Raw genomic sequence first — 144,179 nt, 5'->3', positions numbered from 1 at the left:
TTAAATATCAACACTTAAAAGGTATGACCCTGTTCAGAGGCGGAATAAAATGGTTTAGCTTTTGTGAAGGGGTAGAAAACGTATTAAGGAATTAGAACGGGCTGTATTAAAATTATTTAATTTGTTAAAAATAATGATAATAAATGCAGATATATAAATAAATTTAATATAAAAGGTTTTTAGCTTCTTCTAAATTAGATTTATGTTTAATCGTATTAGGTTTTAACCATAATAGAATGTTAAATAAAATTAATGGTCCCCTAAGGAGTTTTCTTTAAGCCTTGTTTTCATTAGTTAGCGGTCGAGTACTATCCCTGAAGTTCTACCAATGAAAACGTAAGTACTGGATATAGTAGAGTAGCGTACGTATAGTAAAATGGCTACTTTAGCAAGTAGACTATTTCGGCTAAAATGCATGCTATTTTACTCTACTGATAACTCTACTAATGAAAACAAGACTTTACGGATATTGTTTGGAAGAATTTTAAAATACGGTTCATCAAGCTGATGGTTTTATATTCTTCGTATTTTATTGAATTGGGTTTTTTGGGTATTGGGATACACTCCGACATTAACCATTCTTTCGGAAATTTCTGTCGTTTTCTGTTATAGTAGTTTTACGATTTATGTAGGAATTTCATCAGGTCCCAAGGCTTTATCATTTTTTATACATTGTAGTGCCTTCTCAATATCCCCTTTGGTAATTTTAGATCCATTTCTACCTCTCGGTTCTACTGTCTCCATTATTTCGTCGTCATAGCTCTTTTATGTACTTGTTCTTTCCATCTATTTACTTTATTTACATGTTCAATTATTATTTTGTTGTTTTTTCCAATAGGTTTCCAATACCTCTTTTTTGTATATACTAGCTGTTTCTTTAATTTTCCTACCTATTATGTTAAAGCTGTAGTGTTGTTTTTTAATTTCTCTATTTCTGCACATTTTTCTGATAGCCACAATTCCTTCGCTTTTTTGAAGTTATACTTTTTTAGGCGCGATTGACAGTAAAATTTCATAATAATGCGCGCATGCGCACACAGACAGTATGGCGTTTAGTTGCTAAATCTTTCAAGTTATTATAAATATATCAGTGCAAGAAAAGGTGTGAAAAGAATATATTAGTGTTTTTAGTAAATATATTTATTATACTTAGTGTGACCAACTAGCCCGAAAAATCCGGGACATGGCCCGAATTAAGAAGTCGTGTCCCGGCGTCCCGTACCAGGCTTCCGGGCCATCCGAATTTTCAATGTTTTGGTAAAATTCTATTTTGAAATTTTGAATATTCTTCTAAGAATTCATGTCAAACTGAATTGATAGGACGAAAAAAAGTCGACAATTTCGAGAGTGTAATATTAAGATCAATGCTCGGGGTAAGGCTTATAGATAGAAAAAACAAATAAATGGATAACAAACAAAACCAAAGCAAAAGACGCAGGAGAACATGCTGCCAAATTAACATAGAGCTTCGCAGGACACAATGCCCGACTGAAGGATAAAAGATGGAATCATGAAATACAACAATGGAGACCGTGGTAAGGAAGAAGAAGCAAAGGAAGGCAACAAATGAGATGGGCTGATGACATAAAGAACTTTGGAGGACACAACTGGAAACACGTGGCGCAAATAGACAACACTGGATTGAATTGGGGGAGGCCTATGTCCAAAGTTGGATTTCTGAAGGCTGAAGAGGAAGAAGAATATTAATACCACATCCAAATCGCTGCACATCCTGGTATTTGTTATTATAGTTCTACAAAAACTCAAACTGTGAACTTTTTTTTTTCGTTTCTGTATTTTGACCCCTTTAAAAAAATCATTGTCAACATAAAAATGTTCAATAAATAAAATGATGATATTATGAAAGTTCTGTATTAAAAAAATGGCTCGATTTTCATTGAAAAGTCCCGGATTTCAGGTATTTTTTTCAGCCGTGTCCCGAATTTGACCAAATAGGAGTTGGTCACACTAATTATACTTCACCTTGTCTGTTTGTTTCCGTGAATTGTCATTAGTTACGTCCGAACCGATACAGATACAGTCCTCGTAGCGTATTTGGTATAGCATTCGGCCAAAGATCGAGATGTCTTGAGTTCGAATCCGGAGCAACCCTATATTTTTTTTATTTTTTTTTTGAAAGCGGTAAGCACAAAATTAGTTTGGTGTTTAAAAAAAAATTAAAACAAACTGTCTAAAGTATATTTTTTATATTTAAGAAATTATATAATAGAAGTATAACTTCTTAGGTGCGTACAAAGTACACACACATTCTGTTTTTCTTTGATTGTTTTATTTACACTTTTGTGTTGTTGTTAGCTTCTATTCTTGTATTTTCTCCTTTTAAATACTTTAGACTTTACTAAGATAGACTTTACTAGACTTTATTAATAGTGTTATCCTATCCATTGTTTGCTCTTAGGAATTGTGTCGCCCTCTAGATATTGTTGTATGATGTTCCTCGGGATCTTCTCTAACCCTCTCCATTTTTCTGTAGCGTTACGTTGTCCTTGTCTTTCTAGTTTCTGGATTTCCTTGTGTATTTTTTCTTTGATCTGTTGGAAGAGATCAGCTTCTATTAGAAGCGATCAGCTTCTTTTCTATATGAAAATACAAATAATTACATTCCCATTAAGAGAAGAGTTACAAGGAGGACACCAAGGAGGAGAGTTACAAGAGGAGGATATTACAAGGAGACGTAATATCGCCACTGGTTTTCAACCTAGCCCTAACAACAAATTGGTCAAACATATGGCATCTATGTTAATGGCAACAAGTTAAACCACCTCAGAATCGCTGACGATATTGTGGTTATAGCGAGCACATTCGAGGAATTGGAAATTATGACGAAGAAACTCGCATACAACTCCGAGTACGTCGGCATAAAAATGAATATGAGAAAAATAAAAATATGATAAACACAGATAATCTCAGACGTATAACTATAATGGGAGTGAGATAGAAGAAGTCAAGAATACATCTATCTACTTAGGCCAAATCCTGAAACTTGACAAAGAGAACCAAAGTGCGGAAATTACTAGAAGAGCAATACTAGCATGGGCAGGATTTGGAAAAGTTAGTTGGATACTTGAGGAGCAAGAACCTCAAAATACCCCAATACTTGAGGAGCAAAGTGATAAACCTATGCATCCTACAGTTCACCAAATATAGCTGTGTGAAATTCCCATTGCCTGCGCTAACAATAAAGTGAGAACGCGCATATATACGATCTGGACCGTCAGTGCGAGTGCGAGGTCCGTCGTTTGACGAATGCGCATCATGATCGTAGTTATTTTCATACTTTCAGCTATATTTGGTGAACTGTACCTACCATGATATCTGGATGTCAGATCTGGACCCTAACCAAGGCAAATATGAATAAACGATCTACAACAGATAGAGCTATGGAAAGAGCAACGTTTGGTATTAAAGAGGAACCACTGAGTAAGATCAATAACAAAAGTCGAGGGCTAAAAACAAAAATTGCCAAACTTAAATAAAGCTTCGCACGCCTCACTGCTAGATAAAAAGACCAACGTTGGAACGCAACAATACAACATTGGAGACCTTAGAAAGTAAACGACCAAGAGGAAAACAACAGATGAGATGGGTTGATAATATTAAAAGAATAGCCGGAACAAATTGGAAATATGTTGCTCACCAATGGAAGGAGTTGGGAGAGGTCTATGTCCAAACATGGATGATAGAAAGCTAAGAAGAAGAAGAACTATAGTTAGAGCAAATTACTCAGATCCATATAAATGAATTATGAAGACCCAGAAGAAAGCACAGGATAGACAACAGTGGAAGATGGAGGAGGCTTATGTCCAACAGTGGATGTAAGAGGCTGTCAGATGATGATGAACAATGATAATGATGTTTCTAGAACAACCTAAAAGATGATTTTGAAATGTACAGGGGGAAATAATTGTCTGGCAAGGTATAAGTGATACTAAAATCTGAAAGATTGATACCAGATCCTAACCAGTAGTCCTATCCACAATTTTTTGTCAGTCGCAGTCAGTTTCAGTGTTATTTTTCTTCTTCTGTTTGTAATTGAATAATTGCTTAAGCACTTGATGATTTTATTATATTAATAAATCTGAAGATATTGTGTATTTATAATATCTGTCTGATACAGCCATTCTTATTTTTTTTCTTAATAAATACAAACGCTCGTATGGCTAGTTCGCTTCTGTAACACCCCTAGCTCATCCCGTGGTTTTAGTACTTCATGAAGAAAGTTATTGCGTAGCTGTTGCAATTTTGTTTTAGGTTTAACATTTTTCAGGTCTCATCTTCCTAGTTTTATTATGCTTCTCTGAAAGAATAAAAGTTATCTTAGCGATATGATTTATGCACAGCGCGTCTTTCGCGGTTTTACATTATTATTTATCCATTTCCCAACATATATAATATTCTGTTGAAAATTGTAATGTATTACGGTTTTTATAACCTCTGTTATTGTGTGCATGCTGCTGGAAGTTTTATGCTGCAGTGAAAATCGTTGGAGATAGAGCTTTATGAATGCGTTGCGTATGAAAAATTACATATAAAGCAGCTTGAATATAAATATGTAATAAATTTGTGCTAATAGTCTGCCTGCTGTGCAATATATAAACACGTCATTCATATTTTCTAATATATTCTTGAGAATTTGTTATTCCAGACTTGTATGATTTGGAATATACTTTTAGACCAGGACTAATCTGTAAAAAAACGTGTATTTTTGGATGTGAGAGGTGGCATTCGGATTTTTGCAGATAAAGTTAGATGACACCTTCAGTAATAATAATTGACTTCTGCTCCTTCTCAAATATGCCCGGAAAATTAATCAAAAAATTAAAATATTTAAAAAGTTCGAAAAGCATCGATTTTTTTCTTTTTTTTTTGCGTATAACTTGAAAACGGTTCGTTTTCGAACAAAGTCGTACAGAAATAAAATAAAGATAATTGAATTTTGTATGATATACAACTGGTCAAAATGTCTTAAGGTATTACCTTTTCTGCAATATAGCAATAAATACAAAATAAAGGGGCATAATACGCCTGTTCTTATTCAATGTTTCTTAACCACTTTGGTGGCACTTAGAACCTTAGTAATTCGCTTAGCAAATTCTTCTAACTTACTTAAATTAAATGGTCTACCAAATTTGATTAATATTGACCTAATAGATTTTGCATAATAAATTTGCAATATAAATGTTTTTAAAAAAGTTCAAATTTTTTAAATCTTTGTGAACAAAAAGTAGACCATTTAGAATTTGGCCAATTTTTTTACATATAAAGAGGTGCTCTACCTATCTAATACACTTTACAGAATTAAAATCGGATTATTTAAGGGGCCTCAGCAATGTTTTAAAATTATAAACAATTTGTTGGCTTATAAACAAATAGCTTCGTTTAATAATAAAAAAAAAATATTTTTATCAATGCAAATAATTAAAACCGGTATAATTTGATTTAAACTTTCAAATGCTGTCAGCAGAATTGCTATTTTATTTTTTAATCAAAATTTATTCTCGTTCAAAAATTGCAATTTTTCGATTTTTTGAATGTTCCACCGCGTTTATCTCGAAAACTACACATCCTACAAAAAAACTTGTAAGAACATTTTTTGCTTAGAATTGCCCAAGAAATACAAAAAAAAATGTTTCATTTTGCGAAAAATCGATGTTATGTAATTCCTCAAGTTCTTTGTTTATAACAATCTTATCGACATCCGGATCAACTGTTACCCAAAAATTTCGTGTTCCACGGGTCAAAATACATAAAAAACGTAGGTAAGTCCATCTAAATAAGGGAGCCCGTAGCACCCCCTCCTGCACACAGCACTAATTTTTTTATAAACCAAAAAATTGTATATAATTTTAAAACATTGCTGAGGCTGCTTAAATAATCAGAATTCAATTCTGTAAAGGGAATTAGATAGATGGAGAGCTTCTTTATATGTAAAAAAATTGACAAATCTTTGGATGTTCTAGTTTTTGTTGTGCAAGAATTTAAATATTTTAATTTTTTAAAAAGGTTTAGATTGCAAAATATTATGCAAAATCTAGTAAGTCAATTTTAATGAAATTTGGTGGACGATTTTAGCATATTACAAAAATTTTTTAAGCTAATTAGGAAGGTTCCAAGTGTAGCCTAAGTGATGGAAAAACATTGAATAAAGACAGGCTTGTTTTGCTCCCTTATTTTATATTTATTGCTATTTTGCAGTAAGGATGTTAAATTTAACACATTTTTAACCAATCGTGTCTAATAGAAAATTTAATTATCTTTGTTTTATTCCTATACGACTTTGTTCCAAAATGAACAGTTTTAAAGTTATAAGCAAAGAAAGTAGAAAAAAAAACGAAATTTTTTGAAATTTTGAAATATTTTATTTTTTTTATTAATGTTCAGGGCATATACCTATAAAAACAGATCCTTCCTGGTCTATTTATCCTAGAGATTCTATACAAAAAGATTCAAAATACAGGTATATTATACAAAGAGGACGAAGATTTATTATAATATTATATTATAATATTTAAGGTCTCTTTTGCAACGATTCAATTTATTGAATATTTATTTCTTCAGAGTTAGCCAAAACTGTGGATTTTTAATACAATTGACTTATAAACAATATTTAGTAAAATACAATTAAGTTATAAAAACTGCTGAAATTGACAACATTCAGCAATGATGCAAGGAGAAAAATAAGCAGTAAATTGTTTCCTAACATTTTCGACGACTTCAGGAGTTGTTTGTACAATTTTCGTTCTGGTAGGCTCTTTCTACCCTTCTACATTATTTGGTCGACTGTGAGACACTTTGCTCTTCAAATATCTCCATAAAAAGTCCAACGGAGTCAAATCTGGGGACCTTGGTGGCCACTAAATAGATCCCCTTCTACCTATCCACTTATCTGGGAAAAAGTTATCTTGATCTGTTATCTGCTCTCTGTTACATTACTATCATAGTCATCTTCCAACAGCTCTTGGACCAGATGTACTTTATACGGATGTCACTTCTCCTTTTTTAGCACTCTAACAACATATGGTTGGTGGACATTATGTAGTGCGACCTGCCTTGAACTGGAATAGGGATTTTCTTGAAAGGTTGGTACGACGTCCAGTTTTTTGACTTTTGGTATTGATTTTCTACCACTTCTGGGGAGATCCTTAACATAGATCTTTGAATTTTGCTAATTGAATGATAAATCAGCTTTTATATATTTCACTTGTACTTCTAATTTGCCTATTATATTAGTAATTTGACTTACCTTTAACTCAAAATTTTCTTGAGTTTGAGAAAAATATTTATGATTTCTATGGCTGGGACATATCCAGAGACAAGGCGATGCAAAAACAAACAAAGAAAATATTACAATGGAAGCCAATGGAAAGGTGAAAAAAAGGAAGTTCTAAAACTAGATGGTTGGATAACATGTAAGAAGACCTAAAAACCATGAACATGCAGAAGAAGGGCAGAAGAAAGATTGATATTAATGGAAGGACATAGCCAGACAGGCAACACCCATACAGGATGTTCCTATATACAGGAACTGAACGGTAACAATTTAAATTTTAATAAATAATTATTTCGTTTCAAAACGACACCAAAAGCCTTCTTATATTTCAAAATAAAACTATATTGGGACCATTTTTCTGGTGGCTTCTAAAAATTTGCAAGGCAAACGAGTGCCGAAACCAAAAATGCTGAGGGGAATCTAAAAATTGCATCATTTCACTTCTCACCTGTCCAGCGCGGAAAAAAATCAAACGAAAAATGGCCCCCATACTCAGTTAGGAGTAAAACTAATAGAAATAATTCATGAACAAGAATAAAACACAGCTAAATGCTGTAAAAATGAGTGGCGCATACAATATTCCAGCTACAAAAGATCTGATATGAATATTACGTGGCGCGAAAATGTATTTTCATTTTGATGCAAAATAAAATTCTAGTTTTATTTTAAAATATTTTTTCATAATAATATCCCAATTTGAAGTAAAACGCGCCACAAAAGAGTAATACAGTTTGATACAGTTTGAAATTTGAAGCCCTTTTGTGGCGCGTTTACTTCAAATTTTTCAAATATTATGGTAAAATCTTTTTAAATAAAACTAGAATTTTATTTTGCATCAAAATTAAAATACATTTTCGCGCCACGTAATATTCATCTCAGATCTTTTGTAGCTGGAATATTGTATGCGCCACTCATTTTTACGCCGTTTAGCTGTTTTTTATTCTTGTATCAGGAGTTTTTCAAAATTATTTATAAATTAAATGTATGAAGTTGAATGCAATGTTTCTCGATTATACGTTAAGCTTTATAAATGGTCGTCTTTGTCGCATTATCTCCCAAATGATCTAGTGTACATCGAATGTACATAGATTTTTTTCTCTTCGAAATAAATTAAAAAAATATTGGGATGACCGGTAAATGAACTCGGATTGCCCATTTCCAGATCAAATTTAGCGTCGTAACCGCTACAACTACATAAACCATTTCGGGAATAATGGTTAATTGGATTATACTTTTGTAACTTAATAACTTCTAAACGGCTTAACCGATTTTGATCACTAAACATGAGTTTGAAACTTATTGACAAGTAGTATCTGATGCATCTAAGGTCAAGTATGATAACTGAAGGTATTACAGGAATTATTGAGCTTGAAAAACCGTTTTTTCCCATAGGAAATAGATTTGATCATACTTATGAAGCCTATAACTTAAAAATTCGAATTTTCCCGGATATGAGGTATATACTGTTAGATTTATCTTGAGTCCTTCTACAAACGCTCAGTTATTGGCGCAGTTCATAGGTTGAAATTTTGAGTTTTTGTCGAAAACCCAAAGTTTTCAAAGTTTAGTTTTTCAGTTTTTCGGCTATACTGAGCCGTGTTCATGCCTGATCCTGACGGTTTACACATCATTTGAAAGCTTAACTCAAAGCTATTGATTTGGTGTATTTTCGGTTGTCCTGTCTCTTCTTGAACCGAAGATATATACTCCCAAAAATATGCCGTTTTGTACCTAACAAGTCCTATAGCTGGCTTATGGGTGGTCAAAAGTCATAAACTACACCGGTTCTGAATCGGCCCTGACCCCCTCTTCAAACACAGAAAAAAAATTCAGATTGGTTTAACTTTTCCGCACACATATGTACATACATATAACATATTCACAAACATTTTCCCTTTTTTAAATAGAAGTTGAGGCATATTTTTTCTGAGCTCGGTAACTTTTGAATGGTATGACCGATTTTAAAAATTAGACATACGTTGGAAAGGTAATGCTCAGTAATATCATAAGCCGTGCAAAGGTCGGACTTAAATTTTTGAAGTTTTTGGGAGTTTTGGGAACGAGAACGAAAAACAGACCCTAAATAGGAAGTGCCGTAAAATCCACACCCTTGGACCAAAATGGATGGTTTACATATGGATGGGTGAGTCTTTTCCTGAACTTTAAGATGGGAGTTGGTCCAATTTTCAATTCAGTCAGATTTAGAAAATCGAAAATTTCGTGTATATATAGTGTCGCGTGTAGGGGGTTTGTGCGCGGTTTGTGCGCCACTGGGAGAATTGCCGTTCTCTGGGAAATTTCTTTGAACCAACTAAATTAAAGCCTATATCGAATCGCAACTAAATAACGTGGCATGGGTGTCGTAGCGACATCTGCTAAAAGCAAGAGAAAAGTAGTTTTACTTTAATAAAATATAAAATAATATCATAATTAAACTTTATTATTACCATTTTTCTGGTAACACCTTCGAGGCTTCTAAAAATTTGGAAGGCAAATGAATGCCGTAACAAAGAAGGCTGACGGAAATCTAAAAGTTGCATTTCACTTCTCGCCTGTCCAGCGCAAAAAAAATCCAACGGAAAATGGTCCCACATACTCAGGAGTAAAACTAATACAAACAAATAATCACTTCGTTGAAAAACGAGACCAAAAGCCGTCATATTATAATATTTCGGTTCGTTCATTGCTCCTTTTGTTTCCCTCTTTATTTATAAAATGCTGAACGATATGATGCAGTGAAGCGCTAGTTTAAAACTTTTTAATAAAACGTTTAATATTTAAGGGTTTAAAAGTGTTACGTCATAAAAACAAACTTCTTGACACCGCGATTATCCGAAATTTCCTCCCAACTTCACTCAGATTGCTTTCTCTCCTCCTAATTTTATAAACCATAACTCACTTTTTAAACTGCCCCTATTATCGTCTATTACCTTCTTAATGATTGAGATAATTTTTAACTTTAACCCTTAATGAAACCTCTAATATTACTAAATGTAATATCCTTCTCAGGATTATCCCAAACACGTTTAAACTTTTGAAGAACGGCCAATCTCAGCTTTGGGTCGTCTCGTCTTTCAGATTTTTAAAAGATGACTGGCAGCAATAAGGATTTTGACATGGGCTCATTGTAATTTTAATGAATGTTGATTATGCGACATTTTCTTTTCAATATTGTTTAGTTAGTGTTTTTTAGAACATTATTTGATGAAACTGGTTCGAAACTTTTTATTCTGCTATATTGACTTAACTGGAACAAATTAGGGGAGGCCTATATTCAAGTTTGGATGCGGAACACTGGATTATCAACTTACTAACAGAAGATTTTAATCCTAGGCTTTGTAAGGATAAAGAAGGAAATAGACTGACTGATGATAAAAGCATTCTAAGCGAATGTAAAGAAGTTTCCATGAGCTACAAACTCATGAGAATCCAGAAGAGATGTAAAATGTAGGTACCTGTAGTCATATTGCCGAAGGAGTAATTTAGGAAAAAAATTTTCATCTTTGGAAAGACCATGAATTTATCTGTTTATTCTCAACTTTGGGTAATTTCACGGTCATAACTGCATTACTGTATATGTTTCCATCAGTTTGAAGTCCCGATAATCTATAGGACTATCTTTAACGCTCGTACCAAATAATGAGATGCGTAATGAGAGTAGATAATATGATGGATAGATTCACTGAGATAGTTTTTAATCCATTCCATTGCGACTTTTCAGATCTATTGTGGTCCTCTAATTCTAGATTGCATCCTCTAGCCTGACCCCTTTTTAAAAAGTCTAATAGCTTCGAGACTGAACCTTATAATGTAGCTCTTTGCTGGTGGCTTTTCTGCTCCTAATGCAAAGAAGCACATTTGCCATGACGTAGCACTGGCACAAAATGCGTCTGCTGTTTCTTCCTCCAGCAAACGAAATGTGTAGAGGTTTTTACAGCTTATTCATTATGACCTTATAGCTTTAGGTGTGTATAAAATATTACCTTATTGAATTGATAAGCTAGCAATCTATCTGCTCCTCCTACAGGGCTTCTGCAGGAGGGCAACATCAATGACTTCTTGTTCCGTTCTTCTAATCAGCGTTGCCGATACGGCTTTTGGGTGTTGAAGATTGGCCTGCATGAACCTTATTTCTCTCTTCACTACAAAGAGTTCCCCGTTTATGGTTCCATATAGCTTCCTTCATTTTCTGTGGGAACTAACTTACTCTTGGACAGTAGTCCTTACGAGTGAGCTGGTTCCATCTGAAGAAGGTGTTTCTCTTCCTGATCCTATATTTGTCTAGAGAAATTTCTCCTGCTTCACTGGAGCGAGTTGCTATTGGCTTCTTCTCCAGGGTTTTTGTCTTCCGTTCCTTTCCCACTGGGAAGGAGTGGGAAATTTAACTTTCCCACTCCTAACAGGATGACATTTTTAGTTCATTTAGCTTTTCTCGACATTCAGAATCTATTGATAAGGATCATAAAACCCTTGTGTTTGAAGGTAGATTAAACTATTCATAGATGTATCCTAAGCCCACGGTTAATTATTCTTAATATTTTAAGGACCCTTTTAGAGTCAAAACGTTCCCCATCTTCATCCTGTACGACGATAGTACATAAGTACGGCTTAGATATATCTTTGTCAAAATGAAAAAGTTCCTATGCAGCCGGAACATAAATATAAACTTAAGAACAAGAATGTTAAGATGATATGTTTTCTCCGTTCTGCTGTAAGGCATGGAAGCTTGGACACTGAAAAAGATAAACATCAAAAATGTAGAAAATACCATGGACAGAAAGAGTAACAAATCAAGATATTTTGCTGAAGATGGGGAAGGAATGCGAAGTCATAAAGACCATACAAACGAAAAAACTGGAATATTTAGGCCACATAATGAGAGGAGAAAAGTACTCTCTGCTAAGACTCATAATCCAAGGAAAAATCTCGGGAAAGAGAAATGTGGGACGTAGGACGATTTCCTGGTTACGAAATTTAAGGGAGTGGTATGGGTGCAGTTCAATGGGATTGTTCAGAGCTGCAGCCAACAAAATTAAGATTGCTGTGACGTTAGCCACCCTCCGATAGAAAACGGTACTGCAAGAAGAAGGGTATATCTTCCCCATTCCAAAACCTTGAAAGATGCATTTTCCCAAGGCCTTAAGTTTGTAATCACCTCATTTAGTCACCACGCACATATATCATCCACACAGTCAAGTTCTAGGAAACAGGACCACTTTCGGGACAGGACAATCAAAGATTACACACTTCCATTCGTTGTTGGGAGTATCCAGCGGTTTTGGGATGGTTTAAGGAGATGCAAAGTCCTAAGACTTTCCGTACAAAACTCGTCCCCTGGGAGTAATTCCTTCCCCACTGAGTGTTGTGCTGATTAGAAAAGAAGGACATCAATAGGATCCATGTAATGAGAGTAAATAAGTTAGTAAGTAACGAAAGAGTAAGAATAAAATAATATGGATGCTACCAACTGTCAGATGTCAGAAGTTGGTACTGGAAAACCCGAGGGTAGCTTTTTTTTTCTACGGTCATTTTTAATATGAAAATATTATTATTTTGTATCTACTTCTACTAGGTTTTGTAGTATATTTTTTCATCTCTCTCTTGTAATGCGGCCGATATGTGATACAATTGCACATTTAATGATACAAGCATATAATTTGGACCACATATACTACACATATAAAGGTTCAAATTTAGATATGAGGCCATCTCAGATTTTACCTTTTACAAAAATGGCGGGGATTCAAAATGGCGACTGTACATATGTGACTAATAGCACGATAACTTTTGAACGAGACTTCAGATTTCAACGAAATTTGGTATATAGCAGGGGTGGCCAAACTGTGGCTCGCGAGCCACATGTGGCTCTTTGAAGGATTATTTGTGGCTCTCAATAAATGTACCTCAATTGCTTTTAATTCTGTGTTTAAAAATGTCTTAAATTATTGACAGCAAATATAAAAGACTAAGTGTATAACATCAGAACTTAGGTCCTGATGGACCCCTTATCACTGTTGGGACCATAACCTCTGGACTAAGGTGACCCCTTATTACACCTGCTAATCCATTTGACCTTAGAATATGTAATAACTAAAATATCGTCTGACCTGACAAGGGGATTTGCGAATCGAGGATCAAAACTATTGTCGGCCTTTGCTGATGATTTAGTTGCAGTCGCTCCTTCTACAAGAGACGTGATAGAGGTGTTTTCACAACTCTAGGAAGAAACAGGCCTTCGAATAAATAAAGAGAAGACGAAATACATGCTAGTTATCAAAAATCCAAGACCAAGAGTTAGTCAGAACATAACTACTAATGACCATAACTTTGAAGTAGTAAAAGAGTTTAAATATCTAGGAGTGGTAATCACAGATGAAAACCACATATTTATAAAAAGAGGTTTCAGCTAAGATAGCTGCGTGGAATAGAGCATTATACTCCATATCATCATTATTAAGATCTAAGCTGCTAGAAGGACAATCTAAATTAAGACTGTATGTACATGCCAATTATTCGCTCAATTGTTACATATGGAATTGAAACAGACTCTACATCTGCGGGAAATAAATAAGCTGCTTGTACTTGAAAGAAAAGTTCTCAGAATGATATTTTTAATTAACAGGAGAGTGGAGAATGCGCTGCAAAGCTGAATTGGTGACTGTGTATGGTACTGAAAACATCATCAGATATATAAAAGCTGTGATAAGATGGGCAGGTCATGTGATAAGATCAGATGAGGACATAGTGTTAGATAGAGTGTTTTTTGAGAGACGGTAGAAAATCAGTAGGCCGTCCCAGAAAAAGATGGAAGGATGACGAAGAATCTAAGTATCCTGAATTAGTAAGGGCTGCTTCGCTGCTTGTAGAATTATTTGCATATTTGAAACAACGATGTGAACCATTTTATTTCACTTTAAAATTCGTAAATACAAACACAGAGAAACATTTAATAGCTTTTTTACACTTTTTTAATAAATTATTGCGGCTCGTGAAAAATTTTAAATTTTTAAAAATGGCTCAGACTATCAAGGAGCTTGGCCACCCCTGGTATATAGGTTCTTTTTTTTATTTACAAGATGGATGTGGTGAACCAGGAGAATCGGTTTACCAGAAGTTGTGTTTTTACTGGTTGTTTATGTAAAAAATATGTTTGTTTTTCAGTTTTTTCCCTCTGTATATATTAATTTTTCAAAAAGGTAATACCGCAATTGAATAGAGCATAAAATTATTTTGTAGACAATATTTTGAAAATTTTAGTTATGTTAATTACCATTTAATAAATGCATAATGTATCTTCACATGTACCTATGTGTGACAGATTCGTACAAATATTATAAGAATTATTGTGAATTTAATCGTAGAAGCATATAATTTGGACCACATATACTACACACATCAACGTTCAAATTTAGATACAAGGCCATCTCAGATTTTACTTTTTGCAAAAATGGCGGGCATTCAAAATGGCGACTATACATATATGACTAATAGCACGATAACTTTTGAACGAAAAGTCCGATTTCAACCAAATTTGGTATATAGGTTTTTCTTTTAATGTGCAAGACCACAGTCTTGAACCGAAAGAATCGATTTACCAGAAGTTGTGTTTTTCCTGATTTTTATGCAAAAACATGTTGTTTTTCTAATAATTCTTTCACCCTGTATATATTAATTTTTCAAAAAGTTAATACCGGCGTTGAAAATAGCGTAAAAATATTTTTAGGCAATATTTTGAACTCTTTAGTTACGTTAATTACCAATTAATAAATGCATAATATATCTTCACACGTACCTATAAACCTATGTGCGGCAGATTCGTGCAAATAATATAAGAATTATTGTGCATTTAATGGTTATATCTTATAATTTGGACCACACACACTACACATACAAAGATTCAAATTTAGATATGAGGCCATCTCAGATTTTGTCTTTTACAAAAATGGCGGGCATTCAAAATGAATCTGACGCACACAGGTACATCTGAAGATAGGTTATGCATTTATTAAATTGTAATTAACATAACTAAAAAGTTCAAAATCTCTCGTAAAAATTATGTTTACACTCTTTTCAATGGCGGTATTAACTTTTGGAAAAATTAATATATACAGGGTGAAAGAATTGAAAAAAACAACAGATTTTTACATAAAAAAAAACAGTAAAAACACAACTTCTGGTGAACCGATTCTTCCAGTTCAAAACCTCGATCTTATTCATCCTAAAAACAACCTTGATGACAAATTTGGCTGAAATCGGACTTTTCGTTCAAAGGCTATCGTGCTATTACTCACATATGTATAGCCGCCATTTTGAATACTCGCCATTTTTGTAAGAAGCAAAATCTGAGATGGCCTCATATCTGAAAATTGAACTTTTGTATGTGTAGTATATGTGGTCCAAATTATATGCTCCTACCGTTAAATTCACAATAATTCTTATAATATTTGCACGAATCTGCCACACAAAGGTACATGTGAAGATACGTTATGCATTTATTAAATGGTAATTAACATAACTAAAAAGTTCAAAATATTTTCTAAAACATATTCTTACGCTCTTTTCAATGGCGGTATTACCATTATGAAAAATTAATATATACAGGGTAAAAAAATTGAAAATATATTATTTACATAATATAAAATAGTTTTACATGAAAAACCAGGAAAAACACAACTTATGGTAAACCGATTCTTCCAGTTCACGACATAGACCTTGTAAATCACAAAAAGAACCTATGTACCAAATTTGGTTGAAATCGGACTTTTCATTCAAAAGATATCGTGCTATTAGTCACATATGTATAGTCGCCCATTTTGAATGTCCTCCATTTTTGTAAAAGGCAAAATCTGAGATGGCCTCATATCTAAATTTGAACCTTTGTATGTGCAGTATATGGTGCTCAGTTTATATGCTTTTATCATTAAATGTGCAATTATTATAAATATTTGCACGAATCTGCCGCACTATTGTCGTTTCCCTATTACTGACGATCGTGATTTCTTCCAATATTTCTAAAAATTTTCTTTCATTGGTCTCTATCTTCAGCTGCTCTAAGAGCTTTGCAGAATAAGTTTTCAGCTGCATTCTTAATTTGGTCAGACTATCTAGTTGGTGATTGTCCTCTTGATCTTCTCTCCGAAACGTTTCCAGAAACAATTAATCTCTCCAAAATATCATCACTAGGGAGCGGATTTATATGCGATCAATTTTGATGAAATATGCGCATATATATGCGGTAAAAAATTACGAAATATGCGCAAGATATGCATTCAGAAATTCAAAAAATGCGCATTTCGAGAAACCACAAATTTTCTGTTATATTCTATTCTAAGGGGTTCTTTTATAGTGGCGGGGCGGCAATATTATTTATTATCTTTCAAATAAAATCATTTTTTTATAATATATGCAATTTATTCACAGCTTTTACAAAAACTGCTACCAATAGTTACCTATTTAAAATAAAACAACAATATCACTATAAATATATTTATCCTCGATTATAATTCACTACAATGTGTTTTTCCAAATTCTTTACGAGTAAACATATTCTTTGATTAGATAGAATATTTTTATAACTTGAAAAACTCCTTTCAACATCAATAGAAATAATTGGGGCGTATTTAAAATAACTTGTTAATTTCCGTTAGAAAATCGTAAAACTATGGTTAAAGGTGTAAATTCTCTTAACAATAGAGGATTTAAAAGAATCACCAGAATTAAAGGTACCTACTAAATATAATAAAAGTAAATAAAATTCGGATTTCCGGGTAAACCATCCTTCATCACTTTAACATCCTACAATCATTTTATAACGGGTTACTATAAGCACTATAAGTACTTTGTGTAAAGATCGGGTATTTTCTAAGAAAAAATGAAAAGCAGTGAATGAGCCGTCCTCTTCAGGTAGTTCTCGAATTAATAGATACGACAGCCTGTGCGGGGAAATATTTTGTGTCACATTAAAAAATTTAAAATTTTTTTTGGACTGAAATGTTTTTTCATACGCACAAAATATGCATGTTCCTTTAAAAATATGCAAAATTTAGTAAAGTTCTCAAATATGCGAAATATGCATGCAATATGCATTTAGCATAAAATCCGCTCCCTAATAATCACCTCTGCAAACCACGTGACTGAAGAATTGCAGAAGTCGTTGCAGACATATTGTGGACAGCCTTTTTTTAATCTTGAGTTGGTTTAAAATGGAAACGTTTGTCCTATGAGCTGTCCAAGATATTCGCAGCATTCTCCTCCAGCACTGCATCTCAGAGGCATCAGTTTTTTGGCACTCGCATGCGAGAAGAGTGCAAATTTCTGCCCCGTATAGAAATATTGAGAATGCAAGGGCACTCACCAGTCTCATCTTGATATTTTGAGAGATAGATTTTTTTATCTGAATACGTCTCTGAACTTCTGCTTCACAATTACCATCGTTAGTTATACTAGACCCGAGACAGACAATCTGCCCTTTTAACATTTACCTATTGTGATTAAAAACTGTAGTATACATAATTTATAGATAAAGGCAGTTTTTGTTTTTATTTTATTCAGAGTTAGACCACCATCTCCATATAGCTATTTCAGCATGCATCCTCAGTGAAGCTACGCAGTCACAACTTTGAAACAAATATCAACAATCCTGATTATTTAAGGGAAAATATCGCGATGCAATGTTTTCACCTTTTGAGACACAAAACAGCGACATCTCTCGTAATACGAGGAAGACGAAAAGCCCTAGATACAAAGTTTGATAATTTTATACAATTAGAATAATTGAAATAAAAATAAAAAACAATGTTTTAAATTCAAGACTTTTCCTTAAGAAGCTGCTATCTGGCTGCATCCTGTATCTCCGGCTTTTACAATCTATAAGCACAAGAGACGACAAATATAGAAGAAAGCAAATAAAGCATTTATATTTTGTAAAAAAATAAGAATCAAGAATATTATAGTATAAGAGCTGTGAGACATTTTTGAGTAGGTATTTTAGGCAACCTGAAAATTTTTCAGGTGACTCTTCTATGATAGCCTAATACAAAAATGCCGGTCTGGCTGGAGGGTAGCGGTTATTTTCCCCAAAAATCCCCCCAAAGTTAAAAAAAGGGTAAAAATTGTTATTACAAAAAATATCATTGATATGACTTGAAAGTAAATTTAAATATTCAAATATAAAGAAAATAAACAGGCCAGTCGATTTGAGGGCGATTTTAACTCTGCAAGATACTTGCATGGGCGCCCCAGGATTATTTTCAGGGGGTGGATCTGAACTTCAGAAGATTTCATCTGAATCTGTACATACTATAAACGAGTATAAAATATACAACTATACATGCATAGCTATGTACATTCCTTCTGGACAGGGAGGTGCAGTTGTTATTTTGACAGGGTATTTTTTAATTTTAAAAATAAATATTCTAAAAAAGACAGGTTTCTTTTTGGTGAAATTATCCAAATACAATGTGATCAAACAAATTAAGCGTGCATATAAATGAACCCGCTATAGGTAAGCAGCAGTGTGAGAAAGAGCGTATACCGATAACTGTTTGCGTCATCTGTTGTAGCTGAGCGAGTCCGTTCGCTCGAGAAAATCACGTGACCTGGCGATATCCATGTTGTGCCCCGAAACGTTAAGGTAATTATTATATATATTATAGTTTTTTAAGTAATTTTTCCTAATTAAAGGAAAATAATACGTACTATACAATAGATTTTACAAATATGATAGAAAAAGACAAATTTATTATTATAAATATATAGGTAGAAAAGTATAAAACTATAAACTAAATTAATTCTGTGTCCGAATCTTGTACTTCTTCTTCAAACTCCTCATCTGAGCTAAAATGTTCATTCTCTTCTTCTTCGTCAGACTCCCCTCGAGACTCAGGTTCCTCTTCTACATGATCTGTAAATAGTTGTAATATGTATTTAGAATTCATTAAAAATTAATCAGTGATTATTTAATTGAGTTGCTACGTATTCTCTGTCCTTTTATACGGAGTCGAAGCCTGGACAATCACGGGCGCATCTGAAGAAAGACTTGCCATTGTTGAGATGTGGTGTTATCGAATAATGTAAAAATATCATGGACACAACACTCAACAAACAGGGAAACATTAAGAAAGATGAAAAAGGCAAAAGAAGTACTCAACACTATGAAGGAAAGAAACATGAACTACATTGGTCATATACTAATAAATAAAAAACCTGATGTGATTGGTTATATAAGGAAAAGTAATAAGCATTGGTTATATAAGTAAGAATACGTAGAAAGAAAGATGAGCTAAAATAAATATACATTCTCTTCTTCTTCGTCAGACTCCCCTCGGGACTCAGATTCTTCTACCTGATCTGAAGATAGTTGTAATATGTATTTAGAATTAACGAAAAATTAATTAGTGATTAATTGATTGAGTGGCTACGTATTCTTACTTATATAAGTTAATACTTTTCCTTATATAACCAATCACATCATGTTTTTTATTTCTTAGTATATGACCAATGTAGTTCATGTTTCTTTCCTTCATAGTGTTGAGTATTTCTTTTGCCTTTTTCATCTTTCTTAATGTTTCCTTGTTTGTTACGTGTGTCCATGATATATGAAACATTATTCGATAACTCCACATCTCAACAACGGCAAGTCTTTCTTCAGATGCGCCCGTGATTGTCCAGGCTTCGACTCCTTATAAAAGGACGGAGAATACGTAGCAACTTGACTAATTAATCACTAATGAATTTTTAATTAATTCTAAATACATATTACAACTATTTAGATCATGTAGAAGAGGAATCTGAGTCTCGAGGGGAGTCTGACGAAGAAGAAGAGAATGAACATTTAAGCTCAGATGAGGAGTTTGAAGAAGAAGTACAAGATTCGGACACATAATTAATTTAGTTTATAGTTTTATACTTTTCTACCTATATATTTATAATAAAAAATTTGTTTTTTCTACTATATATTTGCAAAATCTATTGTATAGTACGTATTATTTTTCTTTAATTAAGAAAAAGTTACTTAAAAAACTATAATATATAATAATTACTCTAACGTTTCGAGAAACAACAACATGGATATCGCCAGGTCACGTGATTTTTCTCGAGCGAACGGACTCGCTCAGCTACAACAGAGTACGCAAACAGCCATCGGTATACGATCTTTCTCACACTGCTGCTTACCTATAGCGCTTTTCATTTATATGCACGCGTAATTTGTCTGATCACTTGGCAGTTGGAAAATTTCACCAAAAAAACTGTCTTTTTTAGAATATTTATTTTTAATATTAAAAAACACCCTGTCAAAATAACAATGGCACCTGCCTGTCCGGAAGGAATGTACATAGCTGTGCATGTATAGTTGTATATTTTATACTCGTTAATAGTAAGTACGGTTTCAGATGAAATCTTCTGAAGTTCAGATGCATCCCCTGAAAGTATTCCTGGGGCGCCCATGCAAGTATCCTGCAGAGTTAAAATCGCCCTTAAATTGCCTGGCCTGTTTATTTTTTTTATATTTGATTATTTAAATTTACTTTAAAGTCACGTCAATGATATTTTTTGTAGTAACAATTTTTACCCTTTTGTTTAACTTTGGGGGGGATTTTTGGGGAAATAACCGCTACCCTTCAGCCAGACCGGCATTTTTGTATTAGGCTATCATGGAAGAGTCACCTGAAAAATTTTCAGGTTGCCTAAAATACCTACTCAAAAATGGCTCACAGCTCTTGGACCATTACATCCACAGGATATAGTAAATGAACTGGCTGATACCTATCAAAAATTCTCATCCAACCAAAGTTACAGTAACGAGTTCCTAACATACAAACAAGAGGAGGAGGCAGTACCTATCACAATTTCCGACGAATTTAACGCTATTAATATACCTCTCAGTTATGGGGAATTTGAAGATGCACTTAATAGCATAAAAGACACTGCACCAGGTCCAGATGACATACCAATACAATTCATTAAAAAACTTCCCATGGAAGCAAAAGAGTTTCTGCTCCAAATTTTCAATATTATTTGGGCACAAAAATCATTTCCAAAAATCTGGAAAAATGCCATTGTTATTCCTATTATTAAAACAAATAAAGATAAATTACAGCCAGAATCATATCGACCTATATCATTAAGGTGTTCCTCATGTAAACTTATGGAAAAATAGTCAACAGAAGATTAATGTGGAACCTGGAACGCAATGATCAACTGATTATCGAACAATCTGGCTTTAGACCAGGCAGATCTACAAACGACAACATTATCGATCTGGAAAACGCTATTCACGAAGCTTTTAAAAATAACCAAAAATGTATGGCAATTTACTTCGACATAACTAAAGCATTTGATACAGTATGGAAACACCGTATATTGAGCATTCTAAACAAATTTGGATATCAAGGAAATATTTTAGCCTATATAAACAATTTTTTAACTCAAAGAACATTTCAAGTCCGAGCGAATGGTGCTATATCCTATCTTAGAGAACAACAAAACGGAATCCCACAAGGATCAGTCATCAGCCCTACTCTGTTTTTAATAGCAATAAACGATATAGTAAAAATCATGGCGAAACCTGTTCAGGCACGACTATATGCAGACGATCTGATTCTTTACATCAAAGGAAAAAATGTTAATCATATGGCGTCAATATTACAGGAACACTTAAATAAACTAGTAAATTGGTCCTTAAACACCGGTTTTAGTTTTTGTTCTAATAAAATAAAATGTATAATATTTTCAAAAAAACGTATCGAGGATAAACCAAATCTCACGCTTGAGAATCAAAATCTTTCCTATACAAACGAAATAAAATTCCTAGGAATGATATTTGATCAACAGTTAAATTGGAAAAGTCATATTCAGCAGTTAGTTCTGTCATGTCGAAATGGTCTTAACTTGTTAAAGTATCTAGCTCACAGGACTTGGGGTGCCGAAGGTAAAACACTGCTCATGCTATATAGATCCTTAATTCGCTCTAAGATTGACTACGGATGTGTGGCATATGCATCTGCCAGCAAAACAACGTTGAAACCTTTGGATACGCTACATAACACCTCCCTAAGGATTATACTTGGAGCATACAGAACAACTCCGGTAAATGGCATACAAGCTGAAATAGGCGAACCCACTCTAATGCTTCGTAGAGAGCTGTTAAACTTTAATTACGCTTCTAACATAAATGTACATAAAAGAATTTCAATAAATAACATTTTAGATCTATCCATGACTAATGAATCTTCAAAGTTCAATCTCCCTTATTCTCGCAGAATTCACCATGCAATGGAGCTACTTAATTGGCAGGAATTTCCACCCTTATATCAATACAAAGAAATATCTTCATCTCCACCTTGGACTTTAAAAATTCCAACAGTCAATTGCAGTCTATTACAATTCCAAAAAAATAGCACTAACCCTAATCTCATCTTACAACACTTCAGAGATCTAATTAACTCTTATTCCGATTACACAGTATACTATACAGACGCGTCTAAAACTGAAAATGGAGTAGGAGTGGCATTTGTTAACAACACAGAGATTCACAAACATAAAATTCCAGATACTGCAACTGTATTAACTGGGGAACTTTATGCGATCTACCAAGCAATGCTGCATGCAAATGCGAACAAAATGAAGAAGATATTAATCGTCACAGATTCTATGTCATCACTACACGTAATAAGGAAAATTTACACGCAGCATCCAATAGCTTTACTAATAAAGGAAGAACTACATAAATTGCATACTGAAGATTTAAGAATCAAGTTTCTCTGGGTCCCATCACATGTTGGAGTAGCAGGCAATGAAGCAGCAGACCGAAATGCCAAAGAAGCCATAAATGATAACAGTATTCCAATGTCGCTCCAATCTCTAAGTATGGATCTAAAAAGCTACTTCATAAAACATCTTTTCGAAAATTGGAACAGTAAATGGAAATCCACATCATCAAAGCTTCAGGAGATAAAAAACAACGTTGGACCATGGCAACCACCCGAGGTATCTAGACGAAAGCAAACAATTATTTCCCGTTTACGACTTGGACATACCCAATTTTCTCATGAATATTTGCTGAAAAAAGAAGAACCTCCAATTTGTGATGAGTACGGGTCACCCCTTACAGTGAAACATGTGCTAGTGGAAAAGTGCGAAAAGTTCAATAGCCATAGAATTAAATACCATTTAGCTAACAATCTTAAAGACACTTTAGTTAGACTATAACAACACTAATAAACTATTTCTGTTTATAAAAGACTGCAACTTACTAGACAAACTATAATTAATTGTTACTATCCCGCTAATAACCTTCTTAGGTTGAAGCGGATTGTTGTAAATAAAAAAAAAGAGTATTACATGAGGTGAATCGACAATGTCATATTTGCGGTTGGATCCAGTTTAAACAAAAATTAGAAATATAGCTCTTAGCACAAATAGTAGGTAGTTGAGCTGAAAATGAAAAGTAATAAAACCGATCCTAGTTTATAGAGGACCGTTTGGAAATCTCGCTTGTGACTAATGAAGAGCCTAATAAAAAGTTGCTGCAACAACTTTGTTTGCAAATTTAATTTCAAAACTGCTGCACGATGTACGTGTGGTCCAAAACAGTTAATTCTCTATTGGGTTATTTGGATATTAAAAGGCAGTATCTGCGTCTAGGAATTGCATTACATATTATGGAAGCAAATATTCGGTGGAAAAATAATAGGAGAAGATCTAACTTTTATGTTATTAATCACGAATTAAAATAATCATAATTAGTAAAATCAGATGTTTATTAAAGTATAGTATAGTTGATCCAAAAGATGGCATAACCCAGACATCCAAAGTGAAAATTATCCTTCAACACCAAATTGTTCTATATGATCCACACAATGTCCAGAAAAAAGTCACACCATTTTGAGCGTCGGGTTTGGGGGGGAGAGGGGGAGAAATCGGTAAATTCGTAGTTTTTTAAGTTTTTCGTCAATATTTCTAAAACTATGCGGTTTAGCATGAACAACCCTCTATACAAAATTGTTCTACATTAAATTTGAAATAAAAAAGGCCCTATGCATAATCTTTCTAAAATGAATGGTTCCAAAGTTACAAAAGTAACTGGTCCAAAAAAAGGCCTAACCCAAACATCCAAAGTAAAAGTTTTCCTCCAACACCAAAATGTTTTATATGGTCCACATATTGTTCAGTAAAAAGTTACACCATTTTGAGCGTCCGGTTTGGGATGGAGATGGGAGAGAAGCCGGTAAATTAGTAGTTTTTTTAGGTTTTTCGTCAATATTTCTAAAACTGTGCTTTAGCGTAAAAAATGTTATATACAAAATGTTCTACATGAAATTTAAAACAAAAAATGTTGTATACATAATTGTTATAAAATCAACGGTTCCAGAGTTACGGAGGGTGAAAGTCGAGGTTTTCGGTACTTTTTATATTTTTTGGGCAATATTTATGATATAACTATACCAAAAACCCAGACATCCAAAGTGAAAGTTATCCTCCAACACCAAATTGTTCTATATGGTCCACATAATGTTCAGAAAAAAGCCACAACATTTTGAGCGTCGGGTTTGGGGGGAGAAATCGGTAAATATAAAAAGTATCGAAAACCTCAACTTTTCACCCTCCGTAACTCTGGAACCGTTAATTTTATAACAATTATGTATAGAACCTTTTTTGATGGATTCGACCGTTACTTGATCGAAGTTCATTTTATCTCACAATAAAACACTGAAAAACGTTTGTTTTCTATACTTCCACAAAATTTATTACAACTATGTTATTACTACAGCTGTTTCGGCAAAGTGCCTTTCTCAAGTGATATATTTTACAATGCGTTTGCCTTTTTCAGTCTTTAACTGAAGAGGTTGAGGAGTGGGGAGCTGTTTGTCTCGAGTTGGTCATTCAGAATTATATCTGTATTTTTCAATTTATTAATTTCCATTGATTCTAAAAGTGATAGCTTAAGGCCTTTATTTTGAATATGTAGAATTTGAAACTATTCATTGAAAGAATGATTATGATCTAGAAGGTGAAGTGCGTATGTAGAAGTGTCTGTTTTTCTATTGTTGAAAGTCCTTTTGTGTTTTGCTATCTGTTTGTCAAAAGTTCTGCCAGTTTGACCGATGTAAGTTTTCGGACAGTCACCACAAGTTAGTTTGTACACACCACTCTGTAGTTGCTTTCTCTTTCGGCTTTTATTGTTTTTAATATGTTTGCTTAAGTTGTTGTTAGTTCTGAAAGCTGGTGTTATTCCTTGTAATAAATTTTGTGGAAGTATAGAAAACAAACGTTTTTCAGTGTTTTATTGTGAGAGAACCTTTTTTGTTTTAAATTTTATGTAGAACATTTTTCTATAGAACATTCCTTACGCTAAAGCATAGTTTTAGAAATATTGACGAAAAACTTAAAAAAAACTACTAATTTACCGACTTTTCCCCCATCTCCCCCCAAACCGGACGCTCAAAATGGTGTAACTTTTTACTGAACAATATGTGGACCATATAGTACAATTTGGTGTTGAAGGAAAACTTTTACTTTGGATGTCTGGGTTAGGCCTTTTTTTGGACCAATTATACTATTCTACCTCCGTAACTTTGGAACCGTTCATTTTAGAAGGGTTATGCATAGAGCCTTTTTTATTTCAAATTTAATGTAGAACAATTTTGTATAGAGGGTTGTTCATGCTAAACCGCTTAGTTTTAGACATATTGACGAAGAACGTAAAAAACTACGACTTTGCAGATTTCTCCCCCCTCTCCCACCTAAACCCGACGCTCAAAATGGTGTGATTTTTTTCTGAACATTATGTGGACCATACAGAACAATTTGGTGTTGGAGGATAACTTTCACTTTGGATGTCTGGGTTTGGGTCTAACTATGCCATACTATAAGTTAACAAAATTATAATTATTATCAGATATATTGATGTTGCATAGGTTACTTCACCTCCGGCAGTTAAAGGAGAATAAGCCAGAATAAAGGAGAAGGATTCGCGTCAGGAAGGGCATCCGGCAACAAAAACCTTGCTCAAACCATGGAAGGAAAGAATATGGAAGGAATATGGAAAGAGTTGGTACAGTTGTGGCCTTTCCTGACCCCTGCGAAAAGTGAGCTAGGGCTACTCCTTAGAGAACGGAAAGGGCCAAAGCAGCTAGTCCTAAGGATTTCAATGCTCAGCGTCAAGTACGAGTAAGAGTAAGACAGATAAAAAAGAGATATCGCTGATTTCATATAGGGGAGAAGGATTGGTGTTCTTGGTAAGCAAAAAAACTAGTTTTAAAGGTTCAGACATCTTCAGTGACCGTTGGTAAAAGTGGGAGAGTTGGAGAGAAAAAGGCTGTATATTCTTAATCAAATATAAAAACAGCATACAAATATTATGACATATTATAATATAAGGAAATTTATGGCTAACCTAATTATTGTGATACTGTTAGATATTTTTGTATGTTAAAAAAGCTAAATTGAATCTAATATCCTCAACAAATCTATTTTTCTTCCATACATTTCTATGGTTAAATTAAATTATTAGTGAATCTGCAGAAGCAACAGATGCGATACATAAAATTTGTGATACCCATTCCTAATTGTATACTTTTTTGTTACTACACTCATCCATCTAAGCTTTCTCGTTTTGCCACATGCCGGTCTTATGGTTGTATAGGCTTTTCTTAAGATTCATTGGAAGTTTTCTGTCACACAACACACCACTCGCTTCCTTCCGTTTCATCCATCTGACCCTAATTATATTGCATGCATCTCCATATATATATTTCCCCATTACTTTGTAATTCCGATCCTAGGTACTAAAACTCTCACTTTTCACTGTCACTTCACCATCCAAGAATATCATTTTATTTGTAGAAACTCCATCTTCAAACGAACATTCCAAATACTTTATCTTGGTCCTACTAAGTTTTAAAACTTTTTCCTCAAGAGCTTGTCTCCACTGTTTCAGTTTTTTTTTTAAGTCGCCTCCACTATTTCCCACCAACACCACATAATCAGCGTACATTAAGCACCAGGGAATGTTACTCTGTAGTTTCGCTGTTATCTGCTCCAAAACTAATGAGAATAAATAAGGACTAGGCACCGAGCCTTGGTGCAATATTACGTTCACATGAAATTTATATTCTTTATATAAATTATATTTATTTATTTATACTTTTCCACCCTGTCCTAAGACTACTTGTTACTACCTCATGCATATCTCTCACAATCTCTGCATATTCACCGGAAACTCCTTTCTTATTCAGTGCAAACCACAGAATCTCTACAGAAACTCTATCATATGTTTTCTCAAGATCAATGAATAACATATGAGCCCTTTTTCCTTTATTCCTGCATTTCTCCATCTCCATCAATTGCCTTATAATGAAAATTGCATCTGTTGTTGATCTGCCCTGCATTAAGTGAAACTAATTATCGAATGTTTCGGTTTCTTCACGTATACGTTTATCAATTACTAAGATAAAAATACAGATACCATAAATGCATTAAACAAACTCAAAATTCAAACACTTTTATAGGTTTCTGAAAAAGTAAGGATTTTACTGAATAATTTATTATCTTTTTCGACCAGCTAATTATGTTTCTCTACTTAGTATAATTTTCGTAGTCTCATCCTAACACCCTTTTCAAGTCGAACGTTCGAAAATTAGCGTAACCCTTTCCTCTACACTGGATACATCCCAGCTATTTCGCAATTAAAACTTCTACAAACTTAAATCATAACGGGTCATTTATTCAGCCTTCGGCTCCGTTTCGAGTGTACTGTTTTATTTAACGTTTTCTAGGACCAGAAATCTACCCTCACCCTCTAATTTCAAGTTTATCCATTATAATTCCGACACAGTGCACTTCATCCCCAAGAGCTAACAAAGTGCAAAGTTGCGCAATCAACCCCCTTGGAAAACCGGAATTTGTTTCGCCACTGTCACAAGCGTATCTTGGGGGCTGTAGTCTTTCAATTTTGGATTAATTCAATTAGTTTTAAGACGACCTTGGTAGGAAAACAGAAGAGACATCAATGTTTTGTTTAAGATATTAATTTACGGGTTTATGAACTTTGGAATATTTGGTTCACCTGATGAGAGGACATAAATACGCATTACTTCAAAATATATTGCAAGGAAAAATAGAAGGAAAACGGAATGCAGGCCGTAGAAGTATGTCATGGTTGCGGAATTTGAGAGAGTGGTTTGCACCACTAATGAACTCTTTAGGTCAGCTGTAAACAAGGTCAGGATAGCCTTGATGATTTTCAATCTCCAATAGGAGTATCACAAGAAGAATAAGAAAACTTTGAACTGAATATGTTGTTTAATACATAAATTGATAACAGTACGCAGCTCAAAAGAGTTTGGTAAAGTGTAACATTTTCATATTTCTGGTAATCACTGTCACTCAAAATTTTATACCAAGATATACCTACTGTATTTTTATTTCCCATGTAATTATTTTCGTCTGTATTTAGACTAGTTAAGAAATGCATAATACCTTGAACCTCGACCGTGTAACCGATTTAGTGTTATCAACACTAGTCGAAGTACCTATGAAAAATGTTTATATTAACATTTTCTAAGGTGTCAGACTATAGGGTGAATAATACTCAAACGCGAATATTTAGAGCAATTTAGTTTGTGGTGCGATGGCTGCCGAAGTTTTATAATTATTATTATTCTTTTAAATACACTTTTGTATGTTTTCATAAAACCAAAATGATTCTCGGATATTTCGGTTTCATCTTTAAAAGATGAAACAAACGGTCTATCCAGGGCAATAATAATAAAAAAAGCATGTACCATAACATGATAGGAGGTCCTAATAAATTTTTTAGGAATATGGCCAGTAGGCCGGGCCGAAAAATTTTTTTTCAACTTTTTCTATACGGCTAGTTGCCAGAAGTTGTGACTAGTATTTATATAATCCTATACCAAATTTGGGCCGGTTTAAAAAATAATTAACCGGGCCCTCTGGCCCTTAAATTTTTTTTTGGGTCAAATTTTTTTTTCAAGTTCTTGTACAAGGCTAGTGGCTAAAAGTTGGAATTACTATTTATATAATCCTATATCAAATTTGGGTCGGTTTAAAAAGTAATTAACCGGGCCCCCCGGCCCTTAAAAACTTTTTATTTTGTTAAAAAAATGCTAGGGGCTATTAAAAAAGCTTGTGTTGTCATATTCTATTGTTAGCGAAAGAAAGATAATACAGTCGACAGGAAAAAATACTTAAGCTTTTAAATGCCGTTTTAGAAGATCTAAACTAAATTTTCAAAGATAATACAACGCTGGTCATCGACAAAAATAAAATTCGGAGAGGAGTTAAGGAAAACAGACGGCAACTCCAGCGCGAGAATAAAAATTTAAACAAGTCAATTAAAGGGCTATACTGTGATGAAAGAAAATATCAAACCATGGTCTTTGGAAACGCGAGACGAATTATGAAAACTGAAGACCATCTAGCTTTAATCGAAGGACCCGGTAATTTATATTTTGGGTACTTAGCTCTTAGCCACTCTCGTGTCATAGATATTGTCGAAGGAATATCTATTATTATTTACAAAGCCATAATATAGATCTAAGCAGTTTAAGTGTTATGGGATGTGATGGTACAAATGTCAATACGGCTGGAAGGTGGAATTATTGGAATTATAGAAAGGCGAGTGCATAAACCGTTACAGTGGAATGTATGCCCGTTGCACGTTACTGAACTTGCCTTGCGATATTTGCCGCAAAAACTAGATGCCCACACAAAAGGTCCCTATTCATATACTGAGCTGATTGGATCCCCTCTTCCCAATTGCGAAAAAATGCCTGTTATTAAATTTAAACCCATAGAAGCTATCCTGCCTCTTGTAAACGAAAATGATCTAAGTCCAGATCAACAGTATTTATTCAAACTATATAATTATATAGTTTTCTCCAATTATTATAATAATAATAATTTGAGATGGAATATGTTCTCACAGTTTGGCAGAGAGAAGTCCAGAGAAGATGGCACAAACACGTTGGTTCAAGACAGCGAACCGCATTCTTAGAGTTTATGTAGCTACAACTGATCCTTGTGAAAGCTTAAAGATTTTAGCTGAGTTTGTATTGCAAGACAAGTATATTCTCGTATGAGGTTTGAGATAAAAACTCAGCCAAGATTAAAATATGGTGCCAGGCATCTATGGAAATTAATACAGGCCTCGAGAGATTTTCCGAGTAATGTCTCATCAATTATCAATAAAGTTATTCAAGACAATGCTTAATTTGCACACCCGGAAGTCATTCAAATTTGTATGTTAACAGATTCACATTAACGTATTAGGGAGGTTGCTGTAAGAAAAATTTGAAAATATAGGAAGGGTGGTATAAGAATTGCGTTTTCATAGTATCCCAAATCCCTAAATCAATTTCGATGCAGAAGATTACATACATCTCATAGTGGGCGGGTGGAACTCGCCATGCAGCTACCTCATCGTGATGAGTTCTGGGTTAAATAAATAATAATATGTATACAAAATAATGTTAAATATGTCCATAATAGTTCAATGTAACAAACTTTCGTGCCCAATATTGATTCAAACAAAGAGCTGCACAGTTCACAGCGCAAAAATAGTAAATAAATATGAATTGTTTACCCCTCTTTTATATTTTTAGTCCTGGGGGCTGCTTAAATTTTTTAAAATCATGATGAAAATTTCTTAACGAGATAGTAGCATCGATATTAATATTTTGGACACTAGCCCGCCCCAACAATAAAGCAAAAAAAAATAATTTTTTTAGGCCCCCGGGGGCCCGGTCAAAAATATTTTAATTCAGCCTATGTTTGGTACACAGTATAAGGACTACCATACACAACTTTTTTTTTACTAGCCCGTTTAAAATTTCCCAAAAAAAAATTTTTTTGCCCTTTTTCGGCCCGGCCTAATGGCCAGTATAGACATACTGCTACTGAAATACTGAAAAATCTTAGAAAATAGCAACAACAAATGTATGTGAAGGAAATGATAACACTTAAATACATGACGTAACAGACGAAAAAAGATAAAATCAGGAATGAGTACATTAGGAGATGCCTAGGGCTGACATCAACTGATGCCAAAATGAGAGAGCATAGTTTAAGATGATTCAGATGTGTTAAACACCGCGATGTTAATCGCCCAATAGGAAGAACTGCAGATTTGAAAGTTCCTAGATACGATAGGAGTGGGGAAGACGTTAGCAGAGGATCTGTCACTGAAGAAGATTTAAATTTAATTCTCTTCAGCTCCTTCATCCTCACCTTCTCCAGAATACATACCAACTTTTTCATAATCTTTCTCCAAAGCAGCCAAATCTTCACTAGTTTCGGAGAATTTACTTTCTGCCCCCCCCCCCTCTCCTACATATCAGTGGACGAAAGCTCTCTTGGCATGCATAAGATCGAATTTGTGGTCCAATCTTGCTCAGGCCTCAGCAATAGCTGTAGTGTTGGACAACATACATACAGCACGTTGTACTTTAGCCAAATCATATTCAGGTACTAAAATTGGTGGTTGATAGTGATACTTTTAAATAAGTTAGGCACCAGTCTACAAATTGTGTGGTACGTTTGGTCTTAATGGTTGCAATTGTAGTATTTACATCTTTTGGTACAACATTCCCTCTGTATAACATACAAAAAGCCATGTATTTACAATGTATTGGTTATCTGGTTAGCAGCTTCAAAAGAGGCATTGGTGATTTCAGCTACAGAAAGTTGTTCATGGTAAGCCTCTTCAGCAGAAATTACTGGGGCGTAGGTGACAAGAGGCAAGTGTCTAGGAGGGTGAGGAACCAAGTTAGTTTGGAATTCTGCCAAATTAACATTTAGAGCACCATCAAATCTTAGAGAAGATATCGTTGAGATACAATTTGGCCCATAAGTCTGTTCAAGTTGGTGTAGAGTTAGTGTTCGATGTCTAGATTACGTCTGTAGATGTCATAGAAGGCTTCATTATCGACCGTAAAGGCACAGTCTGAGTGTTAAAAGTAGTGTGGATGGTGAGGATTGAGTTGTATGGCTCTACTATAGCAGTAGATTCTTGAGGAGCTGGGTAGATGGTGAATTCCGTTTTTGATTTTAACCGTAGTCAACAGATAGGCGTTTCATCAACAAAGAAGTGAAACTAGATCCAGTACCACCACCAAACAGTGGAAGATCAAGGCACCTTGAAGTCCAATAGGTATATTGATCATCCATTTTACAGATTCTGTCTAATATTAAGTCAACTTGACTGAGATTGGTAGGACTCAAGATATAAACTTATAATGTAATGCGCAAAACCGATCCTGAATAGAGAATATAGCCAACGAAAATGATAGTCGACGTTTTTGTTCAATAGTTTGTTCCTGTCTTATCAAAAATATCCAAAGATTTTTGAGTGTGATATGATTGTATTACATCTTTTGTAGGATTAAATTTATGATTCTGTTAATATTACTAATGTTTATATAAAATAAATTTCGATATCTAAAGTGTACGGTTATCCATCCCATCGTATTAATAATTCTGGCTGCAGGCATGCCCCTTGTTGCTTCGGTGGTGGAATAGAATAACTGAAAATTTCAATCTTGTTTGCGATGTACTTTGCCGTTCGACTTCATTAGCGTAACTGTTGTTTTAATCAACTTTATACATACTCTCAGTTCTGATGAGAAAACATACTTAGAATATATGCTTTTACGTTGTGTTTGTTTGTAAAGTCGTGTGAAGTTCCATGGAGTAGAATGATTAGAAAACATATTAAGATTATCTTGAAATTTAAAATCACATTCTCACTTTTACAAAAACAATCAGGTTTATTTGGTCCACACAGTAATGTTTTAATTAGCTACCTCCATTTGACTAATGCTCTTTTTAGCACTGTCTACAAATCGCACCTCCGCTCAAACAGAAGGTTACATTGGATGCGTAACCGTGCGATTTTTACACGTGCGCTCACGTACGACAACGTGTCGTCAGATAATATGTTTACATTGGGAATGTTTTGTGCCGTAGTCTGATCAAAAATGGACGAAGAAGCAGATGATTTTTATTTAATGGAAAACAGTTGTTTAAATGTATGCTTCTGAAAAAGAAAAAGCAATATTGGATAAATGATTTATATATAAGAAGAGATGAAGAAGGTGAATATGTTACCATTTTCGAACCATTAAAGAAGCAACCGACAAAGTTTTTTGAATACTTTAGAATGTCGCCATTAACATTTGAATATTTACTCGAAAAGCTCCATAGCAGACTGGAAAATACTCGAATTTTCGTAAATGTATCGAACCTGAACAAAAATTAATGGTAACCCTTAAATAAGTATACATACGTAGTAATATTTTTTAACTATTTATTTATATATTTTTAATAATAACATAGTATTATGTAAAACTATGAAAATATCGAGATGCATGTCCCTCCTGTTCGCTGTAGAATGAAGCATTCAATATTTCAAGGTACTCTGTACTATAAGAGTTTATTGTTTGTGAAACAGATGCTCCAGTAGATCCTGAAGTAGCAGTAGTACATGGTGAAATCTGCGGAGTAGGAACGGTAGCTTGCTGTGGATTTGAGACTTGACCAAAACCAGACTGCATATAAATTTGTTCGTTTAAAAACAGTTGCTGAATATTCACACGCATTTGCATATTTCCCACAGGTGTAAGTTGTTTCAACTGTGGTAAGAGGCTCAAAATGGTATAACTGGAAGTAGAAAATAGATGAAAATATTTTCATTAAATATATCACTCTTCAAAACCCCTTCATTACAATTTTCATGATTCTGTTGCCTTTAGTTTTCGAGATATTTCTAATAGGCCCTTTATCAGCTATATATTGATTTCGTTGAATTCATATAATGGAAGTATAACTTCTTACGTGCGTACAAAGTACACACATTCTTTTTTTTGAGTTGTGATACTATACAGATAAAATAACAAAAAATTTACGAAATATTATTTATCAAAAGTGGCTCTTGCAGTAATAGACAAGAAAGAATCTGTTTTTAGGTGGATGAGAGAGGTGGCAAACGGATTTTTGCGGATAAAGTTAGGTGACACCTTCAGTAATAATAAATTGACTTATGCTTCTTCTCAAATGTGCCAGGAACAATAATAAAAAAATAAAATTTTTAAAAATTTCAAAAAATGTCGTTTTTTTTTCTACTTTCTTTGCTTATAACTTTAAAACGATTCATTTTGTAACAAAGTCGTATAGAAATAAAACAAAAATAATTAAATTTTCTATCAGATACAATACAATTGGTTAAAAATGTCAGAATTTAACACTCTTGCTGCAAAATAGCAATAAATATATAATAAGGGGGCCTCCTAATTCGCTTAGAAAATTTTTGTAATGTGTTAAAACCGTACACCAAATTTCATTAAAATTGACTTACTAGATTTTGCATAATAATTTTGCAATCTAAACTTTTTAAAAAATTATTTTTTTTTTAAATCTTGCACAACAAAAACTAGAACATACGAAGATTTGTTAATTTTTTTAAATATAAAGAAGCACTCCACCTATTAAATGCACTTTACAGAATTGAAATCGGATTACTTAAGCAGCCTCAGCCATGTTTTAAAGTTATAAACAATTTTTTGGCATATAAACAAATTAGTGCTGTGTCCAGGAGGGGGTGCTACGGACTCCTATATTTAGATGGACTTACCCAAGTTTTTTATGTATTTTGACCCGTAGAAAACGAATTTTTTGGGTAACAGTTGATCCCGATGTCGATAAGATTGTTATATACAAAGAACTTGAGGAATTACATAACATCAATTTTTCGCAAAATAAAACATTTTTTTGTATTTCTTGGGTAATTCTAAGCAAAAAATGTTCTTAAAAGTTTTTTCGTAGGATACATAGTTTTTGAGTTAAACGCGGTAGAACATTCAAAAAATAGAAAAGTCGCAATTATTTTTGAACGAGAAGAACTTTTGATTAAAAAATAAAATAGCAATTCTGCTGAAAGCATTTGAAAGTTTAAGTCAAATTATACCGGTTTTAACTATTTGCATTGCTAAACATTAATTTTTTTATTATTAAACAAAGCTATTTTTTTATAAGACAAAAAATTGTTTATAATTTTAGAACATTGCTGAGGCCCCTTAAATAATCCGATTTTAATTCTGTAAAGTGTATTAGATAGGTAGAGCACCTCTTTATATGCAAAAAATTAGCCAACTTCTAAATGGTCTACTTTTGGTTCAGAAAGATTTTAAAAACTTTGAACTTTTCTAAAAACATTTATATTGCAAATTTATTATGCAAAATCTATTAGGTCGATTTTAATGAAATTTGGTAGACCATTTAAGTAAGTTATAAGAATTTTCTAAGCGAATTACTAAGGTACTAAGTGCCACCAAAGTGGTTAAGAAAGATTGAATAACAACATGGCCTTGCCTCCTTATTTTGTTTTTATTGCTATATTGCAGAAAAGGTAATACCTTAAGACATTTTTGACCAGTCGTATATCATACAAAATTCAATTATCTTTATTTTATTTCTCTACGACTGTGTTCCAAAACGAATCGATTTAAAGTTATAAGCAAAGAAACAGAAAAAAATCGATGTTTTTCGAAATTATTAAATATTTTAATTTTTTTTATTAATGTTCCGGGCATATTTAAGAAGGAGCCTAAGTCAATTATTATTATTGAAGTTGTCACCTAACTTTATCTGCAAAAATTCGAATGCCACCTCTCACATCCAAAAATACACGATTTTTTACAGATTAGTCCTGGTCTATACAGAATGTAGTATCATTATTATTATCTGGTTAAAAGACTTATAATTTTTAATGATGTAACTGTAAATACAAGTAATAACATTAAACAAAAAATACTGCAAAATAAAGATAAATAAGTGATAAATCTATCACTTTTCTTGAGCACATACGCAGATTGTTTTGAAAAAGTAATCACAGTAGAAAAACAGACACTTCTACATACGCACTTCACCTTCTAGATCATAATCATTCTTTCAATGAAGAGTTTCAAATTCTACAAATTCAAAATAAAGGCCTTAAGCTATCTTTTTTAGAATCTATGGAAATTAATAAATTGAAAAATACGGATAAAATTCTGAATGACCAACTCGAGACAAACAGCTCCCCACTCTTCAAACTCTTCAGTTAAAGACTTAAAAAGGCAAACACATTGTAAACTATATCACTTGAGAAAGGCACTCTGCCGAAACAGCTGTAGTCACTTAGTTGTAATAAATTTTGTGGAAGTATAGAAAACTAACGTTTTCAGTGTTTTATTGTTAGATAATTCTGCAATTCTTTGGTCACGTGGTTCGCAGAGGTGACGAGAGTTTAGAGAGATTAATTGTTTCTGGAAACGTTCCGGGGAGAAGATCAAGAGGACGATCACCAACTAGATGGTCTGACCAAATAAAGTATTCAGCTGGAAACTCATTCTGCGAAGCTCTTAGAGCAGCTGAAGATAAAGACCAATGGAGAAACATTGTTAGGAATATTGGAAGAAATCACTATCCTCAGTAACGGGGAAGCGATAAGAGAGAGAGAGAGAGAGAGATACAGTTCTTCCACTCTAACTTTTCCCATTCTTCGCGATTAATTTTCAAGCAAGTTGAATAAAAAATATAGTGAAGCGTACGTCGATGCGTTATATTGATACGTACTGTCAAGAGTGTCAGTGGTAATAATTCGGAAATGGCTATTATTCCGTGAACGTAAGTTAATTTATTGAAGTGTTTAACCTTTTTTCACTATTGAGGAGATTGATCATCTCAACATTAAACAGCTTGAACACCGTACAGACTATTACGAATATAAAGATAAATGAATATAGAACGGTAATAAATAAATTAAAAAAAAGTCAAAACAACAAAGTTACTATTGTTAAGAAGATTTAATATTACCTTCTTCAGCCTGTGTTCGTCCACTGCTGTACATAGGCCTCTTCCATTTGCTTCCACCGATTTCTACTGTTGGCAGTTCTCATCCACTGCTTGCCCGCGCCGCGACTTGATTGATATCATCTGCCCACCTCTTCTGCGGTCTGCCTACTCCGCGCCTGTTCTCTCTTGGTCTCCAGTTTGTTAGTCTCTGTGTCCATTTTTCGGGATTATCTCGGGCAACATGTCCGACCCATTGTCACTTGAGCCTTGTTATACGTTCTGTGACATCAGTAATCTTTGTTCTTTCACGAATGCCGATATTTCGAATTCTGTCTCTCAAACTAATCCCTAGCATGGCCATCTCCATCGCTCTTTGGGTTGTACTGAGCTGCTCTAAGGTTTTCGTTGTAAAGGCCATGGTCTCCAGTCCATATGTAGTTACAGGCAAGATACATTTTTCATAAACTCTACGTTTTAGACACATTGGTATATCTTTATTCTTCAAGATAAAGCTTAACTTGCAGAAAGATACCCAAGACAATTATATGCGTCTTTTTATTTCGGCTATTTGGTTTTATTTGCTGATTTTAATGGTATGTCCAAGATATATATAGTGGTCTACATTTTCAAGACTGACGTTGTCAATAACAAGATTAGTTTGTACATTACTCATTATTTTTGTTTGCTGAAGTTTCATTTTGAGACCTATTTTATTTGACTGCTGGTTTAATTCCTTTATCACTTGCTCCAGTTCCATGATATCTGTACTGAATAATACTATATCATTCGCAAACCTCAAATGACTCAAACCTACACCATCAATGTTTAGACCTTTTTCGTCCCAGTCGAGCTGTTTGAATATATTTTCCAATGCTAAGGTAAAAAGTTTTGGTGAAATAGTATCACCTTGTCTAATACCTTTACCAAGGCGTATTTTTTCGGTTTTTTGGTCTTCATTGATTTTGATGTGGAATGTGGCCTGTTCATAAATGTTTTTAATGAGTGTAGTGTACCGTGAGTCTATTCGAGCATCCCTGAGGGCTGACAAAAAGGACAGGTTTCAATACTATCGAAAGCCTTGTGAAAGTCAATAAATGACATATGTAAAGGTACATTATATTCTGTGGTCTTTTTTACCAGTGTTCTGATAGTTTTTAAGTGATCGTTAGTACCAAACCCTTTTCGAAATCACGCCTGTTCAACCGGTTGATATAAATCAAATTTTTGTGTTATGCGGTCGGTTATTTTAATTAATATTACCTAAGGTTGAGAAATACAAAAAACTATCGGATGAAATAAGTAAAAAAACAATAATTAATAGATTTAATATAATATTAAACCTTTGGGGAAACTGTGAATCCAATGAACATTTTTCAGAAATTGAGGTATCTTTGTCTGGGGACCCAAAATTCAGTATTGCAACTTTTCTTTTATTTAACTGAAATATTATATTCATTTTTTACAAATGTTAAACCAAATAAACTTTACTAATAAATAAATAAAACTTTATTTAATTTACAAGACCCAATAAACAATAAAAGCAAATAAATCAAAACATTGTCACTGTCACTGTCCTTGAAAATAATAATTATAAACGTCAAAATTCATAAGCTATCAAAGACGTTCGACATTATTTTCCTTGTTTAACTTATTATGATTTCTGTGGAAAACCGACTTAATTTTGCGATACTAATTTCTGTGAGTTAAAAAGAGACCTAGTATAAAAAGTTGTTCGTGAATAATTTCGTGCATGGGAAAAGTTAGAGTGGACATACTACAAGAAGGTTTATAAATTTTAATGCAAAAAAGTGCAAAAAAATGGTAAAATAACTCAAATGTTTTCAAACATACAAACTGTGAAACAACAGATCCTTTTTTATTATTTCTCATGCTTAGCTATGTTTTATTTACAAGCCAACATAAAACTGAAGAAATGCATTTTTTATTTGGCGTTGTTGGTATTTAGGGTAGGTACAGCACCGGCAATGCGGTATTGAAATTTGCATTCAAATAAGGGCGGAAAGGCAGGAAGGTTAGAGACAAGGAGGTTCAGGTGTAGGGAGGAAAGAGGTTTGTTTGCCAATTATAAGCATTCCAGGATTGAGGTGTTGTTGGAACGCAAGCTAACTTAACTGGGTCGAAATTATTGAAAGTGAATATCAAGGAGGGCGAACGATGAGAGTGCCAAACTGCCGAGCCCGACACACTTCAACGCCTGTCGATTAGAGCACTATTTATTAGGGTGGGTCGAAAAACCATAATGTTTCATTTTTTAATCGCTATACCGTGGAAAACTTGCCTTTGGGGTATATAAGTAAAATGCAAAGTAAAATAAAGTTATATATTGAACCCCCAGCTAGCGCATCATACTTAAAATTTAGTTTTTTTTCAGAAATCAAGACATTTTTCAATTATTTTTACAATCTTTAGCCAATAATATTTAAACGTGCTATAGTGAAAACTGTTTAGTTAATAGTTTAAAAAATAGGAAATAAATTTGAAACAGACAATATCTTTTAATTTGCGGTAGCGCAAAATACTCAAAAATTGTTAAAATTCTCATATTAGCACCTTAAAAGAAGGTGTGGTCTAGTATGTTGTGTTGGGTGTTAATAGCACAATCCATTTTTTGTTCTTTTACTTTACACCTCAATTAATTGGAATAGAATTATTATAATGTGTTTAAAGTTATAAAGGATATAAATAAAACAATTTTTGATAACATGTTTAATTGAAACAAAAAAGAAACCAATTTGTAGCCAAACAATGTCAACAAATTAAATTAAATTTTGACTTTAGGAAGAGTCTTTACTCATTATTTCTGAGTGGGTACGTTGAAGCTGCGCTTGCTGTCAAACTTTGGCATCGAAGCTCTGGATGCTACGGCAGATCTTATGAAACCATCTCATTCCTAACCACTAAGAGGACTAGTTAATCGCAATCTTTTGAGTAAAGATGAATAGTATCTCCTAGACATAAGTTGTGCGATAAAGTCAGGCAACTGCCCTGTGGACTTATCTGTTCGAGAACCGGGTCCACTTTCCCACTCTCGATAGTTGACTACAGCTAACAGAGTTTTGAGACTGTATGTAAGTGTGGAAACGTCTTCAGTTGAACATAAATTGTTAGTATCCTTTATTTTTAAATCATACATGGTTCAAAATAAAGTACAGCAAATACATAACAGATGGACCTGAACACGTTTTTGGGGCTATCAAATCAACCAGATTTCTACCAGAGAATTTGATTAAAGTAGTTGATCCTGTAATCGAAATAAATGCATTTTTTCCCACCCAGAAAATTTGCTACTGAGGATGATAGTGGATGAAAGGAAACACATAAGAGAATTAGGATTCCGAAGAATAATCAAAGCAAGAAACGGAAACAATTAGGGTTTTTCGACTTCCAAAAATCACCTTTCATGCGACTGATTCTACTGAATTATTTGATTGGCACACCACTGAAATTACACCACCATCACTGTTACGGAGAGTCTCTGATGATGAAGTTTGGGCTAAAATCACTGCTGGTGAAACACCCGAAAATTGGAACTTTGGAAAATTTCCATGTCATACTAAAGCCGTGGAACACTGCGTCAAGTTAGTGACTGAAGCATCTAAAAAAAAGTCGTCGGTGCTAAGTAATGAGATGGTTTCATAAGATCTGCCGTAACATCCAGAGCTTCGATGCCAAAGTTTGACAGCAAGCACAGCTTCAACGTACCCACTCAGAAATAATGAGTAAAAAACTCTTTCTAAAGTCAAAATTTCATTTAATTTGTTGACATTGTTTGGCTATAATTTGGTTTCTTTTTTGTTCCAATTAAACATGTTATTAAAATTATAAGTTGTTTTATTTATATCCTTTATAACTTTTAAACACACTATAATAATTTTATTCCAATTAAACGGAGTGTAAAGTAGAAGAACAAAAAATGGATTGTGCTAATAACACCCAACACAACATACTAGACCACACCTTCTTTTAAGGTGCTAATATGTGAATTTTAACAATTTTTGAGTATTTTGCGCTACCGCAAATTAAAAGATATTGTCTGTTTCAAATTTATTTCTTATTTTTTAAATCATTAACTAAACAGTTTTCACTATAGCACGTTCAAATATTATTGGCTAAAGATTGTAAAATTATTGAAAAATGTCTTAATTTCTGAAAAAAAAACTAAATTTTAAGTGTGATGCGCTAGCTGGGGGTTGAATATATAACTTTATTTTACTTTGCAGTTTACTTATATACCCCAAAAGCAAGTTTTCCGCGATATAGCGATTAAAAAATGAAACATTATTGTTTTTCGACCCACCCTACTATTTATAAATAGCTTAATCTTTTCCACCCAATAATAATATGCCAAATATACAGAGGGGACCAAAAGACTAAAAACTTAAATAGAAAAAGCCTATTCTGCAATAAGGAGATTTCAAATTTAATTCTTGCAAAGTTTTATATTAATATATAATTTTATATATACTTTGAATTTTTAAATACAACACCATGTATATTGTACCTTTATTAAAATCTCCACTTCAAAGTCAGTTGGTTATTCTATCTACCCATGAGTTCTTCAGCACTGTTCGGTACATCCACATCTCGAATACCCCCAGCCTCCTTACGTCAATTCTCTTCAATGTCCATGCTTCCATCTAGCAGTATAATACAGATAGCACACATAACCTCATCAGTCGTATTTTTAACTCAAGGTTTAATTCTCTACAGCAGAAAAGCCTCTTCAATCTTGTAAATATTCTTCTGGCCTATTCAATTCTTATTTCTCTATGTATACTAATTTCTCCATGTTTTTTAGAAATTAGTATACATAGTTTCATCGATAACTCTTTGCCTTGGATCTGCAACATTTGCTGGTTTAGTTTTATAAATTATACTTTCAAGAATCTTTAATAAAAACAATATACAGGAATCAAATCGGAAATGTCTTATCTAATCTAAATAAATCCAAACATTTAGGCCATCCGCACACAGAGCTACTAAAAAGAAAACAGTTGGTAACTTCAGTTACTAATCAGTTACTTATTAGTCACTGCCCATGTATTTTAATGATTATCCGCACACATCGCGACTAGTTAGTAGCCGGTCCTGTATTGCGTCAGTGATCAGTCGACAGTGGACTCTCTACGTGCAGGTCGCTTGGGGACTAGTTTCTAGTTTGTTGTAATATTTTATTAAAGTTTAACACGCGAAATGGCGAAATTGGTAGAAGAGTCTATTGTGGGAAATATAACTTGTGGGAAATATAACTTGTGGGAACAATAACAAATACAAAAATAGTACTAATATTTAATTTAGCTACCGATATCTTAAGTATTACTAGTTTAAGTAGTATTAGTGGTGTAGAATGTTTTCATTTAAATTAAATCAATGTTACTTCATTACCTGAAGGTTATTAAAATACTTTTTTTCCGCTCCAACACATTTTCGCATTGGAGTATTTTTCTTGTGAATTGCAAGTACAAGCAATTGTACTACATAAATGTAAATAAGATTTTTTTGACATCCTATAAAATGCAAGAAATTTAGCATCACTTTCTTGTAATTCTTTAGCAGCAACAAAGGCTCTGCAATTTATATTTTTTGCAATGTAGGGATGAACTCAAAACTTCCTTTTTTCTGCTTTTTGCTTCTTCTGTTGTAGTAATAAAGAATAATATCTGCATCCCTTGAATCACTAGACATTTTTAACGCAATAATAATATTCAATAATATAATATAAAGGTTTAAAATTTAAATACCGTATAACAAAGCTACTCGTACAGTCAAGAAGTGACTAGTTTTTATTAATTTTCAGTACCGTAGTGTGCGAGTCACAGTTAGTATTCAGTTGGTAATTCTAGTTGCTAACTAATTTAGTTTCTTTTTAGTAGCTCTGTATGCGGACGGCCTTACGCTAAAATGAGCTGTAGTTCCTTATAGTAGGGGCTTTGTCCTTATAATATTTTTTAATATGTTTTTTGTCGACAATTACTCTTGCATGAGGCATTTATAACCTCCTATAAGATGTAAGATTTTAACCATTGCAATTATATAAAAACATTTCTTAAAATTCTATATAGAAAGCTCGGAAGATGGCATGTAGCATGCTGAAAGTACTAAACTAATTTTAATAAATAATTTTACACAGTATCACAAGATAAGCAAACAATATAGAAGCAGCACAACAAAAATATGACGGTAAATACATATTAAAAATAGAAACAAATTAATTAGAGAAATTTCTAATTACTGAGAGTCTAAAGGAAGGCTACACATAGCACCTACAGACCTATACCTACTCTTTAAAATATATCTGAATGAGGCGCTCTCAACGTGGAGACGAAAGTACTGCAATATGGGCAACCCAATTTAAGACGAGAGATTTACACGATACACTTCGCTGACAACCAAGCCATTATAATTGAAGACGAGAGTGATATAGAACATATGCTTAGACAACTGGAAGAGGAATAAATCAAGTGGAGCCTCATAATTAACATAAAAAAAAACGAGTACTTAGTTGCATGAGAAAAACTAATTGAAAACTAAACTAAAATTAAAATGGGAACTATTAAATTAACTGAAACTCCAAATAACATCAACAGCAAAGGTTAACGAAGAAATACATTCCAGGATTGGCCAAGCAAGATCAGCTACTAGATAGATACACGGACTATTTTGGAATAATAAAATAACAAGAGAAAATATAACAAGAATTTATAAAACAATAATAAAAAGGATCGGGTTGTAAGGCTCCGAACTCTGAAAAATATATCAAAGAAACAAATTAAAAATTAGAGCCATGGAAATGAACTACTGGACACAATATTGCTGGCTCACTAGACTTGATATTTTGAGGAACGAAGATATTAGGAAAGAAATGGAAATTGATCTAGATAGAATAGACACAATTGAAGCCAAAAGACTGAGCTGGTATGGACACCTACAGAGAATGCTTGAAAATAGATGGCCAGTATTATGTAATCCATAAAAATGGATTACACCCACTGGAAGGAAACGAAGTAGACCAAACGTTCCTGAAAAAAAGATGTTGAAGGTGCAGTGACTCCCAGAAATTTTTAAAACTGAATATTGCTTTGACGGAAAACACTGGGAATATTGGAGATATGTCACACGTCTCTAGTTGGTGTAAGGATAAAAGTATCCAATTACAATATTAATTTGTCCTTCTATTGACGGAGGAGTTGTATTTACAAAATCTCTGAGTCAGATAGACATGGATAATTCAAGGTTTTCCCATTTTTTTTTAACTAAAATAGCTATTTGTATAACAAGGGAGGAAAGTGTAACTTTTCCTCCCGAGAATGAAGTTTACTGCCCGACGCGTAGCGGAGGGCAGTAATCATTCAAGGGAGGAAAAGGCACTTTACTCCCATGTTATACATATGGTTTTTCCACCTTCCTCAAATAACAAGTAATTTTGTCATTTTTACTTAATTTATTTATGTAACTAACCAACAAAATTTATTAGAACTAAAACAACAAGTAGGTACAATATAACTGTCAGCTGTCAAATATAAGTCAAATTATTAATGTAAACATTGTTAAATCAAAATAACAATTTACTGTTTTTTACCATTCTGCAAAATATAGGATGTTTTATAAATAAACGTTAAAATGTATAGATACTCCGTAATAGAAAATAGATATTATACAGGGCGTCAGTAAGTTATATTTCATGAATGAAATATTATGACGTCACTTTTACTTTTCCTCCCTAGGGAGGAAAAATATTTTCCTCCCTAGGGAGGAAAAGTACAACTTTGCTCCCTACAATCAGGTCCGGAAAAGTATACTTTCGGTAGAGGTAGGTGGAAAACAATATTTTTTCTGTTTTATTGGAAGAACGTAAACAATGCAAATAGCACTTGTAAGCGATGACCCATTTTCAGTGTATTTTCACTTCACTCTCCAGTTTGTCTTTTGCTTTTCCGTCGAAACTTTTATTTGCCGGTAAAATTCAATTATCCTACTGAACTAACAAAGTAGCCCTAACCGTTACCCGAATTTAGAGAAAGACCCGACTCTTCCGGAGGACCGACTGTTTTTTCTTGTCCTCCAAACTCCGGCTTAAAAAATTGGGGCAGCATTTTAAATGGAGTAATGAAACTTAAATTTAATGTTGTCGCCAGTGTGGCAGCAATATATTTCTATACTCTGGGCAAATTAGGAGAAAACAGGGAAAAGTTTGGTATGGTCATTTCACGTCATTTTCTCCTTGTTGTCATATTTTAAATTTGAAAAAATTTTTAGGGGATAATCAGATTTGTTTACATTCTATTCCTATTACAGCGAGTATTTCATTGGCTAGAAATAGTGACGAGTATAATATTATGACGTCATTATTAGGTTTGGTGACATTGTAAATTGTAACTGACGTTTGTCATAATTAGGGAGCGGATTTATATGCGAGCAATTTTGATGAAATATGCGCAAAAATTACGAAATATGCGCAAGAGATGCACAATAATTTCAAAAAATGGGCATTTTGAGAAACCACCTATTTATCTACAATAGAATAAATGTATCGATTTTCCACTATCATCTTTTGATTTTTTTCTTGGATTTTTTTCTTGGAATATATTTCCAAAAACTTTTTAACATAGGCTTTTCCAGTTCTTTCAAAGGTATGTTTGCCCAAATCATCGCCTCGCATAAACCCGAATTAAATTTACATTGTTCATTGGATGAAGTCATCAACGATTGTCTACTATCAATGGGTAACTGATCAACTTTCGATTCGCTCATCTTCTTGCATTTTGACTTATGTAGTTCTATCCCGACGTGTTGTATAACCGAAAATTTTCGCTGAGATGGTATCTGCGACAATAATACATATTTTTTCCAACTGCTTAAACTTAAAATGTTAAGAAGAGAAAGCCGCCAAATATTATTTATTAAATAAAAAAGAGGAAGAAAGTAATCTTAAACTAACCATTTTACTACATGCTTTTCAGAATAATTTTCCGTTGGTGTAAGCTGGGGATAGGTTCTGATCCGGGAATAAACCAGGCTAGAATCTTTCGGCATATTTCACTATTCACAAACACAAGTACTTTTACTCACAAACTAAACATTCGCATTGACCGAGTAAAGGTGACTAATTTTACTGATTTACAGGATCTGATTTAAATCATATTGAAATTTCCGTTAGAGAATCGTAACACGATGTTTAGAGGTGTAAATACTCTCTTAACAATAGGGCATTTAATACCCTACAATCATTTTATGACGGCATACTATACGATTATTGTGGGTAAAGATCGGGTGTTTTCTAAGAAAAAGCGAAAAGGTAGTGAATGAGCCGAATTTATGTAGGTAGTTCTCGAAAAGGTATGACTCCATGTGTTGGGGAATATTTTGTGTAGAATTAAAAAATTTTTGAATTTTTTCGTTTGGACAAAAATGTTTTTAAATAGACACATAATATGCACGTTTCTTTAAAAATATGCAAAACTTGGTAAAGTTGTCAAATATGCGAAATATGCAAGCAATATGCATTTAGCATAAAATCCGCTTCCTAGTCATAATATTGGAGGTTAAATATAATATATGTAATGTCAAAATATTTTTTTAAATTATAATCTAGAAAGGTGAAATTTAGATATATTATTGTTTTAATACAATTTAAATAAAATATTCAATAATTTGAATTAAAATTAAATCAAGAAACTAAAGTTATCGTCAAGAAACTAAAGTAACAAACTTTAGTGTGTAGGATAATTTATATTTCATAGGAAATCAACTTCACATGTATTCACACTTATAGGAGAGATCTTTGGAGAGATAGGAAATATCTTTGTGTCACTTTGTTAAAGACAAATAGAAACCGTGTCGCCGGTAGCTGCTGTGGTAAATACATATATGTTTTTTATTTGGCAACAGCGCTTTCCTGTTAAACTTGACGGCAGCGAAAAAACTAATATATGAAGAAAAATTTGTTAAATTTGTTTCAAGTTTGTACCAGTGGGTTATGATGTCATGAAATATATTTCATGACATCGTAACCCACTGGTACAAACATGAAACAAATTCAATTCAACAACACGTCATATTATGACGTGTACGCCTAATTGTTTGACATTTCGATTGCTGGAATCGAATCTAAAGATTACATAATAGGGCTTTTCATTCACAGTCATTTGTTTCGAGCTTCTGTCATATGTCGTATAATCCGTGTATATTAATATTATACAGAGATTATACAACATATAACAGAAGCTCGAAACAAATGACAATCGATGAAAAGCCCTATTGATAATATCGGTTTGCGAAGTTCGCGCAAAGTGTGCTATTTTGTATATTAACAAATTACCGCTCCGGAATCGTGTTTTTTTTTCAATTATTGCTGTGTGCCTCCGAAGATTTTAACTTTAAACCAAAAACACCTGAATCTAAATTCACCGTAATTTAATTCTGCATAGATATATTTTTTCCGATTTCCTTGGAAAATTTTCCTCGGAAAATCCGAGTTTTCCCAACAAAATATTTTATTCTTAAATAAAATTTTAGGGAAGTAATTATTATTTATTAACTAGCTGACCCGGTGAACTTCGTTGCACCTTAGATAATGTGTCATAATTAGATAATGTGTCATAATTTTAATTCTAGATTAATCGGAAAGAATTCGGAAAGAATTATTCACCTGCAAAAATCAAGGGAATGTCACCGAAATTATTATTCCACTAGCTCTCCAAGACGAAATTTTTAAATAATACGACGTGTTCTGAGGAACTAGAAACCTCGAATAATTTTAGTGATGACAACTTTAGTATGGTTCTGATTAATATTCGTTCTATATAAGAAATAAAACTGACGAATTGTTTTTGTTTCTAGAGGAATTAGGATTTCCCCAGATAGTTGCTGTTACAGAACACTGGCTTGCAGTCAACGAGCATTTTTTTGTAGAGAAATATACCACAATTGCTAGGTGTGATCGTCCAAACTCAGCTCATGGAGGCACCCTAATTCTTTCTGCAAACAATGATTTTTCTCTGATAACAAAATATGACTTTTTGTTGAATGAAGCCTTCTTTGAATTTTCCTTAGTTTTTAATAAAAATCTTAATCTTTACATTATTTGCATCTATAGATCACCTGACTCTTCCGTGGAACTTTTTTTCAGAACCTGCTAAATTTGTTAGATGACTTGCCTCAAGAAAGCAGGAAAATTCTATGCGGAGACTTCAACATAAATTATGCTGCTGCTTGTGCTACCCAAATGTTCTTGGTCAACATATTTGAATCATATGGTCTCTCAATGCACGTTAATTCTCCTACAAGGATTACAAAAACTACATCTACCATAATTGATTATATTGTCTCCGATTTCTCACCCCTTGATGTTTGCTCTACAGTTATTAACGCGAAACTATCGGATCATGAAGCAGTATATACGAAATTTAACATCTTCAGCAAATCCTCCTCGAAAACCCGACGTTTAGGTAGGATTTTTCCGCTCGGAATTTTCATAAATTTCAAAATTTATGTTTAACTTCTGACTGGCATTTTCCTTCTACGGACGTGGACTATAAATTCAGTGATTTTTTGGAGAAGCTTGTCTGTATCTTCAATAAGGCATTTCCTTTAATTACGATTAAGCCAAAACGTCGCAAACCCTGGACTACCAAAGGTATCCGCATATCAGCAAAAAATATGCGTTCACTACTTTATATCAAGAAATTTACTACCAACGTCTCTGTCACTCAATATATCACCAATTACAGAGTCACATACCTAAAACTCATCAAATCAGCTAAAAAGCCTACTATCAAAATCGTCTGGGAAGCTCCAAAAGTGTTGCAAAAGAAGCTTGGTCCATAATAAACGATCTTCGAAATAAAACCCACGCAGCTCAAACATTTGCCCTTCCAAACCCTGAAAATCTAAACGAATACTTCATTAACGTGAGTAAAAATATAACATCAACTATTCAGTCTCAACAAGATCCCATTTCCTATCTCCCTAATTCAGAGATTGTCTCGAATTCATTCTTTATAAGACCAATCTATAAATCTGAATTGATCCAAACGATCAATAATATCAAAAGCAAATCATCTTGTAGTACTGATGGACTATCCATAAAAATCTTCTCAAATCTCACAGATAATGTGTTAGAACTCCTCGTGTCACTAATTAATGATTCCTTTGAAAACGGTAAATTTCCAGAGTGCCTAAAGACAGCCATTATTATTCCTCTTCATAAAGGTGGCGAAAAATCTAATGCCTGCAACTATAGACCTATTGCCCTACTACCGGTACTCTCCAAAATTATTGAGAGGCTCATAAAAACCCGACTTATATCCTTTACCTATAACAATATTTTATCACAAAATCAGTTCGGCTTCTTAACTAATAAATGTACAACTGATGCCATGTTTTCTGTACTTCACGAGGTTTACCAAGCACTAAACAATAATCTTTATACTGCCACTGTTTTCTGTGACTATTCCAAAGCTTTTGATTTTGTAAATCACAACATTTTGATTTAAAAAATTAATTACTATGGAATTCGAGGTATTTCTTTGAATTGGTTCAAATCTTACTTAGATAAGAGGAAACAATTGGTTAGAGCAAATGATACTGACTCTAGTCTCAAAAACATTATATGTGGAGTACTACAAGGTTCAGTATTGGGTCCTCTACTTTTTCTGATCTTTATAAATGACATCACTAATTTAAAAATCGATGGAAAAATTTTTCTTTTTGCTGATGATACCAGTATCACTTGGAGCAACTCAACTATTGCAACTCTTCATGCAACTATAACTTCTGATCTTCTTACGATAAAAACCTGGTCTGACTCATAGATTTAAGAAGCCCGAGATGTAACATGAACCTATTTAGATAGCTGCGCGAATGTTGCCTTGTTTCTAAACAGAATTGCAGGGGTGGGGAGCTTCTACATAAATGAAACAGAGTTGGATTCAGAATAATTAATAATATTTATTGAATTAGTTCCGAAAATAACACAAATTAATATACACTTATTTAACTAATTACACTAATCGTATTGACTAATCACAAAAAACAACATAAAGTTTTACAATAAAAATAATCAATGATCAAAAACTAAAAAATATTTTCATTGTCCAGAGAATAATGTCATTTTATTATGAAAAATTCTTTTACTTTTACTAGTATCTATAATTGTTTTATTATAATGATGAATTCGGACGTTAATGTAGGTGAAAATTATTAATTTTAATAAATTGGAATAATGTGACTCTAAAAAGGAATAATGTTTGAAATGGTTGTTTAAGTTCTTAAATAATAATTGTTCTGTTAATCCTTTTAATATATGGACATTAACAATATTAACATTAATACTTTTATTAATGTTTATGTGGCACTGTAGCACTTTTTCGGCAGTAGAGCAAATAATAACAACATCGTTGGATGGATAAGTTAAATTTAATGTATCTCTTTGGTTGATGAATGATGTCAACAAGTCTGCTCGGTCTCCTATAAATGCGTTTACACAGTCTTCACATTTCAAAATTTTCGATATTTTATAAACGACATATCCTGAAATGTATATAATAACTTCTCTCTTGTAATGTGTAAATGATAAGTTCCTTAATTGAAGTGATATAAAATTCGTATTGGATATGTCATCGTTTTCATCAACACATCCGTCTTCAACAATTCGTTCTCTGCCACAAGACTTATTAATTATTTTTTCAGGAGCCATAACTGTAATCAGTTCTAAAGGAATACAATTTCCTTTAAAACTATCCCTTAGTTCTAAATGTTTTAACATTTTTTTATAAGCTGCCTTAAACTGTTTAGCAGTTGGATTATTGTTATAACCCCCCATTGATCTAATTAACACAAAAAAAGTTCTGATCTTGACTTAATTTATAGGTTGGAATATACACTAATAAATTTGTTTCCACTAATTGTTTGTACAAATGTTGAAGACTATTAATACAAAATAGAAATCCCAAAACTCCCATTTTTCTCTTCCTTTCGCAAAGCTTTACCCCGTTAACTAAAGTTAATGATTTTAAATATTCAGCAGTTTCGGTTAAAAAGTCATTATTTTGATATAATTCTCTGTATTTAAAGGCTTTTTATAATCTTTTTGTGACATATTTCTAGAATTAAAAACATCAAACAAATTATTTAAGATACGAATAAAATTGACCGTAGCAGCAGAGTTACTAAATTGTTGTAACTGTAAAACTTCTGTTGAATATTCAATAGCATGTGCCACAGAGTTACTAAATAATTGTGTTGCCAACCTTACTTTCATTTTTTGTTTTTTATAATTAATATGAGATTTTTTAAATTTATTTCGTAAATGAACCCCCTCTTCCGCTTGGAGTTTATTTAATTCCTTAATATATTTCCACTCTACAGTTTCACCATTATCATCAACTAAAATTAGTTTATCTCCTAGTGTGTTTCTTAATAATTTTATCATATGACACGGGTCGAACAGAACTGCAATGTCTTTATTTGAATTTTGTGAAGTAAATGTAGATTTTAATGAATTTAATTAAAAACTACACCCTAACTCTTTTACCATTGTCACATTATTTTATGCACCATCAAAAGTTACTGATATCAGTGATATCACTTCTACACCAGATTGATTTACCAAATTTAAGCATTGTAATATTAAATTTTGTTTTTGTTTGCCAGTTAATAAATCGATTAAGAAATACCCTACGGGAAGTTTCCAAGAGCTATTAATACATACTAACATAAATACTATTGCTTCCTTGGCAATTGAATGACAATCCGTTTGTAAGTCAACTCCATAATCTACGTATCCATAATATCACACACTCTTGATTATACACCATCAAATTAAAGTAATGTATCAAAAGTAACTGTATTAATCATTAATAATGACTAACTTATGTTTACATGCTTTATTTACTTTATCACCCTGTATAATGATTATGTGAGAAGTTTGATGAAATATGGTGTCTAAATTTTTGTAATATTTTTTTAAGTTATATTACATTGCATTAATATATATTTAGAATAAACAACTAACAGACTACGACATCTTGAGCATATACATATATAAAAAAATAAACAAAGCAATACAATGCTAAAATAAGTAACTCGGTACTTTTTACAATTACAAACAATCGGGCCTAATACCACCCTGGCCCTGGTGTCGAATGTAAACAAACCGGCGCGGTATTTGAATTTAAATACTGTTCAATACTTACGTAAACAAATGAATACTTCTTTTATCACGTCGGCATACTTTAGATTTGTTGTATACACATTGTTTTACAATACATCGACTCATTTTGACACTAAAATCACAAAAAAAACAGAAACTATTTTGATATTCACAATTTAATTGCTTGCGTTAACCTTCAACGGCACGAAACAAAATATGAGCTTCGAACATTATCGGCGGTTCTCGTCACGATACGATGCTAATGTCCACTCCAATTGGTGGAATGGCGTAGGTAGGGATAAAGAAGAATTTGGCACGCTGCGCAATGAACCATATTACATCTCGGTGTTTTCATTAATCTAAGGTCTGACTCTAATTTACTCTCCGTTAACGTGGATAAAACGGTAGCATTATCATATAAAGGTGCTCTTCAACCCCTGCTTGTGAATAGCAGCCAGATCTCTACCGTTGATTCTGTAAAATTTCTTGGTATTCTTTTAGACAGCAACCTCAAATGGTCCCTTCATATCGATTTGTTAAGTAAGAAACTCGCCTCGGCCTGCTATGTCATAAGATCTGCTTCGAAGGAACTCAATTTAGCATCTTCTAAAATAACATATTTTTCTTTATTCGAGTCTCACCTTCGATATGGTCTTCCTTTTTGGGGGTCTAGTACAGCTGCCCAATTTAATGTTATTTTCAAATTACAAAAAAGAGCAATAAGATATCTGTTTGGCCTCAGAAGAAGAACCCATTGCAGAAGTTACTTTAAAGATCACGAAATTTTAACTCTTCCATCTTTGTATATTTTAGAAACTGTTTGCTTAATTCGTAAACACCTGCATGTCTTTCCAGCAAGGCCTCATCATGACTACTCCACCAGAAATTCAACTTTTGATGTCTATTTACCGATCCCGTCTTCTGAGTTAGTAAAGAAATCTATACTATATTCCGCAAAAAAAACTATACAACCATCTCCCTTTACAACTCAAATCTGCAACATCCTTTCTCAAGTTCCGTAAAATGACAAAAGCTCATTTATCTAAAAGACCATATTATTCAGTAGAAGAGTTTCTTAATGACTAACTAAGACATCACAGTAATGTACAAGTAACTAAAGTGTATTTATATATATTTGGGTGTCACATACAGCAGCTTAAACTTATTAGTTCCTTTGTTTGTGTTTTATTATATTATGTTGTATGTTCAATTTTGCAATTTAAAATAATTTTTAATATATTGGTTTCTGTTTTTTTACTTCATTTTTTTAACTTGTTTATATTTTTTTTATTGACGATTTATCTAATTTTATAAAATTGTATTTGTTATTGTTATGTATATCTTTTTCGTGACTCTATGTTAAGCTTTGTCCATAAATTTGTATAATTTTCAGTGACAATAAAGCATATTTCTCTAATCGGTCAAACGCAATTGCTGGAGATCAATAACTCAAAATCAACTGCTCGAAAATGAATTGCTCGATATAAAAATTGATCGAAATACAAATTGCTCGAATAAAAAAGAAAATTATATGTCCAAATATTTATTCACAATAATGCAAAATTTGTAGGTATATAAGAGAGGTACATTTAATAGGACAAATTATGTGATATTCCACGTATATAATCACAGATATTAATTTGTGGTTCATAATATGTAATTGTTTATTAAACGCAATAGCCTATCAACACTATCTCTATATCTTCTATGACCATTTTGAGGTTGTTTGCCACTTATGGATACTCGTTCTCAGAAGCATCTTTCAGTGCATCACAGTTTTTCGATTTCTTTCTAACGCATTAAGTTGGAAGTGACAGAAAAAAAGGTATATCCGTGATCACAGTTTGTTATAACATTTATTCTAATTGTTGATAGATGGCGCTATAATCGAACAAAAAATGATTTACGAATTATATATACGACTATAATCTGTACAATTTATAAGACTACAGTCCATCTAATTTACTTACCGTTGCACGTCATTATCTACGTTAGAGATATAAGTTGACATTGTTGCCCAATTACAAAAAAATTCTTGAATTCATTTTAAATCAAATACATCACACAATTTTTGCGGAAGTGGATTATACAGCAAAACAAATTAATATTCAATGTAAATAAATAAAAACTTTAGAAATAGAAAACAAGAATTAAGTTATAATCTTACGTTAAAATACATAATAAAAACAGTAAATATAATGAAACAAATACTTACAGTAAAGAATATAAACAAATATGAAGTGTCATCACCGCAACTGTCAAATAAATGTTACCAATTTATGCCCACGGTTATTAGACTTTATTACGGTTGTCTTGTCCGACGGTGGTGGGGAAACTTATATTTTTGACCTTACGTCACAAGAGTTTACATTCCCATATTTTTAAATTATTTTCGATCATTGAATGTGTGTTATTGTGTATATATGTGTATTATTTGTGTTATTATGAAATAATAAGACAAATAGTACACATTTTATCTTATACCGGGTGGCGAATCGTAAAAAGGGCCATAGGAAACTCAATGTAAAATTCTGAATTGTTGAATTCCTGCTTCCCTAATTATTCTACATCAAAAGTCATGAGATAATACTTGTAGAGAATTAAAATCTGTATTCAAATCAAAAGTTAAAATTGTTCTACGATTTAAATGCATTCCAAAATTTTGAAAAATATGATACATTTGCCACAATAGGTATGCGTGTAAAAGTAAGGCCACACGTTACTATTTAACTGACAGTGCTCACACCATTGACTGAATAAAAAAATCTTTATTATTAATCCTTTCTCCGCAACTGAGGGTATCTTATCAACTGTATTGTTTTTAAACAATAGATGATAAAATAAAAATATTGACAGTTCAAAAATGTGAAGATTATTGCATTGTGTGTGGCCTAAGTTTGGGCTGAAAACTAAAATGTATTACATTTTTACAAAATTTTGGAATATGTTTAATTACGTAGACCAATTTTAACAGTTATTTCCAATACAGATTTCAATCCTCTTCAAATAGTTTCTAATGTCTTTTGATGTAAAATAATTATTAGGGAAGCTGGAATTCAACAGTTCAGAATTTTACATTGAGTTAATGCAAAACCTTGACGCATGTCAAAATTCCCAATGTGTTTTAATTGTATTCATTTTTTTCGAATCCTGAGAAAACTAATAAATATTTTTGAAAAATTTAAACTCAGAATGAAAGACTACATTATTACCGAGGGCTGAAAGTCCCTGAAAACTTCTATAATGTTTATTTTAATAAGTTACAGGGCTGAAAATAAAAGAGAAGTGTGATATTTAATTTCAAATATTTCATTCAATAGAATCTGCTTGTTTATTCTAAGGGGCTTTCCGCCCTCGGTACTAATGTAATCTTGCATCCTGCGTTTAAATTTTTCTAAAATACTTGGTTTCCTCAGGATTCGAAAAAAATCATATTACGATTCAAATGACAGTAAACTCTCGTGACGTAATCTCACCCTTAATGTTCATTGGTTAGTCGATTTAGGCTACCGTAGTAATGTCTAAGAACCGTGATTTATGCCAAAATATCACCTGCGTTCGATTATAGTTACAGTGTATTCCGAACAAATGTGCTTCATAAAAACGCTTTATAATTTATAATCCATTTATACAAATTAAATGAAACATGTGTATTTCTTTAAGTTGACATTAATAGAAATCTTTAAATATTATTTTTACGCGTATATAATAAAATATGTCTAGTGGCTGTAATGCCAGTATACTCGGCAAAGCGATTTTAAAAAAGAACACACCTACCGCCTAAATATTTCGTGTTGGTATCATGTGACGTCACGGGCTATGCCGCGGATGACGTGCAACGGTAAGTAAATTAGATGGAGTATATACAAATCAAAGACAATACCATTTCGACACCCCCATCGAACAAGGTTGTAACTCATTTTTAGCAATTTTACAGGAGAGCCAAAAAACGAAAACAGGAATTTTTAAAAATTTGTAGCGAAATGATTAGACCCTTTTACACTAATGTGATATGATATTTATAACATAATAAGGGATTACTGTGAGATGTATGCCTTGTAATTTTATTAGCTATTGAGAATCTTGAGTTTGATTGAGATACAACCTTGAGACTAAACATGAGTATTCGTAGAAAAAGGTTGTAACTCGCCTAACAACCATTTTACACTCTCCGTGTTAATTATTTTTCCCGTTTAACTAGTAAAAGGTTGTATGTTTTGAGTTATTTGCAATATAGCTAGGAGGAAATTAGTTTTTTTGGTATATTTAAACAAAATATCAACTCACAGTTTACAAAATTTTAATTGGAAATTATAAATTTTACAATAACAATAATATTCAACACAACTTCTACCACTATGAAAAAATCATGGTATGAAATATCTCAAATTTTTCGCATTTTCATTGCGTATCTGCAAATATTTAATTTTAAACCATTTTAGTTTATTACTTTACTCTTTTACTATTAATATCTACTTCAAAATTAACATGTGTGCCCTTATATGGGTCAAAATTTAGAATTTGCTTCTGATTTATTTCAGTTACGGATTTAGGCTTGCCTGATGCTTTGGCATATCTTATCATGGTTAACCATTGGTGTGGAGCATATACGACTCAATGTTTTTTCTGTTTTTCTATAGGGACATGCATTGAATCACCCTCGTTTTGTGAATGTGCTATTTCTAAAAATACATGTGTAATGTTAATATTAAACTTTTTCACTACATATAAGTACGTAGTAAACACTATTCGATACTTATTTTGTCCACCGAAACTACCAAAAAGAAAGAAAAACTCCGTAAATCCGTTTTTACTTTTATTTCGATAATTTGACTTATGAAATGCACCATATGTTTGGATAAGTTATTAATTAAACATACGTGCAACAAAGTTGTAACTCATTTAAAAACCTTGTTGATCGTCAAGTATAAAGAAAGTAAATATTTTACATAGGGAGTAACCAGTGTTACTGCCTTCTTCAAGCTAAAATGGAGTAAAATGGCATACGTAACTTAAAATACAACTTCTTATTAGCCAAACTATTGAGAATTAAACTATGTCGTTTATATTGGCGTGTGCGCAATTTTTTGCTGAATTTGCCTGTGTTGAAATCTGAAAAAAGATGTAACTTGAGTTACAACCTTGTTCGATGGGGGTGTCGATTTTATAAATGCAATAAACACAATTGATTTTTTTTATACCAAATTGCAAATTAAAGGGTTAAACTGCAATACCCTTTTCATATTTGGGTGATTACGATTCTGACAACTGTCACAATTAACTTAAATGTCAGATTATAATAAATGTTATAAATATGTATTATCACGGACTTAACCTTTTTTGCGGTCACTTGTGACATACTGAAAAATGCCTCTGAGAAGGACCACACTGTTCAATTTTTAGTTCATTTAAACTTTGTTCTTGTTCTAGAGCGGAAATAAATTTCTGCCGTTATTTTTCTTATATTTCCAAAGCTCAAACATATTTAAGATTTATAATAAAGATGTTTTCAGCATAAATTAATATACGATTATATACGTGGAATATCATATAATTTGTTCTATTATACTATCTTTCTTATGTCTATATTTTGTACTATTGTGAATAAATATTTTAGATATACAATTTTCTTTTTTATTCGAGCAATTGACTTCGAGTAAATGTGGCCTTTCGGCAGTTGCTTTTCTCTGTAATAATTGTATAAACTCTAAAAACATAGGTGTTCTACAAAATATTTTATAGAAAAATTTTTTGATCAACAATAGCCTTTGATTTTATGCTTCTGTATTTTGGTAAAATTTTATAAGCATTAAAAAGAGTAAACTAACGGACGGACCTATTGAGACAGAGCGAAGTGTTCTTGCGCCAGTTTTTTGGGGAAAAAATTATTATTGTAGCAGAGATACACGCCTTCGCTAAATTTTGATTATTATACCAGAGATGCGCCTCCACCAAAAGCATCCGCCAAAATTTTGATTATACCAGATATGCGCCTCCGCCAAAATTTTGATTATTATACCAGAGACATACTCCTTCGGCAAAATTTTGAAATATTTTTTGTACATTAAAAATAGTAATCGAAAAATTAAAAACTTCAAAATATCACGGATGTTAGTACAATTTTCGCTCGTTCTTCTCGTGTGCTTAATGTCGTCTCTCGTCCTCTCGTGTTGTCCTACGGGCTCGTTTTGTTATCTCGGAAACTAATTGAGTAGAGAGACGATTCATATACCGTTGCATAGCAGGGAGTCTAACTGCCAAATTTCATAAAAATCGGTCAAGTAGTTTCGGAGGAGTATGGCAACAAACACTGAGAAAGATAATTTTATATATATAAATGTTAAATATTTAAATGGCTATTAAAAAATAACGGTTGAAGATAAAAAAGTGAAAATTTAGGATTGTATGTATATTTTGGTTCTACATCGTATAAAATTAAGAAAAAAAAATTGGCCAAAAAATTTAAAAAATTTCGGGGGGGGGGGCAAGCCCCCTTTTCACTTAGGTAGACCGTACCACTTCAGAAACCATCCCGGGTTCATGCACAACAACTTTGATTAAGGTCATCATACGATCAAATGCATAGTTTGCGAGTCTATAAGGAACATACATACATACATACAAACATTCATTTTTATTTATATAGATAATTAAAAATAACTTGGTGACATAAAAGTTTTAGCGGCTCTGATTTCGCTCTAGAACAATACGTCATCTGTCTTTACATACTTGAAAAATATAAACAATATGTCATATGTATTGCCTTGATGAAATAAAGACTATTTAATATTAAAAGGATCGGTACGTATTTTCGGCTGCAATGCTATTCAAATGGGGATTCATTTTTTTCGAATCCTGAGAAAACTAATAAGTATTTTTGAAAAATATAAACGCAGAATGAAAGATTACGTTATTAGCGAGGGCCTAAAGTCCCTGAGAACTTCTATAATCTATACTTTAATAAGTTACAGGGGTGAAAAACTAAGAGAAAATTTAGTGTGATTTTTAATTTCAAATATCTCATTCAAAATAAACTTTTTATTTATTCTAAGGGACTTTCGGCCCTCGGTAATAATTTAGTCTTTCATTCTGCGTTTAAAGTTTTCAAAAATATTTATTGGTTTTTTCAGGATTCGAAAAAAAATGAACACAATGCCGTGGTAATATTTTCCAAATCTATCTTTGCCTTACTCACTAAGCCGAACATAATATTGTCAGCATATATTGTCAGTCAGACACTGACAATCAGTGACAATTTTAAATATTTGACATTGCATCGGGAATATTTTGAGTTATTGATTAAATATTATTGATATATATAATAGTGTAATTGATAAATAATTGATTTAAGACGTGAACTTAATAAAAAGTTATTTATTGTATATTATTTGTGGAGGAACCAAGCAGAGAATACTTCAGGATAATATATTCTGTGATCCAAGTATTTTGTTGTTAAAGATGTTCAAAGTTGTAAGCGTTCCATAACAATACATTATTAAAAAATCACTTTAAAACTTTTTCTCTTTTCTCGATTGAGTATTAGTTTTTGTTGTACAAATAAATTATTAAAATCACTGAATACATAGTTAGTGAAAAAAATATCACATTTATTAATTGAATTAATAATTTGCAATTATAAAAATAAGAGTTATCCAATAACATTCAAAAGCCATCCCTTTAAATGAATGATGACATTTTCAAGTAGAATGACATTCTAGTAATATTTACATATACATACCAGTGTGAATTTTACTACACGTAATTTGCCGTGTAAAGACAGAAAAAGTAGGGATACACTTGAAATATTTGCGAATTATGTACCCATAGCCTTAACATGACTTTTTCGATCATTTTTGGTGTGAATTAATATTGCAGTTAGGTATATAAATCAGAAGAAACAATTTTCTTCTTTTTTTATTAATTCGATTAATCCTAATCCCAAGGATGCTTTAATTTTGTTAGAAGTAAATACAGAACTCTTCCTAAGAATGTTTTTTCTGGTTCTCCAAACTCCAGCTTAAAAAAAATTGGGGCAGCATTTTAAATGGAGTAATGAAACTTAAATTTAATGTTGTCGCCAGTGTGGTCGCAATATATTTCTGCAGGAAGAGGTTTTTTTGGGGTAAAAAGCAATATTGTTTGCGATTTAAGGACGTTGCGTCAACGTAAATACCACCTGTTTACTTTTGAGTAAAGTGAAATAAAAAGGGAAAAGGGGAGAACGCAAAGAGCTAAGTTATGAACGTAGTATTACAACGGCCAAGGTGAGATGGTATTGTTGGGAAAAAAACTCCTTCGGGGATCTATTTTAACAGAAATACGAGTATATTAATGTTGCGGTGTGTTTTTCAAGTCGTTCATATGGATATTTGTAGAGGAATGAAAGGCACTTACAAAATTGAATCTTTTTGAAGTTATACTTCTTTACGCGCGATATGAGGGTGAATTTTTATATGTTAAAACCTATGATTCCGGCGCATGCGCATTATAACTTTGTTCTGATTGGATGTTCAAATGACATGTCAAAAATTATCCAATATGGCAGCTGTAGCGCAGCTGTGGTTTGGACGGTTGACGGTTTGGTTATGTATGGTTGTTGCGTTTTAAAATTTGTGGGAAGAGAAACAACAAAGGTTAGTTAATAGTTATACTGCCTTTTTAAATAGTTTTCATATTATATTTTTGAAGTTATACTTCAAAATGTTTTAATTTATATATGTATCAGTCCAGAAAAGGTGTGGAAAGAATATATTAGTGTTTTTAAATATATTTTTCTACAAACGTGTTAACAATGCAATTTTTAGGACTCCATAGGAGCGTTAAAATGCTACTTTAAGGCACTAGTGCTTTAAAATTTTTAAGGCACTGCAGTTAAAAGTGAATTGTCAAATTGTGAAACGTCAAAATATTTATATTTCATTTATTAACATTAATATTAATAATACAACTTGCACAATTTGAAAAAGGTGGTTTAAAAGTTTTTTATTATAATTTTGTGTCTTTGGATTTGTCTTCCTTGGGCGTAAAATAATAAAACATCTATTTTTATATTTCACTTGTCACCGTGATGTATAATTATTATGTATATCTGAAAGGTAACTAGCATGCGGCTTGATGGCCTTGTTGGTAGAGCATTGGACCAGAGATCAAAAAAATCGCGAGATTGCGGGTTCAAATCCCGGACGATTCATATTTTTTTCTTTTTTTTTTTAATATTTGGCATTGTTAAGTTTTGGTTCATTTTTGGTAATTATTGTTAATTTTTTGTATTGTAACTGTTAAGTAGGTAGGTATATTTATTTCGTTGAAATTATATTATAATAGAAGTATAACTTCTTACGTGCGTACAAAGTACACACACATTCTTTTTTCAAAACATAACGATTATTAGTGAATCTCAGGTTCTGTAGGGACCGGTTCAGTGAAAAAAAGTAATTAGCTATGTACTACCAGGGACACTGCTTCCTAGAAGACTTAAGTCTAGCCCAATAAAAAACAGAAAGAGATGTCATTTTAACACATTTATTCTAGTTACAACCTAACAAAAGGATACGTAAATATGAGAGGTAAATAATAATGAAAGATATTACTAATACTACAACTAATTAAAATGACTGAAAACTAAAACTTTGATGTACATACCTATGGTCGGAGAGATAGAAGCGGATTTTGTGCGTGATAAGTAATATGGAAAAACTATACGGGAATATGTTGAATTAATTGTGTACAGAACTTTCCCCAACGGCCGGAAACCAGAGGGGAGGACGACGGTAGTTATAAGGGGTCAAAGTCGCGGTTTTTATTATTTTTTTTGTGACGCTCATGATCGAGATAGTGCACCAAAATTTGGGAATAGGTAGGTCATGACGTAACTAAGTAAAATCTGTAGTGGCGGAACGCTGCGTGGCCGACAAAGGGATGGGGGTAGGGATGAATATAAAAAATATAAGGGGTTTTTTGCGACGTTCGTGACTGAGATAGTGCACCAAAATTTAGAAATAAGTAGACCATGACATTACTAAGTAGAATACCCCGAGCCGGAAACCAGAGTGGGGGACGAGCGTAGTTATAAGGGGTCAAAAATCGCAGTTCTTATTATTTTTTTTGTGACGCTCATGATCGAGATAGTGCACCAAAATTTGGGAATAAGTAGGTCATGACGTAACTAAGTAAAATCTCCAGGAGTGGAACGCTGCGTAGCCGACAAAGGGGTGGGAGTAAGGGTGAATATAAAAAATATAAACGGTTTTTTGCGACGTTAGTGATTGAGATAGTGCACCAAAATTTGGGAATAAGTAGACCATGACATAATTAAGTAAAATCCCCAGAGCCGAAAACCAGAGTTGGGGATGAGGGTAGTTTTAAGGGGTCAAAATGGCAGTTTGTATTATTTTTTTTTGTGACGCAGCACAACATTTGTCCCCCACTCAGCGTTCCGTCCTGGAGATTATACTTAGTAATGTCATGATGTACTTATTTCCAAATTTTTGGTGCACGATCTCGATTACGAACGGCAAAAAAACCCTTATATTTTTAAGCTCACCCCTGCCTACCACCTCTTTGTACCCCAAGCAGCGTTCCGCCCCTGGGGATTTTACTTAGTTACGTCATGTCCTACTTATTAAAAAATTTGGTGAACTATCTCCATCATGAGCGCCACAAAAAATAATAAAAACCGCGACTTTGACCCCTTATAAATACCCTCGTCCCCCACTCTGGTTTCCATGTCTGGGGATTTTACTTAGGTATGTCATGTTCTACTTATTCCCAAATTTTGGTGCGCTGTCTCAATTACGAACGTCGCAAAAAAACCCTTATATTTTTTATATTCATCCCTACCCCCACCCCTTTGTCGGCCACGCAGCATTCAGGTCCTAGAGATTTTACTTAGTTACGTCATGACTCTCATGACCTACTTATTTCCAAATTTTGGTGCACTATTTCGATCATGAGCGTCACAAAAAAATAATAGAAACCGCGACTTTGACCCCTTATAAACACCCTCGTCCCAAACTCTGATTTCCGGTCGTTGGGGAAAGTCATGTACACAACTAATTTAACATATCCCCGTATAGTTTTTCCATATTACTTATCACGCACAAAATCCGCTCCCAGTTCTTAGACTACTATCGTATACAGTGCTAGTCAAAAGTCCGTCCCCCCTCGTGTCTTTTTAACAATTATACTTATAATAGTAAAATTTGGAGGGAGGAAATAAACGGACGTAGGCTTCTTAACTAGTCATGACAGGTGACAGATGACTTTACAGCGCCACTCTGAAAGATAATTTTAAATGGGACCTTATGGCAAGTGATACCTCGTTGGAAAGGTGTTGAAAATTCCTGTTCAGTTATACTAATTTTGTTTGAGTTTAAGCTCATTTTGATGAATAAATGAAATAAATATAAAATTGTAGTTTCGCATTTAATTAATAAAAATTCATAATACGGTTACTTGTCAAAAAGGTTGACATTGACGTAAACATTACTAGAGAATTGAAAAACGTCAACTCCTTTGACAAAAAAAAACCATAGGCGGGCATTTGAATTTTTATGTAATTTATTCACCAAAATCAAAATCAACTTTAACACAAAAAAATTAATATTATTGAATAGGTATTTTGAATACCTTTCAAACGAGGTATCACTTGCCATAAGGTACCATTTAAAATTGATCTGTCACTATTACGTCACCTGTTATGACTAGTTGAGAAGCCTACGTCCATTTATTTCCTCCCTCTAAATTTTACTATTATAGGTATAACCGTTCAAAAGATAGGGGAAACGGACTTTTGACTAGCACTGTATGTTTCGCGCACTAATACAGTCCGATCCTTTCTCTCTTCAGGTCTTTACCAGTAAATATTATATGAACTCATAAAACATTTGCTTTTACCGTATCTGCTAAAAACAGATAAAATAATTACAGATTTAAATGAAAAACTGGCAAGATGAACAGAATACATTAAAGAACTTTTTGCAGACGAAAGACCAGAAATAGCAGTGGCAGAACCTACAGACGACACAACAGGGCCTGAAATCCTAAAAAGCGGGTTATAATGTGCTATAAGGAACACTAAAAGGGGTAAAGCTGCAGAACCAAATTAAATTCCTGTAGAATTGTTGAAACTTATAGACGACGACACACTTGAAATAATGGTGAACCTCTTTAACACAATTTATTGAAAGAACAAGCATCATACCAAAGGAACGGCTCTCCTCTACTTTTGTCACAATCCCGAAGACGAATAACGCCAGAGAGTGTTCAGACCACAGAACTATAGAATTGGTGAGCCACACACTAAAACTATTTTTTTAAATAATTCACAAAAGAATATTTAATAAATTAGAAGAGGATATAAGCGCCACACAGTTTGGATTCAGAAGTGGACTGGGAACACGGGAAGCTTTGTTTGGTCTGAGTGTGTTAATGCAAAGATGTTTGGATGTAAACCAAGACCTCTACGTAGGTTTCATAGATTTTGAGAAGGCATTCGATAAAGTCAGACACCAAAAGCTGCATGAAATCCTAATAAGCAAAAACATCGACAGTCGCGATATTAACATCATATCCAGGTTGTACTGGGGACAAACAGCAAAAATCAAGGTTGATAATGAGTTAACCGAAGAAATTTAGATTCGTCGAGGTGTGCGTCAGGGTTGTGTGCTTTCTCCATTACCATTTAATATATATAGCGAAACAATATGTCAGGAAGCGCTCCTAGAGCAAAACATTGGTATGAACATTAACGGAAAGTTAATTAACAATATACGATACGCTGATGACACGTTAATAGTAACAGATAACCTAGCAAATTTACAGTATTTGATGGAAAACGTAAACACTCATACCAATAAGTATGGTCTAAAACTGAACATCAAAAAGACTAAATTCATGATTGTAACAAAGAAGCCATACACCAATGTGAATTTAAACATAAATAATCAGCCAGTTGAAAGAGTTACGTCCTACAAATAATTAGGGGTTTGTTTCACTGATACTAATGACCAGACAAGAGAAATCAATAGGCGAATAGAGATAGCGAGACAATCGTTTGTCAAAATAAAAAAGTTCCTATGCAGCCGGATATAAATATAAACTTAAGAGCGAGAATGTTAAGGTGCTATGTTTTCTCCGTTCTGCTGTACGGCATGGAAGCTTGGACACTGAAAAAGATAAACTTCAAAAACATTGAAGCATTCGAGATGTGGTGGAGAAGAATGTGGAAAATACCATGGACAGAAAGAGTAACAAATCAAGATATTTTTCTGAAGATGGGGAAGGAATGTGAAGTCATAAAAAGCATACAAACGAAAAAACTGGAATATCTAGGCCACATAATTAGAGGAGAAACTATTCTCTGCTAAGGCTCATAATCCAAGGAAAAAACCTTGGAAAGAGAAATGTAGGACGTAGGAGAATTTCCTTGTTGCGAAATTTAAGGGAGTGGTATGGGTGCAGTTCAATACAGTTGTTCAGAGCTGCAGCCAACAAAGTTAAGATTGCTGTGATGGTAGCCAACCTCCGATAGGAGACGGTACTGCAAGAAGAAGAAGAAAAAGTATCTGCTGGGTTCCTTGGGTATCACTTGCCTAGATATACCGAAAACTTGTGACTAAAATTACAGCTTCCACTAATTTTGCGAGGAACAACTTCAAATTAGAGATTAACAGGTGTTCTTGGTACTAGCTAACCGAGATAATTTTTAAATTTCTCAGTCGAGATACAAGTAAGAACTTGTAATACACTACTAAACGAGACACTGCGAGTACTTGAGGGGTGGGAGATGGTCTCCATGGCGTCCTCTCTTGATTCGCCTTTATTTCATACATTATTTTAATATGAACTTGATCGACCCTGTAGGTGTGTTTTTCAAATACACTGCGGTGCAAAAAAATCGATCCACTAAAAATTTGGTCATTTTTGATGTTTTGAATTTCCTAAACCTGTTGTCCGATTTAAGTGATTTTTTACCACGTTATAGCCTTATTCATTGACAATATATTTGTAATAATATTCTTGCTAGACAGTCAAACCATCATTGTATACCAGGTGTACGAATCAAACTGTGTCTTTTCTCAAAGTTCGCATCACCCTGTTGACTATTCTGCCATTTATAAAACACTGAAATTAAAACCCAACTATAGCCTTAGGTTTTCTTAACAAATACACTGCGGTGCAAAAAAATCGGACATCTTGGATATTAGCGCACCCAAATATGTCTGTGTAGATATTGGCATTGGATCCGACCGTCACATGTAACACCGTTGCTGTATCCTCTATTTTTTCATACTATCACGTTACAATTTTTTGTGATATTATATTTTTGTGTGAAATGTATCATTTTTGTGTACTTTAGGTATGTTCTAATATGTTATGTATATATAGGTTTTTACTTAATTATTTTAAATCATTGTGACGTTTAATTTAATTTCCCACCTTTAGTACTATCCTTGGATTATAAACTTTCATTTGACACCTCATTTGTCATTCTACCTGGTATAGTGACGATGAGTTACATTCGCGGTAGGACGGACAGACGGACAGATAGCCTATGTCAAATTTCTCATTTTTAGTACCATCCTTGTATTATAATCTTTCATTTGACACCTCATTTGTCATTCTACCTGATATAGTGACGGAGAAGTTATATTCGCGGTGAGACAGACAGACGGACAGACAGACGGACAGACAACTTAGGTCTAATTTCTCACCTTTAGTACTATCCTTGGATTATAAGCTTTCATTTGACATCTCATTTGTCATTCTACCTGCTACAGTGACGGATAAGTTATATTCGCGGTCTGACAAACAGACGGACAGACAACCTAGATCTAATTTCCCACCTTTAGTACTATCCTTGGATTATAAGCTTTCATTTGACATCACATTTGTCATTCTACCTGCTATAGTGACGGAGGAGTTATATTCGCGGTGAGACAGACAGACGGACAGACAGACGGACAGACAACTTAGGTCTAATTTCTCACCTTTAGTACTATCCCTGGATTATAAGCTTTCATTTGACATTTCATTTGTCATTCTACCTGCTATAGTGACGGACTAGTTATATTCGCGGTCCGACAGACAGACGGACAGACAACCTAGGTCTAATTTCTCACCTTTAGTACTATCCTTGGATTATAAGCTTTAATTTGACACCTCATTTGTCATTATACCTAGTATAATGACGGAGAAGTAAACGTTATTATTCTATTATTCTTGTAGGTACATTTAACATTCATTGAAATTATGAAAGAAATATATAGAAAACAGCATGGCAACACTGTGACGCACAAACATAAAAATTCAGCCACATTCAGCTGTGCGTTACATAGGGTGCTTTAATATCCAAGATATCCAAAAAATCGATCCACTAAAAATTTGGTCATTTTTGATGTTTCGAATTTCCTAAACCTGTTGTTCGATTTAAGTGATTTTTTTACCACGTTATAGCCTTATTCATTGACAATATCTTTGTAATAATATTGTTGCTAGACAGTCAAACTATCATTGTATACCGGGTGTACGAATCAAACTGTGTTTTTTCTCAAAGTTCGCATCACCCTGTGGACTATTCTGCCATTTATAAATTACTGAAATTAGAACCCAACTATAGCCTCAGGTTTTCTTAACATTTTGTCTTTCGATTCATTCGCTTGTGTTGAATAATAAAAAAGTTAGGTACTTTAACAACCGGCCATGTTCGTCATCAGTACAGGGTGCTTCTTAAATATTTGCACAAAACTTTAAGGGGTTATTGTATATGAGAAAATAATGACAATTTGCTTTATAATCAAATGTCCGCAAACGCTTCGTTTCGAGATACGGGATGTTCATTTTTTTACAAACTGATGATTTACTTGTTGATTTAAAACTCCAGTTGAGATGCGCAAATAATATTTGGAGGGTGTTAAGACGTAGGTATTGCACATTTTTTGACATACAATTAAGAATTTAATATTCACCAGTGGCGCGCAAACGGGTATTATGACCGATAATATTACCCGTACGCACGCCAATGGTGAATATAAAATTCCTTATTGTTTGTTAAAAAATGTGCAATAACTGCGTTTTAAAACCCAAGGAATTTGATCTGCATATCTCAACTGGTTTTAAAGCAATAAATAAATTGTCAGTTTGTAAAAAAAAAATTGAACATCCCGTATCTCGGAAACGAAGCATTTGCGGACATATGATTATAAAACAAATTGTTATTATTTTCTCATGTAAAATTACACCTTAAGGTTTGTCTTACTTATTCAGAAACACCCTGTACTGATGACGAACATGGCCAGTTGTTAAAGTACCCAACTTTTTTATTATTCAACATAAGCGAATGAATCGAAAGGCAAAATGTTAATAAAACCTGAGGCTATAGTTGGGTTTCAATTTCAGTATTTTATAAATGCTAAAATAGTCCACAAGATGATGCGAACTTTGAGAAAAAACACAGTTTGATTCGTACACCCGGTACACAACGACAGTTTAACTATCTAGCAACAATATTATTACATCGATATTGTCAATGGATAAGGCTATAACGTGGTAAAAAATCACTTAAATCGGACAACAGGTTTAGGAAATTCAAAACATCAAAAATGACCAAATTTTTAGTGGATCGATTTTTTGCACAGCAGTGTATATCTATTGGTTATTGGTTAGTTTCGATAATATAATAAATACAAAGTCTCGTATTTCCTTAACTGAAGATGATTACGTTATCTAAGTTGAAGCTTTTTTAATTAGTAATCTTTAATTTGGATCTTAATGACTCCCTATTAATTAACGTCGGGTTTTAATTACACTCTTCTCTTTTACTTATTTTCCCAGTATTTGCTTAACTAGAATAGAAAACGCTGTTTCGTTAAAACTTCAGGGATAAAAGTCTACATATATTTTCCAATATCCTAGTCAGAACTTCACTTAATTTTAAAAACCGCTTTATCAACCAGTTTCGTTACGCTTAGCAAACCTTATTAACAGTCGAAATATTCTCAATCCTTGTACAAATAGAATCTGCAGAAAACGAAATACCAACAAACACAAGTGTTACGCAAACCCAATTACCAATTTAAATAAATACACTCTCTTCGGGAGAAATAAAATTTAAATTGGCGCAGTGCATAGGATACTCCCAAAGTTACTAAATCTTCAAAAGTAGTTATTTAGAAGGTTTCGCAAATATCAAAAGCAGAATATCTTCATTTCAGTGTAATTGTAATTTGTTGTAAGCCCTTGTTATATATATAATAATAATATTTTTATTTTAGAGATGGTTAACAGAAAGAAACACCCGCAGACTGGAAGTTGGGTGTACTCTGTCCGCTAAACAAAAAGGGAGACATGATGTTATGTGATGCAGTGATAATTATAGAGGCATCAATATGGCATATAAAGTGTTGTCCAACGTATTTTACAAAAGACTCCTCCCTTACGCCGAACATGTAGTGGAAGGATATCAGTGCGGTTTCCGCTAATAAATCAACAACGGACCAGATCGTTAGAGTAAGGCAGATCCTTGAGAAAACCTTAAAGTTCGGCGTCAACACCCACCACATATTCATGGACTTCAAAGCTGCATACGACTCAGTTAATAGAGGTAAACATCTAATTGCTATGGTATAATTTTAAATGCTACCTCATCTTGTCCAATTAACTGAACTTACACTCACAGGAGCAGAGAGAATGGTAAAAATCCAAAACGATTTCTCAAGACTTTTCCATTGCAAAAATTCACTAAGACAGGGTAATGAACTATTGTGTTTCTTATTTAACCTGGCAATAGAAAAAATACTTCGAGAGTCTTAGATATTTACGAATGGTACTATCTTTAACAGATCAGGTTTACGTAGAATGATCAAGAACTGCTCAAACGTATCGAGCGAAAAATCCTAAGAATATGTGGAGGGATAAAAGAACAAGGTTTGTGGCGCAGACGTTACAACTTTGGCTTGTAAAGAAATTTTGAAGAACGTGGCGTTTTAAAATTCATTAATAGGCGAGCGGGAGATGACCAGGTACCCAGGTACCCCCAAAATGACCAGGTACTTACCACGGAGAGGTGAATAGCTAATTTTATTCATACTTTATATTTTTGAAGATGCTGAAAACGAAAATGAGGTTTTTATTGAATTTTATGTGGGGGAACATTGTCAAAATCGTAATTTAAACCTAAAAATTAAAAAAGAGAAATCACGTTTTTTGCGTTTTCCTCGCTACAATTCTGTTAAATTTTAATACTTTTTTTTCTGAAATTTTTACAGTATATAGCTCTAACATTTCTGAAGACAACGGTACCTGCTTTAAGCTTTAATTCTTATTTTGATATGAATTTTTCAAAGGAAAAGGTGCGGATTTGTGCATTGCAAAGTTTAACCGCAAAAGTTGAGTGACGAAATTTAAAATTTAGCCTTTTAATTACGTTTATGTTAAAACAGAGAGTACAAAGAAGTTTTCTGGAAAATTTTAGATGAAAATGTTTTATAGAAAAAAAAAATAGTGCAACTTTTATTATCGACATTAGAAATCCCCAATATAACGGTTATGAAAATGAAATTTATTTTAAATTTTAGGTGGGGGAATATTGCCCAAATCGCAATTATACCATAAAAATAAAAAAAAAAGTGAAATCACGTTTTTTGGGTTTAACTCGCTACAACTCTGGTCGATTTTAATATTTTTGTCTAAGGTTTGTATACTATATGTTGCTTACTTTTTTTGAAGACAATGGTATCTATCTGTTTTAAGATTTTAGTCTTATTCTAGTGAAAGTTATGAATTTTTTAAAGTACAATGTGCAGATTCGTGAATTGCAAAGCTTAATCGCAAAAGTTAAGAGGCAAAATTTAAAATTTATCTTATTAATCACGTTTATGTTAAAACAGAGAGCACAAAGAAGTTTTCTGGAAAGTTTTAGTTACAAATGTTTAATAGAAAAAAAAATGGCGAAACTTTTAATATAGACGTTATACATTCCCGAAATAACGCTTATTTTTAGAGATACTGACCATGGGAGGTGAATGGCTAATTTTGGTCTTATTTTATGTTTTCAATGGTGCTGACAATGAAAAAGAGGATTATTTTGGTCTTAATTTATGTTTTCGAAGGTACTGACAATGAAAAAGAGGATTATTTTGAATTTTACGTGACGCAACATTGTCTAAATGGCAATTTTAACCTAAAAATAAAAAAAAGTGATGTCACGAATTTTTACGTTTAACTCGTTACAACTCTGTTCCATATTAATATGTTTTTCTAAAATTTATACGGCATATATTTCTTACCTTTGTGAAGACTATGAAAGTAACTGTAGTCTTTCAGTCTTTTTTTATAAGAGTTATGAATTTTTAACAATAAAAGGTGCAGATTCGTGAATTGCAGAGTTAAATCGCAAAAATTAAATGACAAATTTTAAAATTTATCTATTTGATTACGCTTATGTTAAACCACAGAGTTCAAAGAAGTTTTATGGGGAGCTTTAGGTCTAGATGTGTTATAGAAAAAATATGGTGCAACTTTTAATTTTAAGAAAAACGTGGTTTAACTTTTTTTTTATTTTTAGGGCAAAATTGCGATTTTGAAAATTTTCTCCCACATAAAATTAAAAATAAACTTAATTTTCGTTTTCAGCACCATCAAAAACATAAAGTAAGACCCAAATTAGCCATTCACTAGCGATGATCAGTATCTCGAAAAATTAGCGTTATTTTTGGGATTTATAACGTAGATGTTAAACGTTGCACCATTTGTTTTCTATAAAGCATTTTGATCCAAAACTTTCCAGAAAACTTCTTTGTACTCATGTTCTATTTTTGAATTTAATTTAAAATCTATATTTCAAATTTTGCGATTAAACTTTGCAATTCACGGATCTGCACTTTGTACTTTAAAAGATTCATAACTTTTACTAGAATAAGACTAAAAGCTTAAAGCAGAAACCATTGTCTTCAAAAAAGTGAGCGATATATAGTGTACAAACATTAGAAAAAAATATTAAAACGGACCAGAGTTGTAGCGAACTAAACGCAAAAAAACGTGATTATTTTTTTTTAATTTTTAGGGTATAATTTCAATTTTGACAATATTCCCCCACCTAAAATTTAAAATTAATTTCATTTTCGTTTTCACTACGGTCAAAAACATAATCTAAGACCAAAATTAGCCATTCTCCACCCTTGGTCAGTATCTCGAAAAAAGCGTTATATTGGGGATTTCTAATGTCGACATTAAAAGTTGCACTTTTTTTTTCTATAAAACATTTTGATCTAAAACTTACCAGAAAACTTCTTTGTACTCTCTACTTTAACATGAACGTGATTAAGAAGCTAAATTTTAAACTTCGTCACAACTTTTGCCAGTAAACTTTGCAATTCGCAAATCCTCACCTTTTCCTTTGAAAAACTCATAACCCTTACCAGGATAAGAATAAAAGCTTGAAGCAGGTACCGTTGTCTTCAGAAATGTTAGAGCTATAACTTTAAAAATTTCAGAAAAATATATTAAAATCAAACAGAGTTGTAGCGAGGTAAACGCAAAAAAACGTGATTTCATTTTTTTTAATTTTTGGGTTAAAATTGCGATTTTGACAATGTTCCCCCACATAAAATTCAAAATAAACTTCATTTTCGTTTTCAGTACCCTCGAAAATATAAAGTATGAATAAAATTAGCCATTCACCCGTCTGTGGTCAGTATCTCGAAAACTAAGCGCTTTTTGAGGGTGTTCCGCTCGTGTATTAATGCAGCACGGCTTAGATGAATAGCGCATGTAATCAGACGAGAGGAAGATGCCATAGCCAGAAAAGTTTTTGACCAAAGAGAGCCGATAAAACGAGCAAGAGGATGACTGAGACTTAGGACCAAGACAACTTATAGAATGATTTAAAATCTATTACAATTTGAGCATGGGCAAGAGTTGTCAGAAACAGGGGCGACTGGAGGATTATTCTGAAAAAGGCTTTGTCTCATAAAGGGCAGTGACGCCACTGATGATGATGAGATAGTAGATAGATAATAAATCACTGAGTCGCATTGAAGCATTTTAAATGTGGAAATATTGATACATCTAGGTATTCTTCAAAGTAACATGCAAATTATTTCAAAATTATATTATTCGTATTTCCATTTCTTGGTTTTATTACCTTTTTACTCTTTTTGCGGAACCTTAATCCTATGTATGAGGCAATTTAGCAACCACAGTTACTTTTCGTCGCCAACTTCATTATGAGTCTAGTTGTAGGACTTAATTTCTGGTTTTAAGCCGCGACATAAGCACACACTGGAGTGGACTTAACAAACGTTATCATTTTGTTTTTATCAGAGCGCTTAGTAATGTGCTTAATTATACATTCAATGTTTTAATTTGATCAAGCCTGTCGCGGTTGGGCAACCGAGAATTTTGATTATACCGTAGTCGCGTGGAAAGAACGGTTAATATAGTCAAACTACTGGCAAAATTCTTACAGACGTGTATATTGTGGCGAGGAAAACTAGAGCGGAATGTTACCAATGCGACGTCTTTATTAAAACTGCAGCAAAATGTTTATTTTCTGGCTTTAATATCTCCTTTTGGATGTTAAAAGTTTATACATTTAAGTTGAGAAAAATAATAAAACTATAAAGTTAGGCAGCTAAGGGTCATGAGACATGCTAAAGAGCTAAAATATAACCAGACTGGTAAAGGAAATATCTAAACTAACATTTAAGCTTGTCCTGCACGAGGAGCTATACTATAATATACAGTGCGCTGGAATAAGTGTTACCCCCCCTTATTAACTTATTTATTTTTATCACATAAGCAAAACGCTCAGACAGGTCGATTTTTAAAACTATTGCTTTTTTACAATCAGTTCACCATCCAAAAATTCCATTTTATTTGTAGTAACTCCATCTTTAAATGAACATTCCAAATACTCTGTTTTTGTCCCACTAATTTTTAAACTTTTTTCCTCCAGAGCTTGCCTCCCCTGTTCCAGTTTTTGTTCTAAGTCTCTTTCACTCTTTTCTACTAACACGACATCATCAGCATACATTAAGCACCATGGAATGTTTCCCTGTAGTTTCGCTGTTATCTGGTCCAAAACTAATGAAAAAGATACGGACTAAGCACAGAGCCTTGGTGCAAACTGCCTTATAATGAAAATTGCATCTGTTGTTGATCTGCCCTGCATAAAGCCAAATTGATTCTCGGATATTTCGGTCTCTTCACGTATCCGTCTATCAATTACTCTTTCCCATATTTTCATGGTGTGGCTAAGCAGTTTATAGCCCTGTAGTTTGTACATTTTTGTATATCTCCCTTGTTTTTGTAAACAGGCACCAGTATACTGCTTCTCTATTCGTCTGGCATTTGTCTAACTTCCATAATTCTATTAAATAGACCTGCTAGCCACCTTGTTCCTGTCTCTCCCAATGCTCTCCATACTTTCCCAGGAATATCATCTGGTCCTACCGCTTTTCCTTTCTTTAGTTTTTGAAGCGCTTGAGCCACTTCCTCGTTTGTTATTTTGGTAACCATTGCTGCCATTGTCTCCGTTGACTCTAGAGGCTGTCTGTCAAATTCTTCATTTAATAAGCTGTCAAAGTACTTTCTCCATCTCTTTTTGACATCCCTTTCGTGAACTAGTATTTTATTATTTTCATCTCGGATACATCTAATCTGATTAGAGTAATGTTATTGTAATTGTTATGTAATTAGAGTAATGTAATTAGAGTAATGAAAATTGTAATACTAATACCTAGCTAATAATTGTAACACCATTGAAAAAGTGCGAAAATTTAAATACCTGGCAACGTGGCGTTTTGGAGACAGGGCATCTGACAGGGAAATAAAATGTCGCATTGAGCAAGCTCGACAAGCTTTCGTAAAATTTAGGAAGGTACTGACGTATACGTATTCAGAATTTGATCTTCAACTGAGACTAAGGTTTACTAAGTGCTACGTGTGGTCGGTGCTGCTATATGGCGTAGAGTGCTGGACACTCAAAAGGAGGGATATAAACAGATTAGAAACAACTAAATGTGGCTTTATCGCCGTATCCTAAAGATACCATGGATGGTGAAAATCACAAATGTAGATGTCCTTAAAAGAATCAACCAAGAATTTTCTAAACCATCAAGAACTGGAAAACGACGTATCTTGGTCACATCATGCGAAATGAAAAAACCAGTTCCTCCAACTTATAATCGAGGATAAAATTGAAGGCAAGAGAGGAATGGGACTCAAAAAAAGTCGTGGTTCCGAAACATAAGGCAATGAACAGAGATTAACAACATACAATCTCTGATATAAACTGCAAGAAACAGATCGCAGAAAATGTGATCGCTAACATCCATTAGTAGATTTGCTTCTGAGAAGAAGAAGAATTGTAACACTCAGTACAGATATTTTTTGCATGTTAAGAGCAGACATTTTTTCCAGTAATAGTTATTTATGTACCAAGTCGGTAAAGTGACTCTTTATCGAACGAGTCTGATATTACGAGAAGAGCGAGCGTAGCGAGCGAGACGAGTAACAGACGAGCTCGATAAAGAGTCTTTACTGACGTGGTGCATACAAAATTTTATCGCCAACAATTTGATATTGGTTTAACCAGAGACATGTTAACAATAGAACAGGCTAGTTATATGCCACTCAATATATCGGGGTGTAACGCCAATATCAAGGACGGTGGTCTAGCTATCTTTATCTGTCGTGCAAGTGTGAGCGAATCTACCAATAGGTGGAAGTAATGGAACGACACAAACGCAAAGGCGGCGGCCATCATATGCTAGAGAGAGAAAGCTAAGCGCCGGTAGAGAGAGATAGATAGACCACCGACCCGAACTGCTCCGCGTTACGCTATTTTTCGGAACTGGCCTAATCTACTTGTTATTATATCTATGATTTTAACACTTACTTGCAATTTACAATAGGGCTATTCATCGATTTTCATTTGTTTAGAGCTTCTGTCATATGTTGTATAATCTGTGTATAATATTGATAGGTATAGGTATTAATAGGTAAAACTACACGGATTTTACGACAAATGACAGAAGCTCGAAACAAATGACTGTGAATGAAAAGCCCTATACGCTGTGAGCTCGTACGTGGAGGGGATATTTATAAATTCGCGAGCGCCAGTAGTGGCAAGTCTGTAAACCTTTACCGGAAATTTGACATAAATGTCAAAGTGATTAATTTAAAATTAAAATTAAAACATTAATTATAAAAAATATTAGTTGGTCAAAACTGTGGTATATATTTTTACCTTAAATATACTTACGTTTTAAATACTGAATTTACGTTTTTTTAATGTTCCGTAATATGTAATTATAAACTAATCTAGTGCCATGTACACGATAATTGTGAAAGTATCCGAAGTAAGAAATTAATATTTCATCAATAGAACGTTAAAATGATTAGCAAAATCTTAAAAAAATCTATTACAATCTAATTACTTTTTAGCGTTGTAAATATTAAGCGATAACAATTAAATAATAAATTTTAAAAATACCGGTAAAAGTTGAATTAGTAATCCGCCAGGAGCGACACCAGCGAAGCTCAGAGCGTATTGAAGAACTTTTTAAATTTTATACGTAATTATAATTTCATGACAGTGATTACAGATAACTTTTTGAAGATGGCCGCTTTCGATTTTTAATGGATAGTTAGCAATATTGAATAATTATGAAATCGGTAAAGTAAAATACCAGATTTTCGAATATGTAAAAATATTTTTTCTACGGATATTTTTTCTTTTTTTAAGGGCCGGCGTAGCGAAGTGGTAGTGTGCTTGGCTCTCGTGCCGGTGGTCCGGAGTTCAAATCCTACCGCCGGCAAGAACAACTAGACATTTTTAAAAATGTTTTTAGGCCCCAGCTCGACTCAGCCTGAATAAAATGAGTACCTTGGGTAAAACCAGGGGTAATAATAGGCGGTTGAAGCGTAACACTGGCCCTGTTACCTTCCTTGTATACCGTAGGCCCTAGATATAGCAGACTACCCTGCTATACTCCCAAAGTCACAGCGGTATAACACGGGAGACTATTATTATATTATTATTTTTTATATGAATATTATTACAAAATACTACAGAATTTCACTTTTTGACATAAATTTAATTGATAATATCGCAAATTTTGTATATCATTTTTAATAAATATAGTTTCATTCAAATAAATAATCGATTACTGCCATCGACCACTTTACATTCAATCTCGCTTAATTTGATTAATAATCGCGGCAGGTAAAGTAAAATTCTTTTTTCAGTACAATAAAGTGTTATTTTACTGTCGCAAATGAGGGCAAATTAGTACAGTAATAAATGACTTTAGTGATGGTTGGCGATAAAATATAATTATTATGCGCTTAATCATTTACAATCTGGAACACCAACTCAGGCATCTTTTTCAATATTTGTTTATAACTTATTCTTTGTACAGGTTGAAGTTATTGTGAAAAAACGGTATATCCGTAAATAAATACATAAATATTTAAAATGCATACAAAAATAAAATATTTATTGTAAATTTGTAAAAATATGATGCGCTTTTTGCTAGCTCTAATTTTAATGCAAAGAAAACAAACTCGTTTTAAAATCCGTGCCATTTTAATAAAAATTACAAAGAAACTTCTATCGCGTGTTCTCCATCTAAAAAAAGCAATTTGCGAAAAATAAACAGTCAAAAAAGAACTGTCAGGCGTATTCCGCGTAAAAAATGGCTCCTAATTTCCACGGCACAATGCTAATTAAAGAAAAACAAAACAGTTTCACAACGTAGAATCAACAAAAACCCTTTTCCATTTTGTCTTCTTCCTTCTCTTTACCATTTACCATTATTTTAGTCGAAATAACTTAATTTGGCTCATTAGTCATATGCGAGTGTACATACCGCGAAGCTGCGAAAGTCGCAGGTAATGAAAGGTTGATACCACTTCTGGGTACGACATAACTAATGAAGTCAATATTTCGGTAAACGATTTTTTATTTACAATATCGTCCGTTTGTGACACAATTGGTTTCATTTAGCATAATTAGAGCCGCATCTTTGATTTTGAATCAAAATCACGACTTTACTGAATGAACTATAATTCAGTCCCAGGAACTCAACTCATAAATATTGGCAATAACATTTTAAAGTCTTCTACTTTAAAATGTATACCTAATATATGTCTGAATTGCCGATATAAATGAGGCAGATTACATTATATTATTAGAAGGATTTTTTTTTATTAGGCTACAACATTTTTGTTTAATTTATTAATATTTTGTATTTTAATAGTTGACCAAATGCAAGACGAACTAGACGGTGGCCATTGGTCGTATTGTATCAGCAGATGAATATTGCGGGAATAAATTTCAATATTTTATTATAGTCCAGGGTAATAAGGATTTTCTCGGGACACTCAAACATCCAGGTAACTGACTACTTTTTTAGTTATTGTAGACCTATAGGAAGAAAACCTACCTGTTTCCTCCCTGGAGTTCGCGTCCGTTTTTTAATTATTAACAATTTAATGCAAAAATCGCGATTTTTTCGATTTTTTGCACTCCATTCAAAAACTAAATAGTTGACATAAAACTACAAAATTCAGTTTTTTAGAACATTGAAAAACCTTCAAAATGTCGATTTTTGAAAGTTAAAAAGTTAATTTGTTGCTACGCAAACTGCAAAATAAATGAAAATTTTTATTTGTTAATAACTTTTACTAAAACTAAGTTGGAACTTTAATGTTTTACCCAAAGTTGGATATTGAGGTACTTAACAAACCCTCGAAATTTGAGACTGATCCATTAATTAGTTTAAGAGTTATTCTATTTGTTTTTCCCAGAAACTTTTATTTTGCAATAAGATAAGACAGAAACTAATGCAGACAGAGCAATTCTGAGTATTCCAAATGAAAGTAGAAGAGTGATAGTATCAAAATTTATTAAAAAATGATAAAAAAATGATTAACATAGTCAAAAATTCCAATGCCAAATTTTTAAAATATTGTAGTTTATAAACATTTAGAATAAATTTAAAAATGTTGTCCGTAGAAACAATCTTTTTATAAATTCGAAAAGATAGTATTTTAACACGAATTTTCAAATAAAAAAATTTAGCCTGGGCTCATTTGGGACAAAGTTAGCCATATGTTTTTTTAATTCACAGCTAATTTGTTTATAATAATTAAGGAATCTCATTAATGCCATTTTAAAGAAGGGGATTTGTATTTTTTCTTAAAAAATTTGAACAAACATTATACCTCCACAGCACCCTCTACGATTTTTTAAAAATGTAGTGGAAACGATTACTAGGGGAACCTACAAATCCAGCGAGTTAAAATACCGAAAAAGCAATTTCAAACGAATAAAATTTGCTGTACCTCCGGATCAACCCAATGGATTTTGATCTTTCTTTTTTAATTGGTATGTAATTTTTACGTACATTACAAATATGCAATTTGTTTATAAATTTATTAATTAATAAATAGTCTATTTTTAATAAACCTATTTTTTTAATCTTAGTATCATTAATGATCACAGAAAAAGTTAAAGTACACTTTAATAAATAAACGATTTTTATTAGATAATTATTTATTGAAGATAATTTATTTATTAAAGTATACCTTAACTTTTTCTATGATTAATAACGATAGTATGATTAAAATCATGGATTTTTGGGAAAAATTATTTTTTCAAAAATTGTTTAAACAAATTAGACTGTTTATTAATTAATGAATATCTAGACAAATTACATATTTGTAATGTACAGAAAAATTACATACAAATTAAAAAAAGAAAGTTCAAAATATATTCAGTTGATCCCGAGATATATAAAATGATAGTAGTTTTAAGTTGCTTTTTTTAGTTTTTGAATTTGTCAGCTCCCAGCTCCCCCTTCACTTACCACGACTAGTCACCAGTTAAACTACATTTTTAAAAATTCGTGTAAAATACCAGCTTTTGTAATATGTAAAATGACTTTCTTTACAGACAATATTTTTAAAGTTATTCTAAATGATTTTAAACTACAAAATTTCACAAATGTGGCATTAGGATTTTTGACTATATTAGATAATCTTTTTATCGTTTTTTAGTACATTTTAATAGTATCCGTTTTCTACTTTCACTTGGCATACTGAGAATTGCCCTATCTTCATTATTTTCTGTCTATGTTATTGCAAAATAAAGGTCTCTGAGATAAACAATTAGAATAACTCTTAAACTAATTAATGACCGGTCTCAAATTTTGAGGGTTTGTTAAGTACCCCAATACCCAACTTTGGGTGAAACACTAAAGTTCTAAGGTAGTTTTAGTAAAAGTTATTAACAAATAACGATTTTCACTTATTTTGCAGTTTGCGAAGCAACAAATTAACTTTTTAACTTTCAAAAATTTTTACTTTTAAAAATTTTAACTTTCACGGCATTTTGAATGTTTTTTAATGTTCTAAAAAATTAAATTTTGAAATTTTATGTCAACTATTTAGTTTTTGAAAGAGGTGCAAAAAATCGAAAAAATCGCGATTTTTGCACTAAATTGTTAATAATTAAAAAACGGACGCGAACTCTAGACAGGAAACAGGTAGGTTTTCATCCTATAGGTATACAATAACTAAAAAAGTAGTCAGCTACCTGGATCTTTGAGTATCCCGAACTTGGTCTATTTCTAGCTTATTACCCTGGTCTATTATTTAATACTACTAATTGCGATAAGGCCGTAAATAAGACTTTTTTTTAATTTAGACGTTTCTCTCATGACACCTCACTTGTTTCAGAAGGCAGATATTGCCAAACTACCTGTGGGAATCAAAAGTAACTTAGCTCCATATCGGAATGCCGATACTGAGAATCCAATACTACCCGAAAAAACAAAAGGTGAGGTTCAGTGAGACCGAAAAAAATAGACCAACCACAACAAAGTGTCCAAAATGCAATAAAGCAGCATCTACAGAACATGTAACCGTTTTAAATTTCGTCTTCGTTCTATTCTACAAGTCAATATACAGGGTGTTTGGTAAAGAATGGGCCATAGCTTAACCTCAGATTCCTGAGGATAAAATAGGTCGATTTAAGCTAACTTACCTTAGTACAAAAGTTGATAATAACCGAAATACAGGGTGTCAAAGTAAAACTTTTATTTTATTTATTCTTGAATATTTCCTAACAGGCATGGGATATTAACACGACATTTGGTAAGTGGGGGTTTTTTTGGACGAGAGATCTCAATTCGCCACCAAAAATTATATTACCCAAAATTATATTCCCCACCCTAGATACTTTTTGAATCAAAATTTTTATTATCTTAATATTTTTACTTAAAAAAAGTATACTACATTCATCTCGCTTAACTCAACTGTTTTCGAGATAAATGCATTTTAATTCTGCAATAGAACATATTTTTTTGCATAATATCGTTGTTGTTAGACCCGAAAAATAAACTTGAAACCACAATAATTGTGTCAGTCCTCATATTCATGTCATTGCATCGCAAATTCCATTTGAAGAAATTGCGGTACATTTTTGTAAATTGTTATCTATGGTTTTAAGTTATTTTTCGGGTGTAACTACAATGATATTAAAATGTCGCAAAATGCAAAAAATTATGTCGCCTCGCAGATTTAAAATGCGTTTATCTCGAAAACAATTTAGTTTAACGAGATGAATGTAGTATACCTTTTTTAAGTAAAAATATTAAGAAAATAAAAGTTCTGATTCAGAAAGTATGTAGAGTGTAAAGTATTAACCTCAGGAATCTAAGGTTAAGCTATGGCCCATTCTTTACCAAACATCCTGTATAGTGATAACACTTTTTTGCCAGATATCTTTCTTTTTTATTCGATCTCTTCTAGTTTTTGCTACTATAGATCCAAATGTCTTCATTTCAGCTGTTCTTAGAACCTATGTTTTTTTCTTTGAAGCAGCTCTTGCTTTTATCGCGTAGGTAAGTATAAGTCGAAAGCAGTTCATATGACCTCTTGTTTCTGTTTTCAATCCTAGAGTGAGGATTACCTTATTATTTTTATCATTGCATAAAAAATTCATATGTTGAAATTATTAATCACTTAATCAAGATCAATAGGAAAATCCCAGTAGCTGGCTGTACACCATAATTAAAAATCATACAGAACAAGTAAAAACTTTGTACAATGGTATGGTAATGGTAAAAATGTGGATAATACTTACGTTCTGCTTAGCAGAACGTAAGTATTATCCACATTTTTCTTTAACCAGTCATAATTTTAACCTCTTGCATTCATTTTAACGTGGAAATACTTCATTCTAGGCACTGAAGATGATCTGATCTAGATCGAAAACGTTTTGCGAATCCTTTTGGATGACTTTTTAACAGTTTTTCAATAATCTTTTTATACCATTGTACAAACGAAGTTTTTACTTGTTCTGATTTTTAATCACTTGTTTACCTTTCAATTACCATAAATAACAGTCGTACCCCTTCCAAGACTGGTTCCCAAAACAGGTAAAGGAAAGCAAAGCCTTAACAGAATACAGAGAGAACACACAGAACACAGGGAATCCGCGGGAACAACACCAGAAGAATTAAAGCATCTGTTTTATGGTCCGACTAATTGGGATTCATTACTATGGGCAAGGTCCTGCGGGTTTTAGTGCATTTCAGTGATTACGAAAGACTTATTCGTATCAAAAACGGTGATTTATAAACATTATTAGGGTGGTTTTCAACTTGATAAATCCGTTTATCTTAGCGTGGTTTATTATTTCAGTTTGAAGGACCAATTATTTTCATTTAAAAATCACGTTTTTGAGTGCCGTAAAATTTATATAATTGATATTTATGTTTTCCTTTATCTTCTTACATGTTGTTTAAGAAGACACAGAGTGACCAAAAGTCTGGAAATGCCAAATTATATCTGAATTATTTCTGAATTATATAAAAACCGGGATACACCTACGAAGTTTGTCTTGTTAGTTTTGCATTTAGCCGCGTAGATGACGCCACTAATAAAACCTTATGACACAAATGTAACCTCAATCTTTTCTTCTTCTTTACGTACCATCTACTCGACGAAATTTGGTAATCATCATTGCTATTCTAACTTGTGAAACTACAGCCCGAAAGAGTTAAGTTAAGCTGCATCTAAGCCATCCTCTGAGGTTTCTCAGCCAGGACATTTTCCTTCTACCTATGCTGCGCCCTCCTTGAATCTTTCCCTTCATTATTAATTTTAGCAGTTATTCTCAATCTTTTGTTAATAAAGTGGAACCCCGATAAGTCGGCCCCCGATAACCCGGAAGTCCGGCTAACCCAGACCGATTTTCATCAGAAAAATATTTCAACAATAAAAATGTATGTAATATAATATTTGAGAGATAATGTTGTATTTGTGTAATTTGAACTATACGGTAGTAAAAATGACTCATGGCACCCGGCGGCAGAGCGACGTTCGTTGTTTCGGATTATCGGAAAAAACAGGCACTTGTATTCCTTTATTTATTTCAAACTGTCTTAGCATTGTTCAAAAGAGACTAAAAGACTATTTAAAAAGAATGTGTGTGTACTTTGTACGCACGTAAGAAGTTATATGTACTTCTATTACAATTTTAACAAAATAAATATACTTTCAACAGGTGATTTGTATTTTATTTAAAGATTAAACTAATTTTTACCTACTACATTCCAGAAATTTTTATTAAAACAATAAAAAAAATTAGAAAACACACGGATTCGACCCGGCGATCTCTCGATCTCCGGTCACACGCTCTACCCACTGAGCTATACTCCCTTTGCTTTCACAGGTTACAAGATTTCTCATACATACTGACAAATTTAATAGACCAAAAGTGAGGTATACAAAAATAGCATAGCTTATTTGTGCAACATAAAGATGTAGCGATTAATACCATACTGTCGGTGTGCGCATGCGTCAGGGGATGTAAAAATTCAACCTCGTGCCTAAAGAAGTATAACTTCAAAAGTTCTTTAAACAATGGTCTTAGTCTCAACTGTTCTTAAATAACATAACAATGTCCCGATTGTGACCGTATTGTGTGTAGTAAAGTCGTATTTTTCGCTTCCGTTCTGTAATCGTCCTTCAGATAGGTTTGTGATTGCGTGTTTTTTTGTCTACGCATGAGTTTTTTACCAAGAAATGAACAATACTCTATACTCTATACAACTATACGTAATTTCGATGTGTACTGTGCATATATATTTCATGTTATTTCAATTTTAACGGAGTTTATCTGTAAGTATACAGTATTTTATTAATGTTTACCACATTCTCCGGCTAACCCGGATTTTCGATAACCCGAATCGGCCGTGGTCTCGATTAATCCAAGTTATCGAGGGTCCACTGTATATAAATCCTCAGATTTTTGAGATTACCAAGTCGGTCGAAAAATGGATATGTATTAGCCCAGAACATTTTCGAACAATATTTTTTTACATTTTTCGGAGAGGATTATGTCAACAGCAATGTCTCGCTGAAAGGGTTTGTTTGTTTGGTAATGAAGTATTACACCAGTCAACTATCTCCCGCTGGTATTGCGAATTCCAAAGTGGTTGGTCCAATCTCAGCGACGAATGCAGACCAGGTCCACCCAAAACAGTAGTGACACAGCAAAACATTGACGCGTTTCGTCAGCTAATTAAGGGTGACCGCCGTGTAACATAATGGGAGATAGAGACATCTATGGGCATTTTAAAGACCTTTATCCAAAAGATCCTACATGAAGAACTGGGTGTTACGAAGTTGGTTTTCCGTTGAGTCCCTCATTTGCTCACAGAAAAGCAAAAAAGCGGGTCGCGTCTGTTCGAATAATTATTCGAACATGAAAAATAGTTTGAAATATTTTTAATACTAAATCCATTTTTTGAATGCAACACTATCAACAGTGCCAATATGTATAAAGGACAATTTAGTGTTATGTGTATGTGCATCAAAAGACATATGTTTCTCAAAAGACTTTCTCTTCGAGACCTCAAGTGCCACCCCCGCTTCCCTCTTGGCACATGAACCAGTGTGGACCTTTTTAAGTGAGTGTGTTCTCAACCAAGATTCGAGCAACAACCCCGTTGCCAGTCTCTCTCAAAAGTGAAAAATTGCGAGTTCAGTCGACCTCAGAGCAATAACCCGTTTGCTCGTAGCGCTCAAAGTGTGAGCAAGCAGTTGCGCTGAAAAAGATTGTGCCTTAGTTTGAGCAGCAATCGAGCAGATTTTTTTGTGCTAACAAGTGTTTCAGTTTGCATCACCTGTGATAGCAATTATTTTGCTGTTATAGCCAACTGCAACGGTGCAACGTTGCCGTACTTTCACGGCCAGGAATTTGGTACCAGCGGATGTGTTCATAGACAGTATAGAGCGCACACGTAGACATTTCAAAAGACTCATACTAGTAAGTAATATAGTAATATATAGTAGTTTTTATTTTTCTCTCTGAATACTCATTTGTTTTGATCCATTTGTTTATATGTATTGTTTGTTTTCCCTTCATATCCTAGTTTGTTATTTTCCAGTTTTATGTTTCTGTACAATAAATTATTTAGTATCCTTCGTACAAACTCTTTTGCACCATAGTTCTGGAAACCCTCTCACCTTTGATTACAGGTACAGGTAGATAACCTCATACTCGATTTAGAACCAGCATCTATAGTAACTACAGTCTTTCTCTTTGTCTATCACGTCCTATATGAACGTCCTATTGTCATGTTGTGATAGCATTATCTCAACAGCGTCAATTGGTGCCAAAAACAATGTAGAATTTCAACAAAATAATCTCAAAAAGCCTTTATAGTATTGTTAGTGGCGATGATCTACTCGTACGAACTGGAAAATAAACGGCAATCCGCTGTGTCGGTGTTTCACGATGAGGAAAAACCAACAAAAGTTATGGCAACAATTGTTTTAGAAGATCGAAAAACGGTTATTTGTGGTTGCTGTATAACGGTTTATTTATCAGAAGTTATACTCGGACAGTAGCTAAACTCCGACAAAGCAACACCTAACGGCGAGTCATCCTACATCAGCACAATGCAAGTGTTCACACTGCCCAAAAGGCAATAGAGTTTTTGGAGCTTCAAAACATGGAATTGTTAAACCATCCACCGTATAGCCCCAACTTACCAAAGTATAGCGGGCGTGGAGTAACCGCATAATCGCTGGCCACATATGCCAGTGCACGTGGGTTCGAGCCCTGCCAAAGACAAACCATTTTCATTTCCAATAATGACACGAGCCGTCTCACCTCGGAGAGCACGTTAAGCCGTCGGTCCCCCTGGGCTAGTGTACATCGACACTAGTTACTTGAAACAGGGTTAAAGATGTAAATGGCGCCGGAACTGTCCGAAAGGATCTCCCCGGCAAAAATGCCATACGATATTATTATTATTATACCAAAGTATAGCCCAAATGTTGGACGTTGTTTAGATCATTTTCCGCCCGATAGACTGGTAGATTTCGTAGTAGTGAATAGCCTCCTCATTCACCCGATTTGAATTCGACATGTCACCTGAAAAATCTTTTGTGCACACCCTAATCTTACGTTTAGGTTCCCTGTTTAGGTAATGTTTAGTAAAACACTTCTAGGCTTTTAAGGTACTCTACTGTTCCGTTAGATACGCTAAAGTTAAAACATATTAAAACTGTAATAATATAGTACATTCTTTCACGTATTTTGCTGTAAATTTTAAAGAACAGCTCTATAGCTAACATGTCAAAGAAAAAAAGTGATATGTTGCCGATGTGTGCTTTTGCCCTGGGGGTGAGTGTCATTCCATCTTGGGGGTGAAAAAATATATGTCCAAGATAAGTCCCGAAATGGATAAACTGACTAATTTTAAGCAACTTTTGTTCTAAAGAGTTTTTTCACCAAAACAATACTTTTCGAGTTATTTGCAAGTGAATATGTTCATTTTTCAACAAAATAACCACGTTTTAGACAGTTTTTCGCAAATAACTCAAAACGTAAGCATTTCGTCGAAAAAAATATTTTTAGCAAAACTATAGCCTATATAAAAATGAAAAAATGGAGTATACATTAGGTCTCTATACCTAGCAAAAGCAGAGTTATAGCTAATGAAAAATAGGTTCATATTTGAAAAATTCCAAACAGAATAATTCAATGTGAAATATTTCCAAATAATGAAGCATTTTTGGGGAAAACACATTACAACTTTCTTAAAGTGTTTAAAATAGGTTTATTTCTGTTTTTATAAAAAAAATTTCTAACAACAAATGTAACCAAGTTACGATCAAAATAAAGTTGGTCCCTTTTGTTTTAGCAAAAATCAGGAAGATCACCCCCAATTAGCAATTTAAATCAAATTAACCGTTTCCGCTTCATAAGTTACTTTACGTATGTTGTGTTTATATGATCTGTAAGTTTCATCGATTCAAAGTGCTTTTTTTTCAAAAAAATTTGGTTTTACGGTAAAATTTTTAAAAAATTTAATTTTGAAAAATGCTTTTTTTTTCAAAATGACTTAAAAATTGTTAGAGATACCAAAAATCTTAAACAATAAAAAAAGTCGGCTTTACTTTTCTAAATATTTTGTATTTTTTTGTTTTTCTGTAAGACAAAAATTGGTTAAGATTCGGTGTTTCTAAATTTGCATACACTCGTGATAAGTTACTCGTTCAAGCCCTTTTAACTACAGCTCTTTCAAAAATAAGGACTTTGAACCGATGAAACTTACAGATCATATGACCAATACATACGCGAGAAAAAACTTGTGAAGTGGTAACAATTAAGTCCATTTGAAATGCTAATTATTGGTGATTTTCCCGAGTTCTTACCAAAAAAAAGGGACCAACTTTATTTTGAACTTAACTTGGTTACTTTTGATGCTAACTTTTTTTTTAACAAAAATAATAATTTTTTAAACACTTTAAAAAGTTAAAATGAGTTTTCCCCAAAAAAGTGCTTGGTTTTTTGGTTATGGTCCGTTAAAATATTCGATTTGGAATTTGACGAATATGAACCTAGTTTTTATTAGCTATAACTCTGCTTGTACTAGGTATAGTGACCTAATATACAGGGTGAGGCAGATAAAGGGCCTATTAGAAATATCTCGAGAACTCAAGGTAAGAAAATTATGAAAATCGGAATACAGAGGTTTTGAGATGTGAACTATTTAATGAAAATATTTTGGTCTCTTTGCTACTTTCGGTTATACCGGAAGTTGGTTGTAACTTCGTTTTTTTAAATGGGACACCCTGTATATTTTTACATTTTTGGATTCTCCTTGATTTCTTCTTTCTTAAGATATTTAAAATTTCTTAAAGTTTTTGTAATATTATATAGGGTAGGTTAAAAGATAATTACGTTTTTTTATTAATTTCGTAGCAAAATTCACACCCTGTAGAATTGTAGTAGTTTGACATAATAAACTCTGTTTATGTTCCAATGATTTTTAATATAGTCTACTATATTAAGAATTATTGGTATAGTTAAATTTTTCCTTTTTTGTATATATACAGGGTTGGTGGAAACTCAGAATGAGTATTTTCTGAGTTTTCTTAAATGGAACACCCTGTATTTTAGTATTGTAATGAAATGTTATTTTAGGAAACTTTTTAATTTCTTAAGCAATCCCTATACCTAACTGCTTCAGTTTGTGAGTTATTGGTGATTCAAGCCATGCAATTATTGCAACACAAAATACCTGAAATTTTATTACGTTGGCCGTAAAAATATTCAATCACAAATAATTTTTCGGAAATAAATACATACTAATCGAGACTGATACTTAAAATTGCCAACAATGGTTGAGCTATCAAAATATCTACGTAGTTAAGATTGTTGGTGCGATTAACAATTAAGCACAAATTAAAGCAGTTGGGTATAGGGAATGCTTAAGAAATTAAAAAGTACCATAAAATACTATTTCATTACAATACTCAAATATAGTGTGTTCCATTTAAGAAAACTCAGAAAACACACATTCCGAGTTTCGACCCACCCTGTATACTAAAATTCAAAATTTAGTTATACTAATAATTGGTAACAATAGTAGACCATATTAAAAATCATTTGAACATCTAAAGGGACTTTGATGTAAAACTACTACATTTTTACAGGCTGTGAATTTTGCTACAAAATTAATAGAAAAACGTAATTATCTTTTAATCTACCCTGTATAATATTTGAAAACACTATATTTTTAAAAATAAGAAATCGAGGAGAATCCAAAAACGTAAAAATATATAGGGTGTCCCATTTAAAAAAACGAAGTTACAATTAACTTCCGGTATAACCGGACATAGCAAAGAGACCAAGATATTTTCATTAAATAGTTCACACCTCAAAACCCCTATATTCCAATTTTCATAATTTTCTTTACTTTAGTTCTCGAGATATTTCTAATAGGCCCTTTATCTGCCTCACCCTATATACACCATGTTTTTCACTTTTGTACGTGCTATATTTTTGATACGAATTTTTTTTTTCGACCAAATACTTACTTTTTGAGTTACTTGCAAAAAAGTGGTTATTTTGTAGATAAATTAACATATTTCACTCGCAAATAACTCGAAAAGTATTAACTTAGTGAAAAAACTTTATGGAACAAAAATTGCTTAGAATTAGTCATTTTATCCATTTCCGGACTTATTTTGCACATCTATTTTTCACCCGCAAAAGGGGGTGAAACTCACCCCTAGGGCAAAAGCACACATCGGCACAATATCACTATTTTTCTTTGACTTGTTAGCTATGTATATGCCTAATTTCATGTCAATCCAAGTGGTTCTTTAAAATTTAGAGGTTTTGCAATATTTTACTTTTAAAGAACGTACTAATATTTTTCTATGGACAATATGTAACTTCTCTCACTACTTACATACATTCAAAACGAACAATTATTCCTCACACAGTGAGAAAAGTCGGCCATTGCAATGAGAAATATTTTTTCTCACGGGTTCTTCCGTAATATTGTCAATTAACGTTGCCAAATAAATGTGTTAAAGGAAAACTTACCAGGAATTACCTTTCAAAACTGTTCAAAAATAACTGTTAATTACAATTTTAAAAAATAAGGTATATAAAATTTTAGGAATAATGAATAACTACATGTATATTTTATGCATATAATATACCTAAAAGCATCTAAATTATTTAATTTTGAAGTTTGAACTCTTGACAAAACCGCATCCATAGAAAAAGTACAGTGTACAATACATGAGAAAATGACATATTTCTCCGTCGCTTGATTTGCTGCCCTCGTCTCGTGCCTCGGCTCGTGCCAACAAACTTCTGCGCTCGTGAGAAATATGTCTTTTTTCTCACTTGTTGTACAATATACTATTTTCTTTTATTTTTTAAGTATTTATTTTGTTTTTATTATTTCTAAAGATATGAATATCGGTATATTCTTTGAGTTTTACCCCATTACTCTTAAATACAATTAAGGTTGAAGTTAAAAGTTTGTAAAATCTTACTAAAACACTACAGGTAGAACGAAAAAGGTTAAAATAAATTTTAACTCACACTCCGAACCACTAACTCCTTCATAAATTAAAATGAAAAACGTTAATCCACTTTCTTAAAGTTTCAGAAGTTGAGCTGCTGGAATAATTTGGTAGAGAGTATTAAATTTACTTACTTTAATAAACCGCTGAGTACAAATTTTCTCCGTTACACCAACTATATTCCGAACTATAGGTTAAGTGGATTACGTAGGAAGATTGTTGAAGTTCATATACCACTTTTTGGTAGGTTAACAAGCGCAATGTTTTCGAGCTTACGTGTATAATATGAATTATGACTAAAACTGTGGCAATTTTAATCTCTTTTCTTACAATGAAGATCCTCATGCTTGCAGATGGATTTTGCAAGCTTCCAAATTTTGTAAGTTAATATTTCATCATAATTTAATGACACAGCAAAAAATAAAAAAGTGGCCTGTATGTTTTATTTATATTTGTATAAAACTTGTAACGCTATAAATGTCACATGTTTGCTGGATTTCCTCAAATAATTTTTTGTTCCAATTTCTTTTGATTATTGGCAATACTTCCTGTTTTTCTTCAACAGTTCCTTTTATTCTGCCCCTAAATGGTCGTTCCATATTTTCCTTGGGCGTCCTATACTTCTTTTGCCTAACGGTGACTTGTCCCTTATTTTTATACCTAGCTATTTTTACTATCCTTGATTCAGACATCCTGCTTATGTGTTGATTCCACTCAACGAAAAATGTACGTAATATTAATAAAAATGTTAATTCAGACAACAAAAGCAATACTTAAAATTTGTCCAATTCTTGGTTTTATTGGAACAACAAAGCGATGTTCATCAATCCATTATTTTCGTTAGTTGATCCAATGTATTACGTTTATTGATATTACGAACACTGTTCACTGAGTCAACGAGCACTATTCATTGAAACAACAACGTCGTTAATTGACCGACGAAGACTATTCGTTGTGTCAATAACGGTGTTATTTCTCCTAACGTATACTGCTTTATGCATCCAAAAAAGGCTATAGCGGGATAAGATGGTCAAAAATTCCCCCCGATCAGCCCCGCTACTTATTTTTTCGATAAAGGATATAAATTATACCCTTATGCAAATTTTTAGCTTCCCAGAGGTCCTAAAACCTTTTAAATCAAGAAAAGAAGAATTTTTAGATTTTACTTTTTTGTGAGCACAAGTTTACTGAAAAATCTGAAAAAATTCAACAGGTTGTATCTTTTGAACACAAAATAAACTTATTTTTTTCAGATTTTTGTAATGAAAAATTAGCCCAGGAAAAATTTTTGAAGTTTTGAAAAAAATTTTAGGTTATGATAATATGATTTGGCCAACTTTTAAATAGTAATTTTTGTGTACTTTTTGCCGTTATTTTGAATGGCAGAGGCAGAATTTTTAATATCTGAGCGGAAAGAACGAAAAATTCGAAAAAACTGTTTTTGGCTGTCTCGAGATGCATCTCTGGACAGCCAAGTTTAGGATTTAGGATACTGACTACAACAACTGAAACAAAAACTAAAATTGCGAATTTTGTCATAAAATTTGGTATGTGGGGTTATAATAATATTTGGAACAACTTTTCCAAATAACTTTTATCGATATCTCTAACGCGAAGCAAATCGAATCGCATATCGAAAATTCACCCTGTTTGTAGTAGGCCGCATTTTCCATGTTTTACCTCCATATATTACCTATACCTAAATGCAGTTTTTCGGAGTTATTGCTACATTTGTTTAAAAAAAAATTAAACAAATTATAAAAATCAATTTTTTCGGCCTGGGTAGACATTATTTTACGTTCTTTGGACCATTGTGAACAAAAAAGTTTTCTTGTAATTTTTTTCTGAAGTTAATTTTCGAGTTATAAATAATTTAAAACTGAAAAGAAATCGAATGATGACGATTTTCAAAGTTAAAAAACACAAATCAAAAATATTACTTTTGAAACTGCAAAGTACAAAAATTCAAGCTAAAGCCCCTTTTTATTAGTTAACAATAAGTAATTTGAGCTCGTTTCATTCTAAAATATGGTTTTTTAGTTGTTAATGCAGCCCGATCGCCCGTTCTCTCATATGAGCTTCATTAACATTTATTAAAAAGCAATGTTTTAGAATAAAACGTGCCAAAATTTTTATAGCGAGCCCCTGGAAGAAGGGTTTACCTTGAATTTAGGTACTCCGCAGTTTCAAAAATAGTATTTTTTATTTTTGTTTTTGAACCTTAAAATCGTCATTATTCGATTTTTTTTAGTTTTAAATTGTTTAGAACTAGAAAACGATTAACTTTAGAGAAAAATTACGAAAGACCTTTTTGTAATATTGTTATACATATATGATTTTTATAATTTCCTTAAAATTTTTTTTTAATAAATGTAGCAATAACTCCGAAACTATCGCATTTAGGTATAGGGAATATAACATAAAAATGATCAGTGTATTTTAAGGACTTCTAAACGCAAAAAATATACAGGGTGTTCCATTTGAAATAAGAAAGTTCATTAGATTTACAGAAAAATGGAAAATCTGACAACAATGTAATTATCACTGTAATATCGGATGCATTAGAAAACCCCTACCCACCAAAACCTATGAAAAACGTGCAAGTCGTTTCCGAGATACTTGAGGGTTTCTATACATAAAACTCACTCTTATTTATTATATTAGAATAATTATAATAATATATTAATACGCTTAATTGGTTCAATATTTCAATGCAATCAATTTGAACTTTTTAAGATAAAATTAGTGAAATAGTCAGTATTTTCATTGTATATTTTGAATGTATAAAAAATACGACTATATTAGTCGGAATAAATTATCGAATTGTTAAGATACAGTGTGTCGCATTTAAGATGAAGACACCCCTATGTTTGAGCTATCAAAATATATACAGATTTGAAATTTTGCACAGTCATACAGGTTGATGGTTCACAATTTTTAAAATAGTCAACTGAACTTTAAGATTTTAAACGCGGCCTACTGAGAATCCACAAACAGAGAGATATCGAAAAAAGTTATTTAAAAAGTTGTTCCAAATATTATTATAACCCCACATACCAAATTTTATGACAAAATTCACACTTTTAGTTTTTTTGAGATGTAGTCAGGATCCTAAATCCTAAAATTGGCTGTCCCGAGATGCATCTCGTGACAGCCAAAAACGGTTTTTTCGATTTTTTCGTTCTTTCGGCTCAGATATTAAAAATTCTGCCTCTGCCATTCAAAAGAACGGCAAAAAGTACACAACAAATACTATTTAAAAGTTGGCCAAATCATATTAGCATAACCTAAAAAATTTTTAAAAATTTCAAAAAATTTTCCTGGACTCATTTTTTATTGCAAAAATCTGAAAAAATCAGGTTGTTTTGTATTCAAAAGACACAACCTTTTGAATTTTTTAGATTTTTTAAAGTAAAATTGCGCTTACAAAAAAATAAAGCCTAAAAATTCTTTTTTTCTCGATTTTAGAGGTCCTAGGACCTCTGAAGAGCAGAGGTATCATCAATGTTTCGAACTTTACACGATCCCTTTTCAGGTGACAGGCGCAGCGTAACTTTGATTTTTTTAATGGGAAAGTACGTCATGTGACAGCTTATTTAAAAGCGTTTGAAATAGTGATTCCAAAAATGTATAAAACTTTAATCCTTTTTAAGAGCAGATGCAAAATTTCGATCGAATTCTTTTTAAACGCATTTATTTTTTTTTTTGGAATTCTGAGAAAACTAATAAGTATTTTTGAAAAATTTAAACGCAGAATAAAATATTACATTATTACCGAGGGCAGAAAGTCCCTTAGATTAAACAAAAAGTTTCTGTTGAATGGTATGCATATTTGAAATTAAAAATCATACTAAATTTTCTCATTTTCACCCCTGTTACTTTTTAAAATAATCAATATAGGGGTTCTCAGGGACTTCAGGACCCTCGATAATACTGTAATATTTATTTTGCATTTAAATTTTCAAAAATAATAATTAGTTTTCTCAGGATTCTAAAAAAATTAATACATTTAAAAAGAATTCGACCGAAATTTCACGATAATAGACACACAAAAACTTCCTTCTACTACGGACTACACTTGAAAACGAAATGCAATTATTATTCGGCACTTCGGAAACACAGAGAAGCTAGGGGTATCACGATAAGAAAAATCCGTTAACTTTCAAATGGTCAAGCAAAACATTCATTGTCTCAACAACTACGATTATTGTCACAATGGACGCATTAATTGTGGGTATTAAATGCAGTAGTAGATTGATTAGTGCATTCGTTGTCACAACAATCAATTTACATCTATTCAGTAATCATATATTACTCTATATTAACAACATTTGTACATTGTTTTAATGAAATCTGTACGTTGTCACGATAAACCAAGGTAATTGCTTGTCATCTACGAAATCAAGAACCTGAGTTGCTGCCAGAATTAACAGTATTTATTAAATACACGAAACTAAGTTATTGGCTGAATAAATTGAGTGTTATTGATTAATGTACTCTAGTTATTCTCACAATTATTATTCAATCATTGTGACAATAACCAAATATATTCGTCAATGTCTAAAAGCTAATCACTGTTAATCAATATTACGATCTAAATTTTTTTGAGTGTATGTTTTAATATTATTTTCTAAATTTATCATATTAGTTCCTTCCATGTTCTTAAGCCATGTAACTGGAATGTCGCAATTTAATAATGCAGCCATTATAGTCTATTTAATATAGCCTCTCTACGCTTTCCATTTTTGTAATATCGCATAAAATAAATACACAATACATGTTATTTCGAACGTGCTGCAATTACTAACTTGTTCGGGAAATCTCAAAACCTGAACATTCAGCCCAAAAAATCATTTCGCTTGTAGAACAATGAAATTTAATGAAGTTCTATGAGACAAAAGTGACTTCTGCTGAAATTAATATTAAATTCTAATCCTGAAGAAGCGGGTTGATAAGTTTAAATATAGTAGGGTTTGACGAATCTTAAATAATATGCTTTAATTTTCTTTAGGAAATAATTGTTGTCTGCTTATGTAGCCGAAATACTTCGGTAAAATCTGGTTAAAGTAAGTAAAGTTTAAGTAAATAAAATATTTTTTAAATACATGGGTACCTATTTAAATAATTGTTTGTTAAAAATTAAAAATGTGGGGATAATAACAGAAAGCATAAAAGAAAAAATAATAAAAGTAAAAACAGTTAATTCAAGAATAATAACGATGGTACTAAAATTAGAAGTAGAAAAAAATTATATAATACATATATACAATACCAGGTGTCCACGTATATTTTCCCCCATTTTAACTGCCTATAACTTCTAAACGGCTTAAGATAGAAATATGCGGTTTTCGATGAAATGCTTTAGTTTAGTGAAAGTTTTGTCTGAATTGATTCAATTTTTTATATCGCTTTCAAATACGAAAAGAAAAATGGCGGATTTTTGAAAAAAACGTTGTTGACTTTTGTTTAATGGAACATCCAGTATATTTTTTGTAAATTGAAAGAAAGGTCATTGACCTATCCAGCGATATAAAGTTTTTCAAAATCGGTTGTCAAGTCACTGAGTAATTAATTTTTAAAATGAGCGGTACAACGTGGATATCACATACCTAAATAACATAGCTAAGCAAAATGATATTATGTTATGTGATTTCCACATTGCATCTTTCATTTTAAAAATTATTTGCTCAGTCATTTACCAACAGATTTTAAAAAATTTAATATCGCTGGATAGGTAAGTGACCGTTTTTTCAAGCTACAAAAAAATATACTGGGTGTTTCAATAAAAAAAGTCAACGACGTATTTTTTTTCCAAAAATCCGCCATTTTTTATTTAAAGCGACACAAAAAATGGTCATTTACCTAAAAACTTGAAAAAACTGTTATTTCCCTATCCAACGATATAAATTTTTTTAAAATGGGTGGTCAAATTACTGAGCAATTAATTTTTAAAATGAGAGATGCAATGTGGAAATCACGTATTATGTTATTTAGGTATGTGATATCCACGTTGCACCTCTCATTTTAAAAATTAATTACTCAGTGATTTGACAACCTATTTTGAAAAACTTTATATCGCTAGATAGGTGAATGACCTTTCTTTCAATTTACAAAAAAATATACTGGGTGTTCCATTAAAAAAAATCAACAACGTTTTTTTCAAAAATCCGCCATTTTGCTTTTCGTATTTGAAAGTGATATAAAAAATTCATTCCATTCAGACAAATCTCTTACTAAAATAAAACATTTCAGCAAAAACCGCATATTTCTATCTTGAGCCGTTTGGAAGTTATAGGCAGTTAACATGGGGGGAAATGTAAGTGGACACCCGGTATACAAACTAGCGAGAAAGTATGGAAACACGGAATTTCTCGGAAACCGCAACAACGATTTTTATAGATTTTGGTGGGTCGATATTATAGTGGTAATTACATTGTTGTCAAATCTTCCGTTTTTCTGGAAATCTAATGAACCTTCTTATTTTAAATGGAACACCCTGTATATTTTTTACGTTTTGAAGTTCTTAAGAAATACTGATTATTTTTCATGTTTTATTCTCTGTACCCAAATGCAGGAGCTTCGGAGTTATTGCTACAATTATTAAAAAAAATTAAACAACTTTCTTGTACAGTTTTTCGTAACTTTCTTGTACAGTTAATAAAACAGAAAAAAATCGAAAAATGACGATTTTCTTGGTTAAAAAACAAGAGTAAAAAATATTATTTTTGAGACTACGAAGTGCACAAATTCAAGTAGGTACAAGCCTTATTGTATTAGATACCGATAAGTGATTTGGTCTTATTTCATTTTAAAAACATTGACGATTGACGATGAAAAATGGCGATTTTCTAGGTTCAAAAACAAAAGTAAAAAATATTATTTTTGAGACTGCGAAGTGCCTAAATTCAAGTAGGTACAAGCCTTATTGGTATTAGATACCAATAAGTGATTTGGTCTTATTTCATTTTAAAACATTGTTTTTAGTTGTTAACCTTTAACTACACGCGCTGGCGTACTTTGTACGCCAGATATAAGAATTCTACTGGAAATATATTTAAAAATTTAATTTTTGACCTTGCTTATTTTTCTAACTATCACTGGAATGTGCTTTATAATTTGGTTTTAGTTTCGTTATAATTAGTCCTGTCGCCAGGGGGGGTACAACGGCCTCCTGTATTCAGATGGACTTACCCAAGTTTTTTTTATGTATTTTGACCTGTAGAACACGAATTTTTTGGGTAACAGTTGATCCGGATGTCGATAAGATTGTTATAAACCAAGAAGTTGAGGAATCACATAACAGCGATTTCTCGCAAAACAAAACATTTTTTTGTATTTTTTGGGCCATTTTAACCAAAAAATGTTCCTACAAATTTTTTCGTTTATAGTTTTCGAGACAAACGCGGTTGAACTTTCAAAAAATCAAAAAATGGGAATTTTTGAACCCGAAAAACTTTTGATTCAAAAATAAAATAGCAATTCTGCTTACCGCATTTGAAAGTTCAAGTCAAATTATATCGGTTTTAATTATTTGTATTGCTAAAAATGTATTATTTTATTGTTAAAACAAAGCTATAAACACCTAGTGCTTGAGTGATGTTTCAATGATTTCTCATTTAAAATCGAACGAGTACGTAGAGGAGGTAAAAGTGCAAGCGGGGCTATTTCTAAGTAGCATGCATTAAAACGCATGTATTAGGTACGGGAAACACTATGTGTTTATAGCTTTTTTTAACAATCAAAAAATAAATTTTTAGCAATGCAAATATTCAAAACAGATATAATTTGACTTAAACTTTTAAAGGCGGTAAGAAGAATTGCTATTTTATTTTTTATTCAAACGTTATTCGGGTTCAAAAATTGCAATTTTTCGATTTTTTGAAAGTTCAACCGCGTTTATCTCGAAAACTATGCATCCTACGAAAAAACTTGTAGGAACATTTTTTGGTTAGAATGACCCAAAAAATACAAAAAAATGTTTTTTTTTGCGAGAAATCGCTGTTATGTAATTCCTCAACTTCTTTGTTTATAACAACCTTATCGACATCCGGATCAACTGTTACCCAAAAAATTCGTGTTCTACGGGTCAAAATACATAAAAAAAACTTGGGTAAGTCCATCTGAATTAAGAAGGCCGTTGTACCCCCCCCCCTGGCGACAGGACTAAATCGGCGTTCTGGAAAGATCGTAATTTACATTTTATTATTTGTTGTTTCCGGTGGTGGACAATATACCCCAGGATTGTATTACTATAAGTTGTAATATAAGTACATATTTTAATTGTTTTTTAGTAAATATGGCAAAAAATATATTTTTCTTTATAAACAATACTTTTTCTCCTGTAAAAAATCACATTTAAAAAATTTTTTATTAGTAATTTTATTTATCATGGAATCCAGTTATTTCATGATTCCAGTTATAAATCCCAATTGGCTTACTGAAAAGGAACTCCAAGTATTCACTGATGTCGAATAAGGTTTATAACAAACAACTAAGTGTATTTTAAAAAAAAATTAAACAAATCCGCTGTTTTTAATTGTATTTTCTTGTGGCGTACAAAGTATGGTGGCTCCCGCCTTCTGAGCCACCCTGGATACTGAGGGGTGGTTACCCCGACTATGAGGGTTGATGTAGTAAATATAGTTCGTTGTTAAGACATTTATTTACACGTTAAATATATCACAGAAAATAACTGGTGGTATATTATTTACTTGAAATCGATGTTACCCCGTCGAATCTCAACTGCTAATTGATTTATCTGTTCTCGTAAAAATATAATTAAAGTCGGTTATTGTTTATTTACTGTTTTGGCAAGACGAGGTGACCGTGATTTAAAGTGCTGACTGTTAATAAACACCCACTGAATATTATTGCAACTCGACCTTGTATCAAATACTAGCATGCAAAACTAGGTTACTCGTATTTATTAAACAAACATTACCACGGGCATTTAATTATTAAAAGGTTTATTTGTAATATGATGTTTATTGAGATGCTGTGTATCCCAATTCAAAAGTACGCCACGCGTGTAGTTATGTTATAACTTGATGCGCGGGTAGTTAAAGGTTAATGCCCCGAGAGCCCGTCCTCTCATATGCGCTTCATTAACAATGAAAAAAAAAACAATGTTTTAGAATAAATCATTTCTAGAATAAATTTATAATAAATTATTATAGACAGCTGATAGAATAAAGTTTGAGCTTGAATTTAGGTACCTCGTAATTTCAAAATAAAAATTTTTTCTTGTTTTTAAACCTTGAAAATCGCCATTTTTCGATATGTTTCAGTTTTAAATTGTTTATAACTTGGAAACAATTAATTCTACAAGAAAATTACAAAAGACCTTTTTTGTTCCCAATGATCCAAAGAACCCGGCCCAAAAAATTAATTTTAATAATTTGTGTAATTTTTTTTTAATAAATGTAGCAATAACTCCGGAATTACGGCATTTAGGTATAGAGAATATAACATTAAAAATAATCTGTATTTCTTAAGGACCTCAAAACGTAAAAAATATATAGGGTGTTCCATTTAAAATAAGAGAGTTTATTAGATTTCTAGAGAAACGAAAGATTTTACAACAATGTAAATACCACCATAATATCGGTCACATTAGAAGACCCTTATCCACCAAAATCTATAAAAATTGTTTTAGCGGTTTCCGAGAAGTTACCGTGTTTCCATACTTTCTCGCTACCCTATATACTAACCAGTTGAAAGAACAACAGAAGAAGAAATAATAAAGCGTTACAATGGATTACAAAATGAACTAAATGAAGCCAGACAAGAATATGGAACAATAATAATAGGTAGAATGAGACAGAAGGAATGATCTAAAAATGAGGAAGGCCTACTAGAACCAACTAATAGAAGATAATGAAGACGTTTATAACAGAAGAAATAAATGCTAAAAGTTTAACGGATAATATAGCACATACGAAAGAGTTACTAAAGATAATACAAAAAATGAAACAAGAACAGAAGCTGAAATAGAATCACAGCCTAGGTTAATCGTAGCAGAATGTATAGTAAGACCAGGAAGTAAAGAAGATAAAACTGAGGACAAAAAAATAGTCAATACACAAACTCGAGAAGTGATAAATACACAAAAAATACCAACACGAAACAAGCGAATAGTTTCAAAAATTAGAAAGTAAAGAGAAATCTTGAATATATGTAGAGAGTACTCAAAAGAACAATAACAGAGACGGCGAAGAAATAAAAACATTAGTAAAGGAGAAAACTTTCTGATTTAAACACAACCAAACGAAATGTATTACAAAGGGAAACATATTTTTCAAAAATGGCAGTGACAATGGCAAAAAAAGAAAGCAGGAAGAATTTGGAGGTAGTTTGAGATAGGTAAATAAAGTGGTTAAAAGTCAGTTTACAGTAATTATATTGTTTTATCTACAGTTTGAATGATACTTATCATTAAATTAAGCATTTTGTCGGTCATCCATCTTTTTTTTCTGGCACTTTTTGGCTGCAATAATTAATAACTTAAAATTACATCCTGCCCTTTTTTGTTGTCAATTGTAGCTGGAAGTAGTTCTTGGTTTATTCTTTTTTCAACGTTAAATATTGTTTTCCTGTTCCTTTGTGTGGAGAGACCGATGTTGTGTTTATTTTGGCTCTGTTTATATTGTTCTAAATTTAACCTTAACAACTGGATTGTGATCAGAAGCTACATCATCACCTGGATACGTCTTTGCAGATTTGATAGAATGTATGTTTCTTCTTCCTTTCATGTATATAGTCCATCTGATTTCTTACCATTTTATTCCCTGTTTCTCTTTCATGGTTTTTCCCAGTAATATTTTAAACAGGATAGAAGATGTGGAGGAGCCCTGTAGTAGTCCTTATGTCGTCTTAAATGGACTGCATATTCTATTACCCGTACTTTCTGTGTCGATAAATTTAAAAAATTGTGGTTAATTATACACAATGAAATGGTGGTTAGTTCTACACTGAAAACGTGTATAATATATTGTTTATTCTGTTAATAAAAATTTCAAAGCTTACTATAGTAAATAAATGAAAATTATGTATTCGCATAACTCTCCCAACCTACAAAGCTGTTGGTGTAGGGACATTTGCATCTAAATGCGAATTATAGGAAATGCACGACGCATACCTCGCTTCAATGGCGGCTATTTAATGGAACTGTTAGAAAATTACAGTCAAAATTTGACTCCTTTCAGTTATTCAACTTGGGACGCGTTCGCATTGGTGGGAATATCTAGTGAAACTATGTAGGTATGGTAGGTATCTATTTGTTCAGATCGTTCGGTAGACAAATTTGGTAGGATGTTACTTTTCAATTTCTATGATTGCAGTTTTATTCTAATGACACGTGAATGGGGTTTACAGTAGCGTAATTGGTTTTACATTTCATACTATATAAAAATCAAATACATATTGTAACTTATAAATTATATCAATTAACAAATCATGAGGCATCTTAATAAAGACTGGGATGGTATTTTTTTAATCATCCACAGAAAATGGTTCCTTCAACCTATATGAGCCCTTCTTCAGTTCACAAATTTTGTGGTATTTATCCAAACAAAACAATATTACCAGAGAACGGTAGTTCTCGTCAGTGGCGCACAATATCCCTACATCTTCTTTTGCCCTTTAATTCGTCCAATTTTGAACATAGGCTTCCCCCAGTTTCCTCCAATCGCTTCTGTTTAGTGCTTTCTGTTTCCAGTGCGTTCCTCCTATCTTTTTAATGTCGTCTCCCCATCTCATCTGGGGTCGTCCTCTTGCTCTCTTTCCTGTCCATATTGTCCGTTTGTCTAGCGTTATGACCTGCGAAGCTCCTATTTAGCCTGGCTATATGTTGGCCTGCGTCTTTGACTTTTGTTGTATTTATGACCCAGTTTTTTTGCTTTTTGTCTGTCAATTTTACTCCTAACCTTGCTCTTTCCATGGCTCTTTGTGTCTTCATTATTTTATCCATGTTTGCCTTTGTCAAGGTCCATGTTTGGCATGGGTATGTGAGAATTGGGAGTATGCACTGGTCAAACACTCTTGTTTTTAAGTATTGTTGTATTTTTTATTCTTTAGGACCCATTTTAATTTTCCAAATCCTGCCCAGGCCAATCTGATCCTTCTTTTACCTCCGCTGTTTGGTTTTCCTTATTTATTTTTATCATCTGTCCCAAATATATATAATCATTAACCGCTTCTATTGTGGTGTCCTTTAGTATTACGTTTCTATTGTCTTGTGTGTTTGTCATTGTTTTTGTTTTGGCAAAATTCATTTTTAGACCTATTTGTTCGGATTCATTTGCTAGCTCGGTTAGCATGGTTTGTAGTTCTTCAAAACTTGATGCTATGACTACTACATCGTCTGCATATCTTAGGTGGTTTAGTTTCTTTCCATTTATGTTTATTCCCATGTTTGTCCATTCCATTGTTTTGAAAACATCTTCCAGTGCTAATGTAAATAGTTTAGGAGAAATAACATCTCCCTGTCGCACTCCTATGTTAATTGGTATGGGTTTTGTGGTTTCTTCCAATTGTACTGTCATTGTTGCTTTCTTATATATATTATGTATTAGCATTCTGTATCTGGAATCTGGAATCTACCCCTACATGCGACACTAGGTATACACGAAACTTTCGATTTTCTAAATCTGACTAAATTGAAAATTGGGCCAAATCCCATCTTACAGTTTAGCAAAAGACTCGTCCATCCATATGTCAACTTTCCATTTTGGTCCAAGGGTGTGGATTTTACCGCCCTTCCCATTTAGGGTCTGTTTTTAGTTCTCGTCCCCAAAACTTCCAATAATTTAAAAAATTTAAGTCCGACCTTTGCGGCTTCTAATAGTACTGATCATTACCTTTCCAACGCATGTCTAATTTTGAAAATCGGATATAACATTTAAAAGTTACCGAGCTCAGAAATATGACCCAATTTTTATTTAAAAAGGGGAAAATGTTTGTGGATATGTATGTTTGTATGTGGAAAAGTTACACCGATCTGAATTTTTTTTTCTGTGTTTCAAGAGGGGGTCAGGGCCGATTCAGAACCAGTGTAATAACAGATAAACTGATAGATAATAATAAGCTGTCTGGCAGATTTGAAATCAACAGTGGACTCAAACAGGGGGATGAGTTATCTCCACTACTTTTTAACCTTGTATTAAAGAAAGCCATGAGGTCGGCCGAAATAAAAACAGAATTGCTATCGCTTTAAGGTCCCAAACTATTACTAGCATATGCACATGACATTGATCTCATTGGAGACTCCTTCTATCCAAAACAGATGTTTTCAACAAGGTGGAAGGAGCAACAAGTGAAACAGGGCTGAAAATGAATGAAGAGAAGACGAAATATATGTGTATAAATAGAACGACACGAAGACATAGGATAGGACAAAATGTGACGGTCAACACCCTTAAATTTCTAAAGAGTAAAACATTTTAAGTATCTGTGGCCCTAATCACAGCTGACAACGATATTACTAAAGAAATAAAAGACAGAATTCAATTGGTAATTCGCACTTGATGAGCTTATAACATCTAAAAATCTTACAAGAAGTTCAAAGATCAAAATCTATAAATCCATCGTTAGACCTGTACTAACATATGGATGTGAAACGTGGACCATACAATGACCAAAACAAACGAAGAAAAGCTCTGATATTTTGAACGAAAAATATTTTCGGACCTACCACGACTTCACCACAAACCAGTATAATGATCAGAACCAATATCGAATTAAAAGCACTCTACAATGACGCCGATATTGTCCAAGAAATTAAATCACCGCGACTAAAATGGGCAGGCCACGAGAACAGACTTCATAACGAGAGACTTGTAAGACTGGTATGGGAGGAGATTCCTACAGGCAAAAGACCACTCGGACGTCCCAGAATGCGATGAAGAGATAACGTCCACGTAGATCTTCGGAAAATGAACATTCCAATTGACCCTAGGTTAAAGGAAGACCGAACAAGTTGGAAAAAAGTTGTACAGTCATCCAAGACTCATCCAGGGTTGTAGCGTTACGTGATTATGAATAACGACAGATGTGTTCGTATATTGTGATGATCCAGCGAACGATATGCTTAGTATAACTTCTCACACACCACATTATTTGGTCGAGGGGTGGTATTTATGGTGTGGGGTGGTATTCTTTGACCGCATGCACGGACCTAGTGATCATACAAAATGGAACTGTTACAGCTGAACGGCACATATTGGAGATCCTGAAGCATCATGTAGTATCATTCGCTCCTTACGTCGATGAAAATGTCTTACTAATACAAGATAATTCCAGACCTCATATTGCACAGATAGTCATAAATTGCCTAGAAGAGGTAGAAATTAACATTACGGGAAGGTCAACACGTAGCCCGGTCCTAAATCCAATCGAAAATCTCTGGGATGTCCTTGGTAGGCGATTGAGAGCGGCATTGATCCAACCAAAGTACTTACAGGAAGTGGAAAAGAGGCTGCTCCAGATTTGGACAGAGCAAAACTAAAAGGAAATACGGCAATTAATTTTAAATATGGGCCGACGATGTAAGGCAAAAACACTCGCTATTAAGACTTTTGTCATATTTTAGTTTACTTTTCTTATCATTATTTTTCTTAGAATGTTCTGTTTTGTTTTTCTTTCTGTTGTACTTCAACCAAAATGATGGTTGAGAGATTGTTATAATTAGGTAGATACTAATAAAAAACAATATGAAAAAAAAAATTTAAGAAACGCTTTTATTTAGTTATGAGTGACTAAAAGTTAAAATATAAAAAAAATCAACTAAAAAGCAAAAAATAAAAAAAATCAAACTCGAGATTATTCGAAAAAAACGTTCGTTAAAAAAATGGAAAAAATCGTTTATTCGATGGAGACGCGCCCCACGCTTTTCTTTAACGAATGTGTTAGATTTTTTCATTTTTTTAACGAACGTTTTTTTCGAATAATCTCGAGTTTGATTTTTTTTATTTTTTGCTTTTTAGTTGATTTTTTTTATACTTTAACTTTTAGTCACTCATAACTAAATAAAAGCGTTTCTTAAAAAAATTTTTTTTCATATTGTTTTATTTTTTACTTTTTAATCTTACACTTTTAAAACATTAAAATATATCGTCATGTTTAAAAAAAGGATGTCAGGTACATGACAGATACCTTTTTTGCATTTATTTTAACTTTTGATACATACATTGTACATTTTCTGTAATTTCTTCATACATTTCTTAAATCAAAATCATTATTTACGACTGTTACAGTTTTCGCAGTACTTCCATCTCTTGTAATACTGTACTATTGCACGGTGTAGATGCTGTTAATTTCTCGCAATGCAGTTCTTCGATGTTCAAGCCGTCTAAAGGTACGTATCCATACAAGGGTAAACCAGGCTCGGTGTAGTAGCTCCACTTAGTGGATACGTCGGTGATCGCCGCTTGGCGCGTACACTCTTCGTTCCAACCGGTTTGCGGTTTATACGTAAGGGAGCGCATGCTGTATCCATTTGAGCAGCTACACCGAGCAGGGTTCACCCTTGTATGGACACGTACCTTAATAATCGCACTCGGCTTAATAGTCCAGTAAATGAACGGGAAATACTGCGATACCGTGTAATTTTCAGGGGCAACTCCGAATTGCATGAAAATTTGGATTTAGATTCTACTTACCCTCCACTTCAAAGTTGAAATTGTGCCCTTGGTTGCTTTTACTTGGGGGGTGACAGTCACCCCTTCTAGGGGGTGAAAAAAAACATACGTTCAAAATAAGACCGGAAATGGATAAATTGGCTGATTTTAAGCATTTTTTGTTCTATAATGTTTTTTACGTAAGTCAATACTTTTCGAGTTATCTGCGATTAAAAATGTGTATTTTTCGACAAAAAAAACTACGTTTTCAGACGGTTTTTCGCAAATAACTCAAAAAGTAAATATTTAATCGAAAAAGATATCCTTAGCAAAAGTGTAGCTTATAAAAAACCGAAAAAAATGGTGTATCAGTAAAGTCTATCAATCAAGTAAAAACAAAGTTGTAGCTCATGAAATTACGTTCTTTTTCGTCTAATTCCAAATCGAATATTTCAAGGTGAAATCACCGAAAAATTAAGCACTTTTCGAGAAAAACCCTTTCGAACTTTTTTAAAGTGTTTATAGAATGCTTTATTTTAATTGTTTACAAAAGTTTCTAGCATTAAAAATAAGCGAGTTACGCTCAAAATAAAGTTGGCCCTCTTTTTTTTGTAAACAAATCATGAAAATCTCCCCGTGTTTAGCTCCCCAAATGAAATTAATCGCTACCGCTTTACAAACAATTTACTTACTTATCTATTTTTTATATGATCTGTCAGTTTCGCTGGTTTAAAGGGCTTATTTTTGAAAGGGTTATGTTGAAAAAGCTTGAACGGGTCACTATAATCACGAGTGTATGAAAATTTTGAACAGCCATATCTTAACCAATTCTTGTCTCACGGAAAAACAAAATAAAACTATCATATTTATAATAGCAAAACCTACATTTCTTTACTCTTTAAGATTTTTCTTATCACTAATACTTTCTCAGGTATTTTGAAAAAAGTAAATTTTTCAAAAATTTTTAGAAAAATTTATTTTACCATAAAACCAATTTTTTTCAAAAATATGCACTTTAAACAAATCAAATTTATAGATCATATAAACAATACACATGCAGTTAAAATAAATGGTAAAGCGTTAACGATTAATTTTATTTAGGGTGATAAATAGAGGGAGGTTTTCACGATTTTTTTACCAAAAAAAGGGGCCAACTTTTTTTTTCAATGTAACTCGGTTATTTTTTTGTGCTAGAAACTTTTGTAAAAAACAAATGTAAAGCTTTTTTTAGATGATTTAAAATTGTTAATAAGCTTTTCCCGAAAAGTGCTTAATTTTTCGGTGATTTCGCGTTGAATTATTTTATTTGGAATTAGACGAATAAGAACGTATTTACCATGAGCTACAACTTTGCTTTTACTCAATTTATAGAATTTACTGATACAACATTTTTTTCGTTTTTTTATAAGCTACAGTTTCGATAGGAACATTTTTTTCGATAAAATATTTACTTTTTGAGTTATCTGCGAAAAACCGTCTGAAAACGCGAATAACTCGAAAAGTATTGACTTACGTAAAAAACTTTATAGAACTAAAGTTGCTTATAATCTGTCAGTTTATCCATTTCCGGGCTTATTTTAGACACGCGTTTTTCACCCCGCGAGAAGGGGTGCCTGTCACCCCTCAGGTAAAAGCAACCAACGGCACAAATTCAACTTTGAAGTGGAGGGTAAGTAGAACCTAAATCCAAATTTTCATGCAATTCGGAGTTGCCCCTGAAATTTACACTCCAAAACGGTCATTTATTGGGCTATAATGAAACGTAAGCTTTGCAGGCTCAATGCAGGCTTTTAAGCCTGTCCTTACGCAAACACTTTCGGGCCCAAGTTCACGACAGCGCAGCGTAGTCAATAGTCGAACCTTGCGTTTTATGGACAGTCGAAGCCCATGACAATACTAAGGGCAGCATTCGTCCCTCTGCGGTGCCATAACTTTTTTTCGCTGAAAACTGGATAGAAATCGGACAGAAACTGGATAAATTTGAAACTTTATTGTTTATACATGAAGCATAACGTAAACAAATAACATAAAAAGTTTGAAATTACGTATAGTTCATATAATTAGCTACAATCTGTAAAAGTTTCAAGTTTCTACATTGTAAAAAACAAGAGAATTTAAGCCTTCTCCATTAAAATCGTTTTTTTTTTATTTGAACAATTCATAAACATAAAAAAAAATTTTGATCAACTATTCCTGTATTGTTCCTGCGAATCCATACGTCTGCAAAATTTCATTAATTTCCATTGAAGAAAAGGCAGTCAAATTAACGTCTAAAGATTTGACTCAAACGATAAAAATATAAAATATATCCTATGAGGAATTTGATCTATTGTTTGAAACTCTTAATTTTTCAAACAGATCCCCAAAAACAAAACGAGAAACCCCGTTACTGAGCGAATGCATTGCCGTCATAGGAAATTACCTTCGACATGGAGAGGTATTCGAAGACAAAATGAAAATGTCGACGGTTATTGTGAAAACGTCGCCAGTTTCCGGTTCTTTCTTTAAAACAGAATTCTACGGGGATAACGATAAAGAAAACGAAATAATAAAAAAGTTTTGTAACTCCATTCTTTTCTTTATTGAATACCATTAGATAAAGCCAAAGAATTAGGTTCTCGTTTTTGGTTAAAATTCAAATTGAATTTTTCAAGTATCATAAAGGAAAACGAGGGTTGATTTGACCTACATATGGATTGGTTTTAACAAAATGATTTTTTTCTACGATATTTTTGTTCTATTAATAGCTATCTCAAATAAATTGATATTTTTAAAGAAATATCCACCTTATATACAAATATATAATATTTATAATGTCTTATCATTCATATACAATATAATGTTTATGTTAAACATTTGGTTTTGTTTATCAACTAAAAATAAAATGGAACGTTGGTACCTACCTATTCTGTTACCAAGAACTACTATGGTCTGATCAGTAACCTCCTTTGAAATTAAAACCACGCTTTTCCAGAATATTCTTATATTATGTTATTTGATATATCTATAGAGCGTCTTACTTTAAGAACGGAATGTTGCTTAGATAGGGCAATGTATTTCTTATGGACGATAGAAGCGCGCCGATGCCACGCCGTACTGATTAGAATGATTCTCCAACTACTTTATATCATCCGAATAAGATTCTGGAAGCTCTGCAAAACAGATGTTTATTCAGTCATTCGTCGTTTCGTTCGAGCTTATGTCTTTATTATTTACAAGCCATCTCTTCAGATTTGGGAATACATAATAATCAGAGAGGTCCAAATCAGGAGAATAAGCTGAATGAGAAACTAATTCAAAGCCCAACTCACGAACTTTTGACATTGTAATAGCTTTTGTGAGCCGGAGCATTGTCTCGGAGAAACAACCCTTTTTTTATATATGGGGCCATTTCTCACTGGTTTAGTTTGTCCAATATTGCATAATAATATTGGTTATTGATAGCTTGTAACGGAACGTTACTTAATGGAAATATTTTTATTAAAATCATTAATAATTTAATCGTTATAAAATGCTACTTTTCTATCTGGCAACATCGCCAACGCCGCATATTAGTTCCACGAGTAGCCACTGCCGCAAGTACCAAGGGTCGGGTATCATTCACAACTGTCACTGGAATGGGTAATACAGAAATCGTCACGCGCAGGTCGCCAAATGAATAAGTACCAAGTTGGATATGACCCTATTCATATACACCCAATTTGCATACATATTAAGAAAAATAAATATATGGAAGAATTGAAGAATATATTTTAGAAAATGAGTTAATGATGTCATGCTATTATATCGCTAAAAAGTATGGACCATGTATGTAATACTTTTATGTTAATAATAATTTGATGGATAATAATTTTGTATTATAAATGGAAAGAAAAAGAGAAGAAGACTTGAGCTACCTACCTACCTCTTTTTTCCTTGTCTAAGACCTACACCCTACACCTACCTAACCTATTAATTACAATGATTTGATTATGCTGTATATAAAGTAGTTTTTGAAGAAAGAAGTATATTTCTAAAGCCACAACTTCTACCAGACCAGCAGATCATAGATAAAACATTCATTGAAGTTGTTACACCAATGGACAATTTTTACAATCTTGACCCTTTTTAAATTGTTGAAATTTACAGATTTCAAAGTAGAAGGCAAGCTGGGGGAGAATCAGCGCAATAATTTTTCTAGGATTAGAGAAGACAGCAATGAATTGCAATTTTTAAGCACATCTAAAATCTACCATAAAGAACCAATTTGCCTTGGAATTGCATTCCAAAAGAATACATGCAAGACTTTTTGAAACCAGGAATCTAGACATGGATCCAGCAGTGGACATTGTCAGTAGTTTGGAAACTTTTGAAAAGGACAGTTATCAATTAAATTACAATAATTCAATTCCATTTTTACATTCCAAATTGTATTAAAAATTCTAAATAATCACAATACATATTTTAAATTTTTTATTATTATACTATAATATACATAGGTATTCTAAAGTTAGCGCAGTTTATCGAAATACAATTGCAATTTTCTATTTATGTGATTGAATGAAAAAAGATTAAATGGCTACTTTTTGTGGACGTACATTTTTAATCAAGCAACGATTTGTTCAAGAGAAAATGTTTTTAAAATTGCATAAACATTTAACATGTCAAATAAACCTGTTTTTTACCCAAAATTACTCATTTTGAATACCCCTACTCATCATAACACTCAACAAAACTTTAATAAAGCACATGTGTAAGCTTTCTAGAGTACAGATATTACCAAAGAATGAGTTTCTGACCTTATAGTTAGGTAAATATTACAAGTATATTGATGACAGTGAAAAAGTACAACATCAATTTATATACCTACAGTGATGAGCGCGCTAATAACCGGCAAAATAACGCAAAAGATGGAAAACACTACATTGCGAAACAAAAAGAGATGAAACTAGTGGAGGTGGAAATTATCGTTATAAACATATAAATTACTATTACATTACATAGTTTCCCACCTTTAGACTTATCAGAGGAGTATGACAACTATCACTGTGACAATAGAATTTTATAAAATATTCCTGTCACAGATGTCTACAGGTGGGAATCTATGTAATATAATGTTAATTATATGGTGATGAGCACGCTAATAACCGGCAAAAGATGGAAAACATAATACATTACGAAACAAAAAGAGATGAAACTAGTGGAGGTGGAAATGATCGTTATAAACTTATAAAATAACATTACATTACATAGTTTCCCACCTTTAGTGGTCTGTGACAGGAGTATTTTACAAAATTCTTCTGTCACAGTGACAGTTGTCATACTCTTCTGATACATCTGTCTAAAGGTGGGAAACTATGTAATGTAATGTTAATTTATACTTTTATAACGATCATTTCCATCTCCACTAGGTTCATCTCTTTTTGTTTCGCAATGTAGGTTTTTTGTTTATTATGTTTTCCATCTTTTGTGCTATTTTGCCGGTTATTAGCATGCTCATCACTGTATACGTTTATAACAATAATTTTCACCTCCACTAGTTTCATCTCTTTTTGTTTCGCAATGTATTATGTTTTCCATCTTTTGCGCTATTCTGCCAGTTATTAGCGTGCTCATCACTATATATGTATATACAGTAAGAGCCACCATACTAGACACATGGGAAGGTACCTAAATGCCACGCTTATGGGCTAATCCGGTCCGTTCTCAGATGTGATTTTCAATTCTGTCATATTAATCTGACGTTCTAAACAAGTGAAGGTTCCAGGACTCTAATGGCTCAATGTTCCTATGTGTCTAGTATGTTGGCGCTGACTGTAAATATTATATATACATAAACTAGAAATTATCACAGCTGATTAGTTAATTAGCTGAAATGTTAGTAATGTTAGTAACAGCTGAAATGGAAGACTCAGTGTACTCTTTTCTACGATTCCAATATTTCGTTAACAGTCATTAACATCATAGGGACGCAGTTTGAGATTTTAGTCAACAATGTTATATATGTGAAAAAAAGCGGCATTAACGAAAAGAATTGCAGTGAATGTTATTAAAATACCACTAATTATTAAAATCTTTTAAAATTCGTCGCACAGAAAGGTTTCATTGATATAATTGTCTCTAAAACCTTTCTGTGCAACGAATTTTAAAATATTTTAATAATTAGTGGTATTTTGCATCGTTATATGTATTATAGGTAGTTATATTTTTCATTTTTAATAACATTCACTGCAATTCGTTTTGTTAATGCCGCTTTTTTGCACATATACCTATAACATCGTTGACTAAAATCTCAAACTGCGTCCCTAATGATGTTAACGACTCTTAACAACATATTGAAATCGTAGAAAAGAGTACACTGAGTCTTCCATTTAAGCTGTTACCCCAATAATTTGTAAATTGATATTATACACATATGTATATATTGTATATATATCTTGGAAAATTCCCTAAAAAAATACAAATATGTATTTAATAAAAGTGTAGGTACAAAATGTATTTAATGTATTTATTTAAAAAAATGAACATGAGTAAAACAAATATCATGATAGAATAAATATGAATATAAATAACGTAAATATTGAGGTTGTTGAAGAATATACATCTACCTGTGTCAAATAATCAAAGCTAATAAAGAGATCCAATTATAAACAATAACAATTGAAGTACAAAGAAAAATCAGATTGGCGTGGGCAGCGTTTGGAAAGTTACGATGGATACTAAAAAGCACAAATACACAAACCCATGTAGTTGATCATGTTCTGACGTATGGCTCAGAAACATGGACATTAACAAAGGTCAACATAAACAAAATAGAAATAACCCGGAGAAAAATGCAAAGATCCATGTTGTGAATAAAACTGCAAGGCAGAAAATCAAACACATGGATAAGAGAGAAAACAAAAGTAAAAAATGAAACTGAACATAAAACAGAGTTAAAATGGAGATTTGCGGGCCACAATGCGAGACAGGAAGATAAAAAGATGAAATGCTGAAATACAAAACTGGAGACCGTGGACAGGAAGAAGATAAAGACCTCAGATGCAATAGAGGGACGATATTGTAAAAGCTGCAGGAACTCACTGGAAAAGCACAGCCGAGGACAGACAGATTATGGAAAGATTTGGGGAAGGTCTATGTTTAAATCCGGGTTGACATTACTAGTGAATAACGAACGTAGCTCACGCTTACGTAATTTGCCCGTGCTATTGTTAGATATTTTATTATCTATTTTCAAACTCGAGCAGTACATTTGTATTGCTATGCAATGCATAAATAATACAAATGTACTGCTCGAGTTTGAAAATAGATAATAAAATATCTAACAATAGCACGCGCAAAATACGTAAGCGTAAGCCACGTTCGATCGTTATTCACTAATAATGTCAACCCGGCTTAAAGTTCAATAATAGAAAAGGGCTAAAGAAGATTAGGGACTTACACATTATAAGTAATATGTTGGCCACATTCTTCTAAGAATTGGCCCACATTCATATTATTATAATTTCTTAGTAAGTTTACTAATCTTCCATTTGCCCTCTGGTACCTATTAATCTTGTACCTCCTCTAGTCCTGCCTCGAGACGGCTACTAATCAAATCTTGCCTCAGCTGCTCTTTGATTAGCTTTTCTATCAATATGTATGGATTAGGATGGCGGCAACTGAACATGCTATTAAATGCATGGTGAAAGGATTCCGCTGAATTTGTTGTTCTTGGTAACCCTTCCAGAGTAATATTATTGCAATTCCACATGTCAATTGCATAATATGGATTTCTTGGCGGAAGTGTACGTCCAACCCAGGTTGTAATAAAGTAGTCGATAAAACTGTGACATCTTTCGTCTTCTCCAAAGCTATCAATTAACTCGGTCTCCAACAGTTCGAATACTTGAGAAACCTCTGCTGGTGGCACGAACGAAAGAGCACAAAATGATTTTATTAAGGTTTTAAAAAATTGTTCATCTCTGTAAAGTTGTGCTAAACCTAACTGCTGCACTTTACGCCATATTGCTTGACAAAAATGAAAGAAGCAACCGTGAACTCTAATATTGGGAACTAATCGTCTAAAAGTGTTAACAACTGCCATCTCAAAATCAATTACGATTGTATTAGGTCTTGCTCCAGGTCGAATGATATCGATTTTTTCGAAAATTTTAATCAAACTTCTCTCGTAACTGCGCTCATTTTTGTTTGGCAAAAATGCGTAGATGAATGGTAATGTTCTGTTGTGAAAGACCCCATGTATAATCCATAGTTGGTACCACAGATTCGGAGCACTTTTAAAAGTGCCATCGACAACCCATGTATCACATTGGATTAAACGAGTAACGTCTAAAGTACAACCAAATATAATTATACGATTTTGATCCTCTATTCCAGTATCACTCAAAATGAAATCCTGAGGTATGGATGTTTTGGTTCTTCTCAACTCATTAGGGATAATTAATTCCCTAAATGAGTGAGGCACTCGTGGAATTATCTCATTTCTTCGGCGTACTTTTCTCACCATCTTTTGCATCGATGTTAGTTGTGGCAAATTAACCTTCGTGTCATCCGATATCCCTTCTAGGGCAGTGTTCACAACATCCCTAGGTGTATCATGACTGGAACTAGCTGCCTCTCTTATCTTGTGTTGCACAGTCATGGGTCCTATTTTATGAGAAGGCCCATGATTGTGCACTCTTCTGATAATAACGTCTTCGCCATCGTTGCCATCACCGATAGTTATTGCAGAACCGCCACATGATTCGCCGCAGGTCCAATAAGTTACGCCATTAGGAGTACGCCTAACTCTATGGTAGAAGTACTCTTCGAAGATTAATTTTTTTTGGCCTCTCTTTGTCGATATGTACGTTGCCATTGCCACGATACAGGGATACAACTAAGACACTATAAGAACTGAACGCACTGACTTTACTCTAAAGACTACTTAATTAACAGCAAATGACCTGCCATAAAGAAGAATCACGTGATTTATCTTATGAAAGCAGACTGCACTTATATAGGCGGGGGCAAAATGAGCGTTTTTTCCTGCTGGTACCTATTACACAAAACCATAGAAAAATTAATTTTTTAAAGATACCTACACAAAATTATTAATGGTCATATTATAATACTTAAATTAATCATATTAGACTGTGCAAGAGATATGCCAGTAAAACAGAACAATAATAACAATAATGATATAATATCTAAGTTTTGCTTCTTACACCGATAGGGCATTGCGAAGATCAACGAAAATTTCTTAGAATTTATTAAGGTGACCAACTGTACTCATTTACTGAGTTTTGTACTCTTTTTTCGCAAACCGTACTCTGCAAATCCTGTACTCTGAAAGTACTCATTTGTATAATTTTATACTCATTGTGAACGGATAGAATGGATAGTGAACTTTAGAGCAGGGGTCACCAATTAGCGGACCGCGGTCCGCATCCGGACCGTGAGCTAGTTTTGTGCGGACCGTCAATAAATTCAGAATATACCTAGTGTTTGGCAATTTGACTATGTTTGGCTCAAATGAACTTTATTAAAAATCGGTAGAGATCAGGGCCTATTTTACCACTAGGCCCATGAGGCCCCTGCCTCGGGTCCGCATTTTATTGGGGCCCGAAAACATCACTAAAAGAAAAATTTTATTGAAAAAACAAAATAAATTTTCAAAATTATTTCATTTTACGAACAGGAAATGATAAATGATAACAAATTAGGTTAGAGTGATATTCATGAACCATAAGTCCATAAACCATTCTTAAACCATAAACCATCATAAAAATGCAATAAGAGTAGGTATAATAGATTGCAGATTGCCTTGTCGGCACCAATAACAATAAGCAAAATTTATACAACACTCCGAAGAATTACAGATACAAGAGCCAAGAGGTAGAATTAAAAAGAGTCATCGTCACGTATTGTCATATTTATTTAAAATGCACTTTTAAATTTAATATTTAGTTTATGTTTAATGCCGTTTTATTCAAAGATAAGGTATTGCTTGATTGTATGTATTAGTTTTCAGTCCTGTGCATTTTAAGTTCAACTAATATATTCATTAATCATCAGTCGTTTATTAAATTTCTGTAAACACTTATTTTTCTTATCTAAGTAATCGTTTCGTTATCATGAGTTACAATCATTTAAGTGTCAGTAAAAAACGAAAAAAGCAAAAAATTAAGAGAACAGAAACGGCAGGCACAAAAAGATGAAATATTATCTTATTTTACACCTCAAAACAGTGCGCAAAAAGGAAGTTCGTCCTCCCATTATGAACTTCTTCTTCTTGTTCTATGGCACTACAACCCAAATTGAGCCTTGGCCTTCTTTATTTTTTGCCTCCACACTTTTTTATCTGTGACTGCTCTTATCCATACACGGACTTCTAAAAATACTTGTGCATCGCTGGTTACTGTGTCTTCCCAGCACTTTCTAGGCTTTCCAACCGGTCTCTTTCCCTGCATCTGCATCCTAGCGTTCATTGCTTTTTTTGATATAGTTGATTCGCTAATAGACACAACTGTCTACACTACAATCACAATAAAAATGCACTATGTAGAAATAAACAAACCAAGACACGTTGAATGTTCGAGGAGCACTACCAAATCATGATTTGGGAGTGCTACTCGTGCTTGTTTATTTCTAGTGCATCTTTATTGTGATTGTAGTGTAGACAGCTGTGTCTCCGACATAGATTTAAGAAGCCCGTGTTTTCATTAATCTAAGGTCTCCGATTAGCGAATCGACTATAGCCTATCCTCTCCCATTTTTATCACATGTCCAGCCCATTGCAATATTTGTATTCTAATGAAGTCTGACAGGGGTGTTTCCTTATAAAGTTGATAAAGCTCGTTGTTGTATCGAATTGTGAAGATTCCGTTTCCCCTCACAGGTCCTAGTATTCTCCTCAGTACTTTCCTTTCGAATGTGTCTAGTTTGTTTTTGGATGTTTCTTTCAGGACCCATACTTCACTGCCATAGCATGCTATTAGTCGAATTAAGGTTTTATAGATTCTCATCTTTGTATTTCGGTAGACACTTTTAGACCGAAATATATTGGAGCGGACTAAATAAGCTCTGTTTGCCTGCGGTATTCTTTTCCGTATTTCTCCATTTTCTGATCTGTCGGCATATATTTCTACTCCCAGGTATGTAAACTTTCCAACCGTTTCAATGTCATCTTCAGATATAATGTTTTGTGGGACTATATTTTTTCTTGTCGTCTGTATCATTATTTTTGTTTTTTTCTATGTTAATTTCCAGACCTAGCCTTTTCGTTTGCTTTTTTAATTCTGCGTATGTTTCCTGTGCTCCTGTTCATGTTCTACTCATAATATTAACATCATCGGCATAAGAGGCCAGTTAAACGGTTCTGTTGTTCAGGAGATTTCTCGTCCAGTTTGTATTTGCCTAACCGCATACTAAAGTGCCAGGTTAAACAATGTTGGGGCCAGCCCATCTCCTTGCTTCAATCCCAGCGAGACTTTGAAAAAGTCTGTCCGGTGTTTTTGTACTCGTACACATGCCTGAGTTTCATACATTGTGGCTTTAATTAGTCTAATTAGCTTGTGTGGTATTGCCAATTCAGCCAATATATGAACAGCTTATTACAGAAAGGGACCTAAGTCAGTCTTTTATTATTTTTGTTAAGAGTGGATTTATTCACTACGGTGGTAGACATATAGTTTATTGTAGAAAGGAACCAGGTTAAATATATTATAATAATAGACAAATCGTATAGCGTACTTCTCGTTTACTATAGAAAAGCAGTTTATATCCAGACAGTTTTTTGCATATACATATCTCGAAAGTTAGTTAACATGACTCGAGTCCCTTTCTGAAATAAGCTGATCATATAGTATAGTCTGTTCCTTTTGATCGAGTCGTATGCCTGTATGAAGTCTAAAGACATGTTGTTGTGAACATGAATGCCGTGTCCCATGATTTGCTCAAGACCTGCTTGACTGTAAATATTTGATCCATTGTCGATCTTCCCCGTCTGCAGCCCGCCGTTGGATACTGTCCAATTAATATTTTGTACTAGTGGTTGGAGCCGCTGGTTTATAATATACTTACGTGAGGACTTTATAATAATATGCTGTACATAGTAGAGAAATTCCACGGTAGTTTTTGCACTTTAAACAATTCAACAATGTTTAATTATTTAAATATAAATTTTATTTATTGTTAATAAAAATTTAAATTCCTGGTGCAACTATATTTCTATTAAATAATTAATACATTTAAAAAATTATTATTTGTATTAAATTTTTGTTAGGAGCCCGAAAATTATGTAGTGCCTCGGGCCTGATTTGAAGTAAAATAGGCTCTGGTAGAGATCTCACTTAAGTGATGAATATCTCAACTCCCTTATGAGACTCAGTTGCACTAAACTCACTCTAAACTTCAGACAGGTTGTACATAAAAAAATTTCATTTTTCTCTTTGATAATTTAATTTTGTAAAGAGTTTTCCCCCTTATTGTTATACTTACTTACTAATCATTAATTTTGAAATTAAGTTAGCTGTAATAAAAAATTGTCATATGCATTTTTTAATATTCATTTCCTCTCTACTATAAATATTATGTTAAGTAGGAGTACATTTCAGATGTGCATTTAAATAAAATAATTTTCAGATTTAATAAGTTTGCAACAAAAACCTTGCACTGAAACTAATGTAGAAAAGATAACATGTTAATTAGCATTTTGTACTATGATTATTTATTTTAAATTCCTCAGTTTCCTTTCAAGAAAATTGAAGATGTCTAAAAACTTCATTAGCATTCAAAATATAAATTCATAATTTTTTAAATATTCTCAGTAACAATTTACAATACTGATGTTTTCAAAATATACCTACTGATAATAACATCAAAACAATACCCAATGAATTTTTATTTTATTTATTGTACCAGGAAAACTCACAGAAAAGTATACAGTAACCAAAAAAACAATCGGATATTATTAGTTTTCCTTTCCATATTAGTCCATGTGTGAGGCCACTTATTTAGTATGAAAAATGTTTCTGGCTCGATTTCTTTGCGGATTCCTGTTCAAAAATGTCCTCTTTAAACAAATCAGAAGGGTGCCGGGTAAAACAATTTTTTAAGCAAATTTAAAATTACTTTTTTGCCTCGAAAAATGTATTTTTAGGTTTCTTGGGTAATTATAAACAATAAAGGTCTCTTGTCATATTTCTGAAAAGTTGATAGTTTTCGAGATATAAGCGATTTAAAATCTGAAAAATGCGAAAATATGCATTTGCGATGCTTGAAAATTCTTAAGATTTAATAAAATGACAGATCATTTTTATTTAAGATGGCCCAAAAATACTAAAAACATATTTTCGCGGGCAAAAAAGGTGATGTTTGGAATTTGTTAAAAAAATATATTAAACAATTTCTGCCCAAAAATTTCGTCCGGCACCATTATGATTTGTTTATAGGGGATATTTTTTAACAAGAATACACAAAGAATCAGAACAGTTAGACACAGGCGGCATAAATCCGGACCCCGGAAGTGTCATAAGTTTTCGAAACGGACCCTCAGAGAAACTAATTGGTGACCCCTGCTTTAGAGCATTAAATTGTTTCAAATGGACCCCTCTAAACAGTAAAATTGAATGGAAAGAAGTTTCTTCACCAGTCAAATTTGTAATGAAGGAAGTAAAAGAGTAAATTTGTAATATTTAAATGAAGAAAAATTGAAGAAATGGAACAATAAGAAAATAGAACTTGACAAAAGATGGGTAGAAATCTTTGGCCTCTCTTCGTCGATATAAACGTTGCCATTGCCACGATACAGGGATAGCGGAGAGTTGGACAAAACCGGGTCGTACCTCTTAATTCTTCTATAACTGTCTGCTGCTATCGATTAGACTATTAGACAATGTTAAAATTAGTGTCCCTTTACCACCAACAGTCGTGTGTATTCATTCTACCTCATTTGAATAATCTGTGCCGGAGCAGTAAGACCTTACCAGTTTTTTTATGCAGGACACTCGATTTTTAAGGTAAGTTTATAGCTGTTTTCTCCTCTAATGAATAAACTAATGGCCATTTCAAAATTTAATACATGTAACCTAGTAGGTATATTACCTTTAATTTGGCAAAAAATTTTGAATATTATTTCATAACTTAAAAATTTAAAAAACATGTAATGTCTTGTTTACGAGTTTGACAAAACCGGCTAGTCCGAAAATCGACAAAACCGGGTACTCGATTTTATCAGTCCTGTTGTTACCTCCAGTTTCTGCAGTGGTTATTTTGCTTTTAGTTAACTACAACATGTGGCTTCTTCTGTTGAAGAAGCTAGTTAGAAAGCTAGTAGGAAACATTAAAAAATCTCCAGTCGTAAAAAAAAATTAAAACTAAATGAACTGAAAAAAAAAAGAAAAAACGTGGTAAGAAGGACTGCACCAAAAACAAAATTTTGGAGAGTTTGGAGGAAGAAGATAATAATGACGATGCGTGTCTATATTACAATTAACTATTTTCAAATTATAATGCGAAGGAAGGCTGGATAAAATGTGTGGCTTGCACCAAATGGGCTTATGACGCCTGTAGTGCATATGATGATGTACTTAGATGAAGTTTTTATTTGTGACTTCTGTTCATAGATTTTCGATTTTTGTTCACATACTTTTAATAAATATTTTATTTTCTACCCATTAGTCTTTTTACATGGTAATTAAGTTACTACCCGGTTTTATCATACCTGTTGGACAAAACCGGGTATTTTGCAATATTTTCATAAAAATAAAAAAAGATAAAAAATCTAAGAATATTTTTAAAAATTGACATTGGTATATCAAACTTAAGTCATTTGAGAATATTTCAATTTGCAGCAAACATTTGCTACTTTCACATAGCAAAAGATACAGACGGTTTTTGGAGTGGTACCCGGTTTTGTCCAACTCTCCCCTACAACTAAGACACTAAGAAATAAACACACTTACTCTAAAAAACTACTTAATTCACAGCAAATGACCTGCCATAAGAAAAATCACGTGATTTATCTTATGACAGCAGACTGCACTTATATAGGCGGGGGGCAAAATGAGCGTTTTTTCGTGCTGGTACCTATTACACAAAGCCATAGAAAAATTAATTTTTTAAAGATACCTACACAAAATTATTAATGGTCATATAATAAATTAATCATATTAGACTGTACAAGAGATATGCAAGTAAAACAGAACTGTAACCTGAAAGAAAGAAGTACTGAAATTCGTAAGCCTCAAATTTCTATGTGTCAGGCGGCGAAACGGACTGAGTGGTTTCTGAACGTCGTTATAACCTATGTGAATGTCATGATAATTTTAGGTGCTTCAGAACGGTTATCAGTTTTGCAAAAAAAATTTTATGGTAGAGTACTATTTTCGGTAATACGGAAAAGGTCACCAAAACGGTCCAAGCTTAAAATAAACAATACTTTCAGCAGGAAGGGAGACGGGACAACCTCTGTCACACTGCCAGGGAGTTTCTTCGAATACTGTGCGAACATTTTGGGAGTTTTGACTCACAGAACTAACGCCACCAGATGCGTACATATGGGGAATGCTGAAGGAGTCAGGAATAAAGATTTTTTCATGCTAGAGGCAATGACGGATGTAGAAATTTCCGTTAGGAGGGGAAATTTGCCGTAGGGGGAACTTACAATGAAAAACCAACCAAAAGACATAAAAAAGATAAACTCAGATTACATAAAAGACACAAATAATAACTTACAGGCATTAAGTTTTCTTGATTAATTGTTTATCTGTTTATTGAAGACGTTTCGTTTACTGCTCAGTAAACATCATCAGTTCATATACAAATGAATGTTATAAGTACTCTTTTGTTTGGATGTTGTTGCTTATAACACTCATTTGTAGATAAACTGTTGTTTACTGAAAAGTGAACGAAGCGTCTTCAATAAACAGATAAAGTAGCCGAAGTCGTTGTCTTTTTTCTCCACTTACTTGACCGAAAGACCCTACACTCACGAGTGCTCCTTTTTTATATTGGAATTGACGGTTTTATTGTTTTCCAGTTGCAGGTCAGTAGGTATCTAGTTTCCTCTCCTACGCAGAGGAACACCGTCTTTTCCATGTTCATTATCAGACCCCGTTTTTCAAATTCCTCATTCAATTTTCGTGTCATGTATTCGAGATCCTCTTTGTCATTTGCACATATTACTTGATCATCGTCAAATTGGAGGATATACAAACAAGTGTCAAGTGTCATCGTCCACCTGTATGCCCATTCCTTTGCATTTCGATTTCCACTGGTGGAGAGCTTTACCAATATAGATTTTAAAAAGTATCGGTGATATGCAGCACCCCTGTCGTAGGCCTTTATTGACTTTGAATGGTTCCGATATTCTGTTGCCTACTTATTTTATCTGGGCTTCCATGTTGTTGTATTTATTCTGGACAGCCTTTATGAGTGTATGATTGATTGAAGTTTCCTGGAGTACCTGCCACGGTTTCTAAATCTATGAATGTAAGGTGTGTCGATCTCTATTCCGTGCTAGTTTCTTCTCTATAATTTGTTTCAAGCAGAACACGTTGTCTCTGCAAGATCTACCATCTCGAAACCCGATCTGCTCCTCTTCCCATGGGCAGGGGGGGCCGTAGCCCCCCTGAATTTTGGGGACTGTAGTATTGTATATGGTTATCCAGAGTATACAAAATGTAATGTGCAACATCTACACGCCTGCCCCCCCTCCTAGAAATTTTTATATGGGCGCTGGTGCTCTTCCTCTTGGATTTAGTATTCATCTTCGATCATATCTCTGATTATTCTTCCACATATCCTACTCACCGTATACTCGTTACTGAAAGACCTCGGTAGTTATTGTAGTCTATATAATTATTTGTTACCTTTTTTATATATCGAGGTTATGAAAGCTGTTTTCCATTCCTCTGGGCTGCTTTCTCCATTGGTGTAGGTACTTTGTGAATATGTATGCAAGATATCTAATAAACAATTTTTGCGTTCTGTTTATTATCAATTCTGCTGATATTCCGCCGGGGGACTTTTCCATTTTTACGCTGTTTTACTGCTTTAGTCACTACTGCTACATCAATTAGTAGGTAGGTGAAACTGGGTAACTGCGAGACACTTTTTTTTTCATTTAACCATAAGTCCACTGCTATGACAATGTATAAACAAAATTTCTTCAGGATTGTACTATCACATGTGTTCATTACACAAGAAAAAGTCAAATTTGAAAATAGCTCTGTCTGTTTAGTTTGTATTCGACACATAAGGTCAATTTGTCATTTGTCTCAGTGTTACCCATGCATGGGTAACACTGAGACAGTATAATATTTATATGAACATAAAGACTTAAATCTTTATTTGAAAAAATTTTTTTAAAAAACAAATTTAAGTTACAGAGTACTAATTAATTCAAAAAATAGTGATTGAAAATTAACGTACATTTATTAAATTGAAATTTTTCTCGAATGAGAAAAATGAATTTTGCCGTTTAGTATGACTATATCAAACTGGCCTTGGCGGTCTCATCTTTGTCTTTTACTAGAAATTTTAGAAAAAAAAAATACAAAATGTAATTTTTTATAACGTCTGAGTAGCAGTGAGACATGTCTCAATGTACCCCGTCTCACTGTTACCCATTTGCCATAAATTAAAAAAAATATTATTTTTATTATTATAAAACTTAGTTTGCTTTGCTAAACTATGGCATCATGTTTACTAATCTATACACAATGTCATGGTAATACTAGATAAATCCTAATAATTAACATGTTTTTATAAAAAATTCTCAAAACACCTGTATTATTTTACAGTCCCCACCAAACACACTCAATCACAATAAATGCTAAACTGAAACTGCAAGGCCGCCTGAAACATATTAGAAATAAGTAACCTTGACAGCAAACAAGCACAAGTAATATCTACACATGGCGAAAAGGAGGGAAATATTTAAAGTGTCTCACTGTTACCCAGTTTCCCCTACATACTTGTTCGCCTTCTATATTTATTTCATTTTGTGCTTGATCTTTGTATTCTGTTTTCTTCGGTAAGCAGATTCTTATAATGATCTATCCAATTTTTTGTTGGTATTAGCTGTATTGGGTTAAAGGATTTTTATCGACTTTCATTGTTAATGAATTTCCATGCTTCACTGCATTGTCTACCTCGGATATAAGTATCAATTTATTTCTTTGCACTTTTTATCCCATGTTTCTCTTTTTCCTTGCATGACCTTTCGTCTTGTGTCTCTTTTCTTTTCTTTGTATTTTCTGCGATCTTTATCTTGTTTTGTGTTTAGTCATTTTAGATATAGCTCCTTCTTTTCCCTAACCAGTTCTTCAATTTCAGAGTTCCACTAATATTTAGCAAAGGAAGACCTAATTTCGAAAAACCGATAAAATTATTTTGATAAACAATAAGAGCATAGTAGACACGTTCAAAATATTTCGCTAAGCACATGGACGTCCAATGAACATCCTTCCCGGACGTCCGTTTTAGTACAAAGAACGTCTTATTTTGGTCCAAATGTCGCGCTACCAAACATCCCGAGGGGATGGTCGGTGGACGTCAGTTGCACCTTCATTAGACGTCCTAGGTTGGTTCAAAATGTCGCGCTTACTAAGCATCCGGGGAGGATGTCCAATGACGAAAATTGGACCTTCATCTGACATCCAAACAATAGGTCCGGTGGACTTACTTCTATTAAGAATGTATTTTGGGGAATATAAAATAAATTTTTAAATGAACTTTTATTACATATTACATTAATATATTAATTAACTGATATTTATTTATTACTAACAAACGAGACAAACCCACTATCAAAATTATATAAGAATACAGCATTAAAGAAATATAAAATAGATAAAATTAGTAATAAAAATAAAATATAAATGAATACAAACTTATTTATACAATGCATCATTTTGCATTTCAGTGCTTCAAATACTACCTAAAGCTATTGGTACATTATAAGCTAAACAAATTATATCTCATGAGGTAACTGACTTGCACGCATAGCGGTCAGAGCATACCATACATGTATTTGAACTAATTATGGTCAGACCATAATTCGTTCTGCGATAAAGAACAAGGAAAAGTGAATTGTAACACAGTGAACGGGAAGGAATATAACAAATTAACTGAAGCAATTCAGAAGGTTAAATTATTCCATTTACAAGCTTAAAAATAAAGCTCATACTAAAGTTAACTCTTCTGATAAGAAGAGAATTCAGATTCAAGAAATTGATCATACCAGATTAAGACTATGGCCTACACAATTTAAAAGAACAAGTACATCAGAAATATTCTTTTAACTCTCTCTAACTTTTCAATACATGCTTGAGTAATGGGAAACCAGATCACAGTTGAATTTACAAGTTGGGGATGACAATTTCTGTATCTGTAAACATGCTAGAATGTCACAAATTTTAATAGTTAAGGAGTGAATATGGCTGTGAGTGATTATGGGTCCATGACTCCACTCGCCCAGGCAGGAAAAAGAAGGATTATGGACACTGCTGAAGAAATTGGCAAAATCATCAACAATTGATTGTGGTCCACTAAAAACAAAATCATTAAACTTCATGCACCATGGCGTATTAAAATTATTTCTCTTACAATAATTAACATAATTCTAAAAAGAGTTTATATCGTAATTCAGCAATTCTTCAGTATCTAATCTTATAAAACTCTAATGCAACAAGTCACTCAGTGTGTCCAGTGCGGTTTCGATATGTAAAAATTGTATGACATTTAATAAACTTCATTTTATTTTGTTATATATTTTTTACAACAGCTCCAGAATGACTGAACTGAATTAGCTAATCTCGCTTTTAAAACATTTGTAGAAATCCAAGGAAAGTTTAAAAGGTGAGAATATGTGATGAAATTGTAAAGAAAATACTGAAAACAACAATGTTATTGTCACATAGGTACACACAGTTTTATACTCGTTTAGATTTAAGTCACTAAAACTGTGGCTAACTTCTCACCTACTTACATTTTTACATTTCCTGTGAAATCCATGCTTTTGGGACTTTGTTTGATATAATTATGCTAGAGTCCTTTTCATGATCATTTTTCAGTGCGTCACAGATGATAGAAAAAAAGGTAAGTCTGTGATAATACACATTTATGACATTTATTCTAACATGACATTTTAGTTAAATCAGACAGTTGTCACATTTTATTTGCAATTTGGCATAAAAACAAATCAATTGTGTTTATTGCATTTGTAAAATGGCATTTGATTTGTATAGTCTTATAAATTGTACAGATTATATATGTAGATATAATTCGTAAATAATTTTTTCTTCGATTATAGCGCCATGTATCGACAACTAGAATAAATGTTATAAATGTCTGTAATCACAGACGTGCCTTTTTTTTCTGTCACATACAATTTAATGCGTTAGAAAGAAATCAAAAAACTGTGACGCACTGAAAAATGCTGGTTTACAATTATTATTTAGAATTATTTCATTAAATTTATAATTCTTAAAATTTATTGCATTAATGCACAAACTTGAATTTTCAACTTTATGGCAGAGAAAATAACATGTAACAGTCCCTATTTAGCTACATAAAGATTGTAACCTACAAAATTCATCATAATCGCTAATACAACATAATCCTTCTTCAATAATTCCATCAGAACTAGCACCAAGGAGTCCCAACTTTGTTCCATACTCCAGTTGGTAGAACATTACAACTATAATTTTATCTTAGGTGCTCTATGGGCCTATGGCATCTTTTTCATGGGTTCTGTCCCACTGAATGGCTTTTATATAATCAAGACTGTATTCACCTGCAAAGAAAAAAATATTTTGAGGGTTATGTATACAGGATGGGGTAAAGAAAACAGTACATCTTGATATTTGGTAGTAATTATTAGGTTTTAAGGAAATGAAGAAACAGGTCGATTTTTGTTCTAAGGGGAACATTTTTTTACGATACCTACATCGGTCATTTGTCAACTCACTCCTTTTCATTTCCCCAACCCCTTATTTTTAAATAGAAAATATACCATGTGCGGCACATCATTAGAAAGGCATTTAGATGGAGTATTCAGACATAACGACCGTCCAAGTTTTTTCTTTCGACATTTGCACCGTCTTTGCAAAAAACTGTTGATTGATTTGAAGTATAACACCTCTTAAAAAATGAAATGTAATGCCTATGGTTTGCTAACATGTCATAGTACATAAATAGGTGTTGTGCTTCAAATATATTAAAAGTTTTTTTGCAAAGACTGTGCAAATATCGAAAAAAAAAATTGTGAACGATCATTATGTCTGAATGCTCCATCTCAAGGCCTTACTAATGATGTGCCGCACATGTTATATTCCCTATTTACAAATAAGGGGTTTGGAAAGGAAGTGGAAGGGAGAGGATTGACAAATCAGCGCTTGGATGTAGAAGTAGCCTATGTCCATTTTTTCTAATTTGATATTTTATGTCCATTTAAAAGTAAAAGCATCGTTACATTGGATGCAGAAGTATTGTAGGTCCATCTTTAACTAGCGATCATATTGGTCAAATCTTGAACTAGCCTGTTAGGTAGCACTGGAAAACAAACAAAAAAATGCTCTCCTGTAAAATTCACATCTTGTGACTTAGACTACTTCTGCATCCAAGCGACGAAATGATAGAGGTGTTTCGTAAAAATGTCCCACTTAGAACAAAAATCGACCTGTTTCGTCATTTCCTTAAAATCTAATAACTACTGCCAAATATCGAGGTGGACTGTTTTCTTTGGCCCACCCTGTATAACAATTATTAACAAAATCTCATTAAAAAAACAGAAGCAGAATAAAATTATCAGACCACAGTCCAGGCTTTTTATTCTTGTTTTTCATTTACTAGGTACAGTAATACACATACTTTGACTCACCTACAAGGATTTTCAACAAGCTATCTGTTTCCTGTTTATCCAAAATATCTGGTTCCTTTGCATAGGAGAGATCCTGTCTACTATTGGCCTTATCTATATCCCGTAATTCATCATTCACTAAATGTTTTTTTTAATACTCTTTCTATCAGTGATCAGTGGAATTTATTATTTCTTCAATTACTGGACCTGTAGGCTAATATTTCTCCCCTAATGGCCATTAAGTCAATCAGTGAGTGACAAGATTTTGGCAGATTTTAGATATGCTTGAAAATTGCAATTGCTGTCTTCTCTAAAATACCAGAAATTATTTACTGATTCACCTCCAGTTTGGTTTCTGCGTTTCTACTCTACATAATTATGCTCTACATTAAAACTTGAAACCTGTAAATTTGGGTATTATAAATAGGTTAGGTATTTAGCTTTAGCTTTAATCACAGCTTTAATCTTTAATTAAAGAAGATCGTCTCTTCTTCTCTTTTTCTTCCATTTATAATACAAAATTATTATCCATCAAATATTTTCTTAATCTGTATGCGAGTTGGGTGTATAAGAATAGGGTCATATCCGACTTGGTACTTATTCATTTTGCGACCTGCGCGTGACGATTTCTGCATTACCCATTCCAGTGAGAGTTGTGAAAGATCCAGCGCCCCAAGTACTGTCAAAATTTTTAAAAGTTTACTGTTAGCTAAATCGTCAAAGAAGAAAGACTTAATTTCCAAGTGGTCGACAGCTGTTTGAAAACAAAAAAAAAAAGAAATCTGATTTTAGTTATTATTTTAATGGAAAATATGTGAAATTAGTTGAAGGAGGAAAAAGTGTTGTTTTAGTTATTTGTTTCAAGAAGAAAAGTATATTAATTTGGTAGAATTTGGACTATCGCTGTCGGGTGAGTCTATTTTAGTTCATTCATGTATGAAGCCATATTGATGACCGGAAAATTTATAATTTCCATAAATCCTTGTCATTTATTCTTGTCATTATTATATATTCCGACTAACTATTTATAGATACAACTTTTAGTATCATTCCTAGCTTTAAATCCACATGTTTCTATATAAAAATTCCATAAAGTTATTCAAGGTCAAGTTGAACCTATGTTTTTGTAGAGAAAAAAAACAACACTTCTTTTAATCGATCCTGACCAGTTTTTATTGGAGGTTTAACTTCCAACTTATTTCCTATTTCCATAAGATTGATTACCCAAATTAACAATGGGTTTGTATATTTTAGCCACTTGGAATCACTTACATATTTTCACCCCAAGAACATCAGGGGATGAAGGATAAATCAGGGGATCTAGCAGCAGTCACTGGGTATTACAGGATGGAATCATCTTTTTGAGTTTGGTTTTCAATCATTAGTTATCATTTTTTTGGACATTGGGAAAGGACATTACGTTAATTGGTGTTGGACAGTGGACAGTGGTTTAAGTATTTTTTTTTATTATTATTATCAAGAACATTAATTTTTCTCCTAATTGGGACATTAAATATTTATTAAAAATAGCATATTAAATAAGTTTACATTATACTCCACTTGTTATATTTACATATTTTTTTCATACCAAAAACAAAAGAAACAATTTAAATATTTTCAATTTTTTAATAATAAATAATACTTCATCTTTAAGGCTTAAAATTTGCATATTTTCTTTAATCAATTTATTTCTTTTGTTTATCTTCTCAACTGTAAGGTAATTGAGCTCAACTATCCGGAGAAAATTTGGTAATTTTTTTTATATTATAATTAATGAACCTTGGCTTTCGTCCCCCTCAGGGTAATTGACCATTTAACTTGTTTTTATTATTGTAACCGCACATGAAGTTAGAGTTTTACCTCGAGTAGTGTGTCGGTTCAGTTTTGTACCATAAATTGGATTTGACATTTCAAACCAATTTTTAGGGGTGGACTTTGTTCCTCTTTTGTTTAAACTACTCTGTAGACTGTAAATTGTACATACTTTATTAGTAAAATATTTTTTATTAATTTTAGGGTATACCTTGTTGGTACATATACGAATTTTTTGTACATATAAGTAAAAGCTAAATACACTATTGATTGGGTTGTATAATATTTCTTTTATTACCTAGTTGTTGTCATATGTTTCTAGGTTTACTAATTTTATTGTCATAGCAACTAACTAGTACTAGTGCAGCAGTATAGGATACCTGGTAGAGCCATAGTCTACCCTCTACTGGCGCCCACGATTTATTGTTATTTTTCTATATTTTCTAGTCTTTGTTCATCTTGATATTCCCTTTATATCCATCATCTATATTCTGTAGATTTACTGTCTTTGACGACGCGAAAAATTGGCCGAACTATCCTTGAGTATCAAGGGCTCATTCTCTTCTATACCCTGCTAGCTTAACTACATTCAGTTCATCCATCTACTTCTGTTTCTGTCAATAGTTTACCATCTGACTCTTTCATTTCACATTCCCATACAAGTACTACTTGTACGCTAAGGTAGTATTTGTTACATTTGCTTCCCAACGTAGAAGCCCCTTCATTCCAATACATTTGCTACCCCTTCTTTGCCTACTTCGGTTGGAGTTTAGATATTTCTCCCAACGGTTACTCAAACAGAAGTACCCCACATTTTTGTTACAAGCTTTACTTTTTTCAAGATAGTCAATTATTATAAAGCCTTTGCAATCCCCTGTAGTAACCATGACCTTTCCAATCCATTAATTATTATGGTAGGAGAGCCCAAGTGGGGATTTTTGCAGTTATTCGAGCGCGTCAGATTATCACATGGGGAGAAACCTTGCACCCTGTAAATGTACTTCTACCATATATTGGCTTTTAATACAGGGGAGTTCGTAAAGGGCGGGCCGAAAAAAAATCTATCCTTAGAAAAACTCAAAATTGTCAGATTAAGATAAGGTAAGTTAAATACATGCAAACCACTGTACACATATATTACGCTCAAACTCCGAATTCGAACAATGTCCGAAATTTTTACTCATTTCGCGATGTGGACAACATGAATTACCCACGTCGCGGAGTGAGCATTTTATTCGGACATTGGCCGAAGCGAAATACCCAGAACGAGTTGTGGGTAAACGACAGTACTCAATTTCCGAAATAAACACGTTCGCCGGAGATTGATCAAAACCATAATACCCATAATCCGGCATGGGTAATCTATTGTACCCACGTCGGCGTCGGGTCGTGGGTATTTCTAGTTTGCACAAACGTCGAAATCCGTTTCTCACGGTTCAAACGTGCAAGTCGAGACATGTCACCCCCACTATCCTCACTGTTAACAACTAATAGGCCTATTGTCTATTTTCATTGACATTAGTGCACTCTCGTTATACACAAGTCGTTCTTTTTTGCCTCCTATTATACTTCGCTGATAATAATTTCTTCGTAGCGTGGCTCCTCAATAATAAAATTTCGACTTGTGAGATCATCCTTCAGTTTGGAGTAAAATGATTTCATCGTTTTAAACAAAACACAACAGCACTTTAAAATAAGTCAACACACATCGCGAAATGAGTAAAAATTTCGGACATTGGTTACACTCAAATTCCGAATTCGGAGTTTGAATGTAACATATATTTCAAAAATCTGGCGATTTAAGCGGGGCGTAAGGAAATGGGTGAGTCACAAAGCTTCACAAGAAAAAAGCGAATATTTCGAGAAATGAATGACAGATCGAAAAACTAAAAAATACGTGCTCGATATTTTCAAAAATCAATCGAATGGCACCAAACACGGCCCCTACGGTGGTGGGGTGGGGGTTACTTTAAAATCTTAAATGGGAGCCCCCATTTTTTATTGCAGATTTGGATTCCTTACGTAAAAATAAGTAAATTTTATTCGAGACATTTTTTCTAATTATGGATAGATGGCGCTATACTCGGAAAAAACGATTGATGGAAACGAAGTTCCCACTAAAATGGAAACTGAACTAAACTTTTTTTTGTTTTAGGACTTAATTTTCACAACGAACTTTAATAGGTCTCATAACTCTCGAGTGACTTCACATTTAGCATACTTTCCTCCCCTACTATTATCTTATATTGTAAAATAAATATTAATCTTTGTAGTATTCATTTTTGACAAGTATTGTTTGAATCTCAAAAAAATTTGATTGATGAAAAAGTTTCAATTTTTCCTGATATAACTTTTCTACAAACGTAGAATTTTTTATTTATTTTTTTATTTTATTGTACACAAATATTAAACGAAGTAAATCTTAAGACCCAAAGCATAGGGCTCCTCAATCTTTCATCTTTCGTGAAGACATAATGACGTCATGTGATATGGTTGACCGTTTCTCCCTAATACTCCCTTTGTGGGGTGCTGTGTGTTATTTCAGAGACTGGGTAATCGGTAATGGTTTTATTAGAATTCGACCTCCTTTCTAGATAGCTTCTGAAGATTTTTTTAAATCTCTTAGGATGGTAATTTTATTTTATATAGTGAAATAAAATTATTATCATGTATAAACATTTTCAAAATGTAAAAACATTTTCAATTCCTTTGCAATAAGAAAATTCAGCAGCTGCATAATACTCTGGTTAAATCGGAGAGTGCAGGAAGAGTCTATACCGGTTTCGGAGGTTTCTTCCTCCTCATCAGTAGTCCCATATCCTCTTCTCTCAATTTCCCCAGGTATCATACTTTGAGTCTTTCCGAACTGCAAAGAACGAACTGTCGCGGATGAACTGGATCCATCTACCGAAAACCAAAATAAGTTATCAATCGAAGTAGCACAGAAAACGACAAGAAATATCGTTCCCATACCACCAGATTGACACAGGTGGAATATTTTTTTGGTTACAACCTCCCGAGATTTTAAAAAATTATAAATTATACAGGATGCCGAGAATTTTTTTTAATTATTACCTCTTGCAGAGTGATCACAATAGGATATAATGCTTCATATTAGGTGACATTATTTTATGAAAAATATCTCTGATCGCCACATAGATTTGCATGATTATGTTATCTTTGTCAGGTAATTTATGAGTTTTCGGCTTTCTTAGTGCAGGAGCCACGTCTTCTCTCAATATCGTTAGTTCTGGTTCTAGGGACTGAAGTTGCAACTGATTTCCCCTAGCTGTATTGTCTTTTATAAAAAAACAGTCTTCTTTCCAACGAACTTTGATTTGTATTGTATATTGTAGCAACGTGCCATCCTCCTGTCATATCTCTAAGTACCTTGACCCTTAACAAATGTCATGCGGTATGTCATATATTGCCGAAAATATATTTTGTGGTTAAACGTGTTTTATAAAAGAAACTATGAAATATTATCTTTGAAAACTTTGTGAATATCCACAAATTTCCGAGATTAACACTTTCCACCATCCTGTATTTGTACATAACATAATCGACGTCAATTTTGACCCAAATCGCGTTTCATTTAACATGTCTATGGCTCAATCTCGTCATACTCAATATGCACGTGTTTCCATTCTAGCTCAAAATTCGTCAATACTAATCCCAGTAATTTAATTTTCCTGTGTCGGTGAAAGTTTCCCACCAAAATTATCATGGATATTAGGAAAATACACACAGTATAAATATTTATCTCGCCTCTTCAAATCACACCGCTATCAAAATTGTTTGCCTGGTGTCGGTAATCGAATAAACTTAGGATTCATTGACATTGCTGGAAACCCATTAGCAGATAACACCAAATCCAAAAATATCTGAATATTTAACCACTGCCACATAGACGTAGTATGTTATAACTAAATATAATATTATATTTAGTATATAAGGTACGTATGGAGTAGCTGTATATTGGTACCTGTCTACAAAAACAAGGGAGACATACAACAATGTACAAACTACAGGGCTATAAAACTACTTAGCCACACCATGAAAATATGGGAGAGAGTAATTGATAGAGGGATACGTGAAGAAACCGAAATATCCGATAATCAATTTGGCTTTATGCAGGGTAGATCAACAACAGATGCAATTTTCATTGTAAGGCAGCTGATGGAAAAATAAAATAATAAAGATACCAACGCTCATATGGTATTCATTGATCTTGAGAAAGCACACGATAGAATTCATCGAGAGATTCTGTGGTGGGCACTCAATAAGAAAGGAGTCCCTGGCGAATATGTAAAGATTGTGAGAGATATGTATGAGGAAGTAACGACTAGTGTTAGGACAGGCGTGGGAGAGACGGATAAATCTCAGGTGAAAGTAGGATTGCACCAAGGCTCGGTGCTTAGTCCTTTTTTATTCTCATTAGTTTTGGACCAAATAACAGCGAAACTACAGGGTATCATTCCATGGTGCCTAATGTATGCTTATGATGTAGTGTTAATAGAAAATAGTGAAAGAGACTTGGAACAAAAACTGGAACAGTGGAGACAAGCTCTGGAGGAAAAAGGTTTAAAACATAGTAGGACAAAAACAGAGTATTTGGAATCTTCATTTAAAGATGGAGTTACTACAAATAAAATGGTATCTTTGGATGGTGAAATGATTGTGAAAAGCAATAGTTTTAAATACCTAGGATCGGTATTACAGAGTAATGGAGAAATAAATGGAGATACATGCAGTAGAATTAGGGCTGGATGGATGAAGTGGAAAGTAGCGAGTGGTGTGTTGTGTGACAGAAAAATTCGAATGAAGCTGAAGGGAAAATTCTATAGAACAGCCATAAGTCCGGCTACAATGTACGGAACTGAATGTTGGGCAGTGAAAAAGAAAGAGGAACAACGAATGCATGTAGCCGAAATGAGAAAGCTTATATTATAATAGAGGAAGTCTAGGTGTGCCACCAATTGGTGCCGAAATTTTAGAGTTGCCGAAAGAGAGAGCTTAGATTAACCTTCCGATGACCAAACTTTTTTTGTTACACGGATGACCAACGGGGGAAAAAATGACCCCATGCCAAAAATGACAATTGACAAAAGAAATGTTGTTTTAAGAAATAAAATAATGTATTCGTAATTTTAATATTAGTATTGTATCAATAAATGATAAATAAACATTAGTAAAACATATTTCAATCACAACTGAACCAAAACAGGAATCACCATTCTGAACATAGAATTAAAGTGATTTTGAAATATACACTAATTTACGTCGCCACATGTTTAACAAACAACTTTTTTTCAATATTGGAATGTTTCTTACAAATAATTCCACATAATAGATGGTATTTACTTAACATAAAATTATAACATGGAAGGCCAAGGGAGTTCGTCTTTGACCCCAAATTCAGAAGAAAAAATTTTTATTTTTTTTTCCGTAAAATATAGAGAATTTTTTTATTACAAAATATGAGGGTATCTAGACTAGAATGATATTAAATTTAATAAAAAAAAATGAAATTAAAATTGAAAATATTTCTGAATTTATTAAATAAAAACGTACATTGAGGTCAACATTTACCCCCTTGGTCATCCGAAGGCTAAGATGGTTTGGTCATGTTCAACGTCGAGACGTTAATCACGCAATTCGAAGAATAGCTGAAGTGCAGATTCCTGGAAGGAGTAGGAGAGGAAGACCAAAGAAGACCTGGGGGGAGACGATAAGGCAGGACATGTTGGTAAAGCGGATTAACATTGATATGACCCACGATGGAATTGTGTAGAGAAATGCAATTAGGGAAGCCGACCCCGCATATGTATAAGGCAAAGAGAATGATGATGATGATAAAGTGATATTACAAATTATACATTTAAAGGTAAGATCAATATCATTACTTCCCCTTCTTGTAGTGCCTATTCGTTCCGGATGTTGGCGACCTTCATGGCAACCTGTACTTTGCACACTGCTGCTCTGAAAGGATATGTGGTTGTTGTGTTGAACCATGTACGTAGATTTTTCAGCCAGGATATCCTTCGCCTTCCTGAGCCCCGTTTTCCTTTTACTTTTCCTTGCAATATTAGTTGTAGCATTCGACTGTAGCTTGGTTGTAGCTGTCACCGAGGTATTTGATTTTGGCTGTTTTTATTGTGGTTAATAACTCTTTTTCTTTTTGTATTCTTAATAAAACACCCTGATTAGTAATGTTGTCGGTATAAGATATCTTCAGGATTCGACGATAAAGCCACATTTTGAGATCAATCAAGTTTTTTGTAGGTGGCATGTGAGAGTCCACGACTCAACCCTGTACAATAGTAGAGGAAAGATATACAATCGTATTAAATTGATTTTTATGGGTTTTAATATATCATGACATTTGAAAAGACGAGCCATTTTTTTTTAAATGCACATCTTGCTTTTTCTATCCTACATTTTGATTTCTACATTGATTAGTCCAAATTGTTGTGCATTCTTTGTTTGTTCTAAATGTTTAGTGAAAGTCCATATTTCTGAGTTACTTTTGTGATTCTATTCATTAACTCCGGGAGGGCTTTTTGTCAGCGAATGCCACCATATCATCTGCGTATCTTATGATATTGATACATTTTCCATCAATCATCTACTGCTTTTTGAAATATTTCCTTAGAGTATATTATGTTCAACAGCAGTGGTGATAGCGTACATCCTTGTCGGACCCCACGTTTGATTTTGATGTCGGCGGATTCACCTGCCTCTGTCTGGATAGACGATGTTTGATTCCAGTAAATATTGCTAATAATTCTTTGTTTAGATCATCGGTGTTTATTTCAATATTGCTTAGTATCTTCATCAGCTTGTCGTGCTTGACTGTACCGAACGTTTTATGGTTATCAATAAACCACGTATAAATATCGCAATTTTCGTCTCTACATCGATGAAATAGCATATTATACTAGAGAGAGCGTCTCTCGTACCCACTGCATTCCGAATACCAAACTGTATACGGCTGATTTTTTCTTTACTTAGACTATATGTACATACATCCGTGAAACAAATAAAAAACAGAAAAACCTCTGAAACTCGATTGATTTGACAACGCCGCTTAACGGCGACTTATGGCGCCGCGTAAATATCTGTCGACTTTTACTTAGAAATAAAAATTGTAAAAACGTTGTAGAAATAAAATACAATTTTGAAAATTGACCATATAGACCGGTAAGGATCTGTTTTTAGGTGAATGTGAGAGGTGGCATTCAGATTTTTGCGGATAAAGTTAGGTGATAACTTCGTTAATAATAATTGATTTATGCTCCTTCTCAAATATGCCCGGAACATTAATAAAAAAAATAAAATATTTAAAAATTTCAAAAAATTTCGTTTTTTTTTCTACTTATTTTGCTTATAACTTTAAAACGATTCATTTTGGAACAAAGTCGTATAGGAATAAAACAAAGATAATTAAATTTTCTATAAGATGCGATTGGTTAAAAATGTCTTAATTTATCACCCTTGCTGCAAAATAGCAATAAATATAAAATAAGGGAACAAAACAAGCCTGTCCTTATTCAATGATTTTTCATAACTTAGGTTACACTTTGTGCTAAAACCGTACATCGAATTTCATTAAAATTGACTTATTAGATTTTGAATAATAATTTTACAATCTAAACTTTTTTTAAAAAATTAAATATTTTTTAAATCTTGCACAACAAAAACTAGAACATACAAGGATTTGTCAATTTTTTTACATATAAAGAAGCCCTCCACCTATCTAATGCACTTTACAGAATTGAAATCGGATTATTTAAGCAGCCTCAGCAATGTTTTAAAGTTATAAACAATTTTTTGGCTTATAAACAAATTAGTCCTGTGGCCAGGAGGGGGTTCTACGGGCTCCTTTATTTAGATGGACTTACCCAAGATTTTTATGTATTTTTTGACCCGTATAACAAGATTTTTTTGGGTAACAGTTGATCCGGATATCGATAAGGTTGTTATAAACAAAGAACTTGAGGAATTACATAACATCGATTTTTCGCAAAATAAACAAAACATTTTTTTGTATTTCTTGGGTAATTCTAAGCAAAAAATGTTCCCACAAGTTTTTTCGTAGGATGCATAGTTTTCGAGATAAACGCCGTGGAACTTTCAAAAATTCGAAAAATTGCAATTTTTGAACGCGAATAACTTTTGATTAAAATAAACTGCGCGTCATAGAAAACGAGCACCCTAAAAAATATGTAATTTTTGAAGTCGTGTATCTCCTAAACTTGTTGTCCGATTTAAGTGATTTTTTGGATGTGTTATACCCTTGTTCTTTGTCAATATATCTGTAATAATATTTTTGCTAAAAAGGTAAATTTTCATTGTATACCGGGTATACGAATCAATCTGTGTTTTTTTCTCAAAGTTCGCAACACTCTGTGGAATATTCTAGCATTTATAAAATACTGAAATTAAAACCCAACTATAGCCTCAGGTTTTCTTAACATTCCGTTTTTTGATTCATTCGCTTATGTTGGATAGTACAAAAGTTAGGTACTTTAACAACTATCCATGTTCTTTTTCAGTACATGGTGTTTCTAAACAAGTGCGGCAAACTTTAAGGGGTAGTTCTGCATTAAAAAATAATGACAGTTTGCTTTATAATCGTATGTCCGCAAATGCTTCGTTTCCGAGATACGGGATGTTGATTTTTTTCTTACAAACTGACGATTTATTTATTGCTTTAAAACCGGTTGAGATATGCAAATGAAATTTGGTGAGTTTTAAGACGTAGTTATTGCACATTTTTTGACATACAATCAAGAATTTTATATTCACCATTGGCGTGCATACGGGTAATATGATCGGTCATATTACCCGTATGCACGCCAATAGTGAATATAAAATTCTTAGTTGCAAATCAAAAAATTCGCAATAACTATCTCTTAAAACCTAGCAAATTTCATTTGCATATCGAAACCGGTTTTAGGGCAATAAAATAAATCATCAGTTTCTAAAAAAAATTCAACATCCCGTATCTCGTAAACGAAGCATTTGCGGACATAAGTTTATAAAGCAAACGGTCATTATTTTTTCATGCAGAATTGCCCGTTAAAGTTTGTCGCACTTATTTACAAATAACCTATACTGATGAAGAACATGACTAGTTGTTAAAGTACATAACTTTTGTATTATCCAACATAAGCGAATTAATCAAAAACAGAATGTTAAGAAAACCTGAGGCTACAGTTGGGTTTTAATTTCAGTATTTTATAAATGCTAGAATACTCCAGAGGGTGTTGCGAACTTTGAGAAAAAAACACAGTTTGATTCGTACACCCGGTATACAATGAAAATTTACATGCTTAGCAAAAATATTATTACAGTGATATTGATAAAGAATAGGGCTATACCATATTCAAAAAATTACTTAAATCGGACAACAGGTTTACGAGATACGCGACATCAAAAATTACCCATTTTTTAGGGTGCCCGTTTTCTATGACGCGCAGTGTATAAAATAGCAATTCTGCTGACAGCATTTGAAAGTTTAAGGCTATGGGTACATAATTCGCAAATATTTTACGGCTATCCCTACTTTTTCTGTCTTTACACGGCAAATTGCGTGTAGTAAAATTCAGACTGGTATGGATATGTAAACATTACTAGAATGTCATTCTACTTGAAAATGTCTTGATTAACTTAAAGAGATGGGGCTTTTGAATGTTCTTGGATAACTGTTATTTTTGTATATGTAATTGCAAATTGTTAATTCAGTTAATAAATGTAATAATTTTTTCACTAACTATGTATTCAGTGATTGTAATAATTTATTTGTACAACAAAAACTAATACTCAATCGAGAAAAGAGGAAAAGTATTAAAGTGATTTTTTAATAATATATTGTTATGGAACTCTTACAATTTTGAACATCTTTAACAACAAAATACTTGGATCACAGAATATATTATCCTGATGTATTCTCTGCTTGGATCTTCCACAAATAATACACAATAAATAACTTTTTATTAAGTTCACGTCTTAAATCAATTATTTATCAAATACATTATATATCAATAATATTTAATCAATACCTCAAAATATTCCCGATGCAATGTCAAATATTTAAAATTGTCACTGATTGTCAGTGTCTGACTGACAATATATGCTGACAATATTATATTCGGCTGAGTGCGTTGTAAGACAAAGATAGATTTGAAAAATATTACCACGGCATTGTGTTCATTTTTTTCGAATCCTGAAAAAACCAATAAATATTTTTGAAAAATTTAAAGGCAGAATGAAGGATTAAATTATTACCGAGGGCCGAAAGTACCTTAGAATAAATAAAAAGTTTATTTTGAATCAAATATTTGAAATTAAAAATCACAATAAATTTTCTCTTAGATTTTCACCCCTGTAACTTATTTAAATAAACATTATAGAAGTTCTCAGGGACTTTTGGCCCTCGCTAATAACGTAATCTTTCATTCTGCGTTTAAATTTTTCAAAAATACTTATTAGTTTTCTCAGGATTCGAAAAAAATGAATCCCCATTTGAATAGCATTTCAGCCGAAAATACGTACCGATCCTCTTAAGTCAAATTATACCGGTTTTAATTATTTGCATTGCTAAAAGTTAGTTTTTTTTATTAAACAAAGCTATTTGTTTATAAGCCAAAAAATTGTTTATAAGTTTAAAACATTGTTGAGGTCCCTTAAATAATCCGATTTTAATTCTGTAAAGTGTGTTAGATAGGTAGAGAACCTCTTTATATGTAAAAAAATTAGACAACTTCTAAATGGTCTGCTTTTTGTTCAGAAAGAATTTAAAAAATTTTAACTTTTTTAAAAACATTTAGATTGCAAATTTATTATGCAAAATCTATGAGGTCGATTTTAATGAAATTTGGTACACGTTTAAGTATGTTACAAATAATTTCCTAAGCGAATTACTAAGGTTCTAAGTGTCACCAAAGTGGTTAAAAACATTGAATAACGACAGGCGTATTTTGCCCCTTATTTTGTATTTATTGCTATATTGCAGAAAAGGTAATACATTAAGACATTTTTCACCAGTGGTATATCATACAAAATTCAATTATCTTTATTTTATTTCTCTACGACTTTGTTCCAAAACGAATCGTTTTAAAGTTATAAGCAAAGAAAGCAGAAAAAAATCGACGTTTTTCGAAATTTTTAAATATTTAAATTTTTTTATTAATGTTCCGGGCATATTTAAGAAGGAGCATAAGTCAATTATTATTACTGAAGGTGTCACCTAACTTTATCTGCAAAAATCCGAATGCCACCTCTCACATCCAAAAATAGACGTTTTTTCACAGATCCTTACTGGTCTAATATTTATTTTATTGGTTTTAGAATAGAAAATATCCCTTAACTTTTCCAAATTACAATTATTTAACATTAATAAAATAAGCACCGCTACTGAAAATACAATCGGTGTGAATGTTAAATCTGTTCGAGATGTAAATGGAATCCATCCTCAACTATGATTCTCTTGGGAAATGTAAAAGATCAGCGTCGTTTCGGATTCTTTCGGGAATTCACTTAATTTCTTACAGGTGGATCTCTTTATTGGTCGATAAAGTTTAACTATAAATATCATTTTACGATGGATATTATAATATAAGGAGAACATACTGAGAAACATACAACGAAGGATTGTTTTTTTTTTCACGGTACACTCTTTGGTATTTTATGCTTTTTCGTTTTTAAGTAAATATTCATCATCATCATTTAATACTACTCCTGGATATATTTTTTCCTTTTTGTGCTTTATTTTTCCTTGTTGTGATATGTATATTACAATTTTTTTACATTTATAGGATTATAAAAAACAGCTAATTCAAATTCTGGTGACCAGAATAGCAGAGTTTGGACAAGAATACGGGCTAACAATGAATGTCAAGAAGACAAAGTTTATGAGAATATCGAAAACTCAAAGAAATAACGAAAATCTCTTCATAAACGGATCCAACATCGAACGAGTCGACAAATATGCATACCTTGGAACAATGATCAACTCCACAAGAGATTACTTACAGGAAATCAAAATCAGAATAGAAAAGGCTAGAGCAAATTTTAACAAAATGTGAAAGTGATCTGCACAAGAGATTTGAAGTATGAGCTAAGAGTTAGGTTGGCTAGGTGCTACGTTTTCTCGACTTTGTTTTATGGAATGGAAGCTTGGACCTTGAATGCTACATCAATGAAAAAACTAGAATCATTAGAGCTGTGGGTGTACAGAAGAATTCTGAAAATATCATGGACAGAACCAGTCACAAACAAAGAGGTTCTGAGAAAGATGAATAAAGAAACGGTAATCATAGATACCATCAAAACAAGAAAATTGGAATATCTCGGATATATTACACGTGGAGGGAGATACAGCTTGCTCCAATTGATTATGCAGGAAATATTCAAGGAAAGAGAAGCATAGGGAGACGCAGAATATCGTGACTGCGCAACCTGAGAGAGTGGTACGGGTGTACATCAAATGAACTTTTTAGAGCAGCCGTCTCTAAAATACGAATAGACATGATGATTGCCGACCTCCACCGCCGAGATGGCAATTAAAGAAGAAGAAGAAGAACTCCCAACTGGAAGAGGACCACGAGGCAGCGCTGGATTAACCATTAGGCGGACTATGCGACCGCTAAGGGCCCGTGCACTTGATTCGGCCCGCGTTTCACTCAACTGCATTAATAGCCCAGTAAATGAACGGGAAATTCGGCGATACCGTGTAATTTTCAGGGGCAACTCCTAATTGCATGAAAATTTGGATTTAGGTTCTACTTACCCTCCACTTCGAAGTTGAAATTGTGCCGTTGGTTGCTTTTACTTGGGGGTGACAATCACCCCTTCTCGGGGGTGAAAAAACATACGTTCAAGATAAGACCGGAAATGAATAAATTGGCTGATTTTAAGCAACTTTTGTTCTATAGACTTTTTTACTTAAGTCAATAATTTTCGAGTTATTTGCCATTGAAAATGTTGATTTTTCGACAAAAGAAGTACGTTTTCAGACGGTTTTTCGCAAATAACTCAAAAAGTAAATATTTTATCGAAAAAAATATCCCAAGCAAAAGTGTAGCTTATAAAAAACCCCAAAAAATGGTGTATCAGTAAAGTCTATAAATCAAATAAAAACAAAGTTGTAGCTCATGAAAAATACGTTTATATTCGGCTAATTCCAAGTCGAATATTTCAAGGTAAAATCACCGAACAATTAAGCACCTTTCGGGAAAAATCCATTTAAACTTTTTTAAACTGTTTATAAAAAGCTTTGTTTTAATTTTTAAACAAAAGTTTTAGCATTCAAAATAAGCGAGTTACGCTCAAAATAAAGTTGGCCCTCTTTTTTTTTTTGTAAAACATCATGAAAATCTCGCCGTGTTTAGCTCCCGAAATGAAATTAATCGCTACCGCTTTACAAACAATTTACTTACCTATCTATTTTTTATATGATCTGTCAGTCTCACCGGTTTAAAGTGTTTATTTTTGAAAGCGTTATAATTGAGAAAACTTGAATGCGTCACTAATCTTAACCAATTTTTGTCTTACGGAGAAACAAAATAAAACTAGCATATTTATAATAGCAAAATCTACATTTTTTATTCTTTAAGATTTTTCTTATCACTAATACTTTTTAAGTTATTTTGAAAAAATGAAATTTTTCAAAAATTTTTAGAAAATTTTATTTTACTCTAAAACCAAATGTTTTCAAAAATAAGCCCTTCAGACCAATCAAACTTACAGATCATATAAACAATACACATATAGTTAAAATAAATGGTAAAGCCAAGCGATTAATTTCATTTAGGGAGCTAAATAGAGGGAGGTTTTCACGATTTTTTTTACCAAAAAAAAGGGGCCAACTTTTTTTTTCAGTGTAAGTCGTTTATTTTTGATGCTGTAAACTTTTGTAAAAAACAAATAATAAGTCTTCTTCGATGCTTTAAAAATGTTAATAAGGTTTTCCCGAAAAACGCTTCTTTCTTCGGTGATTTCGCGTTGAATTATTGAATTTGGAATTAGACGAATAGGAATGTATTTTTTATCAGCTACAACTTTGCTTCTACTCAATTTGTATACTTTACTGGTACACCATTTTTTTCGTTTTTTGTAGGTTATCCTTTTACTAAAAATATTTTTTTCGATAAAATATTTAATTTTTGAGTTATTTGGGAAAAA

The 144,179-nt window shown here is 32.9% G+C and overlaps 1 protein-coding gene, 2 long non-coding RNA genes and 1 pseudogene across 3 annotated transcripts; 1 reads left to right on the top strand and 3 right to left on the bottom strand.

Annotated features, from left to right (window-relative positions):
* Positions 1-31,514: 31,514 nt before the first annotated feature.
* On the bottom strand, positions 31,515-113,821 carry LOC114328414 (tubulin alpha-8 chain-like; annotated as a pseudogene).
* Positions 113,822-113,876: 55 nt separating this feature from the next.
* Positions 113,877-115,187, bottom strand: LOC126881743 (uncharacterized). Its single transcript, XM_050646214.1, has one exon. The coding sequence runs from the start codon at positions 115,185-115,187 to the stop codon at positions 113,877-113,879; it is 1,311 nt and encodes a 436-aa protein (XP_050502171.1).
* A 9,850-nt stretch (positions 115,188-125,037) lies between these two features.
* LOC126881799 (uncharacterized) lies at positions 125,038-128,718 on the bottom strand. The gene is made up of 2 exons (XR_007697000.1): positions 128,199-128,718; positions 125,038-127,112 (listed from the first exon to the last, which is right to left on the bottom strand). It is a non-coding gene; the product is annotated as an uncharacterized LOC126881799 (long non-coding RNA).
* Positions 128,719-128,849: 131 nt separating this feature from the next.
* On the top strand, positions 128,850-130,272 carry LOC126881798 (uncharacterized). The gene is made up of 2 exons (XR_007696999.1): positions 128,850-129,087; positions 129,432-130,272. It is a non-coding gene; the product is annotated as an uncharacterized LOC126881798 (long non-coding RNA).
* The last annotated feature ends 13,907 nt before the right edge of the window (positions 130,273-144,179 follow it).

The sequence above is a fragment of the Diabrotica virgifera genome, chromosome 3, assembly GCF_917563875.1.
Source record: "Diabrotica virgifera virgifera chromosome 3, PGI_DIABVI_V3a".
NCBI classification, from domain to species: domain Eukaryota; kingdom Metazoa; phylum Arthropoda; class Insecta; order Coleoptera; family Chrysomelidae; genus Diabrotica; species Diabrotica virgifera.
The sequence above is the reverse complement of the archived record's forward strand: the minus strand, read 5'-3'. Positions and strand labels throughout refer to the sequence as shown.

What these genes read in the sequence shown, in the direction of transcription:
- LOC126881743 (XM_050646214.1), bottom strand. Translation starts at nt 115,187, where the DNA reads ATGGCAACGTACATATCGACAAAGAGAGGCCAAAAAAAATTAATCTTC.